Source organism: Ursus arctos, chromosome X (assembly GCF_023065955.2).
Source record: "Ursus arctos isolate Adak ecotype North America chromosome X, UrsArc2.0, whole genome shotgun sequence".
In the NCBI taxonomy this organism is placed as follows: domain Eukaryota; kingdom Metazoa; phylum Chordata; class Mammalia; order Carnivora; family Ursidae; genus Ursus; species Ursus arctos.
Window position 1 is genome coordinate 96,001,040 of NC_079873.1, and position 144,179 is coordinate 96,145,218.

General features: G+C 37.9%; 1 protein-coding gene and 1 pseudogene across 1 annotated transcript in view; one reads left to right on the forward strand and one right to left on the reverse strand.

Moving 5' to 3' along the window:
• LOC113270986 (E2F-associated phosphoprotein-like) overlaps positions 1-7,971 on the forward strand; it is a 20,497-nt gene extending 12,526 nt beyond the window's left edge. Inside the window, 4 exon segments of the mRNA XM_044391637.1 lie at positions 5,571-5,729; positions 7,119-7,161; positions 7,164-7,853; positions 7,856-7,971. Of these exon segments, the coding sequence (XP_044247572.1) occupies positions 5,571-5,729; positions 7,119-7,161; positions 7,164-7,853; positions 7,856-7,971 (1,008 nt within the window).
• An 18,776-nt stretch (positions 7,972-26,747) lies between these two features.
• LOC113270987 (uncharacterized) lies at positions 26,748-113,202 on the reverse strand (annotated as a pseudogene).
• Between the last annotated feature and the right edge of the window lie 30,977 nt (positions 113,203-144,179).

Below are 144,179 nucleotides of genomic sequence, written 5' to 3' on the forward strand. Positions count from 1 at the left end.
TCTTATCTTTTTTATAGCATTGCTTTCATTCTGCTTGTTCTGTAACAGTGAGATAACTCTCTCTTCCAATAGACTGTGAGCCCTTGAAGGGCAAAAACTATGTCCTGTCATCTGTGTGAGTTTTCTTTCACTCACCCTCAGTACTCAGTACATATTTGTACATAATAGGAACTTACTACCTTATTTTTTTAAAAAGATTTATTTATTTGAGAGAGAGCACGTGTGAGTGCACTGGGGAGGGGCAGAGGGAGAGGGAGAGAGAGAATCTCAAGCAGACTCCACTGAGCACAGAACCCAATGCAAGACTCAATCTCATGACCCTGAGATTATGACCTGAGCGAAAACCAAGAGTCGGGCACTCAACCAACTGTGCCACCCCAGGCGCCCCAGGAACTTACATTATTGACTTACATTTAATTGGTGAATTAAAATTACAGTGAACATACAATGAAACTGTTGGCTAGATTAATATAATGTTCTACCACAAACACTTTTCATTATGAATATAGAATTTACCAATAAATAATTTTCTTAATACATTAACAAGAAAGACATTTTTTTCTGTAAGTAGCAGGTCCATAACTAATATCACTTTGACTCCAGTTAGAAACTTACAATATGCTTAAGGTCGTTTAGATGTCTCCTCACCACAACCCCTAGACCTATTCAAAAGTCTCTGCACAGATTCACATACCCACACCATTCTTATGACAAGGTGGACTATGTATTTGCAGTTCCCTTCATTCAGTGTAGGAAGTTTCTCCAATTAAGAATCTCAATTAGGGGCGCCTGGGTGGCTCGGTTGGTTAAGCGTCTGCCTTCGGCTCAGGTCATGATCCTAGGGTCTTGGGGTCGAGCCCCACATCAGGCTCCTTGCTCAGTGGGAAGCCTGCTTCTCCCTCTCCATCTGCCTTCTCCTTCTCCTGCTTGTGCTCTCTCTCTCTGTGTCAAATGAATAATTTTTTTTTAAAAAGAGTCTCAGATAATAATGCTATATTGCATAATAAAAATCTGTTAAGAGAATAGACCTCATCTTAAGTGTTCTTAGCACAAGGAAATAAAGGTTTTTTAAAAGAATCTGTCACTGAGTAGATTGGTTGGAAATGTAGGTATTACTTTTGCTTTTTTCAAACCATTCCTCTAAGCTCTCACCTGCTTCCAGTCATCTTATGTTTTTCATTTACCTGTTTTCTAAAGCACAGAGATTTATGTCACTCATTATTTTCTATCAACTGACTGGCTGGCATTGTATATATAAAGCAATCAGTGAATGTATTAATTTTTTTTTCTATATTTGGCCAAATGAAATGTGGTGTCACATGAAAATAGCCAATAATCCATCTCTGAGTTTAGTGAAAGTTCTTGGTTCAGGAAGAAATTGGAAATTTAAAATCAGGCTCCCCCTTAATGAATGAGACAGAATTTACTAAAGCTTCCTTTTTCTGAGCTATAGATTAAGGAAATTGTAAGTATGAAAAGGGTTAAAATAAAATGGCATGAATAAAATAAATATGGTTTAGCCATTGTTGAAGTGAATTGATAAAAGGGCAAAAAGAACGAATTTATTTGAAAATTTAAGGTGAATCTTCCCTATGACTTCTAACTGCTCTGAGACAAAATGGGGAGATTTCCTAATCCTCTTAACACAAGTTTATCTGTGAAACAGCAGGCTTACTCATGGCGCTCTCAGATAAGTGAATTTAAAGACATATGTTAGAAGGTGGGCAGGAGAATGGATTTGGAATCATAAGAATTCTGTTTCAAGATGGAATCTGATGAGCTGCTATTTACATAAGTGCTTCCTGGTGCTTATTTGAGTCTTTCTTGGGGGAGGGGTAGGAATGTCAGGACAAACTCCAAGTGTATGAGAGCTAAAAACTTCTGCAGGATGCTGGCAGAACGGTTGGGACTGGAGGCAAAGGTAGTTTCCAGATGGGACTACTACTCAGTATGAATGAATCTGCTGCCTTTATCAAGCAAAACCAGGTTGGGGATTTTATGTCTTTCTGAGGGATTAGTGAATAGAGATGACTAGGAAGCTTCACACTTCCATTTAACAACTTTCATATTTAAATGTTCAGACAGAATTGTGTTGGATATCCTTGGAGTTTTCCATGTCTTTGAACTTTACTAAGGTCAGAAAGAGCTTGTAGGCCCATTTTTTTTTTAAAAAAAATGGGTCCCTGTTGCCCTCCCTCTAGCACAAACCATTTCTCCATTTTGTTACCGAGGGGTGAGTACTTTCTCTTTCTTCAAATACCCTAAATTATTCTGTGTTCAGAAATTAAGCTGTACTAAAGAAAGACAGTTTAGGAAAGGAACCATCATGGAAACGTTTTATCAAAATATCTGGATGGGAAATGGGTGTAATGTTCATTGATAGTAGCTCGGTCTTCCTTTTGAATAAATTAGTTTAATCTTGGTCTTGCAAAGATAGCAAAATTTTAATTACCTAGAGTGCAATTAATAGGACATTTTAGTTAAGTGAATTTGAGGAGATTTTAAAGTTTGAAAGCAGGAGGCAAAGCATAATAAAACAAGCTCATAGTAGACTGTACCAGAACACCATTGAGCATTCGCCCAGGTTTAGCAGTAACATGCTTTTGGGAAAATGTCGTCAGATTAGAAATAGTGATATTTAATTTCCTTTCCAAAAATCGGAATGGTGACATTTTGCATAAGCAAGCATTTAATACCTATCTTACAAATGACTTGGGCTCCAAAATTCATTCGTAATAGAGTGGCTTGTTTCTATGGCAAAATGAGTTCTGAGTTTTAATGTTCTCAGTGCTTGGTGCTTAGGCTTTTAAGATTTATCCAACAATATACTTGAAATGTCTACTTATAGGAGTATTTCGATAATACCTAACTGTCAGTGTGATTTATTTCTATGGCTAAAGCCAGTTTGAGTTACGATTTAGGATATCATAAATGCTTGTGGTCAACCCTTAAAATAACAAATAGTCCAGCCTGACAATGCCATGGCTGGAATAAGATAGCGTTGGAAAAACAAACTTGGACGTGTAGAATTGGGTGAAATTGTGGCAAGTCTCAAAGCTGAGCCCAAGAGATCTGCTGCTAAATTCATCTTCTAAACAGTCCCAACTCTACCCTGTAGATGTCTGTTGAAAACCTTCTCCAGGTTTTGCTTCTGTAAGTGAGGGGGAACAACTGCATGTGTCTCCCAAATATATTGGAGAAGTGAGAGATTTGTGTATCTTGTTCATTAGCAAAAGCCCGGCGTCCAGCACAGCGTTCAGCAAATAATCTATGCAAATATCAACTCGAGGACTGACTAGATTGGAGAGTTGTCAAATGAAGAGGTGGCACAGAGAGGATCAAAGTGGAGTTCTGAGCCAGGATGACTTTAATTCGGTTGACAGTTTAGGTCTCATATCTGAGGATGCCTCCTAGTGGGGAATATAGAGTGATCTGTGGACCCTGGTTGAGCGTAACACCCATACCTAACCCCCATGACAAAAATTAGGTAGATTGGTTGAGCTGTCGTTTGCGGAACCTGGCACTCCCTGTTCATAACTCATGATGTTATTCTCATCTGATGACATAATACGTTACTGTTTTAGTTTCTGTGAATTCGATATAAGATGATACAAAGTACTTTAGAGCTGTGTCTCTCTGATAAAATAAACAAAGCTCCAAAATAGCTGGTCATTTGAGTAAATTGTATATGAAATTCAGTAATGCTGAATATGTGGGATGGTATAGACAAAACATTTAAGCAGTTAATTAAAATTTGGTTAAAAATTAACAGGTGGTTCAGCATCAAAATATAATGCAGATGTCTCTATTTGGAACTATCATTATAAAGAAGCAAATTAGAAAGCTTTTGTGTCCTTTACATGCTATAATAGGAAAGGAAACAAGATTCCCAACTTTAAAGTAGAAACATCATTTCGAATATAGATTCTACAATAGATTCAGTTTGTTTCTTTGATATCTTTTTTCTTTTACTTAAATATGTTTATCAGCATACTTATTGCTGCAATTACAAAAATTAAGTAGCTAAAATAGTATGGATATTTTACTGTCTCACTTAAAACATGCAAAATCAAGAGACACCAAGTATTGGTTAAGAGATTTTGTAATGTCATTAAGGATCCAAGTTCATTCCTTCTCTTCTGATAACCTTAGCAATTTGACTACTGATGTTTGCAAAATGGTTGCAGCAGTTTGTGACCCAGCCATCACATTTCACATATTGTATTCTGCAAATCCTTTTTTTGTGAGCAAGTAAATCTATCCTGGAACACCTACTCGTATTTCTCTAGGAAGAAAAATAGAATTACCTTGATTGGCTTGGACTCATCCCGATTTATCCCGAGACTGGAGAGAGCAGATCCCTGAAGCATTTGGCCACATAATAGCTGAGTGAAGTTGGGATATGGGTCACAAGAAATAAGGAGTAAATGTTTGCTGGGTAGGCAAACAATAGGATAACTAGTAGTACATGAGATTGCATATTATGTTAGCCACATGGATCTTTTATGAAGCCATTGGTTCTGTTTTTAAAGAAACCCCTGGGGCCAGCATAGCATTTATAGTTGCATGTTTATGCCTGAAAAACTTTTAAGCCACAAGTTCATCAGTTATTAAACAGAGTACGTAAGCCAAAGGAAAAAAATAGACCCCTGTAAATATCTTAAAAGGAATCCTCCATTTTAAGGAATATAAATGCTGGTATTTCAAATTGATGAAGGATGAAATGGAATGGTTTTTATGACTCAGCCTTCGTGATGTCTGTCAATTCCAGGAGACAATTTTTTATTGTTCTTTTTTGATAGATCGATCAGTTTATTAATGGGATTAAAAATAGTCTTGATTTTGTTTTTAGTATAAATGAAAGCAGTGTGATGTTAAAATCGTTGAATGTGAGGAGTGGATTTGGCATTAGGTCAAGAGCAGGATTTGTGCTTGAGCAGTTGGAAATACAGGGAAAAGACCAAAAGTGCTGTATCACTGTTTATTCCTATATTCTTTTTTCTTGTTCCCACCACTACCAAATCTTTTATAAAAAATAATAAACTGCCTATTTAATGGTGGCATAGCCACTCAATACTGATTTGTAATATTAAGCATACAGGCTGTGAGAGGAGGAAGTGAAATTTTCCTTTTCTTGAGAATGTTAACACAAGCTCTGTCAAGAATGGCCTTACCTAGAAATAGTAAAAATCTTCATATATATTTGACCTCTAAAAATCCCTATATGCTTCACACAGCCCTTATATGACACTACGCTTCTCCCTTTGTTTAAATTTTTTGCAACTAGAAGGTTTTTTACAGAGGTCTCTTGCATGTTGTTCCCTCAGAAGATAAGGAAAAAGTGAGTCAAAAGGGATGAAGATTGAAAGGATTTGAGCCAGAAGAAGAGAGAAGATAATCCTAGAATCATAAAGTAAGAGAAATAGTAGACATGATGTAGTTGAATCCAAGTCTTTTAGTTGACAGATGGCTTGTGGGTGATACTTAGAAGGGGCAACTGGCTTGACAAGGCTCACACGTCTCATTCTCAAAAGATCTGGTAGAAGAACTTGGGTCTTCCTGACTCTCAGGCATTTCCGTCACTCTCTTCACTGATTTATCAAGGACTTCCTGAGTATCCAATACATATTGCTGCTGCAGTAGCATCTGAGCTTTTACAGAGGCGGCCCCTCTGCATGAAAGAGCAGCAGCTGCAGGAATCTGACACCAGCAAGCAAAAACGCACTGCGGTAACTGAGCCCAGAAGGAGTCCTTCCTCCAGCAAACCTCCTTGGCAGGCTGCAGAATGAGTCATCAGTTGACATTGGTGAATAAAGTAATCGCACGGATAGATTTTCTTTTCTTTCCCCATTTTTTTCCTTTTAGCAGATTCACTAATTATCTTTTCATATACATAGTGGGGTAGTGACAGTAATATCTGCCTTATTAATGTCTTTTTCACACCTAAAGTGTCAAGATCATCACAAATAAATTTCTGTTATTCCCAGAAAAGATTAGGAAAAACATAGGAAGCAAAATCTTGAATGAAAGTCTGAATGACATGGAGATTTTATGCTTTCCTTTTATTCTTTTTTAAAGGTTTTTTTTTTTTTTAAAGATTTGTTTATTTATGTTAGAGAAAGAGAAAGTGCAAGCTCAGGGAGGGACAGAGGGAGAGAGAGGGAGAATCCTCAGGCAGACTCCCCACTGAGTGCAGAGCCCAACGTGGGACTGGATCCCAGGACCCTGAGATCAGGACCTGAGCCAAAATCAAGAGTCGGACGTTCAACCGAGTCACCCAAGCACTCCTGCTTTCGTTTTATTCTTGAACAACGGTGTTATGATTACGACATTATAAGTGGCACTACCCATGTGTTTTAAATTGTCAGGTGCAGGGGAAAAAAGAAATTCTTATATGAACTTTAAGGCAACAATAATTAAAATGTCTCTCATTTTAATTTTTTTCTGTAAGAAGACCTGCCGTTGATCTTCTTTTTTCATTTGTTTACTAAAATTACTAATGAAACTTTACTTTGTTAATAGTTGTTATCTCCATATTGCAGTTTTATTTTACACATTGTGTAACACAAAGAAGCTGGCCATTTTATGGATGAGCATGTATTTTCCTTAGGGTTTTCATAGCCATTAAAACTCTGGCCCCTGAAGTTTCTGTGCAGGGAGTGATTATTTGTAGACCCAGATCCATAATTTGCAGTTTATGTTCTCATGTCCTAGAGCAACCAAAGCTCATATTATGCAGAGTGTCTGAGGATTACTTTTTTCATACCTTCTCTCAGCTATCGGAAAATTTCCAAGGTAGTTTCAGTGGGCTAGCCAATATCGTAGGAGTTAATTGCCATTACTTAAGCCAGATTTCTAAGAAGCCATGCTGTTTAAAGAAAAGAAGAGAAAGAATACAGACAACTAAAGATGGGGAATATTTGAGAAACATAACTGAATTCTTTAAGTGTAAATTATTGGAACTAGTTTCGATGTGAAACATGTTGGCAAGATCTCTATCTCACATGAAGTTTCTAATACAGCAAAGGTATTGAAATGTATAAAAAATTGAGTCGAGGGGAGCCTGTGGAGTAAACAGATGCTGTGCAGACGCTTGTAGTTGGTGTTGGAGGGTGCAGGCCACCGTGAACTGGCTCCAGGATGACTATGCAGTTGAAGAGCCAACGACGAGGAACCCGCTTTGAGCAGTTCTGAAGATGAAGTGGATGTGCTTTTTTATGGAACTCCTGACCGAAAAGGAAAACTTATCAAAGAATGTCATACTGGAGAAAGTGAATCATCTAGTGAAGATGAATTTGAAAAAGAAATGGAAGTCAAATTAAATTCCACCATAAAAACAATGGAAGACAAGTTGTCCTCTCTGGAAACAGGGTCTTCCTCAGGAGCTGGAAAAGTTGGAACAGCTCTGACAAAGTACTATGATGATATATATTTTGATTCTGATTCTGAGGATAAAGACAAAACAGTGCAGGTGACCAAGAAGAAAAAGGAAAAACAACACAAGATTCCAATAAATGATGGGTTACTATATGATCCTGAAGAAGATAACAGAGTTCAGGCCTGGGTTGATGCACAGAGAAGAAGCTACTATGTATACTGTTTTGGAATACAAAGACCACATCAACAACAACAGCCTGTTCCAAATAGTGACGCTATCTTGAATTGTCCTGTCTGCATGACCACACTCTGTCTTGATTGCCAAAGGCACAAATCCTACCAAACTCAGTATAGAGAAAATTCTGTGATGAATTGTTCTGTCAACAAAGAGGAGGTTATAAGATACAAAATCCCAGAGAACAGGAAGAAAAGGCGAGGCCCTAAGAGGATGAGGTCTAACCACGGAGATGCCGCAGAGCACAAGTGGAAGAAATTTACCACCCAGTCATGTGTACCGAATGTTCCCCTGAAGTGGCAGGCTATGACAAGGATGAAGTCTTTCATTTTTTCAGTGTTTTAGCAAGTCATTCTTAAATAGCTAAGTTGGCATTTAATTGCTCAATACGGTATAGAAGGCAAATATGGCCAGTTATTTTCCTCCTGCCTATTCATATCAAGTGACATTCTGAGCGGTTATTTGAGGACGCAGTGTTTATCTTTTTGAAAGAGAATGATTGTCAACCTTCATCCCTCCAGCCCCTTTAATTTTTTTTTCCCCCAGCTTTGATGGGACTGATTATTCATTCCCTTTTTGAGGGGTATTTGAAAACTATGGGTTTTTTTAATATAGTAAAGCTCTTTAGCATTAAAATGTTTTGGAGTTGGGGCACCTAGGTGGCTCTGTCGTTAAGTGTCTGCCTTCGGCTCAGGGCGTGATCCCAGGGTTCTGGGATCGAGCCCCTCATCGGGCTCTCTGCTCTGCTGGGAGCCTGCTTCTTCCTCTCCCAATCCCCCTGCTTGTGTTCCCTCTCTCGCTGGCCGTCTCTCTCTCTGCCAAATAAATAAATAAAATCTTTAAAAAAAATGTTCTGGAGTTGTTAAGTAAAAAAAAGAAATTAAGTCGACATTTGAATAACAAGTAATTTCGAGTCAAATAAGTAAGTATAGGACAGTATGGGTTGAAACTTAGTTAATTCTTGTCTCTCAAGAAATGGCATTGGCTGAAAATCCACTTTGCCCATTTTGGTAATCTTCCTAACCTTTAGATTCATTGATAAAGGCTATGAGCTACCACATCATATCTTTTAGAACGACCATGTGCGAAAAAAGTAATCTGGGCTGAATGAACCATGACTCAAAGTTAATACCACAAGCATCACCTTCATTTCATGTATTAAGTCACATCTGTAGAAGTCCATGCATTGTCAGGTGGCTTTGCCCTGCTTTAAATGACTGGATGGGTTCTGCTTAAATCCAAAGGATAATTCATTTATCACTCTAATGCCAATTTGTCTCAGTTTTGATCACAGAAAAATAAAGCAATGAACCCATTAGAGGGATTACATTGGATGTGAACTTTGTGGGTTGATTTTGAAAGCCAGAAGGTGGGGTTGTAATTTGGCTGTGAGTTTCTATATTCTGCTTAGCTCGAGCCTGAGGTTAATTGTTAATCCATTGACTATTAGTTTTCTTTTATAATGAATTGGACACTTCGGTCCATTTTGAATGGGTCTAAATGATATTCCATGGTTGCACTAACTCCTTCTGGCAATATGTAGATAGAAAGATTACAGGTGTTTGCAGATAGGTCATGAGGAATAACTTTTCAATACATAGAGAAAAGCATAGAGATATGAATTAAATGATAGGCTCTCGTATGGGAGAAAACATTCACAAACAGCAACTAGAAGGATCAGCACTTTTTAATGGGTTCCCTTTCTTTGGTTCCTTGGAGAGAAAGTATTTCAGTCAGATATTACCAGCATTAAAATCATTACCCAGTATACAGGCAGATGGCCGGCCGATAATTGTTTATAGGGACAGATGGCAGTTCCTTGTACCCTCTTTCTAGTTTTTGTGTTTTTAAAGCTCAGCAGTTGCAATGTGAAGCCTTCATAGGACCATAAAATACAAACCACTTTAAATAACTCTGAACCAGGATTTTGACTGATGTGCTTAAAAGAAACAGTCACAGTTTGAAACTCAATCTGCAGAGAGAATCTAGGTATATGGCCCTGCAGGTTATAAGTTATAGGAATAGCAGGGAAATTTGGGCTAGGTCTGCACACAGACACATAAATTGGCATCAGTAAAATAAAGAATTGAATCCAAACAAGTATTTTTACCCAAAACCAGACAAAGGCAAAATTTCGGTAAGTACTCAATAATCAAACGCCAGCATGTGTTGTGCACTTGGCTAGTGTTCACAAGGGCTGGAAAAGAAGTACCAGGCCTTGTTCTGATCTTAGCTGACAATCCAGGTGGGGAGTGAAATGATACCCAGAGAGAGATCATTTCGATACAAGGCAGAGGGTGCTACATATAAGTCCGTCACATGGACAGTGGAGCTGGAGAAGGTCAAATAGAGTGATCACTTGGACACGAGCACTTATTAGAGATGAGTTGGCCTCAGCTGGACAAGCGAAGGATCGATGATGTCTTTGCAGGTAGAGAAAATGATATAAGCAAAGGCACAGAGGCACAGACCTAGCCTGAAAATCCTGTATTCTTCATTTTTTTCTTTTTTTAAAATTTTATTTATTTAATTTATTTTTATTTAAATTCAATTAATTAACATATAATGTATTACTGGTTTCAGAGGTAGAGGTCCGTGATTCATCAGTCCTGTATTCTTCATTTTATTATGTTTATTAATTTCTCCTATATGTATTTCTCCAATTTCAGTGTCATAATATGGTAAGGGAGAGTAACCAGTACGCCTCTTCGATTAATGTGGAAGAATCATTCGAAAGGCTAATAGCTGAGCCTGACTACGTGGGAACCTGAATTCTGGGCTACGGATTTCAGACACTGTCCTTTAAAATAACTGGCAGTGCCATTGAAGGTTTTGAGACAATATGATGTGTACAAATATTATTTTCAGATATTTTGTCTGGTAGTGTTTTGTGAAGTAGATTGGAAAGGAAGAGACTAGACAGAGACCGTTTAGGAAATTATTGCCATACTTAAGACTAAAGATGATAAATCTCCAAAAGAGATTAAAAACCATGGGCAAAAGAAGAAAGATGGTAGTCACCGTGCAGGAAGTGTCAACATACATGATGATGGGCTACGTGTGTACAGCCATAATGAAGGATCAGATCAGATGTTTACAGCTTGAGTGATAGGAAAATGATTTTGCTTTGGAGTCATAGCAGTAAGGGAGCCTGAGAGGAGAAGAGAAACCATACATTTGAATTTATGTTTCATACGCTGCTGAGACGTGGCGATGGGTGGCGATGTATTGAAGTCAGGTGGAGGTGATTTGCAGAAAAGACAGATACAGAGGTAAAAATGACAGGGTCAGTTACTGGGAGTAATGGGTGAAATGGTAAGTGGATGAGATCACAAAGGGAGAAGTGTATAAAGCAGACAGTGTTATAATGAAGACTAAAGCTTGGAAGCAATATCCAGATTTTAAAACTAGATGTTAAATGTCTGTTTCAGAACAGATTTTAACTCGTTCTCTCTCTCTTTCTCTCTGTGTGTGTGTGTGTGTGTGTGTGTGTGTGTATGTGATGGTCTTGTGATGTCTGCACATGAAAGCTTATATTTGTGTATTCTTAGTGAATATAGAATCTTTTATTTCTTTTTCCTTTTTATTATCCTACTGGAAACAATGGCATAATGTCTGCAGGAAAAGCATTCCCTTGCTTGGCTGTTACATTAAGAAGAGGTTGCCAAAAACAAATAAACAATAACAGCAAACCACACCAAATAAAAGTACAAGTATATGCTTGCATCAACAGAAAAACGTAGTTTTGATTCCACTGAAATTTTTTTCTGCATTTCAAGCGAAGCAAATGCAGTAGTAGTAATGTTATATCGAGGAGTTTATTTTCCCTAACTGGTTCTCATCAGGGTCTAAAATAATAAATTTTACAGTGATTTTGCTGCAACTCTTATTTGTTTTCATCATAGTTTAATTCCATTTCAAATCCCCAGAATCCTTGGCACGTAACAAATTCAGGGTATATAAACATCTACCCGTCCCCCACCAAAAAAAGAAAAAGAAAAAAGAAAATCACAGACACATTTTGATAATACTTTAAGCTTTGAGACTGAACACATTGGAGGAGAAATTGCTTAATGGCACCAAAGACTTCTTGATATGAGGGGTTGTTGCTGCTATTTGTTCTCTGGGCCCTGACCCAAAACACTGTGCACGGCCTGAACTGGAGGAGGGAGGAAGAGAAAGAATGGCTCCGTGTTATTTTATTTAAATTCGGTCATTACATAGAGTCTGAAGGGGCATTAGACATCATATAGTCCAATCTCCACATTGTTCAGGATCTAAGCAAGCAGACAGAAACCTATATTTGATGATTCAAAGTGATAAGGAATCATAGCTATACAAGTGAGCCCCTGCTGTTTTCAGAAAACTGAGCAGGGGAACGTTCTTGACTGTCTTGAGCCGAAGTTGCTACTTGAACTATGAGTGACAGATTGACATTACATAATGTCAGTATACAAAATATTACAATATTTGGTGCTTTTTCAGTTGTGTTTTTAATTCGGTTTATGAGTTGGATCTCTGTCCCCTCTTAACCAACCAGTGCTTCTGCTGTAATCAACTTGCCTAAGAATGGAAATGATGAAGAGGTACGCGGACAGCAGACTACGAACTCCTTTGAACTCTGAGTACAGAGATTATAAATTATTCTTTGTTGTTTCCCCCATAGATAGCAGCTAGCACAGTGCCTGGCGCATGGCAGGTGCTCAGTAAATTTTAATGGAAAAAGAAAGGAGGAGGAAGAAAGGAAGAAACATACAGAAGGAGATTATTCATGTATCTGCCAATTCTGACCTTAATACAGCAGAATCACTGAGTGCAGCATGTTGACACTTGGTTGACATACTTTACGTATTTGTAGAAATATAGTTCTATAAATATTTGTAATGTATTTCTATAAACATATGTATTTAATATGTAATCATTAAGTATATGTATTTAATATGTAATCATAAGTGTAAGTTTCTATATTATTTAGTTTATATAATTTATTTAATTTTAATAATTTAATATTCAAATTTATGTATAAAGTCTATATCATATATAATTCTATAAATGTAAATATGAACTTGCTGGAAGTATTCATATAGGGTTTCTAGTATAAACTTTATCTTGATCTTTTGTACACAGGGATATATTTTTCTTTGAATGACAGGTCTTCATTTTAAAACAATCCCTTGAAATTCCTCAAACTTACCTTTGGGGTTCTATCACTGAATCTTAAGACCATTATTCCACCTAAGCACATCTAATCCTAAATGGTGGGACCTGAGGGAGTTGTAAGAAACCCTAACAATTCATCATGGTGTCCTGAATCCTGGAGGGATTACTTAGATGTTCAAAAACAAACAAACACATTGGTGCCCTCTGTTACAATGTGGCTGCATTATTTATAAAGGGAAACATGAAGATTTATTCAGTAATGTCCAAGCTCGAAAAACACAGGACCCATATTTTTAGTCTCCTAAAAATAATCTGAGGGACTATGGGGATGCTTCCCTGGATGGTGGAACTTTGCCATATCTTTGTATAGATGGAGAGGGCTGTGGTAAGGAAGGTAACTCTTACATAATTATCATACCTGCCTTGATTTTCATTTTGACATTTTCATGTATAAATCTCAAGACAGTGGAAATGCTTATTAGATTTATATCTTGATCCCATTTGACATCCTGATGAACAGAGGAAGTATCTTTAAGTCTGGTGGAAAACCAGATTCATAGGCCAGTGTAGGTATTAAAAGCCCCTATTTGCTATACGTCAGCCAGCACAGTAGAAAGAGGTATCTTCAGGATATTGTGCTAGTGGAGAAAAATCAACTAGGAAGCCAGCCTATTTAGGGGATTTTTAAAATTTAGTACCTAGTGAATAGAGCAAGCAGTCTCTTTTATAGCAAATGCTTTAGGGTTACACGAAACTCTAAGGATGTTAGTATACTGGGAAGCGTACCAGGAAGAGGAATCAAGTAGGTGGAATAGGTGGCAGGTGGCTGTACCAGCAAAGGCACTGCAAAAAAAAAAGAAGAGAGAGAGAGAGAGAGGAAAGTGTTTACTGAAGCAAGAATATTAAACAAAACCATGCAATATTCACTTGTGTCCAAGGACAAGATGACTTTGTCCCAAGTATACACCCTCTGCCCTCCTATAAATGTGTGTGGACATTAGCCCCTCCCAGCCCATGTATGCACACACGCACCCGTACTATACTCCCATCAACTCAACCATACTATAAAGTCAAAACATGTCTATTCTTATGCAAGTGTGACAAATACATTTGAAATCACTTCTGAGAAGAAAACCATTAAAAAAAAAAGTGGTCTAATTTAGTCTTCAACCAGCAGGATTCTTTTCCTTTGTTGTTGTTCCACAGAAAGAAAGTATAGTGCTGATTGTCTACCAGGCCCACGTTCATATATGAACTCATTTCACGCTCGCAAACATCCTGTGAAGTATCGTTATCCATTCAGGAGATGCACGAACATCATTCTACCTTTATGTCCGAGGTGTTATTCGGCCTTTCTCATCCCTCGTTTACTGTGATTATCGACTCTCGACATGTTTAGGGTGCTCTTTGGGGCCTTGCTTGGGAGAGAGGCCTACTCAGCCGAGAGACGTGCGGTGAACCTAGCCAGTAGCTGACCTCGTGTCTTCTTTCCTTCCCTTCCCTTCCCTCCCCTTCCCTCCCCTCCCCTCCCCTCCCCTCCCCTCCCCTCCCCTCCCCTCCCCTCCCCTCCCCTCTCCTCTCCTCTCCTTTCCTCTCCTCTCCTTTCCTTTCCTTTCCTTTGACTTTCCATCAGGTATTCACAGAAGTCGAGTTCCCTTCCTCCTTTAGTGACATCGAACCTGCCTAGTTTTGTCTTTCTTCTTTGTCCTTTCGTAGTCCAAAGCATAGGGAAAGTGCCCTCTTCTCTGTGTGGACTGGCATAGTCCAGCTTTGCACACGGAAGCACCTAAGTTAAGGGACATTTCCCCACACATTAAGCTCTTCTTCTACCTGGCGTTGTCTCCAGCGGTCATCTTAGCAAGTAGTCCTTGCCTAGCGAAGAACCATAGGTTTTAAGAAGGTAGTAAACTGTTCTTAAGATAGAAGATGACCTTTCGGATTAGGAACTCTGATCAACCATTCACTATATCCCCGATGAAGCGGTGCAGGGCAGGACAGGCGCCTCCAGGAGCCCAAATTTGGGAAGGGGCTAAGAATCATAGGGAAACCCATCCAAACTGCTGCAACCCCAAAATACTAAATTTTGAACATAGTATAATTAAAATAGGTGAAACCTAAGACTGGGTTAAATCAGAGTTTCTGGATTGAAAAGAGCCTTAGAGATCACATAGTCCAATGGCTTCCATTTCCTTGTGTGGTAAGAGAAAGAGAAGGATCATGTCTTATTTATCTTTGTCACTTGAACACCTGGCATAATGCCTTCCACAGTTGGTATTCGATACGTTTGTGGAGCTGTTTTATACAGAAAATTGGGAGTGACCTGCCCCAGAATACACAGCTACTAATGGAAAAGACTGGATTAGCCCCCTCATGTTATGCCTGTGACTTGCATCTCTAGCCACTTACGATAGGTCAGGACCATCCCAAAAGTCACGTTGTGAACTCTAGGGAACATTACCCTACAGGGTACAGCCAGGGCCTGCTCAGCCCTAGATGGCTATTAAGGTGGTGTTATTAGTCCTACCCCCTAAAAACTGCAAAGGTAAGAGAATTTGGGGCATTTACTTCTGGCCACTTTTTGTAACCTTTGTTTGTTTTCAAAATGGAAAGGCCTCATGACTCTCCAGTGCATAGCTGTGAGAATTTCTTCTCTTCAGGGATAAGCAGTTTTAAAAATGTATAAACATAAGCAAATTTGTCCAGAGAGGACAATGTCCTCATATTCCCGTTCTCTAGGAGTTCCGCCCGGGAAAATACAGCGCTTCATTTTAGCCATAATTAATTACTTTGAGAATATTACCTATTTCACCTGAGGGACCACAAAGAAAGAGTAGAAAGCAGGCCAAGTTATAACAAGGCATCGTTCCCAGCATATTGCAAGAGCAAGTGACACTTTAGGGAATAGCCACACAGCCTCAGTCAAACAGTGCATTCTCTCAGGTTAATATTATTGGAATTATTAACTTCTGAATTGCTTCTAGGAGGAGCTGCTTCGTACATGACAGGACCCCTGTGGTCAGGTGGAAAGAGAAGCCAATAAATTACCAAGCAGCATGCATGATTAAGGAGTGGAGCAGGGAAAGAAAAGGTTTGAGGTATTTTGAATGTGTGGTCAGCACACAGATAAATTAAGCAATAAGGAAAGATAACTAAAAGCCCTTGCGTACCGATCTTTGCCTGCCCCAAGCCCTGTTGGCTGCAGTCCTGAGAATTTTCCACCAACAACAGGATCAGCAGTGCCCAGTCCTTGAGGCAGTTCTGACAAAAGCCGCCAGAAAATCATTAATAATAGTGAGAGCCTTATTGCCAAGCATTGTTCAAAACTCCTACAAAGATGTGCTTTTTGCTTTTTTTTTTTCTTTTTCTTTTTAATACTCTCTATGCCCAACATGGGGCTTGAACTCAAGGCCCTGGGATCAAGAGTCGCAGGCTGTACCGGCCTGGCACCTGAAGATGAACTCTTTTAATCTTCATAATAACTCTATGAGGTAGACACTATTACCCATTTTACCGAAGAATAAACCCAAACACAATGATGTCAAATATTTTGCCCAAATGTCTTAGTTAAGATAATTCCAACAGCTGTAATATTAATAAGTTTCCCCCAAAGCCCAGGACTTAACAGAAGTTTATTTTTTATACGCAGAATTTCCCACCGCTTGTAAATGGCAAAGTACCTTACTCAAAATCAATTGCCTCGTGATTGAATTAATTTTCCAACTCACCATTATTATTGCAAAACAGACACTTTAACCCCTATATTTTAAGGCAAAGGCTAGTTCACATATCTGAAATAAAGAAGGAATATATTGCTTCTACGGTTGTGATAATGGTGAGATAACAAATGTGTTTGAATTGGTATTATCACTATGTAGATTTTGAAATGACTTTTAGCATCAGAAATAAAATGTGCCCTAGTAGGAATAGAACTCTAGTTATGCCAGGCATCCCGAAGTGCTTTACGTACACTTTTCACGCTTTCAATCTCCCCCTTAAGGTAGTACGACTGTTATTGCCATTTCAAAAATACGGTGCATGCAGGGCGCCTGGCTGACTGGGTAGAGCATGTGACTCTTTTTTTTTTTTTCTTCAGGTTTTATTTATTTATTTGACAGAGAGAGAGACAGCCAGCGAGAGAGGGAACACAAGCAGGGGGAGTGGGAGAGGAAGAAGCAGGCTCCCAGCGGAGGAGCCTGATGCGGGGCTTGATCCCAGAACGCCGGGATCACGCCCTGAGCCGAAGGCAGACGCTTAACGACTGAGCCACCCAGGCTCCCCCAGCGTGTGACTCTTGATCTGAGGGTTGTGCGTTCAAGCCCCACATTGGGGGTAGAGATTACTTAAAAATAAAATCTTTAAAAGATATATTGTGGGGGCACCTGGGTGGCTTAGTTGGTTTAGTGACTGCTCCGTGGGGAGCCTGCTTTTCCTTCTGCCTCTGCCCCTCCCCCTCCTCTCATGCTCTCTCTCTCACTCTCTCAAATAAATAAATAAAATCTTTAAAAAATATATTGTGATGCATTTCACACTCTAATCAATTAACATTTTAATGTTTTTACTGTGAAATAAAACATGGATTATGAAACACACTGAACAAATGTGTGGCATAATGAGTTACTTACTATAAGGCAATACGTACCAACTCAGGTCAAGAAACAAAATTATACCAGCCACCCCAAAAGCCCTTCCATTTGCCCTCTCCTATCAAAAACCTCTTCCATTCCCTTCTTTTTTTTTCTTTTTTCTTTTCTTCTTCCATTCCCTTCTAAAGTAATTTCTGTCTTGGTTTTACAGTAATCATTTTCTTGTATTTATTTACAGTTTTGCCCATTTTTATGAAACATTTTTTAGAAGTATAGTTGACACACAATGTTACGTTAGTTTCGGGAAACTTGTTATGTTTTTAATTTTTTTTTTAATCTACATGTTTTCCTTCGTTACTACCCTTTTCTTTTATTAAAATTTACGGGATCAAGAACGCAAAGAACATGTTGCGTACTCCTGGTGTAATCATGTTTCTCTGTCCTTAGTATTTCCTATGAGTTGGCGGCTGGACCTGAACCCTGCATCAGATTCAAGTTTAGTCTCTTCATTACAACTCAGAGCAGTGCTGTGTTCTTTAATTATGAGGCACCAAGTGCTTGGTTCTGCATCTGTTTGTAATGTTAGCAGCTGTTAATGTTCAGTGCCTAGACCGAGTAATTAACGATGGATTAGACGTGGTAAAAATTCTAATTCTAATCTTACTTATACACAGTTCACTTTTAAGTGGACGCAACCTCTCATCTTCCAGGAGATTAGTGAGGGGAAAAAGTCACATAGAAGGGGCAGGATAAATAGTTTATCTTTCCTTTTATTTACCCATTTCAATATAAAGAAAGGTGAACTTCTACAGGTGAACAATTTACTTATTATTTAATATCATTATGTACTCATGGATTTAACAGATTTCAAACCACTGTAATCTTCTTGAAATTTTTGAGATTGCATATGTATCACATAAGAGTTATAATTTTAAGGATTTTTAAGTGTATAATTCCATCCAATGGCATTACATTCCAATGTTCTGAAACCATCATCACTATGTATTTTCTAGTTTTGTGTGTATGTGTGTGTGTGTGTGTGTGTATTATGACAGTGTTGGATTGTGTCTAACGCTTTTTTTTTAATCAATTGAGAAAATCGTGGATTTTGTTCGTTTGTTCTATAATGTAGTGTATTATATTGATTTTCTCATGTTGAACCACCCTTGTATTCCTGTGAGAAATCCTATTTGGCAATGTGTAATCTGTTAGAATCAGTGTGCTGGTATTTTGTTGAGGCTTTTTGCATCTATATTCACAGGGAATTTTGGTCTGTAACTTTTGTGTGTGTGTGATGTCTTTTTCTGGCTTTAGTATTATAAAATGAATTATGAAGTGGTTTCTTCTCTTTTATATTTTGGAAGAGTTTGATGAGAATTAGATTATTTCTTCTTTAAATATTTGGTGGAAGTTACCCATGAAGCTCTCTGGTGTAGTTCTTTTCTTTGTTGGGAGATTTTTGATTATTGATTTAACCTCTTTTCTTCCTAAAGAACTGTTTTGTTTTTTTTGCACTTCTTCTTGAATCAATTTAGGTAGTTTTGGTGTTTTGAGAAATTTGTGCATTTTGTGCAGAATATCTAATTTTGGTGTACAGTTGTTTATAGTATTCTCTTACAATCCTTTTTAATTTGTAGGGCTGGAAATAATGACTTTTCTACATTCATTTCTGATTTTAATTATGCATGTCATCTCTTTTTTCTTTGTCAGACTAGCTAAAAGTTTGTGTTGATTTTTCAAAGAATTAACTTTTGTATTTAAAATCTCTATTTTTCTGTTCTCTGTTTTGTTTCTGCTTGAGTCTTTATTATTCTTTTCTTCTCCTAGCTTTAGTTTTACATTGCTCTACTTTTTTTTTTACTTCCTTAAGTTTATCTAGATCCTCAGTTTATCTCCCTGAGATCCTTCTATTTTAATGATGGTATTTACAGCTCTAAGTTTTTCTCTGATCACTGCCTTTGCTGTATTCCATAACTTTTGATATATTGTGTTTTCATGTTGACTTGTCCCTAAGTGTTATCTAATATCACCTGTGATTTCTCCTTTGACTCAGTGATTAAGAATGTGTTGTTTATTTTTCACATATCTGTGAATTTGCCAATGTTCCTTCTGTTATTGACTTAGTTTCATTCCACTGCGGTCAGAAAAGATACTTTTTGTGATTTCAATCTTAAATTTTTTGAGACTTGTTTTGTGGCTTAACGTAAGATCTATCCTACAGAACATTCCATGTGCACTTAAGAAGAATGTGTATCCTACTAATGCAGGTTGTATATGTAATTGATAGGTGTCCTTGGTTTATTATGTTCTTTAAGTCCTTGATTTCCTTATTCTTCTCTTTCTAATCATTCTATCCATTATTGTATGTGCTGTATTAAAGTCTCCCACTATTGTGCGGCTATCTATTTTTCACTACAGTTCTCTCAATGTTTGCTTCATATATTTTGGTGCTCTTTCTTGATACATAGATGTTTAATTGTTATATTTTCTTGATGAATTAAGCCTTTTATAAATATATGATATCCTTCTTTGTCTCTTGTAACAGTTTTAGACTTGATGTCTATTTGTCTGGTGTTAGTATACGTACCGTGTACTCTTTCTTTTGGTTACTATTTGCATTGAAAGGTTTATTTTCATTCTTTCACTTTCAAGGTATTTGTATTTTTACCTCTCTTGTAGACAGCACATAGTTGGGTAATTTTTTTTTTCATTTTGCTACTCTTTGTCTTTTGAGTTTAAATCATTTACATTTTGAGTAATTACTGATAAGAATGGACACACTTCTGCCATTTTACTATTTGTTTTCTGCATGTCTCATTCATTTTTGTTGCTCATATCCTTCCTTACTGCCTTTCTTCATGTTCAGTTGATATTTTTTGTTTTTTACTCTTGTAATTATATTTTTATTTCCTTTTGTGTATATATATATATATGTATATATATTTTAACATACTTTCTTTGTGATTACCAATGGGATTGTATTGAACATCTTAAGTTTAAGGCAATCTAGTTTGAATTGCAAATAACCTAGAATGCAAAGACTTTGCTCCTATAAAACTCCATTTTCTCCTCCTTTATGTTGTCACAAATTACATCTTTATGTTTCATACCCAATAATATAGATTCATAATTATTTTATGCTTTTGTCTGTAAATCCCCTAGGGTATAATGGAATTACAACCCCAAAATACCATAATGCTGGCTTTTATATTTGCCCAAGTATTTACATTTAGCAATACTTCTATTTCTTCATACAGCTCTGATTTACTATCTGGCGTCCCTTCTTTTCAACCTGAAAGAATCCCTTTAGCATTTCTTGCAGAGCACATCTAGTCGTAGGAAATTCCTTCAGCTTTTGTTTATTTCGGACTGTCTTATTATTTTCTCCTTCATTTATGTTTGTTTTTTAAAGTTTGGCCTTTATTTCATCTCTACCCCCAACATGGGGCTCAAGCTCATGATTTTGAGATCAAGAGTTTCATGCTCTACTGACTGAGCCAGCCACGTGCCCCTATTTTTTCCTTCTTTTCTGAAGGACAGTTTTGCCAGATATAAAATTCTTGGTTGATGTTTTTCTTCTTTCAGCATATTAAATATGTCAGCCTCTGTCTTCCAGCCTCCGTGGTTTCACCTGGAAAATGCACTGTTCTCTTACAGAGAATCCCTTGTGTGTGATGAGCCACTTCTCTCTTGCTGCTTTTAAGATTCTCTTTGTTTCTTTGGCCTTCAATGGTTTGATTATAATATATTGGTATTCGTGGGTTTGTAGAGTCAGATCTCTCATGAAATTTGGGGACGTTTTGGCCATATTCTTTCTTCCCTTTTCTTTCTCTAGTCTCCTTCTGGGACTCCCATGATGTATATGTTGTTCCCTTCGATGGTGTTCTATAGGTCCTTAGGTTTGGTTTACTTTTCTTTATTCTCTTATCATTCTCCTTCTCAGATTCTATTTCAATTGTCCTGTCTTCAAGTTCTTTGAATCTTTCTTTTGTCTGCTCAATTCCGTTGAGCCCTTCTACTAAATTTTTCATTTCGGTTATTGTTGCAGGTGTTACTTTTCTACTCCAGAATCTTTGTTTGGTTTATTTTTGTAATTTCCGTCCCTTTATAGATGTTCTCATTTCATTCACATTTTGTCTTCCTCCTTTCCTTTAGTTCTTTCATGTTTTATTTAGCTCTTTGAGCATATTTAAGGTAGTTGTTTTAAAGGCTTTTTATAGTAAGTGTAATGTCTGGACTTCCTCAGATATGGTTTCTGTTACTTTGCTACTTTTTTAAATTGGGTGTACTTTCCTGTTTGTATGCCCTTTGATTTGTTGTTGTTGAAACTGGGAAATTTGAATATTATAACGTAGTAATTCTGGAAATCAAACTTTTCCCTCTCCCAGGGTTTGTTTTTTGTTGTGGTTGTTGAGGGCTCTAGTAGTTCTTAGTTTTAGTGACATTCTCAAACTATTTTTTCGTAGATACTATATTCATTGCTGTATGCAGTCACTGTGTTTTTCTTCATTAGCATGTGTTCAGGTGATAATTTTTTTGTTGCTGAAGTATAGCTGACATACAATGTTACATTAGTTTTAGGTGTACAACACAGTGATTCATCTTCTCTAGTAATATGCTATGCTCACCACAAGTGTACCTACCAGGTGTCACCATACAACACAATTAGAATACCACTGACCATATTCCTTATGCTGTACCTTTCATCTTCATAGCTTATTCATGACATAACTGGAAGCCTGTACCTCTCACTCCTCTTCACCCATTTTGCTCATCCCCTTACCCCTCTGACTTCTGGCAACCACGTTTACTCTCTGTATTTATGAGTCTCTTTCTGAATTGTTTGTTCATTTTTGTTGTTGTTGTTGTTGTTTTTAGATTCCATATATGAGTGAAATCATATGATATTTGTCTTTCTCTGATTTATTTTACTTAGCTTAGTATCCTCTGAATCCATCCATGTTTTCACAAAGGGCAAGGTCTCATTCTTTTTTTATGGCTGAGTAATTTTCCATTGTATCAGTTTATATTTTCACATAAATTTCTTTGAATGCCAGAACCTAAAGGTATATAAAGAACAAAAAATATCACACACTCTGCCACACAAACACAAAACACTTTCCCAGTCTTTGCAGATTAATTCTGTGTAGTGACATTACTTTTACACTTAGCCAGAGTTGAACTCAACTTAGGGATCGGCCTAGGTTGAAAGTTAAGTCTTCTTGGATCTCTACTGAATATGCATGTGGCTTTCTAAATGTCTGTGTATATACAGGTCCTTTTAAATGTACTAATTTCCCGGGGCACCTGAGTGGCGCAGTCGTTAAGCGTCTGCCTTCGGCTCAGGGCGTGATCCTGGCATTATGCGATCGAGCCCCATATCAGGCTCTTCCGCTATGAGCCTGCTTCTTCCTCTCCCACTCCTCCTGCTTGTGTTCCCTCTCTCGCTGGCTGTCTCTATCTCTGTCAAATAAGTAAATAAAAAATCTTTTTAAAAAATGTACTAATTTCCCAAAGAAACTCCCCAGTTTTGTCTACTGCACCTTAAGTGGACTATTGTATATTTTTTCTCCAGTTATCTGTGGGTTGCTATTTTAGCATTTTTGCTGGGATTTTTGAGTAAAGCCTACCACTTTTGTAGCCTGACTTCTGAGTTAGGTGCAGTTGAGGTAATTGCCTTGCATTTGTTTTCGAGGTTTTCCCCAGACAGGTCAAAACAGACATACACAATAACTTGTGAATAAGGTCTATTTTGCTACCTTTGGGTCTGTAGGGAGCAGAATCCTACACTACGAATTAAGATTTCAATTTTGAAGACTGCCACAGTGCTGGGGACGGAGTGAGTCAAAGGCTAGTAAAAATTCCATAAAGCTTTCCTGTTTAGTCAATGTTGCCTCTTTTTTTTTTTGATTCAGTGTCACTTGATTGCTCTAAATCTTTGTTTTCCACAGTTCTGGCAAAGTTGGTTCTGACAATTTCTGGTTGTTTTGTGATGTTTCTTTAGTGGAGGCAGCTTGGAGCTACCTACTCCGTTATTTTGCTGATATTACTCCCCTATTGTAATCCTTTTTGAACCTCAATCTTGCCCATGTTTGGTCAGTAAGATCTTTCTCAAAGTGGCTCATGAGCTCTTTAACATGATGCTAATGATTTTTGATAGAATTTTCACTATCTTGTATGATCAGATGTGACCTAGAATCTCAGATGCCCCACTATCTTTTGATGGAACACACTATTTTAAGTCCACAATCTGGGTGTTAGACAACTTATTACTACTTGTTTATCCAATGATTTTAGGCTTTTTCCATGCATAAAGCTGGTGAGGAAAGGAGGGAGGAAGGAAGGAAGGAAGGAAGGAACAAATGAACAAACGAACTTCTTGAGTTCATGTGTGTACTTCCAATTCCAATTCAGGGCTACAGGGTTTTTACTTAACCTCTTGTATATTACATCTTTATGTCCTTTCTTCTGTTCCCCATACAGTTTCAGGTGCTATTCTGAATTTAGTCTGCTCTATTTCCAGTGAGCACTTTCAAGCTAGGTTGAGATTCTTATGTTCTAAGATCCATCTGATCTGTTGCTTCCCTCTATTTTATTCTACACACCTCCTGATATCATGCTGGTCTTGCTATATTAATATTTGCCCTGCCTACCTACTGGTATTTGGAGGTTGTGAGATAACTTGTCACTTTCTTTTGTTATAAATGTTGCTCATGAGTTTTTAAAATATTTTTATTTTTTATTTTTTATTTGATCTCTACCCCAATGTGGGGCTCACACTCATGACCCCAAGATCAAGAGTTGCATGCTCTACCAACTAAGCCAGCCCAGTGCCCCTGTTCCTCATGAGTTTTAATGTTGATATCTAGTTTTCTGTGTGCTTTTATTAGAGGATTCAGGGAGATTAAAGAGCTTGTTGCTGTTGCCACCACTACCCCAAATCTTTTCTTGTTATTACCATTTTATATATGGGCAAATTGATGTACAGAGAGATTAAGTGACTTTCTCAATGTTACAGAGTAATTAGCAAAGCTAGATTTCAAGCCCTTGCAATTTAAGTGGAGACCGTATGTTTAACCTCAACTCTTTGCTGTCAAATTACTAAAGTACATGTTTATCATTACCTGGGGAGAGTAGACTTTTTCACTTATCCCATGATTCCTGCATAGTACTTTATATAAGGGGACTTCTACTTCTTTGGGGGGAGGAAGGAGGCTATGGAGGGTTATTTTGGAGAGAATATTTCTGGTTTCTCTTTTAAACTCAACATACTCCTCAAGGACTCCCCAAGACTTTTAATCAGAAGACAGAGTAAATGTATTGAAAAGGCAAGGCAGGCTTATCTCCATCTCTCTCTGCCTCTCTCTGCCTCTCTCTTTCCCTCCCCTTTTTTTTCTCTTTTCTTTCTTGGGCCCTCTCTGCTCAAACATGGTGAATTTATTCAGTGCTTCCAGTCTTTATGAGATAAAGAGATCAGTTACAGTGGCTCCCCACAATTGTTCTGCTCTCTCTTTTTTAACTTGTCCATCTATATTGATAAATCATGCCTGCTCTTTAGTGGAGACAATTATCTTAAGACTGGGAGCATTGACTGTGTAGGAAGCCCAATTTTAGCTTTAGAACCAAATCCAGTCTTCAAATCCAGATTGACCACCAATAAACCTGATTATTTGAATGCCATTTGACTTCTTGTGCACAGTTTCACTTCAGAAGAGTGATAGAGATTTGTTATCTGAAATTTCACCATTACCAAACACAGCATTATAGAATTTTAGTCATTTCAAGTAATCTCGTCCAGCCAGTTTTTTTTTTTTTAATAATCAAGTAGTTGTACACCAAACTCCAGTAAGTAACCTCTTTTGAACGCCTGCTATTATACAGCTATGGGTCAAAATGACTTGTTTTACCTTGCCAAGTACTTTTTTCTTTGACCTGTTTTCTTAATAAGTGTAGAAGGACTGTAATGTAACGGTTAAGAACAAAAGAGACAAACCAAAAAACAGACTGTTACCTGTAGAGAACAAACTGATGGTTACCAGAGGGGAGGGGAGGGCGGGAGTGCCTGACATTTGCGAAGGTTATTAAGAGTACACTTGTCATGATGAGCACTGCGTATAATACATAGAATTGTTGAATCACTCTATCGTACACTTGAACTTAATATAACGCTGTATGTTAACAATACTGGAATTAAAATGAAAACATTTTTTGAAAGGTAATAAAAATAAAGAACTTGAGCATTGTATCATACACATTTATAGCTTTCGAACCTTGGATGAAGTACCTATACTATATTAACCCTGTGTCTTTATCATGAAAATGGAGCTAATACTAGGTTCCTAATAATGTCCTTGTGAGGTTTAAATTAGGTCATATATGGAGATCTCATAGCAGTTTCCAAAGTAAGGATACAAAAATATGTTGATTTCCTTCATTTTCTTACTAGGCACTTTCACTTGGTTGCTTATTTAATATACAAACCTGTATATTAGATAATAATCTTCCTGCGGACCTGGATCATCAGCATTATCTAGGAGCACATTAGAAATGGAGACTCTCAGACCCCACCCTGGCACTCTATGTTAGAATCTGCATGTTAAAAAGATCCCCCAGAAAAAAAAAAAAAAAAAAAGATCCCCTGGTGATACTTAGGCACATTAAAGTGTGAGAAATGCTGCTCTTAATGATTATCAGACACCGCTTCACCCTTTAAGGAGACACCAGTCCTCAGTAGAATTAAATGAATCTGTGAAAGAGTAAAGTGCCAGAGGCTAGTGAAAATATGCAACACCTGAAGGAAGCTTTCTTCTAGCGTGGGAGAAAGAAGCGGAAATGACGGAAATGCCGCTGAACTTGAGAGGCAGTACCAGCGAAGAAAGTAGTTTAGGCTTCATTTCTGAACGTGGCGATGATTCTGCCATGGACATGGATATAGAATCAAGAGCAGCTCTAGGTCCTCGCTGGACCAGAACACAGGTGGGTTAAGATTTGAGATATATTCTCTGTTGCCTTGAGGGTTACGCAGATATCTCAGATGGAAACTGATTTGCCTCAACTGGATATCCCTCAGAAACGTCAGGACATGGCAGAGGTTGTTCTACAGTCATATATTCATTTCCTTCTCACTGTGACCGTGGGTCATATCAACAGGCATCGGAGTAGAGAAGACGAGGTAGGTCTGATAAAGTAAGAAACCCCAGAAATGCGGAGAGCTTAATCCCAATAGATTAGGATTACCCTGGCTCTGATTTTCTACGTAGTAGAAAATGAGGGTTATATAAATATATATTGCTTGAAATAAGTGGGCCATCACTCAAGGCTTAGAAATATTTGTTAAACAAAAATTTCTATCACAGTATTATTCAGGCTATGGTTACTGTGAGATAAGAGCTCTAATGGCTATGCTTTATGGTGCTAGACAGCACGGGTGTATGGGGTATATGGGCAACCACCATTGAATCACAGTAGGCTGTAGTCTGTAGCTGTAAATGTTTGCAACAGGCCAGCCTTCCATGTAGCCTAAGTAGTTGGTTGAGAATATGATGAGCTTGCAGCTGTGCTTGGAAGGACCCTTGTAATGAAGACGCTTTTCCCATCTGCTTGCTGATGTCACAATCTTTAGCTGGAGATAAAACATCTTGTTCCTTAATGAGAGAGATGCTATGAAATGAAATTACAAGGAAGGAAGAAAAGAAGTATGGAAGGAGAAAGTCAGAGGGCCCAGGCTGTGGGTCTTCAATAGTGGACAAGGGATTGGTGTTACAATTTAGGTGGAAATAAGAGGGAGGCCTAGAATGTGCTCATGTACAAACACACACTTCATCTATTGACCTCGAGCTGGACCTATGTATTGTTGTTCCATTTGTATACCAAGACAGTCCACTGTAATGTACGAGTAAACAAGCATTGGGCCCCCACTGAGCCTGTAACCTGTAGTACAAATGTTTTCCAACTTCTAAACAAAAGATATCCGCCCTTACAGACAAACCTCAACCTGACACACAACCTATGTTCCGACACTTTAAGTGGTATCAGGCTTCCCAGGCCAGTCGAGAGCCAATTTGATTGCTAAGCAGTAAAACTAATAGCATAAGCTTGCGAGCTGAAATCCAAGGGCAGTAGACCATTTAGAGTAGAGGAAGGCAAGGAAAAAGAGAAAGTAAGCAGAAAAGTAGGGAGTATGGAAAAGGAAAAAAAAAAAAAACCCGGATTAAAGTGAGGGGGAGCAGAAGCTATTCCAAGAGCCTCCTAGAACTTTGCGCATGTAAAGTATGGCCTCCCACCCTTTCCGTCTATTCTCTACTTTCTTCTTGGAGCGATAGAACAAAACTGTAAGCGAAATCGTGATGCCCCATTGCTTATAAATTGCTTATAAATAAATAATTATTATTGTAATAAAATTCTAGAGCATTCAAGGTCTAATATGATTTGGACTCTACCTATATGTTCAGCCTAATGATTCTGTATTTCTTTTGCTGAGGAAACTTTTCTTTCAATACTTTGAAGTTGCCAAGCTCCTATCCCCAGGCAAGAATAGGAATTGGAGAAAGAGCTATTCATAAAAACTGCTATCCCCTTCAGATCTTAGTTTAAATGTCCTTTACCTATGTTGCCAGTATTGATTCCCTACCCCCCCCCCCAATCTAGATTAGAACTTCTTGTTTTATACTTGAAGAGTATCCTGTGGTTTTTTTTCATGGTGCTTATCAGAATTATAACTTCTTGTGAGTTTGTCTTTAATTCCTATTTCCCCTCCACTAAACTGTAGTTCCCCTGAGAAGAGAAACCAAGTTCTGATTATTCACTATTGCATTCTTAACATCCATTCTAGTACCTGGCTCAAAAATATAGAATGAATGAGTGAATGAATGTATATAGGGACTGGAGAAGAGTTCTTTACTTCTTATTTCCTGTGTATGAGTCAAGAAGTTTCTAGTAAAGATTTCAAAATAAATAAGCACTAGGAAACCTGTCATGCTCCAAAAAATCCTCTCTCCCAAGATCCGAAGTTCCCTCATGCTAACTAAAACTTATTCTAACTTTTCCCTTCTAACTTTTTAATTTAGTCTTACGCATGTGTTTTATATTCTAGAGGATTTTTTAAAAATGTCCATTCTATCCTTTTTTCCATTTACTGAAATAATACGTTTCTTAAAAAGCTTCACTTTGGTTTTTATAGGGCATCTGCCTTCTGGGATCTCCAGTGAAGATGGAAGGAGAACAACAGGAGGGTGGCAGGGAACAGAAGGCACCTGTCTGTATGGGTTAATTTTGTGTTCATTGACAGTTTACAAGTCAACGATTACCATAGACCAAGGGTTGGCAGACTTTTCTGTAAAGAACCACATAGTAAACAGTTTTGGCCTTATGGGCTGTGTGTTCTCAGCTACTCGATTCTGCTATTGTAATGGCAAAGCAGTCATAGACAATGTCTAAATGCATAGGTGTGGCTGTGTTCCAATAAAACTTTATTTACAAAAACAGACAGCCATCTGGATTTGGCCCATAGGCCATAGATTACCCACTCTTGTGTACAGAGAGCTATCAGCTAGAGGCAGGGTACCTTTCCTCATCATCTTGTACCTGACTTGGACACCCCTCAGATTAGAGGGTATCCCCTGAGGAAGAGTTCCTTAGGTACAAAGGTCTGAGGAGCATATCATAGTTAGGACACGGCCGTCAGGCCTTCTTCCTCTTTGATCATAAATGAGTAGTGTGTGAGTAGGAGTGGATAATCTATTTGCACCATTTCAAACCCTGACCTTTCCCCAGCTAGTGTAATTATGGCTAACATGGTACTTCATTAATACAGCAAGAGGTTTGATCTTTTCTCTCTCTCTCTCTTTTTTCTCTTTGTGAATTGGATTTCTAGAGAACCAAACAGTACTTGGAACCCCTCAAGCATATCATAAGCTTGAGAACAAAGATATGCAATTTACTACTGCATTTCTTTCCTGAAGAATCTGAGAGGAAGAGATAAGGAATTGTTTGTTTAGGAGGGAGTTCCATGAAGAACGAAAGAGCACACTAGGGAAGGTTACAAACGATGAACCAGTTCAGAAGAAGCTGGTGACTTTATCTGGGATCATGTGGCATAAATTGGTGTAGAGTCCACAATATTCCATTGGGCTCTGAGCCACATATTGCCCCTTCAGATCAGGCCCTGGGTGCTGCAGGAGATAGCCCTTGCCAAGTGGCATTATCCAGGAACAAAATTCTGTCTACTCCCCTTTGTAGATATGGCAGTATCTTCTCATGGAGTGTTAAGAGCAAAACCAATACAACATATTTAAAATATGAATACGACATGGGTATTTATATCCTAGTTGGATAAAGAACTCTGGACATTCTGACTTTGAATGCCCAAGATCAGGTTAGGATATATACAGTATGCCTCTAGTCAAATATAGCACAGTCCTTAAAAGAGTAGACTCTCAAATCACAAAGCTGAGATTCAAATTCTGGTCCCTCCATTTAATGTGTGAATTCGACATGTCACCTAAGCTCTCTGGGCCTCATTTTCTATAACTTTAAGATGAGATAATGTGTGGAAAGTGCTTGGTTCACTACCTAACACAAAGCACTCAACATTTTACTATTATTATTTCCTTTTTCCTTTTCTGAGCTGTTGCCAAAATGAACGTGAGAGTGTGCAGAAGAGTGAAAAGGGAGCAGTTTTGGAATCAGACAAATCTCAGTGTAAATCCTGATTCAAAAGCTTAGTCACTGTGTGAGTATGACTAGGTTACGTACGTTAGCTTAGTTAATCTCACTGAACTGAAGTTTCCTTCTTTGTAAAATGGGGATGATTTCATAAATATAATATTAATACTAGTAATAATGATAATAGTTGTGAAGATTTTTTTAAGGGTTTTATTTATTTGAGAGAGAGAGTGAGCACGAGCAGGGGAAGAGGGAAAAGCAGACTCCCCACTGAGCAGGGAGCCCAATGAGAGGCTTAGTCCCGGGACCCCAAGATCATGACCTGAGCTGCAGGCAGACATTGAACAGACTGAGCCACCCAGGTGCCCCATGAAGATTTAATCTTATTAAGTGTTAGTTCTTTCCCCAACACTCACCTCAACATGGTTTAAATAATAAAATGTATTTTATCTCCATCTTCTGAGTTTTCCATATCATCCTCTGTGTATTGTAATGCCTTCTTGTCACTGTGGATTCCTACTATGATGTCTTACCTCAATTCCTCCTTCTTCAGTGTTCTGGGTTTCAGGACTCTGGAGATCCTGCGACCTAAGGGATCAGAATGCAGGGACGGTGACACATTCTCATCTTGGAATGAAAGACTAGACGATGGACATAGAGGGCAATCGTTGTAAATGAACAGAGCATAGAATGTCCACTATGACTCAGGACTGAAGCGATATCTTCCTTGGGGTTCTAAATGGGGAATTCACAGTCCTATATCCCTAAGACCCAGCACAGTAGACACTCTCCTTTTCCAAACCTCTACAACTGTTAGTAGGATATTCTTCAAGGTTTTCCCAATACCCCATCACACTTTTTCCTGTACTAGTTTACAGTATCACCTGATAAGAAATTATTTTCTTTGGCAATGCCTGCCCGGGTACTTCTAGGCTCAGCATTTCTGAACACATAATCTGGTAAGAATCATTGTTTCTGTAGATGCCCCTCAGACCTTACCTGTAAGATCCTAAAGAGCTTTCTGATTCATCAAAGAAAGGTAAACTGAATCGAACTGAAAGAATTTAAGCACGTAAGTTTTGAGCTCTTAATCTGTATTAAGTGACTTGAGTTGTGCTAACATCTTGTAATGTTGCTAAACCCTCTGTGTTTGTGTGGCAAATATACAGAATATTCAATGAACCGAAACAGTCCATTACTGCTGGACTGCTGGAAGACCAAGAATGGGCTGAATTAGATTGTTCTCCTGTAACAATCTGTTACTAAATAACATTGGACTTGATAGCAACCTGCTGTTACACTATCTACTAAACAGAAGAGTGCCTTCCCTGGAACAGGAGGTGGACCCCTTTTACATGTGCTATTAAAAGGATAGATTTACTCAGTGGCTTTTAATATCTCTGTGGGTAAATTAAGGTTTTTAAATGACGCTCTACTGAAGCTTCCCTTATAAAGGAAGCTTGCTACATAGGTATATACACGGGCATCTCTTATGTGTGGAGCCATATCTAAAATCTGAGCCCTCCACACCATTATCTGATCCATTCCACCTCCAATTTAATTCCCTGTGGCTACCCCACAAAGAATCTAAATTTCAGTAAGGTCATTAATACCAACGTGTTGTGTTTATTACTATTTTACTTATTATTCTTTCTGCCTACAGTGTCCTTTTATTTCTTTTCTTCTGTGTCACCAAATCTTAGTAATCTTTGAAAGCCCATTTCAAGACACCTCCTTCAGGAAGCCTTTCCTGACTTCTATGGCCTTCACGCATATTATTACCTCTGTATGGAACGTGTTTTTTTACTACCCTTCTTGTCTGACTGATTCCCCTGTCTTGGCATGCATTTTTCTACCCCAAGAGGCCTTCTTAGCCACATTGGATAACATCAGTTTTTGTTTTTGTTTTCACATTCTTACACACGCTTGTGGATTTCTCTATCGTTTTGTTGTTAAATTCTAGTTTAATTTCACTGTGGTCAGTGAGCGTTTTCAGTATGATTTTAATCATTTAAAATTTGTTGAGACTTGCTTTATGACTCAGCATATGGTCTCTTTTGATAAATGTTCCATGGGCACTTGGAAATCATGTGTGTGCTACAGTTTTTCAGTTCAGTGTTCTATAAATGTCAATTAGGTCATTTTTTTAAATTGTTGTAGCAGATGCTGTGGGTACCTCACACATATTCTTGGGACACTACCATGTGCTCTGGCTTACTTCAAATTGCCAGCAACTTACAACTCTGTGACTGAGGGCTTTTCCAAAATGGCGGAAGTTCATGCTACCCACACGCACGTTGTAGGTCAGAAGTGCTAGAGATTTATACCCCTTAAAAGCAGCCCTTAACTGATGAGTCTTGTAGGTAGGTGTATAAATATTCCAGGTCTGTTACCCCTTGTTTGGGATAATACTGAGGAATTTTTTTAAAAAGACTTATTTATTTATTTATTTATTTATTTATTTATTTATTGTAGAGATTGTGAGAGAGTATAAGCGGGGGAGGGAGAGGGACAAACAAGACTCCTCGCTGCGTATGGAGCTGGATATGGGGCTCAGTCTTGAAACCCTGAGGTCATGACCTGAGCCAAAATCAAGAGTGGGACGCTTAAGTGACTGAGCCACCCAGGCACCCCAGAATTTTTTTAAAACTGTTTCTCAGTGATGACTGATAAGAATTAGCCCCATTGCCCACAGTAGCAGGTAGAAGTAGCCTGCTTTTCTTGAACAATTTCCCAGTCCACTACCAGCATTCCCTGGCCCTCCCAAATCAGTTACTAGCGTTTAAATCCTTATTTCCAGATCTGCTTCCAGGAAAGACCCAGACTAAAACAATTTGTTTCTACCTTCTGTAGCCTCACTAATTTTTTTGTTTGATTGTTGTGTCATTCAGTGAGAGAGATGTCTTAAGATTTCCTAATCTGATTGTGGGTTCATATATTTTCCCCTTTGCCAATATATGCTTTATACATTATTTAACTATATTATTGGTTATATGTAGATTTAGAATTATTCCTTCCCATTGAGGTGACATTTTGTCATTATGAAATTTGCCTCTTTGTCTCCTCTCCTCTCTACCATCTTCCCTTAAAGTCTCAGGTATTAATATAGCTACATTAGCGTCCTTTGTCTTAATTGTATGCGTGGTGTGTCTTTTATAATCTTTACTTTCAGATTTTATATTTCCTTATATTTAAGGTATATCTTTGGTAAGCACATGTGTTTGGATTTTCTTTTCATTGTTAGTCTGGTAATATTTGTCTTTTATTTGAAGTCTTTAGTCATTTTTATTTAATGTCATTACGGACGTATGGGGTTTATATCTACCAATTTACCATGTACTTCCTTTGGGCCTATATTGACTATATTCCTCTCTTTCCCCTGCCTTGGATCCTTTTGAATTAAGTGGTTTTTAAAAATTATTATGTCCTTTATTACCCTGTTGGTAATTAATCACTTAATATTGTTTAATGGTCACCCTAGAGATTACAAATGCATCCTTGTCTCATTAGAGTGTAATATAAATTAGTGTTTATTAGTTCCCAAATATATAAGGATCTTTCAATACTTTACCTCTATTAATTTTCCTCTTACATTTTGTCACATCGTTGCCAAGAATTTTTATTTTATGCTTATTTAAAACCATATAATATAGCATTACTAGTACTTTAAATTGTCAATATCCATTTAAATTTACCTTTTTAGGAGTTGTCATTCTTTCCTGCATTACTATACTTCTTTCTACCTTAGATCATTTCTCTCCCATAAATATTTCCTTTTTAGTATGTCTTTTAGTGCAGATTTGCTAATAATTCGTTCTTTTAGCTTTTTTTTTGTCTGAAGATACTTTATTTTGCCTGCATGTATGAAAATATTTTCATTGTAAATGGTGTGGTGAGTTTGTAGTTATTTGCTTTCAGTCTTTTAAAGAACTATTTTATTCTTCCTTTAGTCTTTCCTAGAAAAAAATAGCTATTAGAATTATTATCATGTGGTTTGTGTACACACACACGCACACATATGTATATATACATAAATACATATATATACACATATACACTGCTTGGGCTTCCTTGATACGCTCTTATCTATGGTTGATTGTATTCATCACTTTTGGAAAACTCCTGGCTGAAGTTGTTCCAAATATTCTTCTGATCTATTCTCTCTCTTCTCTTCTTCTTAGATTCCATTTACACATATAATAGATCTTTTATATTTTTCATCTTTTCCTCCCTATGCTTTACTCTGTACACTCTTTGCTGACCTATCTTCCAGTCGAATATTCATCAGTTCTACTATGTATGATCTGCTGTTAAGTCAATAAAATTCTTCGTTGGGTTATTTAAACTTTTAATTCACTTACAAAGTTTAATTTCTAAGATTTTAATTTAATTATTTTTATTATTTATTTGTGAAATTTTCCATCTTTTTGTCTATGTACTTGAAGATATTCATCATAGTTCTTTATAAGCCTGTGTCTGATAACTTCAATATCTGGTTCACCAGTGGTTGTGTTTCTATTGACTACCTTTTCTCCTGGATATCAGTCAGTTGGTCCTGTTTCATGCCATTCGAGGCATGAAATTTTTTCTAATTTCCAATTAACTACATCTTTCTTCAGTTGTGTCTATTCTGCTGTTAAACCTTTTTTTTTTTTAGTGTAGTTGACACATAATATTTTATTTGTTTCAAGTGTAGAACATAAGGATTGAGCAAGTATATACATTATGCTATGTTCACCACATGTGTATCTATCATGTGTCCCCGTACATTGCTATTACAATATCATTGACTATATTTCTTATCCTGTGCCTTTTATTTGCATGACCTATTTATTTCCTAACTGGAAGCCTGTATCTCTAATTGCCCCTCACTCATTTTGCTCAACTCCCTCCTGTACCCCCATCAACCATTAGTTTGTTCTCTGTATTTATAGGTTTGATTCTACTTTCTGTTTATTTATTAATTGGCTTTTTTAGATTCCACTTATGAGTGAAATCATGTGGTATTTGTCTTTCTCAGTCTGATTTATTTCATTCACCATAATACCCTCTAGGTTCATTTATGTTGTTTCAAATGGCGTCACTTCATCCTTTTTTATGGCTACATAATATTCCCATATATATACACATATATATACACCACATCTTTCTTATCCATTTGTGTATTGATGGACACTTAAGCTGTTTTCATATCTTGCCTATTGTACATAAAGCTGCAATAAACATAGGGGTGCATATATCTTTTTGAGTTAGTGTTTCCATTTTGTTTGGGTAAGCCGACAACAGTGGAATTATTGGATCACATGGTATTTATATTTTTAATTTTTTGAGGAAACGTCATACTGTTTTGCACAGTGGATGTACCAATTTATAATTCCCACCAACAGTGTATGAGGGTTTCTTTTTTCCCACATCCTTGTCAACACTTGTTATTTCTTATCTTTTTTATTTTAGCCATTCTAACACACGTAAGGTGATATCTCACTGTTGATTTGATTTGCATTTCCCTGATGATGAGTGATGTTGCACATCCTTTCATGTCTGTTGGCCGTCTGTATGTCTTCTTTGGAAAAATGTCTAGTCAGGTCCTCTGCACGTTTTTTTTAGTTGGATTGTTCGGGTTTTTTGGTGTTGGGTTGTATAATTATGTTCATTATATATTTTGGAAATTAACCCCTTATTAGATATATTATTTACATATATCTTGGCTATTCAGTAGGTTGCCTTTTTCTTTTGCCGATGGTTTCCTTTGCTATACAAAAGCTTTCTATTTTATATTATTTATTTTTTATTTATTTTAATTAATTAATTAATTACATTTATTTATTTTTAAATTCTAAAAAGCTTTTTATCTTTTTTTTAAATGATTTTTTATTATATTCTGTTAGTCACCATACAGTACATCCCCAGTTTCCGATGTAAGGTTCGATGATTCATTAGTTGCGTATAACACCCAGTGCACCATGCAATACATGCCCTCCTTACTACTCATCACCAGTCTATCCCATTCCCCCACCCCTCTCCCCTCTGAGGCCCTCAGTTTGTTTCTCATAGTCCATAGTCTCTCATGTTTCATTCCCCCTTCTGATTACCCCCCTTTCTTTATCCCTTTCTTCCCCTACCGATCTTCCTAGTTCTCATGTTCCATAGATGAGAGAAATCATATAATAATTGTCTTTCTCTGCTTGACTTATTTCACTTAGCATTATCTCCTCCAGTGCCGTCCATGTTGCAGCAAATGTTGAGAACTCGTTCTTTCCGATAGCTGAGTAATATTCCATTGTATATATGGACCACAACTTCTTAATCCAGTCATCTCTTGAAGGGCATCTCGGCTCCTTCCACGATTTAGCTATTGTGGACAATGCTGCTATGAACATTGGGGTGCATATGACCCTTCTCTTCACTACGTCTGTATCTTTGGGGTAAATACCCAGTAGTGCAATGGCTGGGTCATAGGGTAGCTCAATTTTTAACTTTTTAAGGGACCTCCACACTGTTTTCCAGAGTGGCTGTACCAACTTGCATTCCCACCAACAGTGTAGGAGGGATCCCCTTTCTCCACATCCTCTCCAACAATTGTTGTCTCTTGCCTTGTCTATTTTTGCCATTCTAACTGGCATAAGGTGGTATCTCAGTGTGGTTTTGATTTGAATTTCCCTGATGGCTAATGATTTTGAACATTTTTTCATGTGTCTGTTAGCCATTTGTATGTCATCTTTGGAAAAGTGTCTATTCATATCTTCTGCCCATTTTTTGATTTGTTTATTTGTTTCTCATGTATTGAGTTTGAGAAGTTCTTTGTAGATCTTGGATACCAGTCCTTTATCTGTAGTGTCATTTGCAAATATATTCTCCCATTCCGTGGGCTGCCTCTTAGTTTTTTTGACTGTTTCCTTGGCTGTGCAGAAGCTTTTTATCTTGATGAAGTCCCATAAGTTCATTTTATCTTTTGTTTCTCTTGCCTTTGGGGATGTGTCATGAAAAAGGTTGCTTTGGCCGATGTCATAGAGGTTGCTGCCTATGTTCTCCTCTAGGATTTGGATGGATTCCTGTCTCACATCGAGGTCTTTCATCCATTTGGAGTTTACTTTTGTGTATGGTGTGAGAGATTGGTCAAGTTTCATTCTTTTGCATGTAGCTGTCCAGTTTTCCCAGCACCATTTATTGAAGAGACTGTCTTTTTTCCACCGGATGTTTTTTCCTGTAAAAGCTTTTTATCTTGATGTAGTCCCAATAATTTATTTTTGCTTTTGTTTCCTTTGCCTTAGGAGACACATCTAGGAAAATGTTGCTACAACCAATATCAGAGAAATGACTGTCTGTGCTCTCTTGTATGATGTTTTATGTTTTCAGGTCTCCCATTTAGGTCTTTAATCCATTTTGAGTTTGTTTTTGTGTATGGTGTTAAAAGGTGGTCCAGTTTCATTATTTTACATGTAGCTGTCCAGTTTTCCCAGCACCATTTTTTCAAGAGACTGTCTTTTCCCGCATTGTATATTCTTTCCCTTTTTGTCATAGATTAATTGACCAAATAACTGTGGGTTTCTTTCTGGACTCTCTATTCTGTTATATTGATTTATGCATCTACTTTTGTGCTAGTACCATACTGTTTTAATTACTACAGCTTTGTAGTATGTCTTGAAATCTGGAATTGTGATACCTCTAGCTTTGGTTTTTTTCTCAAGATTGCTTTAGCTATTAGAGGTCTTTTGGGTTTCCATACAAATTTTGGTATTATTCTAGTTTTTAGAAAATGCTGTTGATATTTTAATAGGAATTGCATTGAATCTATAGATTGCTTTGGGTAATATCAGCATTTTAACATTATTAATTCTTCCAGTCCATTAGCACGTAATATCTTTCCATTTGTTTGTGTCATCTTCAATTTCTTTCATTAGTGTTTTTATAGTTTACAGAGTACAGGTCTTTGACCTTGATGGTTAGGTTTATTCCTAGGTATTTTATTCTTTTTCGTGTACTCGTAAATGATGTTGTCTTCTTAATTTCTCTTTCTGCTATTTTGTTATTAGCATATAGAAATGCTACTGATGGGCACCTGGGTGGCTCAGTTGGTTAAGCGTCTGCCTTTGGCTCAGGTCATGATCCCAGGGTCCTGGGATTGAGCCCCATGTTGCTCAGTGGGGAGCTTGCTTCTCTTGTCTCTCTCTCTCTCACTCGCTCTCTCTCTCAAATAAAGTTTTTTTTAAAAAAAGAAATGCTACTGATTTCTGGGTATTAATTCATTTATTACTTCTACTAGCTTTTTGGTGGAAAGTCCGTAGGATTTTGTGTGTATAGTATCATTAAACCTATTTTTTGAATTCTTACTTTAAATTAGTGTATCTCTAAATTCCAGAATTTCCATATGATTCTTAATTTTTAGTTTGTAATTTTCTACCATTTTTAAATTTTTCTTTAAATTCTTTAACTATAGTAGTCATAATTATTCTATATTTCTTTTCTGATAACTCCAATATATAAATCTCCTGTTTGTCTATTAGCAGGGTGTATTTTTGCTTTAATTTCTCAACTTCTTTACATGTGCATAGTTGGTTATATTTTACTTAAAGCCAAAGAATTGTGTACAAAATTGCAGATAAATTTGAGGTGCTATTTAATGTTATCTTCCTCCAAATATGACTCAATTTTTATTCTGGCCAATAGTTAAGTGAAGGTACCAGCAATCCCAGATTTCCTTAATCCATGAAGGTTTGAGTCCCCTTATGAGGGGGACTAGTTCATCCTTACTCCAGAGTGTAGCCCTTCAAAAGCCCTATTGAAACTCTTAGATGTTTTACATGAATTATCTTCTTTTATTAATCCTGACCTAAAATTTGTAGTTTTTAATTTTTTAAATTTTTTTTGAGAGAGAGAGAGGGAGCTTGATCTCACAACTCAGAGATCATGACCTGAGCCAAAATCAAGAGGTGGAGGCTCAGCTGGCTGAGTCACTCAAGCACCCCTAAAATTTGTATTTAATTTATATTACACTATATTATTCTATTTATTCTTTTTTTAGAGAGAGAGAGAGAGCACGAACGGGGTGGGGGCACAGAGGGAGAGGAGCGAGAGAATCTTAAATAGGCTCCACACCCAGTGCAGAGCCCAACACAGGGCTCTATCTCAAGTTTCTGAGATCATGACCTAAGTTGAAATCAAGAGTCATATGCTTAACTGACTAAGTCACCCAGGCGCCCCTCATTATATTATTTTATATCAAAGTGTTATTTTTATGTTTTATCCAGATTTTTTTGGCGTCCTCAGCGAATGGATTGATCTGAAAGTGACTAGTCTGCCATTTTCAGAAAAGTCAGCCATTTTCTACGAAGTCTAATGAAGAAGCTGACTAGAGGTTGCAGAACTACAAACAAACCGGACTTTAAGAAAATTTCAAGGTGAGTAAAAAATAATCTCACAAGGCCTACTTATTACAGAGTCTTTTTAGTCAAATGTTTATATATAAAATATTTCATTACATGAAAGTGTTTATATTTTGAAAATTCTGGTTGATGAATGCTATATACTTTTTAAAAACAAATTTTTAAAAAATGTTTCCATTTGGCTCTTTTTATATAATTACATATTTTTTCAGTGCACGTGTGAGTGAGAAAATATGCTTCTCCATCAGTGAATTATAGAGCACCTCTTATATGGAACATGTAATGCTAACTGTTCTATAAGTTGACCAATCCTATAGGACATCCTGCTGTTAGAGCATGAGCCCAAAGGCCAGGAGCCACTATACACCTACTGGCCAACAATTAAATAAGTTGCTAATTACCTGGAAAGTAATAAAAAAAATTATAACTACTAATATTATAAAATCCAATCATAAAAGTAATAGTAAATGTCATAGCTGATCAAAGATTAGGATATTATTTTATTTTCATGTAGTAGTTCCAAGGAAGATGTTCCCTGAGGATTTGACTGATTATTATAGCCTTATCAGAGCTATACCAACTAGCCCTTTCTGTATATGCTACTTAGAACTCCATTATGAGAACTGGAAGGGGAAATTTAACATATAGTAGGTAATCCCCCATCATAATTCCTTTATTCAACATATGTATATCGAGTACCCCTTATAACCCAGGTTTTTATGTGAGGTGCTTTGGCTACAAACATATGACTCTGTTTTTATGGTATTTAAATATATATATAACAGTCATAGAAACAGGTGAGATTTTTCATGGAGTTTAGGTGGAGTAGAAAAAAAAGTGAAGCCTGAGGCACCTGGGTGGCACAGCGGTTAAGCGTCTGCCTTCGGCTCAGGGCGTGATCCCGGCGTTGTGGGATCGAGCCCCACATCGGGCTCCTCCGCTATGAGCCTGCTTCTTCCTCTCCCACTCCCCCTGCTGTGTTCCCTCTCTCGCTGGCTGTCTCTATCTCTGTCGAATAAATAAATAAAATCTTTAAAAAAAAAAAAAGTGAAGCCAGAATTAGTTTGATTATCTGGCAGAAATCACGTAGGTCAAGGAACAGAAAGTAACTAGCAATGAGACTGAAGTTGGTTCGGCAGGAACGATGGCAGGATAGTTGTAGTAAAAGGGAATTTTGGTACATGAGTAGGATTGGAGCTCTAGGTTTTAAGAGGTGGGATAGATCCTGATAATCATTTTCTACCCAGTAGATGGTCACAGAAACGGGTGTCTTATATGGATTGATTGTACTTTTAAGGAGTCAAGGGGCGCCTGCGTGGCTCAGTAGGTTAAGTGTCTGCCTTCAGCTCAGGTCTTGATCCCAGGGTCCTGGGATTGAGCCCTGCATCAGGCTCCTTGCTCAGCGGAGAGCCTGCTTCTCCCTCTCCCTCTGCCACTCCCCCTGCTTGTGATCTCTTTCTCTCTCTCAAATAAATAAATAACATCTTTAAAAAATAAAGAGTCAAGAAAGCCTGAAGCCGGGGATTTGGTTGCATGAACAATGCAAATATTGAGGTTCTAGAAACTCAATTGTGTGGTAGTAGCTATTATACAGGTAATAAAGAACATATGAGGATAACCAAGCAGGTAGCATAGGCCGCGCAGGGACAGGAGTGCTTACAGGAAGATGAATGAGTAATTGTGTGGAAGTGGTAGTGTTAGCAGTGGACTTTCAGAAGATAGCAATTGATTTCTGTTATATTCTTACTATAGAATATCTTATTTAAGATCATGTTCAAAAGAGCACAAGAAATCAGCAGACCACAATTGTATTCTCAGCTCTGCCATTGACTACTGTGATAATTGCGGTGACCATATAATTTATAATCAAAATTGGGGAGCTTTGGAGAATGAAAAAGGATGCTGTTTAAACAAACTGAGGGCCTCAGAGGGGAGGAGGGGTGGGGGAATGGGATAGGCTGGTGATGGGTAGTAAGGAGGGCACGTATTGCATGGTGCACTGGGTGTTATACGCAACTAATGAATCATCGAAATTTACATCAGAAACCAGGGATGTACTGTATGGTGACTAACATAATATAATAAAAAAACATTAAAATAAAAAAAATAAAATAAAATTACATCAAAACAATAGATGTAAGTTCTAAGTTCAGACTGGCCAGGGCAGAAAGGTATATATTGTTATCATATGGGCAATTTGTACTGCTTCACCTGTAAAATGTGGACAGTATCCACTTTAACTAATTGATTGACTGGTTGAATTAATTTATCAAATTCCACTATGCCAAAGTACCAAATCCTTTAGTGAGCGCCCAGCAGATTGGAACACTTAGTATACCGTCTTGGCCCAGGAACTGCAAGTTCATTGAAGTCACAGGTGGCATCTATTTTTTTCTTTGTGGCTCCACAGTAATTACTACAGAACCGTACAGTCAGTGGGTATCCAATAAGTGTAACCTGTTCTGTCTTTGTAACTTTATTTGTAGCAGACTATAATGTACTCTCATGCCTTGATTATTTTGAAGATAAAACTTATTGTTAGTATAGAGAAGGAAATAGGAGTGGGAAAGTGTTATCAATTAGCAAACATAAGTAGACTGTTAATGAAAACAAGGTTTTGAAAATGACATTTAGGTTTGTATTAGTGCCTCAGGATCTGGAGTTCACCCAATTCTCTTTCATTCAATCTCGGGAAGGGCTGTTCTGCCCTATGGGTACTAGAACTGATTGGTCCCAGACAGATGGAAGTATTTTGGGCATGACTCTGACTCCCGTTTTGCCCATTCCTGGTGCTACTTAACCCAAATACAATGAGTCAAGGACAAGCTTAAAGTTTCTCTCTTGGATGATACAGAAATTTTGTGCAGGTAAACTTAGGGTTAATACTTGTCACTGTTCTTGTCTGGATACTTGGCATTTCAGTCACCCTGGTGACTTAAACACTTTTCTTGAGGCACAGAAGTATAGGCATATTTTTCGTCATCCTTGTGGTAAACATGTAAGAATTAATTTAATGCTTGAATTACTTTACCATCCTCAGTGACTGTTTCTCATTCTCTTCTAAAATGGTCTTTCTTCATCCATGGCTGATCTCTTATCCGGGGCTGCTTCAAAAGTGACTTGACAGCTTACAACACTTGTTGCACCAACCTCAGATTAATTTTGGTTTCTTCTCTGCCATATGGTTCTCCTTATTTTGCTATTTTAAAATTCTTCTATTGCTTTTTTGATAATAAAAGTAAGATTTTCAAACTTAAATTGTTTGTCTTCCTTATATCAAAATATTTTATGATCCTAAAGAATCACAGACCTTAAAAACAATTGGAAGGGACCCTAAAGGCCATATCATCCAAATCCCTTCTTATACTTCAAAAATCTGAATCCTCTCTGCAACATTTCTGATACGTCTTTACACTTAATGCTTTGCATTATTTGAGGATTTTCATCAAAGTCTACTTCTTGATCTATCCCATTCCGTCTTTAGGCTGGTATGACTGTAAATAGTTTTTTCTTATTTTAACCCCAAATCTGTAATGTTACGTATTGATCTTCATAACTTCCTCGGGCTATACAGAAGAAAATGATAGCAGTCTTTAAGTATACTCGGAAGAATTTATCATGCCTTCTCCAAAACCTTTTCTAGGATAAATGTGCTGAAACCCTTTAGCATTTCTTTCTAAAACATGGTTTCAAGTTCTCCCCAGGGTGACCAACTTATTTTGGTTTGATTTTTTAGTTTTAGTACTAAAAGTCCCACATCCTGGGAACTCTCTTAATCCCCAGCAAACGGGCAATAGGTCACTTTAGTTTTCTCACTAGCTTGGTCACTCTGCTCTGAACATACTCCAGTGTAGCGCTGTTCTTTTCAAATGCAGTACCCAGAAGCAGACACAATACAACGCACCATGGAACAAAACGCAGTATTATCTGAGACATTTGCCCAATGGATTGCCAAAAGAATCTTATTATTTTTTAGTCCAAGTCCCACAGTACCTGCTGATTTGTAAATTATCTTTCTCAAGTATACCAGAGTATGAGATAGCTACTAAAATCTATCTAGGTAGGGTGCCTGGGTGGCTCAGTCAGTTAAGCATCTGACTCTTGCTTTCAGCTCAGGTCATGATCTCAGTGTAGTGAGATGGAGCCCTGCACTGGGCTCTGCGCTAGGCATGGATCTTGTTTAAGACTCTCTCTCCCTCTGCCCCTCCCCTCACTCACACTCTTTCTCTCTCTCTAAATAAAAAATTAATTAATTAATTTAATTTAATTAAATCTAGGCAGCAAAATTTATATTTGTTCCAGATATTTTGTATTAAAGAATAATTGACATACACTGTTGAATTAGTTTCAGGTGTACAACATAGTGATTTGATATTTATATGTGTTATGAAATGGTCACCACAATAAGTGTAGTTACCATCTGTCACCATACAAAGTTGTTACAATATTATTGACTGTATTCCCCAAGCTGTAGTATACATCCCTAAGCCATTTTTACTAAGCTTCCTATGTCTCTAGATCTTCACATACTCTTTTTATTTCCTTACCGTACTGGGAAAGATCAAAGTAAGGGGTTTACCGAAACACTGGCTATTTTTATGTGGATAGTTGGTGCCGCTAGCTAGGGTTACTTTGACTGAACTTCCTAATTTGTGTCTTCTGGATCAAGCTTAGCCTTTTCTTTAATGACTTCTTTGCAGCACTGTACGTAGCATATTTAGAGAAACCCCTATATATCCTTGGAAACCAAAAATATATGGGAAAAACTAAAAGGAAAGATCAGGTCTTGTGTCAGATTCTCATTAAGCCTATAGTAATTTGAACTGGGCTTTGGCCAGATTGAACCTTTATAAATTGTGTATTTGCATTGTCATCATGAAACCAAGAGACATACCTAGATGCAAACATGGAATCATTGAAACTTTAAAGTTCCTGGATTATGTGCTAATTTCCAACTGACTGCCACCTTAGTTATTTGTGATATATTGAATTGGAAATTAAAAACTATTTATCATCCGTACTCCCATGTTCATAGCAACATTATTCACAAGTGGCTAAGTTATGGAAACAACCTAAGTGTCCTTTGACAGATCAATGTATAAAGAAACTGAGCCTGGAGAGCATTATGGTAAGTGACATAAGCCAGACAAAGGAAGACCAATACTGCATGGTACTGCTTATATGTAGACTCTTTTAAAAAGAAAAAATAGTCAAACTCATTTAAAAAAAAAAAAGTAGAAAAGTTGTTGCCAGGGGTTTGGGGGTGTGGAAAATAGGGAGGTTAGTAAAAGGCTATGAACTTTCAGTTATAATATGAATAAGATCTGAGGATCTAATGTGTAACATAGTGACTATAGTTGACAATGTTGTATTACATAATTAAAATTTGCTAAGAGAGTAGAACTCAAATGTTCCCACCTAAGTTAAAAAAAAAAAAGGGTAAATATGTGAGGCGATGGATGGTGATGTGTTAATGAGCTTAATGGACAAGAATCCTTTCACAGTGATCAAATCATTGCATGCACACTTTAAAAATCTCACAATTTTAGGGGCGCCTGGGTGGCTCCATTGGTTGAGCATCTGACCCTTGATTTCGGCTCGGGTCATGATGTCAGGGTCATGAGATAAAGCCCTGTGTTAGGCTCAGTGTTCAGTGGGGAGTCTGCTTGAGATTCTCTCTCTCCCTCTCCCTCTCCCTCTGCCCTTCCCCCTACTCTATCACTCTCTCTAAAATCTTAAAAAAACAAAATCTCACAATTTTATTTGTCAGTTATACTTCAATAAAGGTGGAAAAAATTTAAGACCCTCTATACACAAAGGTCTAAAGCAAAGATCACAAACTGGCAACCTATGGGTCAGATCCAGTTTGCATTTGTGGACGTGTGTGTGTGTGTGTGTGTGTGTGTGTGTGTGTGTGAATCCAGAGAGTAATGGTCTTCTCAGCATTTTGTTTGTTTTATTTTTCATTGAATTAGCTTCCAATAATTAAAAAGCCAGAGATTTCACACAAGAATCTGGATTTTCAGGTTCTTTAAAACAAATGGAACATCTGGCAACACTTCGCCCATATTTGTGATAATGATCTTCTGGAATTGGAAGAGTAGTGGCTTTTTTACATGGCGCTTTACAACTCATCAGTATCCCTAGCACAGCCAATTGTTTTCTATCCCCACTGGCTTCATTAATTATACTACCTTCCTGACCTCTGAAAGTACTGGATACCAAAAATCCATCTAAGTCCTCATCTCTTTGAATTATTACTCTTTTTTCCATATGTTCCATTTCAAGAACTTTTTTTTTTTTTTACCCTTTCTTAGCAAAAACAAAAAAGGCATAGCAATTTCTTTTCCTGGAGATGGCTATCATCCTACTGAGATGAAGTGTGTTAACACATTTGAGTAATTATATAATAAGTGTTTTAGATTGAATTAATGGCCCCAATTTTTTGTGTCTCCCGGTGTCAGTATCATCTGGCAGTGCCTTCTCATATTGACTCTTTGTATGGCCATGAAGCTTGTTTTGGCCAATGAAACGTTAGAAAATTTGATGCAATCAGTGGTTTGAAAAAGTACTTGGTATTTCCACTTCTCTTTTTTTCTTGGCCTTCACCATGATAAAACTCCCAGGCCAGCCTACCTGATAAGGTGAGACACATGGCCCAGTCATGGCTATTACCCTGGTTGACAGCCAGCCAACTTCACATTTGTGAGTGAGCTCAACTAAGACCAGAAGAATGAATCAAATAAGTCCATTCTAAATTATTAACTCACAAACTTGTATGCCAAGTAAATGGTTAGTGACTTAAATCCCTGAGTTGGAGTTATTTTGTTATGTGGCATTATTATCACAGGAGATAACAAATACAGAAATTTGTTCTTGGAAACAAAGTATTATAATAAAGATCTAAAATATGTGTCATTGGCTTTATGAAAAGCAGTGGGGAGAGACTGGAAAAAGTGTTGAGTGAGGGGAGGAAAATAGGAAAATACTATAAAGAGGCTGGAAAAATAGTGAGGAATCTGCCCTAGCAGCCTGGGTAAGTGGCAAACAGTGTTATCTAGCGGTGAAGCATTTGGTAAAATGTGGTAGCTTAGAATATAGAAAATATACCAAATTAACATTTATACTTTAGTAAAGATATTTCCAGGCAGAATGTTGAAAATACCACCTGGCTCTTACTAGCTGCATATGATAAGGTGCAAATAGAAAAAGATGCATTAAAGAAGGAACTGAATGGTTTGTGAGTAAAATTCAGAGAATACCAGAACTCAGTGGATTGGAAAATATTCATTTTCTTTTCTCTACCCTCTTGGGCTAGTAAAAGATCAAATCCAAGGATCTGCCAGAAACATGTGGTCTTAGTACTAAAGACCAAAAGAGGTTTGTCAGCCTTTGTTAAGACTTTTGAATGAATTAAGGTGTTGCTATATAGACCCTCTCAACAAGACAAAAGTATTTCTAAGAGCTAAAGAAATTCTAAAAGAAATTCTAAGAGCATTGTCTCAGAGCAGCACCCTGAGAAGCCAAAGAAACACGGATAAAATCTAGAGAAAGGGAGACTTCAAAAGGAATTATGGTTGTGGCTCTTGCCAATGGAGTGGACTTAAACTGTATTTTTATGAAACTCACGAAGTTTTAAGGGAGTTGTATGGGCAAAATGCTACCGTCCTGGATTAAAGGAGAATGGAATTATATAAAACTCAGAAAAGCACTGGGCCTTCAATATTTTATGAGCAAGAAGCAGGCTAAAAAGTTGCTCAGAAAACATATTTTTAGAGGTGCTTTGGTGACTCAGTCATTAACATCTGCCTTTGGCTCAGGGCCTGATCCCAGGGACCTGGGATGGAGCCCCGCATCGGGTTCCCTGCTCTGCTGGGAGCCTGCTTCTTCCTCTCCCACTCCCCCTGTTTGTGTTCCCTCTCTCGCTGGCTGTCTCTCTCTCCGTCAAATAAATAAATAAAATCTTCAAAAGAAAGAAAGAAAGAAAACATATTTTTAAATGCCCTCTTCAAAAGTGACCAAGCATAATGGAAAAAGAATAATATTTTGAATAAAGTTAAGACCATGTAGAACAATGGACTGGTGGGCCAGTCTTAGGAAACATAATGGGATATAATCAAGAAACATTCCCTACCCCTATGTTATAGGGTCCTGGCTACATTTGTCCAGTGTAAATTGTTATACTATGTACCTGGGCTAGGTGCTTCCCATAGTATTCACTTTCTGAAAGAGAGTGGTTTTGTAATTATCCAGTCCCTCTGTCATCACTAAATGTGAGTAGGTACGTGAATGGCCAATAAATTGTCATTGTAGTTCATTGGATTTGAATCCTCATCTGAGGAGCCATATCAGCACCTGACTGTAAATCATGAGATAATGAATTCTGGACCTGATGGTGTGACTAAATGAGACTTTTGAGATCTTTTGAGGGAAGCATATTTTGTGTGTAAGAAGGATGTGAATACTTGTGACAAGTGTGGAATATGATATATGGATTTCATTAGTGGCTGTATGTATCAAAACTTTCCATATCATTGCTCTTTGTAGACTGAGGTTGGCCTTGTGACTTGCTTTGGCTAGGCTAGTTGGAGAGTAGAAAACTTAACACAAGCAAAGGCTTTAAAATGCTTGCCTATTTTTTCCTCTTCTCTAGCTACTCTCCCTTCAATGTGAGAACGTGCATGGTGGAGATTGCTGCTGCACGTGGCCTTGGCACTCCTATCACCCAACTATGAACCACATACCACTAGACATATGAATAAACCCATTTAAGACCAGAAGAATCATCCATCTGAATTCAGCTTAAATTGCCAAACCACAGACTCCTGACCTAAAGAAAGGCTTATTATCTTAAAGTCCCTGAGTTTTGGGGTGGTTTGTTACACACCATTGTCATAGCAATAACCAACTGATACAAACCAGTTACTGTATAATCAAGGGAGAGATGGAGGGAGAACTCTGTATATTTTGGCATTTGATGCCCATAGATAATGAAGAAGCCTCCTTTTTCTGAGCTTCTACATCTTATATCAGTATATTTCAATAATCCAGCTATTAGCAAATAAAGCAAACTATGGCTTGGATTTTATTACAATAATTGATTGATTCAGCTCATTTGGCAAAAATTAAATTTGACACACCCAAAGCCTAACCAAAGGGAGGGTTTCATTATTCTGCCTTTCTTCTAATAATTCCAAAATGGTTTTACAAAGTAAAAAATTATTTATGACAAAAGCTGCTTCAGAAAATGAAATGGTTGGGGAAAAGGGCATCAGCACCAAAATGCCTCCAATGGCTAAACCACCCAAGTAGGCATTAAGACTCTTTGGAATAAAGAGACTCAGGTTCTAGCTGAGTCTACCTTTCTAAGCTTTCTTTTTCCCATCTATTAAATGGCAATGGTGCTGTATAACTTGAAGGGCTGTCCTAAAAATAAGAAGTAATATGTGTAAAGTACTTGACATATAGCAGGTGCAAATCAATTATTAATATCTTCTCAGAATTCTATAACTTTGCACCATTTTCTCTTGAAACCCCAAAAGCAAAAGATGTCTGTAGATAAAATATAGCATATACAAAATGTGAGAAAAAAAAACTGCTTTCCTCACCATACAAATGCAGAGCTCAGCTTACTTAACTTCAAGGGTCCATTGCATTTCTACCTGTTTCAGGGGTTAGGCTCCATTCCTGGATGGGACTCAAATGCATTGGGATGGTGGAAAAGAGCAGCACTTTGAGTTCAAATCCCGTCTTGGCCATCTTGTTAATTGGGTCGCCATAGGCAAATTACCTAACCTTTCTGAGCCTTGGTGTCTATATTTATATAGGCTTCTGTGAATATTAATTGAGGTAATGAGCGTAAAGTACTAGCAAGAAGTAGGAAGCAATACATGATAGCTTATAATGATAATAATTATTCTTTGTCATTTTGTAATAATATCACAGTATTATGGTTTGAGTGGTATTTTCAGCTTTGTTGTTGTTGTTATATTAGCTGTGGCCCAGCCTGTGTTCTTTTATGGCTTTCTGAGAATTGGAGCTCCTACTGGGGAATTTTCAAGCTTTCAGAAATCTTTCTACCTTCTGAATGCTAGTTCCTGTGAATGTTTCCAAAGGCAAAATGGCATTTAAGGAGCAATGATAAGTGTATTTCCAAAATAGAATACACACCGGGCAGTTTCCTAGGACAGAACAATATCCTGGTGAGAGCAGCTGGGTTAGTTAGGGGAACAAATGGTCAAATGCAACTCCTGAGGATGTTCTATAAGGCTGAGGGCAATAGCAACCCCATGAGCTTTGTTCTTTGGTACTTTTTTAGTTTCCCAAAGTGCTTGGCCCCTTCCTCCTGAATGTGGAAGCTTTGTGCTTAAAAGCGAGGACAATTCCCTGCCGAGGTTGTTAGTAATACTTTATGATCATTTAGCATCAGTGACCACTTCCACTGTTTGGAAAGAGTGGACAGAAATTTTGAAGATGTCCCAGAGAGGAGAAATGCTCTCTCACAATTAATTCCTCTGTGCTTTTTAAATTTTGTTAAATAATTTAGTTTTTGTGAACTCCCTGTGCTTTCTTTTCCTGTTAGCTTTATATCCCCACATTGCTCAGCAGAAGGATATTCATTACAAAGACGGTGATCCTCTATTATCAGCCCGTATGAATCGTTCAAGGCACTGCCCAGAGCCTTTCTGCTCCTTACTGGTTGGGGGCAAATAGCCAGAAATTGAGAAAAAGATTTTACTTTCACATGGCTCTACCCTGGAACTGGATGCACAGCCAAGAACTGAGGAAAGGGGGCGCCTGGGTGGCGCAGTCGTTAAGCGTCTGCCTTCGGCTCAGGGCGTGATCCCGGAGTCCTGGGATCGAGCCCCACATCAGGCTTCTCCGCTGGGAGCCTGCTTCTTCCTCTCCCACTCCCCCCTGTTTGTGTTCCCTCTCTCGCTGGCTGTCTCTATCTCTGTCAAATAAATAAATAAAATCTTAAAAAAAAAAAAAGAACTAAGGAGAGGAATTGCTGAGCTGGGAACCTGAAATTGGTGCTTCCTGCATGCATGTGGCAGTAGCATGGGAGCTTTGCTTCAGGTGCTGACCCTCCCTCCCCAAACCATAACGTAGGTCTCTAAGACACACCATGCATGTGTTTTATTGTTTTGTCACCATGCCTCCCAGTCGAGAGCAAGACACATATGAATGCATATTCATAGCATATGTATTATTAAAAAATATATTTTCCTCTTATGCGAAAAAGGACTTACGTATCTGTCTTGTCCTCTAAAACCATAACATCTTCAATTTGTCCACACTACTATATAACGGCCATAAGTAAATGCACCTGTTATGTTGCAGGCACTATATGAGAAACTTTGGTATCTCATTTAATTCTCTAACCAACTCACAGATTAGCTATTGTTATCCTCGTTTTAGTGACCTGGCTACTCGAAGAAGTCAGGTGACAGAAGAATGGTTGTAACCTCGCCTTTTCTGATTCCACACCAATGGTTAGATCCTAAAATATCTTGTTGCTCAGCTATAAGCTAGTACTCCTATGAAACGAGGGAGCCTGCATAAACCTTCTTTCAAGTCACTTGCAAAGCTTCAGACAGAGGTGAATTCAGTAAATCTTTTACTTATTAACACCTTTCTTGGTATTGCTGCTGTGGAGTGAAAAGCTGTCTCAAGTGACTCCTCAGTGGTAATAGAATTTTCCAGGGTATGAGAAATTAGAGAATATGAGGAGTTTCTACCATTCTAGCTCTACCCCAGGATAACAGCAGTGATGCTTGTTCCAAGCTAATTGTTTGAGTGTACAACTCCAAAGTGTACAGTTCTGACCACGACTGTGCAGATACAGAGCATAGGACGTGATTGGTGAGTGGTGGTGAATGAGGCTGAACGTGTAGGCAGGTGGCCTTCATCTTTCTTTGCCATGAACATTGTCCCGTAAATAATAGGAAACCATCGAACAATTGTAAGTAAAGCAGTCGCTTGGTCAGATTATGTGCTAAAAGATCACTGTCTCTGAAGGCAGTGACAGATACAGATTTAAAATGGAAGTTCCTATAGCCATATAATTGAGAGGAAGGCTGTTGTAATAGTCAAGGAGAGAAGTAAATAGGGGGCAGTGAGGGTGGACTGTATGGGGCCAATAACTCTGTTTTATATGATGTTGAAATGACCAGAGTTAGTGATCGACTGGCTATACGCGATAAAGAAAAGAAAGGAGTGTAGGACAAACATTACATTCTTATGTGGATTCATGAGTGTGTGGTGGTACATTTATCATTGATCACAAATACAGGAGAAGCAGATTTAGCCTGGCTGGGGATGGAAGAAATGATTATAAATTTAGTTTTAAACATATTGAGATTGATTTATATATGGGACATAGTGAAAATGTCATTAAGTAGTAGGGTGCAAAAATCTAGGTTTGGGAAGTGGGCTGGATTAGAAATGAAGCTCTTAGAGTCATCTGTGCACAGGTGGTAATAGAATTCTTAGCAATGAATGAGATGGCTGAGGGGAGAGGGTGAGGAGTGAGAGACAGGGGGAAGCCAAGGAGAGAACTCGGAATGGACAGTGGTTAAAGTGTGAGTATTGTAGTTAGTCAATGGGCATTTCCATGAGCGAACAGTATGTTAACACAATAGTAGGCATAATAAGGATGGAGGAAGAATAATTAATAAAAGGTACACTTGTGATCATGAACTGTCTTGGTATATACTTTTATGTTAGATACTCTGTGTCCTATAAGAAAAGTGTTATCATGGAAGCCAAGAGAGCAACGATATTAAGAAGGACTAGTGAGCACCATGAAATACTAAAGAGAGATGAAGATAGAAAAGCATCATTGGAATACACCTTAGGTGTCTGGGGGGAAAGCTTGATTCTAATTACTTTAGGAAGGTGCGGGAACTGTCCAGTAAGAGGTTAAAGCTGTAGCAGAATTGGTTTAGTGCTTAACAGCTGTCCTAGAGATGACAGAGAAAAGACCTGGGAGTCAAGTAGGCAGTGAGAAAATACAGAGTAGTAAGAGGAAGAGCGTATGAGAGTAGAAAGTTGGGTGAAATTCCATTTTACCTAATATGATGCTATTCTTCCATATAGGTGTATAAACTCGTGTCTCTAGTAAGATTAAGGGCAGAGCGAAGTTTCGGGCCTTTTGAGACAGCTTTAAGGCATAGTATGAAGCAGAGGAATAGATTTTCTCTGTGTCATTAACCCACATGAAGCATGAGTTTGTCCCTTTTTTTCTCACCCGGGGTTGCCTAAATGTGATAGCCAGCCCTAGGTATTTGTTGTAAGACAGTCAACACCATTACTTGAGCACACACTATGTTGGTCTCAAAATAAGCTAAGGCCAAGGGAAGCTCTATTACAGAATACGTTGGTGTGTACTTCTATGTTCGATACCTCGTGTCCATCGAGGGTATACTATGTCCATATGCACAGAGCATATATGAGTAGGAACTGAAGAAAGTTTGAGGCTGGAATAGAAATTTGGCATTAGCTGATGCAAGGTATCTTAATTTAGAGTAAAAAAGGAAGGATTCAGGAAAAATGATTCAAGAGAAGCAGGATTTTTTTTAATAATAATTTTTTATTATATTATGTTAGTCTCCATACAGTATATCCCCAGTTTTTGATGCAATGTTCCATGATTCATTACTTGTGTATAACACCCAGTGCACCACGCAATACGTGCCCTCCTTAATACCTGAAAGAGAAGCAGGATTTTGACATAGAAGCAATAGAGGCAAAAGGAAGCTTACTGAGAAACGCCTAGAAAGACTGACTGAGTGAGCCAACTCAACTTAGTGAGTTTGATTGAATGAGGAGATTCATCTAGCCCTATGCTTGTTGAAAGTAGGCATATTCAACGGTTAGAGGGCTCTTACTACACATGGGACTGCCACTTTTAGGGAAGTATAAAAAATAATCATAATTTAAAATAACAAAAAATGTAATATTTCCAATTAATTTATTGTTTGCAAACTTTCACAGGAGCATCTATAGCCTGTTCAATTATAGCCTGACCAATAGGTTAGATTTTATACTGAGTCATCTTTGCTTAGACTTTATTTATATGAAGTGTGAAAAAATTCTACTTTCCTTCAGTCTTATGAGATATAATAACGTGTCATGACTCCATCAAATATTGGTAGATATTTGTATCAAACTTTGATCCCAAAACGATTAAAAAGATCTCTCAATTTAAGAATGCTTTCAGCACTTTGTCAGTAGCTAAATTGATGAATATATCGTATGTAAGGGTTGGATGATTGCATGTTCACACTGCCTGGTGGATAGAAATGGATTGCTAATCTACTCTCTGGTTTCTTTCAATTCTAGAAAACGTGTCTTAACCTTTTGCAACATTTGGATATGGTTTTTAAATATACCCAAAGAAGTGTCATTGATTTCTTTCTCTGATGAATAAAGAATATTACAAAGTATTTCAAAAGAGTCAAACTCTTGGTAATCAAGCTCTTTGTATCACGGTTGAGTCATTTTATATAATTCTGCTATTTTATTTTCAACATCTAAATAAGCAAGCTATCTTATCTCTGAATGATAAGTTATATATAGGAAATACATGATAATGGATCACTGCTGAGGTACACCAATTGAGCGAGTTGTTTAAAATCATAGAAATTCATCTCCAACCCACCCCACCATTTTTGTCTGTTTTCTTAAAATCATCATACATGCAGGGGTACCCGGGTAGCTCAGTTGGTTAAGCCTCAACTCTTGGTTTCAGCTTAGGTCATGATCTCAGGGTCCCTGAGATTGAGCCCTGCATCAGGCTCTGCACTCAGCGTGGAGTCTGCTTGTCTGTCTCTCTTTGCACCTCCCCCACCCTCCTCTCTCTCTCTCATAGATAAATTAAATCTTTTTAAAAAAATCATCATACATGCAAAGTCATATGAACTATCACATATAGAATCTCATTTTATATCTGTAGATATATATGCATTTATAACTGTTCTGAACTGCAGTATTTATATCACTATTTATACCATTACTTTCATGCTTTGAGGTACACATTTTGTATCACTGATCCACTTTTGGCATTTGGGGATTTAACAAAATAATAAGAATTCAAAAGGAAAATATAATAAAGATAAATAGTAATAAATTGTTTGAATACATATTAGTGTATATGAACTGAATCATGTTAAATAAATGTTAGCAAAAAAAATTAACGCACTTACAGTTCTAACACATCTCTAACCTTTAAGAATGCAAGAATTTCTAGGACTGTAAGAAGATTTCTCTGAAAATCACATTTAAATTTTACATTTGTAAAAATGTGTGTCTAGAAAACAATACATAGATACTAATTAATTTACTCATTTATTACTGTACTCAATAATATGGTAGTAAGAAAGGCAGTGAAGGCAAGAAAGCATGACAGTTATTGACCCCAAGCGCACGCTGTCCTCCAAGTAAGATATATACTTTCATATGAAATGAATCACATTCAGCAGTTGAATCTTTTGTCATCTCCCTTTACCATCTTTGCAAACATGGTGAACTTGAATTAGATCATTTGTTCTAAGAGGAATAAAACCAGACATATGAGCATCCACATGGGAAAACGTAATCCCCCCTTCCCCTTTCCATACCTTTCAGTGGGGGAAACAAAGCATTGTGGTAGAGTAGAAAGAATACTAAGCTACAAATCCCTCTCTTGATTTTAGGCCTGACTTTACCGTTCAGTGACTTTGCAATTCAGAAGGCCCTTCACCTTTTAGAGATAATTGTCCCTTACATGTGGCGTGCCATAGGTGTATTTGACCTGGTGTACTATCTATAGCTTACGCTGTCTATAATTCTGTGATCCATGGATCCCGTCTCTATTCCATATGGAAGTTCTTTGTAAAAATCTCCACCTAAAGTAACTTTTTTTGTAATAAGAATTTTTCTTGGGAAAAAAAGTATTCTCTTGTTTCTCTCGGTGTATAAACAGAAATTGATTTCCATCCTTTGAACTAGGCAGTGTAAAATTATAACTTCTCCCTTCGTTTATTTCAGGAGGCAGTTATTCCTCTTTATTAAGCAACCTCATTACTTAATTGTCAGCTGTGGAGGCCTTTCTGTTCCCCAGCCTCTCATTTTGTTTGACATATGTCAACTTGTTTTTCTTTTATAAGACACATGACAGATAATGAGAATTATTCCTTATTCCTGAAATTTGTGATCTAAATGCTTTCCCACTCATTTCATCAGAGAATTTACCTAATTTGTAATGAGTCCCTGTGTTGAGGCTAGCAACAATGTCAATGAATTAAAATGAAACAATCAGGAAATGACAGATTAACAGATGTCTGCTAATAAACGTGCATAATGGGCCAGACCCCAAATCCCCACCTTGTTCTGGGGCACCACCAAAGTGCCGTCGGCTCAGTATTTGGCCTGCCCTGAGATTCACCAAATCCTCATTTCCAGAAGGATAACTCAGGAAGGATTTCCCTGGGATGAAAATTGAAGAAAGAAATGCCCAGGTGTATTCCATCTGTCAGCTCATCAACATACAGAAATGGTTGAATATTGCCTTACCTCACTGCCACTTCCTCCCCTGACACACCCAGAACTAGCTGAAAAGAAACTGGTAGGGAAAGAACCAGCTGTTTCTTAAAATGAAACATGACTGGAGCAGGGGACAAAGGTATCATCTAACTTCTCATAAAATTGACAAAAGATTATAAGGGGAAAAAGATGTCTATTGTTTGTATTTTTCAGCGTAATAATTCTTTAGAGACATGGAGCATGTTTAGAAACTGAATCTCAAACAATGTGAAGTGACCTGCTTAATGTCCATAATATAAAAGTTACAAAGTTAGGTTGATAACTCAAGTCCTCTGAATTCCAGTCCAGGGCTTTTCATTAGATCTCACACATGCATTGATGTTTTCTTTTTGCTAAAGAGTAGGAAGCCTTACTTTGATGACAAGACACTACTGCTACCATCTGCTCTTTTAAAATTGTGTTAACAATGACCTACAAGCCACCACAGCTCTCCTAGAGCCCCGGTAAAGTAACCTGCTCAACAGTATATTTTAAGCATGTAGAAGAACCCAGTATCCAAAGACATAATTTGCCGAAGAAGGGAAGACATTATCTGGACCCCATCCTCATTGAGACAGGAAAGTTACTTGAACAAATCCTAGCATCATGCTTAAGAATGTAGACTTCATTGTTACTAAGATCAAGATTAGAATCCTAACTCTGTCACATGTTGTAAAGCTTTGGGAGGATTACTTTGCTTCTCTGAACATCAATTTCTTCATCTGTAAAATAGGGATGAATAATGTCTCTTTCGGAGAGTTATTTATGAGGACTAAGCAAATGGGATAATGAGTGTTAAGCATTTAGCATACGGTGTCTGGCATACAGGATTCAAGACATGCTAGTCACTATTATTATCGGTATCCTTCATTCAAATCTGGTAAAATACGTGTGTGTGTGTGTGTGTGTGTGTGTGTGTAAAACTTGTTTCTTTTTTATCTCCCTTGTTAGAAGGTAGCATTCATAAGAACAGGAGTTGTGTTTATATTGTTTATTGTTGTATGTACAACACCTAGATCGGCGCTTTCTGATGGAGTAGGCAGGCGATCAGCGCATAATTGTTTAGTAGGTAAGTGTGTCAGGAGCTCCCATCATATAGAGATCCATTGGGCTAGAAAATGAGTTAACATAAAGGGAACTAATTTTTTTCAAGCTTGTTTTTTGACTGTGGGTATATCATAATATTGCTACTCTCTAATATTTAACATCCACTATTCTATAGGAACCTCTTCTTTAGTGATAGAAAGCAAGTAATCCTTCCCTGCCATGTTTTCAAAGATTCGTTTTCTTGATTGATTCATTCTCCTCATGAAATGTACTCCTTTGCTATATGTAGAAATAATTTGTAAATTAAATTGAACAAGACCATCAGGCTTGGTTATGAAGGGTAGCAGCTATTTAACTTTTTATTTAGTCTATTATTGATGATGATGATGATGATGATGATGATGATGATGATGAATGGCCTCTCTTTAAAGATTGTAATCAAAGTGGGTGCCTGGGTGGCTCAGTGGGTTAAGCAGCTGACTTCAGCTCAGGTCATGAACCCAGGGTCCTGGGATTGAGCCCTGCATCAGGCTCCCTGTTTAGTGGGGGGCCTTCTTCTCCCTCTCCCTCTGTCTGCTGCTCGCCCTGCTTGTGCTCTCTGTCAAATAAATAAATAAAATCTTAAAAAAGATTGTAGTCAAAGGATTAATGGGAACAATAGAATATATTTATATCAAATATCTGTATTTTTTATGTCAGTCTAGACAAAGAAAATCTTCCTGATGCCTAACCACTTTCTTTCATCACCCTCCCAGTTCCCACCACATAGACACACACACACACACACACACACACACACACACACACACACACACCTACCTTCCTCCACAATCTTCCCTGCTCTGTTAGGTTCCCATGCCTTTGGAATGAGAATGACCAAAGAAAATATGAAGGGCATGGATCCTAAGGAAGAATTGTGCTAGATCACGGAGTTTAGACAAAGACTAATAGACCGCACAAGGGAAGCCTGGTATCCAAATCTCTTTCCCACAGTTATGCATATGGGAGTTGTTTCCTTGCTAATCTGTTTTTTTCATGGTTATCCATATTCTACTTCAATAGGTCCCATTTCACAATGGCCCCACATAGGCTACTTTTTTAAAAAGTCCAATTAATACTGGTTTCATCTTTTTTTAAAAGCTGAGCTCAAGAATCAGAAAGCCAGGTATATCCACTCCACTACAGGAAATGTACATAATCTAAAAGTATTAAACAGTTAAATCTACTACCTACCCATCTAATCATACAATACACCCCAAAACAATGCAATGGTGTGAGTATTAGCTATTATTTTGGATTGCTCATGACTCCACCCTAAGTTTTTGAATATGCAAGCACTGTTAAATAAGTTATTCCCCCAGTCTATACTAATATATCATAGTAAGACCAATGTTTACCTACCCCACCCCAACACCTTAAAATAGCCATTCTATAATGGCGAGAAGTTGTACGATGGACCTAAGTGAACCTGATATCAAGCAACCTCGGTTCTAGCCCTATTTTCACTATTAACTTGTGTCACCTTAGACCGGTTATTTCCTCCCTAGATCTAGGTCACATAATTTGTGAATGGAACAATGGCTTTTCCTGCTCGCTTTATTTATTTAATTATTTAATTATTTATTTATTTATTTATTTATTTATTTATTTAAAAGATTTTATTTATTTATTTGAGAGAGAGAGCACAAACAGGGGGAGCAGCAGTCAGAGGGAGAAGCAGGCTCCTTGCTGAGCAGGGAGCCCAATGTGGGACTTGATCCTAGGACCCCGGGATTATGACCCAAGCCGAAGGCAGACGCCCAAGAAACTGAGCCACCCACGTGCCCTCAATTTATTTTTTTTTAAGATTTATTTATTTTAGAGAGAGAAAGAGGGAGCGCCTACGCACACCCACATGCACATGCGTGTTTGAGTAGGGGGAGGGGTAGAGGTAGAGGGAGAATCTGAAGCAGACTCCCTGCTCAGTTCTGAGCTGGTGGCAGGACTGTATCTTAACGACCCAAGATCACAACCTGAGCCACAACCAAGATCTGGCCACCCAACCGACCGAACCACCCAGATACCCCTCAATTTATTTTTAACAGTTTATGTTTCTCTGAGATTAGTTGATAACTGAGAAAGGAGTACAAGTTAGTTTTCCTTTGGCTAATTCTATTCTATAGCAAACCTTTTACAAAGCTCATGGAGTAGGTTAATTTGAATACTTGCAATATAATATCTTGCAAAGATTTCATTGTTCCCCAGTTTGAAACATCTCAAGCCTTTAAGCAATGCTTTACTAATTTGACAATTAATTTAATCCCTTTAATTTTTTTAGTAAATGTGTGCAAAATTATTATTTATTGTAATCTTATTGATTAAACTAAATCCAGCACATGTACACATTAAGGCCTTCAAATATGTTTATGCTGTTGACTATTTTAAAAGGTAATGGAAGAATTAGCATGGCATTTGCAATTCATCTCAAATAACTTTTTTTTTTTAATGCAACAAGCGACGTTAATACAGTTAGGAAAACAAAGAGGAGGCTGAAAATGTTTTCCTCGATCCAGGAGGAAGTATTGTCAGATTATTGGTGTTAAGGACATGCATGTGCTTAGTCCAGCTCTCTTCTTAAAAGCAGAACATAACAGAGAGCAGACTCTTTCCTTCACATATACCCATCTGACTTTGACAAATAAGCAAGAAACTGCTACAAGAGAACTCTTGAGAACCCAGGACATGGGTACAGAAACCCACCTACCTTTTTCTCTGCTTGTCTATTATTTAAGACCACTTCAAGCTGGTTCCTCCAAACTAGCAAGACTGGGTATAGTCCTCAGATGGCTATCACCCACTGGACAAGAGCATTGAGGTGAACAGAGCCCCGGGAGGCACAATGTCTTTAGTGAATCTAATACCTTGATGAAGATGGCTGGCTAGCGCTAGTTTGGTCACTTCACTTTTGCTTTTGGGTGTTGACACCTGGTTTTACTTTTGCCTCAAGTGAACAGGCACTTCTTGTTGTCCAGTGAATCCCCAATTCTCTAGACTCCTAGAGCTTGCAGAAACTTTTTCCTCAGTTGTTAATTTCTTAAATAGGGTCTAGCAACCTATTTTTCTCCAGATGCTCAGTTGTAAATTTCTTAAATAGGGTAGAGCACCCTATTTTTCTCCAGATGCTAGGTCTATCACTGCCAGAAATCTTTTTCTTAAACACTTTTTTAAAAAATTTAAGTAATCTCTCCACCCAACACGGGGCTTGAACTCACAACTCTGAGATCGAGAGTTACCTGCTCTACTGACTGAGCCAGCCAGGCGCCCCCCACTCACTGCTAGAAAACTTAATGTCGTTTCTAGCCCACAATTCTTTCAAGACTTTACTATTTGCTATTTTCTCTGGGATGACTTCCTGTTTATTTTTCCCCACAGCTTCTATTAACTTCTAACATATACTGTAATATGCTTCTTATGCTTATTGGCTCTCCACACTATAGAATATAAGCTTTGGAAGGGCAGAGATTTTTGCCTGTATGCCTCACTGAAATATCCCCTGAACCCAGAGGGCTCCCTAGTATATAGTAAGTGCTCAATAAACATTCATTGAATTAATGAATCTAGCCCAATCTTTTTCGTATCAGACCTTTCAGATATTGGTGGCTACCTGAATTAAATAATTTGGTCCATACCTGCTTGGATGTGTGATATCTAACGTTAATCCTGCCTCCTACAATTGAGGCCATCTCCATTCCTATTCATTTTCTTCATGCTCTGCTAACAGAGATCTAGCTTGGGTCTCCTGGTATCCCTTCAGAAGTACCTCAAGTACTTCATGTATCATTCTAGTGGAGGGGAATCCAGGAAGGACCACCGTAACAATTCACATGTTTTACATCTCACTAAGCCTGACATTAAAGTCATCCCTTCCGTGAAACCTTTTATAATTTTACCCACTAAACTCCTTTGCCTTCTCTCCATACTACCTCTTATTTCTCTATCATCGTGCGTATCTGCACATACATACTTGTATCCGCGGGTTCGTGTGACCTTTTTTTCAGTTTATGAATGTATTGTCAGTTCTTGAGTGCAGATAGCAGGTTTACTTGAAAGGATTGCCCAGATCCTACTGGGACGATCCCACTCCTGCCTTCTATTCCCAAGTGAGTTTCCTTCTCTTGAAACTATGCAAAGTAATTTAAATGAATCAAGATATTTTCCCTGGTAAAGGTGAAAGTACAACTTTGTTTCTTAGAAACAATGTTTTCCACATAATTTCCATAAGAAATAAGAGCTGAAGAGCCGGACAATTTGCTATCAAAGAGCAGGATCAAAAGAGGTTCTTCAGGATATTGGTAGAATGTGAACAGTAGTATCATTTCTCCTTGTGCTGTGGATTTGAATCTTGGTGGGAAGTTTTGGCTACGTCTGTGCTGAGGAGGTCAGTACATGCAAGAGCAGTACATGCTTTCCCAGATGAGGGGCTCTGATGCTACCTTTGCTGCAATAATTCTGCTTCAGGTAAGACCTTGGAAGAGACAAGAAGCAGATAAAGGACAAAATGTATGACATGGCACTTTGTAGCCTCATCTAAGATACCCTGATTGAGAAGGGAAATTACAAGATAAAAAATCAGCAATTTCTATTCTTTCAGAGGAAATAATAGCAAGCTTACCCAAATACTTTCCTATTCAGTAATACTCTGCATCCATAGAATTCAGGTTTAAATATCATCTTAAGCCAAAAACAAAGAACAAAGGGTGTGTGGAGGGCACAAGGTATGTGAGTAAACCAAAAAAGGTACTGTAGACAAAAATCAAGTTTGTTCTGCAGATTTAAATTGATTCCTCTCCATTGACAAGAATCTCTTGTGATTTATTTGTTCTCCTTCAGGCAGAGCAGGTGACACTTACAAATGGAAATTTCCTTTATAATTGCAAATGCCCCTTACAAAAGTGTAAATTCTACTCTGTTTTCATAGCTCCTTCTGTGTTACTGTTTTCCAAAACATTCAGCTCAAAATTATCTTTGTGCTAAAGAGGCGTGTTCTGGAGTGGCCCTTTATTTCTTGGCTCTGTACCTTACCTAAGAAGTTTCACAGTTTGGAAGTGAGTTGGTAGATTGCTAGTTCCTAAATCTGAAGAGCAGCCAGTGGGTACTTCTAGATTTGAGCTCAAAACATCTCGTGCGGTTTGAATGCCTTTCATGGTGTCGTCTTGTTGAAGCACGAGAGTGAGGTTCTTGCCTCACGAAGTTGAAGAATGAATCTCGCTGACAAAGGAGAGTGAGTAAACCAATAGAATTTTATGAAGCAAGGTTACAGGAAAAGCTCTCAGGAGTGAGAAGGGTCCTAACTGGGTTGCCAACATGGGCCTCCACTGACTGTCTTTTATTTAGAACTGACCAGGGTGCTTGTGGCCTTAACATTCTGTGACATCTCGGTTTGAGTAAGGACTGGTGATAGTATCTTTAATGGCTTACTTCTTCTTTGGGGTCTGTTCATTCTTTGTGGTCACAATGTGACTGCCATAAAAAGACCCCACCTCTGTTGCTCAAGGTAGGGTGGTCTGTGATGAGGGAACAGAAGGCAAGCTGAGGACAAAGCAGAAGCTGACACCCCACAACGCCCCCCCCTCATTGGATATATGTGACATTCCTCAGGCACTCCTGGCTGCCGTAAAGCTAAGGTGAGAAAAAACAGTTAACTTAGATCACAATCCTGCAAGACATGAGTCTCCCTCAGTTTACAAATGTCTTAGCAATCTACAAGAACAAAGCATTTCTATCAATAACCTGGCTTCCAGAAGGAAATGTAGATACAATTAAATGCCCTTATAACCTGCAGCCCATTCAGATACTTGAAGTTGCCAACTATCTTAATGCTAATGTCTTGCTAGAGGGAAAAACAACCTTAACTTGACCATGGCAAGGCCTCCAGTGTCCTGAGTCTTCTTTTAACATATGAAAATCATTTTGAAACCTCCCTTTTCCTTACCTCCCCTAACTCCCAAGTATATAATCAGCCACCCCTCCCAATTCCGCGGCAGCAGCTCTTTCTGCCCATGGGTCCTGTCCCCGTGCTTTAATAAACTACCATTTTGCACCAAAGACACTAACATTTTGCACCAAAGACATCTCAAGAATTCTTTCTTGATCGTCTCCGGACTCACCCCACCGAACCTCACCTATATTCCAAAACCCCATCAGTCTGGTTTGTTCTCTTATCTCTGGTTTCCTTACGCCTCACATTTCTGGGATTTTTGGTGAGCCTAGTTATGTAGCCCCCTACCTATCTCTCCGTACCTAGCCCCGCCTGTCCCTTACTCAGTGAGACCCTTCAGATGTCTAGCGGTGGGATGATGGGGGATGATTGCCAACATATATCTTGGGGGGTAGGGATAAAGGAAGTTTCCGAAAGAATTTTTATATGTTAAAGTAGACTGACAGGATCCTGGGGGTTGGGCTGACCTTGCCTTTTGCCCTTAGCAAAGTGTCAACATCCAGGCAGTTGAGTCCCTAGAGGAAGGTCAGTCTGCCTGTCTGAAGGACTTGTCAATGGGTTGTAAGTGATAAGGAAATTTACTACTTTTTCTTCTGCCTTTATTTCCCACATCACTGTGTTCCAGGGAACTTTATGCATGGCTTTATACAGCAACAGGCATGAAAGCTGTCTATACATGAGCTGTAGGGATTTCTCTGAAGTTTATGGCAAGTCATCCAGTTTCAACTTGCAGATTTTGGGGAAAAGGGCATTTTAGTTTTTAGTGACTCCAACTGAAAAGAGTGGAAGAAAATGTGAGATATTAATTTGTGTGGTATCTTTTCTCTCTCCGATTGGGGCCCCCGAATGTGGGGCAACCCAATCAGGTGGAAGCCAGTGGTGCGGTGGTGCGGGAGGTAAAAGAATTCACCTGAGGCAGAACCAAGGCAATAGAAGTTTATTGAATACACTGCAAGGGAGTAGCAGGCAGGACAGCAAAGGAGAGACTCTGCAAAGTGACAGTGGGTGGGGGCTGTATTTAAAGGGGTAAGGTGAGGAGGTATGGGGATGTATGAAATTTTCCTTTTGGATAACTGTGCCCGGTTCTAAGTAGCCCAGTGGTTAGTTAAGACCCATGGATACTTTGAGGGGGGTCGCCGGATGGGTCTGTCCGGATTCAGCCAGGGGGTCGCTGTGGGCCTTTCTACCTTATTCAGGGTTCCATTGTTCAAGCCTGTTATTGTAAAGGGGCCTCTACAGTTTGTCAAGTTGTAGCCAGATCTTTGAGGAAACTAGGAGAATGTCTCCAATTGTGCCCCTATTAGAAGGTGAACAGATTCTTATCGAAATTATGCAAATAATGATATTGCCATAAAAATAAGAATACTCAATAAGAGTTTCTGAATTGTGAAGGGAAAAGGTAGTGAGGAGAGTTTCAATTCTGTTAGCCAACGTATAATTTACCAAATATCTGTAAGTTATAAATAGCTCGAGAAGAAAGATTTCTTTAACTTTGGAAAATGAAATATTAAATAACCATTTTTCAAACAAAATTTCATAAAAATTTTAATCATCACAATTCATTGAGTACAACTTCAATTGTTTTCCTTGATTTTGGGTTAGCAGTTTTGAGTCCATCTTTTTCCATTAGATTATTGCAAATTCTTACCCAGTTGAATGGTGTCATCTTAAAGTTACCCAAGATCCTATACCTGTCACAGTGTTTGCCATCAATCTCTCTTTGAGGATGAGCACTTTCGTCTGTAGTTGCTGGCAATAGCTTTCAGGAAAGCATCAGAGTAAATAGTAACTGTTTGTCAATGACTTAAAAATGGCCTTGGGTAAGGATCTGATGAGAGTTATCCCTAATGTAATTAACAAGGAAACTTGGTTATTTCTGTTACATACAACATTTCAAGATAATATTTGAAATTATGACTAATTATATGAACAGTAAGGATGTTGACAAATATCTTAGGAATTTTATATAATTTCTGGAACACATGTTGATACAACTAGAACCTGAAGAAGGTAGAGCAGCCCTCCTTGTTTGAAAATACTTCCTATGCAATTTAACCTAACAAATAAGCCTAATTAGTTTAATATCTCTTCTTTTCATAAGGAAAGAGAGCAGATTCCTTTGAGATTTTCCAGGGAAGCTCTTCGAAATCCAAAAGTTAGTCCAAACTCTAAAAAACTTCATTTAGAATTTGGTTTTGGAAAGTTGTTCAAAATGTCAAAAGGTTTAGGGGCACTGGGTGGCTCAGTTTGTTAAGTGTCTGTTTTCAGCTCAGGTCGGGATCCTGTGGTCCTGGGATTGAGCCCCCTATCAGGCTCCCTGCTCAGCAGGGAGTCTGCTTCTCCCCCTCCCTCTGCCTGCTACTCCGCCCCTTGTGCTCTGTCAAATAAATAAAATCTTTTTAAAAATTTCAAAAAGTTTAAAATACTTGATTAAATAGGATCACAGGTTACTGTGAAAAAATAGTTATCTATTTAATCAATGTGACAATTAAAAGATTTCAAAGGCAAATACACAGTTACATAGTCAAAGAAAGTTTAGCTTTTTTTTAATAGGAAGATTCGGTTTTCTTAAGTAATCAAAGACCTGGTAAAGACAACATGAAACACAGGAAATTATTTTGATAAGACACAAAATCTTTGTTTTCTAAGTGAATTACTTAACAGATAAAAAAAAATCTTGTATAATAATACAAGAAAACGTCTCTCTTTCCCTCTCTTCCTCCCTCCTCTTCTGCCCTCTTCCCTCCCCCTTTCCATTTACATTTAGTGCTTCTTCTTTATTCTTCTTTCTCTCATTCTGGAACAATCGGTTATTTTACTCTAAGAGAAATTACTCTTTTCCCTTAAGGAGAGTACATCTTTCATAGCTTAGGGCTTTAAAACAAATCTTCCGTACCTTATAGTTTTCCTACCAAAAACACTTCTTCCTTTCCTTGCATACTTTGCGTACAGAGTTGTGTCCCGAATTGTTACATGATTTCTTTTCCTTCAGTGTCTGTGGTTCTCAGGCACCCCTGTTTGAAGAAAGAAGAGGTAGACCAGACGAAGAGTGGTAGGCAGCAAAGCAAAGTTTATTGAGGATAGTAAAGCAAAGTTTAGTACAAAGCTCCCAAAGAGGGAGGGTACCTGAGAGGGTTGGCAATTTGGGTTTAGATCTAGGGGTTTTTATGGGCTTGTTGGTGGACTGTTTAACCTAATTAATCCTCCATGTGCCTGTCACCCAATCAGGATTTTGTCCTCTACCTATCATGTGGGAAAAGGTGGATGGCTTCTTACAGGGTGGTGTAAAATCCTTTTAGGGTGGGAGCTCCTTGTCTCTGCCTGCCTTTCTTCCAACTATCCTTCATTATTATTATTTCTAGTAATTTTAATTACATATATTAATTAAAATTCTTAACCCCTAATACCCTTAATTTCTAGAGAAACTAGGAAGTAAGCAACTGTGAACTGTCACACCAGCATTCTGTAGACTAGCAAATATATGGATGCACAAATTTCTGTAGTGTATGCTTCCTCATAGCACTATTTTTAAATGTGGCACAGGACATGTTTACTAACAGACCGAAATGTCCACTAATAAATAGACCTAAGTATCTTTAGTCTCTGTAAAAATTTAGAAGCAAAAAGTAGATAAACATAAACTTATATTCAGCAATTAATGCTTCACTATTTTATCTTATTTGAAAGTGATCTAGATAATCAATGAATATCCGTCATTTAACTTAACTTGGCAAAACTCTAACGGTGTATGTTACCAAAGAGATTTAGGAATAATTTTTAAGTAGACATATTATAAAGATCTAATAATGCATAATTGTTGAAAAGTTCATTTATAACTTTTATCTCACTTAAATCTATTTAATTCCGTTGTTTTTAATAGTTTTGCTTATATTAGTCATGTCAGTTTCATGAAATATTAAACAGCTAGCTATCATCTTAAGTTGTTTTCCTTGCTGATGAATTTTGTAACATAGAGATTACATCTCTCTAGTAAACCTAGGTAGATTAAATGATATATGTGTAGGGGCCAAGGGCAGGCTACCCCCAGATGGGCCTCTTGGGCATGAATATTATTTTGAGTTGAAAGCAATCAAACCCCAGCAGATGGAGGAAAAGCTCTCTTCTTGGTTTTCAACTGCCTAAATTTACATTGGAAAAGAGAGCCTATGACTGGAAGAGACTCCCCTTTAAGGAAGTCCTCTGCATAATAGGATGACCTTGTTTTTTCGAAACACCTTGCACCTTCTTACTAAACCGCTTTCTTCCCTTTGAATCCTCAGGTGCCTACCCCTCTCCTTAGCTCACAGAAACTGTGTCACCTCAGTGTTTTTGTAATTTCATGTCTACATGGATTCCCCAGACATATGCCTATTAAATCTGATTTTCTCCTGTGGTTCTTTGTTTGTTTGTTTGTTTGAGGGGGGAGGGGCAGAGGGAGAGAGAGAATCTTAAGCAGGTTTGACCCTCCCCCACCCCCCTCCCCCACCCCCCTCCCCCACCCCCCCTCCCCCACCCCCAGTTGTAAGGCTCTAACTGACCCTGAGATCATGACCCAAGCCAAAATCAAGTGTTGGACACTTACTGAATGAGCCCCCCAGGCGCCCCTGATTGTCTCCTGTTAATCTCTCTCATGTCAATTTGATTCTAAGTTCAGCTGGAAGGACCTTTTAGGGGACAAAATCTTGCTCTTTGACATAGGAGTGTATGTGTTTAATGCTGACAAATATGAAGGTGTCCTCATTTTTTGCATTTGTGTTTTGTTTTGTTTTGGTTTATTAAACTATTAGTGTTCTTATTTGCCAAAGATTACCAAGGCTACGTGAACTTGAAAAGCATTTGGATTATTTCCCACTTTTCTAAGAGAATATTTCATTTATTTGTTTATTTTTCTTGATGCCAATTACATGGAGCTCTTTTACAAATTAACTTTGGCAATACCAACAGGAGGTAGAAAAATATTCCATATACATACATGAACCCTACAGACAAGCACAAAGAGAGGTCTTAGGGCTTTCATTTAAAAATTGTAGCCACCCATCAGGTAAAATAACACAAGAACTCACTAGTTTATAAAAGAACAGCTGGAATCCAAATTGTGTTCCTGGCCTATGGAATAAGTTCAATTTACCCACTCCAGTAGCTAAAACTGTTTACTAATATTTTTGGAGAAGACTTTTGAGATTTTTTTATTTGCCCAGTGTGTTTCCAGTTATCTTCCCTTTTCCCCCTTTCTGGTAAGTCCTCTCTCTGAAGTTCAGGGAGGCTGAACTTGGGTCCAGGGTTCTTGGATCCCAGAGAAGACAGGGGAGAAAATTTACATCTCCACTGGGCCAAGAAAGGAGGTAACTTTTCTTCCAGAAAGAGTTTTGGCTCCCATTTGCCTGTTTTCACAGATCTAAGGTAATTAAGTTTATCCCTTTTATTTTTTCTTGATTGCAGGACAGGTCTGTTTCAAATGTGATCTTTTACAGTATCTGCAAACATTTTGAGATTAATAGGGGAAGTTTGGCGATTCATAAGAAGGATAGGTAGGCTTTGAATTGTTTCTAGAGCTTCATTTCTGTTCTTGTAAAGACTATAAGAAAAGGACAGTCGTTTTTTAATTCCTCAAAGAATTGGATCAGCAGCCAGCATATTAAAGGGCAGAACCAGCCATCTAACTACATTATCTTCAGTTTACTTCTTTGTATCAGGCAGAAGATTTCCAACTAAGACGGAAATCAAAAGATCTCCACGTTCTAGATTTAGAGCTATGTGTCTTGGTAATGTTTTAATAAATCGTTCCACAAAGGACTGAAGAGGTTTCTTTTCATTTGAGCACATACTTCCATTTCAACCTATGAGAGCATACCTTTAAAAAGATAGTTCCACAGTGATGTCAGCAAGAAGGTGGAGTGGGGGATCCCCACACTTATGACCCCACATAAAACAAGCGGAGAGCTATCCATTGGGATCCGTGGTCAGATGAGTGTAGGTTTGAATCTAGTCCTGCCATTCACATACTCTATGACCTCGGGTAAATCACTAATTCATTGTGAGTATCAATTCAGTATTTGTATAAGGAGCATGATGATATGGGTCTTACAGGATCATTGCAATGATTAAATGTGATTATGTGTATAATGTTCCTCATAAATGCTACATTATAAATAATAAATAATCATATTCTTCCGATCCATGAGCATGGAATATTTTTCCATCTTTTTATGTCTTCCTCAATGTCTTTCAAGAGTGATTTATAGTTTCTAGAATAAAGGTCCTTTACGTCTCTGGTTAAGTTAATTCCAAGGTAACGTATGGTTTTTGGTGCTATTGTAAATGGGATGGATTCCCTGATTTCTCTTTCTTCGTTCTCGTTATTCGTGTACAGAAATGCAACTGATTTCTGAGCATTGATTTTGTATCCCGCCACGTTACTGAATTGCTCTATAACTTCTAATAGTTTGGGAGTGGCTTCTTTTGGGTTTTCCATATAGAGTATCATGTCGTCTGCGAAGAGAGACATTTTGACTTCTTCTTTGCCGATTTGAATACCTTTGATCCCTTTTTGTTGTCTGATTGCTGTTGCAAGGACTTCTAGGACTATGTTGAATAATAGTGGCGAGAGTGGGCATCCTTGTCGTGTTCCTGATCTTAAGGGAAAGGCTTCCAGCTTTTCCCCATTGAGAATAATATTTGCAGTAGGCTTTTCATAGATGGCTTTTATGAGATTGAGAAATGTACCTTCTATTCCTACACTCTGAAGGGTTTTAATCAGGAAAGGATGCTGTATTTTGTCAAATGCTTTTTCGGCATCGATTGAGAGGATCATATGGTTCTTGAGTCTTTTCTTGTTGATATGATGTATCACGCTGATTGATTTGCGAATATTGAACCACGCTTGCATCCCAGGTATGAATCCCACTTGATCGTGGTGGATAATCCTTTTAATGAACTGTTGGATTCTATTAGCAAGTATCTTGTTGAGGATTTTGGCGTCCATATTCATTAGGGAAATCGGTCTGTAATTCTCCTTTTTGAGGGGGTCTTTGCCTGGTTTGGGGATCAAGGTAATATTGGCCTCATAGAATGAGTTTGGTAGCTTTCCTTCTGTTTCTATTTTTTGAAATAGCTTTAGGAGAATAGGTATTATTTCTTCTTTGAATGTTTGGTAGAATTCCCCAGGAAAACCATCCGGGCCTGGAGTTTTGTTATTTGGAAGGTTGTTTATCACTGACTCAATTTCTTCATAATTAATTGGCCTGTTTAAGAAATCAATTTCTTCCTTTTTCAATCTTGGTAGTTTATAGGTTTCCAGGAAGGATTCCATCTCTTCCAGATTGCTTAGTTTATTGGCATATAGCTATTGATAAAAATTTCTAATAATCCTTCCAATTTCAATGGTGTTCGTCGTGACCTCTCCTTTTTCATTCATAATTTTAATAATCTGGGTCCTTTCTCTTTTCTTTTGGATAAGTCTTGCCAGTGGTCTGTCAATTTTATTGATTCTCTCCAAGAACCAGCTTCTAGTCCTGTTGATCTGCTCTACTGTACTTCTGGTTTCTGCTTGATTGATTTCAGCTTTAATTTTGGTCAACTGCTTCCCTGTGCGTGGATTAGGCCTGTCCCTCTGTTGCTGTTCCAGCTTCTTGAGGTGAGAATATAAAAACTGCATTTTAGATTTTTCTATTCTTTTGAGTGAGGCTTGGATGGCTATGTATTTCCCCCTTAGGACTGCCTTTGCAGTATCCCATAGGTTTTGGACTGTTGTATTTTCATTCTCATTGGTCTCCATAAATCGTTTAATTTGATTTTTGATTTCCTGGTTTATCGAGTCATTCCTGAGCAGGATGGTTCTTAGTCTCCAAGTGTTTGAGTTTCTTCCAAATTTTTCCTTGTGGTTGAGTTCCAATTTCAGAGCATTGTGGTCTGAGAATATGCAGGGGATAATTTCAATCTTTTGGTATCGGCTGAGACCTGTTTTGTGTCCCAGAACATGGTCTATTCTTGAGAATGTTCCATGGGCATTAGAATAGAATGAGTATTCTTTGGTTCTGGGGTGTAGTGTTCTATATATATCTAAGAGGTCCAACTCGTCGAGTATGGCATTCAAAGCCTTTGATTCTTTGCTTAGTTTTTGCCAGGGTGTTCTGTCTATTTCTGATAGTGGAGTGTTGAGGTCCCCTACTATTAATGTATTTTTATCTATATGTCTCTTTATTCTGGTTAAGAGTTGGCTTGTGTATCTTGCTGCTCCCCTGTTGGGGGCATATATATTTATAATTGTCATATCCACTTGTTGAATACTTCCTTTAAGAATAATATAGTGCCCTTCTGCATCTCTAACTATAGTCTGTAGTTTAAAATCCAATTTATCTGATATGAGAATTGCTACCCCAGCTTTCTTTTGAGGTCCATTTGTGTGAAAGATGGTACTCCATCCCCTTACTCTCAGTCTGAATGCATCTTTGGGCTCGAAATGAGTCTCTTGTAGACAGCAAATGGATGGGTCATTTCTTTTTATCCAATCTGCAACCCTATGGCGTTTAAAGCAAGAATTTAAACCATTAATGTTCAGGCTGAGTACTGAGAGATATGCTTTTAATTCTGCCATGTTGTCAGTAAAGTCTTTGTTTGTATTGGCTGTGACTTTCTGTTTTGTATCACTCTTGGGGCCTTTTTACTTTTATAGAACCCCCCGTAATACCTCCTGTAGGGCTGGTTTCGTGGTTACGAAATTGGCTAGTGACTGGCGATTCTGAAATGTCTTTATTTCTCCATCAATTCTGAATGACAGCCTTGCTGGATAAAGGATCCTTGGCTGCATGTTTTCCTCTGAAAGAGCTTTAAAAATGCTCCCCCAACCCTTTCTCTCATTCCAGGTCTGTGTAGACAGGTCTGATGTAATTCTGATGCCTTTGCCTTGGTACGTGAGAAATTTCTTTGCCCTGGCCGCTTTCAGTACTGTATCCTTGGATCTCATATTTGCGAATATGCACTATGACGTGACGTGGTGTAGGTCTGTCATGGTTGAGCTTGGGAGGGGTCCTCTCTGCCTCTTGGACACGAATTTTTGTTTCCCTTGCTAGATTAGGGAAGTTTTCAGCTACAATTTGTTCAAATATCTCTTCTAGACCTCTGTTTTTCTCCACCCCCTCGGGGATGCCGATGATTCTAACATTGGATCGTTTCGTTGAGTCAGTAATCTCCCGTAGCCAACATTCGTGGGCGTGGATTTTTTTAAGACCATCTTCTATTTTTATTTTTTCCTCTATTAACTCATCCTCCAATTCACTAACCCTTTCCTCCGCTTCCGTGACCCTGGACGTCAGAGCCTCTAGTTTTGCCTGCATTTGGCTCATAGAATTTTTAATTTCTGTCAAATTCGCTCTCATTTCCGCCCTTAGGGATTGTATATTCTCAGTAATATTTTCCTGAATACTTTTTTCAAGTCTACTCATTATCTTGACCATTGTTACTCTGAATTCCATTTCTGATAATTTGGTTACATCCATATCCGTTACTTCTGTGGCAGAGGCCACTGACACACTGTCTTTTCTTTGCTGGGGGGGGCTTCTCCTTCTTGTCATTCTGATGAGGAGAGGTTGCGGGGTTGTCCAGATCCCAAAATTATTGACTGGGTCCCAGGCCGTGCCCCTTGTTTTATAGGGATCTTAGAGATGTGGGCTTCTTCTTTAAAGATTTTATTTATTTACTTATCTCAATACTCAGCGCTGGAGATGTTCATTTGTAGAGATCCAGATGCATCATCCTGTGTCTCAGGCTGATTCCGTGGTTATTTAGGCTGGTCTGGTACCTATCCAGCTCGACTCAGGGGACCAGCTGAAAAAGGGGTCCCCTACTCCTCCGCCATCTTAACTCCCTCAGGCTAACAGCATTCAAATTATAGGTACAAGGTCTTAGAATAGTGAAAAATACATTTTGCTCTGGGACTTGCATGTAGTCTGGTTTGGCTGGACTGTAGCCCGGTGAGGAGGCCGGGAAGAAAGTAGCGCCGCTTCTCCGGGTACGGAGCACCTGTGCCCAGGGACGTGGCCCTAATTCGCCAGCACTGATTCTTTCTCCAAACCAGGGTTAGAGTCTTTAAGACTCCAAAGGAAGAATCCATTTCCTTGCCTTTTGCATGCTCTATGTGGTGTTCCTTGGCTCCTGGTCTATCCCTCACATTACTCCAATCTCTTGTTTCTATTGTCACACCTTCTACTCTGACTTTGATTCTCCTACCTCCCTTTTATAAAGAGATCCATGTGATTATATTCAGCTCATCAAGAAAATCCAGGATAACCTTCTCATGTCAAGGTATTTAACTTAATCACATCTCTAATGTTCCTTTTGCCATGTAAGATAATTTATTCACAGAGTCTAGGGACGAGGCTGTAGACACCTGTGTGAGCCATCATTTAGCCAGCCACACCGTGTCATTACTTAGGCCAACTATTCATGGAGGTAAAGGTATTAGTGGGGGATGTTTACTTCAGCCAAGACTTTTCAACTTAACGATAAGTCCATAATGAAGAAATAGTACAGAATTCAGGAAGAGATAGGCAGCTATCTGTAGATACCCAGCAAAAATTGTAGAAGTGTATTTGTTCAGATAATTTGCAACTTAAAAAACATTTAAAAGGATAAATTTGTTAGAATCTTTACCTTATCCTTCATGAACAAGTTATAAGCTTTGTCAATATTTTATTCACACAAATGTCTCTGTTTAGGAATTTTCAGTCAACAAGACATTTTCAAGTAGACCTTTGACTCCCTTTCTTAGCTGTAAATGGAGCAATGAAAGATCCTTTCTTAAACAAAAATGATGCTTCTAAACAAGCTAACCACTCCTATGGATCAGAAACTGAAAAGATATATACAGCTGTAAACTAAGGTTAACAGTATGCCCCTCCGAACTTGTGGACTGGAAGCATGTCACAGAGATCAATTACTGTGGAGGACAAAAGTACTGCTACTAGCAGGGTGCCTGGATGGCTCAGTCAGCTAAGCATCGGACCATTGATTTCACCTTAGGTCATGATCTCAGGGGTGTGAGATCCAGCCCTGTGTCAGCTCCACACCGAGTGTGGAGTCTGCTGAAGATTCTCTCTCTCCCTTTCCCTCTGCCCCTTCCTGCCACTTGCTTTCTCTCAAAAAAAAAAAAAAAAGTTGCTACTAGGACTAGAGAAATGATCAGTGAGTGAAATCAAAGACCGGAGGTAATATTCATCCTATCATGAAAATACTGTTGTCCCAGGCAACAGATCTTATAAAATTTAATCATTGGACTGGTGGGTAGAAGCAGAAAAAGGCACAGAAAAGAAGGACCTGGACTAGCCAAATTCCATGCTTGCTGACTATGTCTTATCCTGGATTTGCCAGAAAACAGATCATGAGGCAGAGTGCTATTTTTTTTTTAATTATGGAGTCATATCTCAGGAGCAGAAGAAGAAAAAAGAAGACGATGATGACTGAGACAGAGAAAAGGGAAAAGTCATTATTAGGGAGAGATGCCTGCCACCACTAAATTCAACTAGTTTCTCAATCCTATAGAACTTTCTTGCCGCAGTCCAAATAATTGTATCTTGGCCACATCCACCTTGGGGAGAAAATGTAATTTATATGCCAGCTCCTGTCTTTCATTGGTGAAAGTTTTAGCCCCAAAATTTTAATGCTAACACTTTGGTGGAGCATGTGCTGACCTAAGCTTCAGTGTCAAGAAGCCTTAGCAAAGAAAATGAAGGATCATAATGCACACTGAGGTAAGGTATATTCAGATAGTTCACATTTGAAGCTGGTAGTAGCTTGGGCTAGAATGAACGGCCAAAGGCCCTGAAGACAAATGAGGCTTACAGAATCAGAAAAGTACATGAAAGGTACATTGGACAAGTTGACACATTGGAATTTTTATATTTTGTGTATCACCATGGCTTATGAGTCCCAAATCACTAATGTGTCACTCTGGGGTAGAATGAAAAGAAAATCCCACTCGAGATGACCCTTCTTTTTTTTTTTTTTTTTTTTTTTTTTTTAGATTTTTATTATTTGAGAGAGAGTATAAGCGAGCACAAGGAGGGAGGGGTAGAGGGAGAGGGAGAAGCAGACTTCCTGCTGAGCAGGGAGCTCAATGCAAGGCTTGATCCCAGGACCCTGAGTTCATGACCTGAGCCACAGGCAGACACTTAACCAACTGAGCCACCCAGGCACCCTTCGAGATGAACCTTCTAAGTAAAATTTCAAAGTATAGAAGAACAGATAAGAAAGAAATTAAGAAAGCAGTACAACTAAGAAAGAAATACAATTACTTAACTATTGAGAGATAAATACATTTACCCATAACAAAGTACAAATAATAGATCAAATCAAATTATACCAAATCATATGTTTAATATCTTCTAAGATGGGTTAAACTATTATTCACTACATATTTTTATAGAGCCAGAAAACTAAAAACAATTTATACATTTTAATGGTTAAAAAATCAAAATCAGAATAATATTTTGTGACAAATGAAAATTATATGAAATTCACATTTCAGTATCTATAAATAAAGGTTTTTTTGAAATACACTCATTGTGTTTACCTATTAAATATAATCACTTTCACATTCTAAAGGTTGAGTTGAGTAGTTGCAGCAGAGACATATAGCCTGAAAAGCCTCACATATTTACTATTTGGTTCTTTACAGAAAAGGTTTGGTACCCCAAATCTAAGGTATAAAGAAGAAAATAAAATTCAAGAAGAAGAAAATTAAGTTATGAAATAAAAGTATGCAACTGTGAGTCATGAACAGGTAGACATGAAAAATAATTGGAAAATAAATAATGGAAACAGTCATTTAAATGAAAAAAACCCTCAAAAATAGAACTAGCTCTATGTACAACAAAGGTGAAAAAATAATTCATGAATGGGAAACTAATACTGGGGAATTAGAACACACGGCAGAGAAAAAGAAGAAAATCAGAAAGAAAAAAATAACCTTGGAAAAATCATTAGCTTTCAGAAAATTCGAAAGAATCAAGAAGGGGCACCTGGGTGGCACAGCGGTTAAGCGTCTGCCTTCGGCTCAGGGCGTGATCCCGGCGTTCTGGGATCGAGCCCCACATCAGGCTCCTCCGCTGGGAGCCTGCCTCTTCCTCTCCCACTCCCCCTGCTTGTGTTCCCTCTCTTGCTGGCTGTCTCTATCTCTGTCAAATAAATAAATTAAATCTTAAAAAAAAAAAATCAAGAAAAAACTCCTGGAGTTAATCACCAGTTATAACAAGATTGCAGGATGTAAGGTCAATATAAAAAACTCAGTCAATAGTTTCCCTGTATACCAGCAATGAACAGGTGGAATTTGAATTTTAAAAACATGATACCATTTACATTAGCACTCCAAAAATGAAGTACTTAGGTATAAGTCTAACACAAGTACATACAATATCTACGTGAGGAAAGCTAAAAACCTCTGGTGAACAAAATCAAAGAACTAAATAAATGGAGAGATATTCCATTTTCAAGGATAGGAAGATTCAATATGGTCAAGATGTCAACTCTTCCCAATTTGGTCTTTACGTTCAATGTAAGCCCAGTGAAAATCCCAGAAGTTGGTTTGTGGGTACTAATAAATGGCTTCTGAAGTATATAGAGGTGAAACACCCAGAATAGTCAACACAATATTGAAGAAGAGAGGTGGAAGACTGACACTCTCTGACCTCAAGACTTGCTATGAAGCTATAGTAATCAAGACAATGTGGTATTGGTGAAATAATAGACAAGTAGATCAGTAGAACAAATTACATATATGTGATTGATTTTTTAAAAAAGATTTTATTTATTTATTTGACAGAGAGAGAGAGAGCGCGCGCGCCAGATAGCACAAATGGAGGAAACAGCAGAGGGAGTAGAAGCAGGCTCTCCACTGAGCAGGGAGCCTGATGTGGGGCTCAATGAGGGGCTTGATCGCAGGGCCCTGAGATTATGACCTGAGCTGAAGGCAGACGCTTAACCAACTGAACCACCCAGGTGCCCCTTAACTGATCTTTGATAAAGGAGCAAAGGCAGTACAATAATGACCTTTTCAACAAAAGGTGTTGGAACAACTGCATCTACATACAAAAAAGGAATCTGGACACAGACCTTACACCCTTTACAAAGATTAAATCAAAATGAATCCTAGATCTAAATGTAAAACAAAAACTATAAAATTCCCAGAAAAATATCTAGGAGTTAACCTAGATGGCCTTCAGCATGGTGATGACTTTTTAGTACATCAAAATCTTAACCCATGAAAGAAGTGATAGGCGGGATGTCATTAAAATTTACGATGTTTGCTCTGTGAAACACAATGTCAAAAGAATAAGAAAACAAGCCACATACTGGAAGCAAATATTTGCAGAAGACATATCTGATAAAGGACTCTTATTCAAAATATACGGAGAACTCTGAAAACTCGACAATAAAAAACCCCCCAAGCAACATACTTTAAAAATGGGCCAATGATCTTACCAGACACCTCACCAAAGAGGATATACAGATGGAAAATAAACATATGAAGAGCTGCTCCGCATCATAGCTCTTCAGGGAAACACAAAACAGCAATAAGGTACCAATACACACCTATTAGAAATGGCCCAAATCCAGAACATTGGCATTGCCATATGCTGGCAAGGATATAGGGCAACAAAACCTCTCACTCGCTCACTGCTGGTGGGAGTGCAAAATGGCACAGTGAATTGAGAAGACAATTGGGTGGTTTCTTACAAAACTAAACATACTTTTACCATGCAATCCACTAATCGTATTCATTAGTATTTACCCACAGGTGTTGAAAACATATGTCCACACGGAAAGCTGCACATGAATGTTTATAGCAGCTTCATTGGTTAATTGCCAAAACACGGAAGTGCCCAAGGTATCCTTTAGTAAGTGAATTATTAGTTATATACTCAAACAATGGAATATTATTCCTCACTAAAAAGAAGTGAACTATTAAGCCATGAAAAGATATGGAGGAAGTTTCATTGCATACTAAGAAACAAATCTGAAAATTCTACATACTATATGACTAAAACTACATGACATTCTAGAAAAGGCAAAACTATGGAGGCAATAAAAAGATATATTGTCACCATGGGCTAGGGGACCGTGCAGGATGAATAGGTGAGGCGCACAGAATTCCTAGGGCAGCGAAACTACTCTGGTTGGTGCTATACTGGTGGATACATATAATTATATATTTGTTTAAACTTATAGAAAGTACGATACCAAAAGTGAACCTTAAGTTAAACTATGGACTCTGGGTGATTGTCATGTTTCAATGTAGGTTAATGAATTGTAACAAGTATACCATTATATGAGACCTGTGGGACATTATCAAACCTACCAGTGTTCAAATTATGTGAGTCCAATGAGAGGAGAGAGAGCAAGCAAAAAAAGAATTTTTGTTGAAATAATGGACCAAATCTTTTCAGAGTTTGATAAATTTGATAAAATATGTAAATCTATAAATTTTGTAAAATACATAAATGTATACACCCTAACTCTGGTTTCTTTTTCTTTTATTATAAAGACCCCAGTCAGATTGGATTAGGACCCCAGCCATATGACCTCATTTAATCTTAATTTCCTCTTTAAAGGCCATATCTCCAAATATAGTTCCATTGGGGGTTAGGACTTAAACATGAATTTTGAGGTGACAGGGACCCTAACACTTGGGTAGTCCAGGAACACAATTATAAAATTATAAACTGTCATATCTGATCTACTCTTTTATTATATTTATGTCACTTTTTCTTCTCTCGGTTAATTAGATTAGCCAAAGTTCCAGGAAACATTTAAGTAATAATAATGGTGGTAGTCCTCCTGTCTAATTCTGGTCTTTAATACAAAACAATTCTAGTCCTTCACCATTAAGCATGATATGATATATGCATGTAAGCATGTATTATTTATGTGTGTGTATATATATACTCATATAAAATGAAAACATATCTGTTACTATTTTACTGTTTACTAAAGATATTCTTCCTTTCATCTGCTTGCTTATATGCTTCCTTCCTTTTTTAAATTTTTTTCATTCTATTCATGATGTTTAGCCGTTATTAAATGGCTTTTTAGAATTTATTGAAATAAGTGTGCTATTTATGCTTAATATGGTGAACTATATTAATATGCTTTACAATATTGAGCCATTTTTACATTTCTATAATGCAAACAAAATCACTTGGGTTACGTGAATTATTCTTTTACTACAATTTTTGAATTATATTTTTATTTATTTTATTTTATTTTTTATGTTTTTAGATTTAATTTTTTTATTTGAGAGAGAGCAAGCATGAGCAGAGAGAGGGGCAGAGCGAGAGTGAGAAGGAGAAGCAGAATCCCCACTGAGCTGGGAGCCTGATGTGGGGCTCAATCCCAGGACCCTGGGATCATGACCTGAGCTGAAGGCAGATGCTTAACTGACCAAGCCACCCAGGTGCCCCTATATTTTTATTTTATTCATGATTCTTACATCAGTATTCTATTTTGTTTTACAGATATGGATAAAAATAAAAATATCATTTGGATACTTTCCTTATTTTTCTTTCTTTTCTTAAAATTTAATTACATTGGGATTTTCTGCTCCTCGAAAGTTTGATAGAATTTGCTTATGAGGGGCGCCTGGGTGGCGCAGTCGTTCAGCATCTGCCTTTGGCTCAGGGCATGATCCTGGCGTTCTGGGATCAAGCCCCACATCAGGCTCCTCCGCTGGGAGCCTGCTTCTTCCTCTCCCACTCCCCCTGCTTGTGTTCCCTCTCTCACTGGCTGTCTCTCTCTGTCAAATAAATAAATAAAATCTTTAAAAAAAAAAAAAGAATTTGCTTATGAAATTAATTGGCACTTAAAAACATGGGGAGGTGGACATGTTAGCTCTCAGAAAATCATAACAGACCAGTTAGTATAGATACAATTGAGAAGTTTTGGAAACCTTCAGTCAACAATTTTGATAAAATACACTTTCCAATAAAAACCATCTGTTTTATTCCAGTTTTCAGTTTTCTGTTTGTCTTGTTTATGGCATGGTGTTCATCATAGCTAGTTCTTCACCGTGGATTTTAATTTCTTGCTTTCATTCTTTAGTCATTTATTCATTCAACAAATATATATTTAGGATTGATTGAAAGGAGATGGTTTCCATCAATTTATTCTATTCTTTTCATTGAGCCAGTCTCTGTTTTCTTAGTATATCTTAAGATTTTCGTTGAAAATTGGGCCGGGCACCCGTGGCACAGTCGATTAAGCATCCACTCTTGGTTTTGGCTCAGGTCGTGATCTCAAGGTCGTGAGATCGAGCCCTGTGTCAGGCTGCACGCTCTGCCCAGTCTGCCTAATACTCTCTTTCCCTCACCCCCTGCCCATCCTCCTCGTGCACTCTCTCTCTCTTAAATAAATAAATAAATCTTAAAAGCAAAAAGAGAAAGAAAACTGGGCATTTGACTATTTTCATGGGTAACTCTGGAAATCACTTTTTCTCCCTTCCCCAGAGTTTGCTGTCTTCTTTTTCTTCTTTCTTGCTTTCTTCCTTCCTTTCTTTCTTTTGATTGTTGGAAGCAGTAGTAGTCCATTTGCTTTGTGGTTTTTCCAAATTATTTTGCAAAACTATTCCTTGTTGTATTTGATCCTTGAAGTCTCTCTTCCTTTACCTCCTGTTCAGCTAATCTTTTGACAGAGTGTCCTTGAATAGCAGAAGATAAAACAAACACACCAAAATTAAAAAAAAAGAAAAAAGAAGGAAGAGGCAGGCAGACAGAAGAAAAACAACCTGTCCCAGTCTTTGCAGATTGGCTCTGTGCTGGTACATTCTTTTAGCACCTAACTAGACTTGCTCTGGGCCTGGGAATCTGCCCAAGGTGAAAGCTTTAGGCCTTCTCAGGTCTTCTCTGGGCATGTATATTATTAGAGTATGTGTGTGACTTTCTAAATTTTCTCCTATATACTGCCAATTTTGATCTAATTTCTCAGAGTCTCACCCCAGCATCTCCCCCATGTCTTAAATGATCTGTATTATTCATCAATAATCTCTTGTCCCAACCATCTGAGTGGGGGGTTATGGTTCACCTTACAGCTTTTCTTGTCAGTGACCACTATTTTCCTGCCTGAGTTTTGAGGTAGGCTAAACAGAGTCAAGCACCTTGCATCAGTCTTTCAGGTATCCCTCATAGAGGTTAGAACAGATGTACACACAGTTAATCTCTGTTTTCCAGAAAGATTCAGTTTATGTTTGTTTGTTTTAATGTTGGTGTTGGAAGAGGGAGCTTAGAGCTCCCTAGTCCACTATTTTGCTTCACATGGTCCACCTTTAGCTTGTAAAAGGTATTGGTTATCAGTTTTTATGTCTTTTTGTATTTTTTTTTTACTATCTTGATGAGAACTTAGTAAAAAGCCTACCAAAAATTTATAACCTGTTACCAAGTTGCTGTGGATGTTCAAATATCTCATTTTTAATGTGTACAAAAACAAATCCATCAATTTTCCTTCCAACTGGTGACATATTTTTTTTTCTCTTTTTTAGCCTTCTTGGTTCCATAAGGAGAACAAATGAAAATCCAATTATTCCAGTTGGAAAACTTCTTGTCAATGTTGACTATTCCTTTTCTTTAGCCTTATATGATATTTTGCTAGGACCTGCTGATTTCATTGTACCTACCAAAATATGAACTAAAATGTTTGAAACCTCTAGCTCTAGTGTCCCATTCCCTGGTCCCTCCCCTGGTTCAATACTGTTTATACCCCAGCATAGAATATTGCTTCATTGAATAATTACCCTATCCCTCAGAACTCTCTTATCTCTAAATTCCTATCAAACTTACATTGTAAACAAAGATTATAATAGTAATACTCAACTGTCTCATGTTGTTATCTATGGAATGAAGAGACAAAGGGAAGAAAGAAGGAAATTAACATGAATTGAGAATTTCCTCCCTCTCAATTTTAAATGTAGGAGAGTTTAGATAACTTGTACAAAGTTATGTAATTGGAAATTGGTAGGCAGGAGAACAAAACTCAGTCTGCCAAAATGCAGTATCTATCATGTTTCCCAATACACGGGCTACCTCAGAGTAGGTAGTTTCTTAGAAGACCTGTAATCTCTTTTCTATTTGTTCACATCTAATCTTATCTTTCCATTTTTGCTGCCATCTGCTTCAGGTTCATATCACTTCATGCCTGCAATAGTTTCATAATTTCCTATTTTCCCCATCTACGTCTAGCCTTATACACACAGTCAAAATGATATATAAAACAAAACAACAACAACTAAACACCAGACTCTCAGTCTTTCACTTTGTCTCAGAACTGTTCATTCCGCATTGGCCCCAGTGCACTTTCCTTAGCCTAGAGTTCAATACCCTCTGTGATTTTGAGCCGTCTTCCGGTGATCTCACTTGTAAATCCCATATGTCATATAAACCAAATTGTTGCTTAGTGCTCATATTTCCACTGCGCCCTGTACACTTCTGCTCATCCAGGCTTTTAAGAACTTTTGTGTGGTTGTGTTTGCTGGAACACCATACCTGTAGTCTCTTCTCCACGTGTTCAGATCCTCCTGAACACTTCCTTTATTTTTTTTTACAGATTTTTTAAATTTATGTATTTGAGAGAGTGAGCGAGAGAGAACACGAGCGGTGTGGGGGGAAGAGCAGAGGGAGAGGGAGAAGCAGACTCCCTGCTGAGCAGGGAGCCTGATGAGGGACTCGATCCCAGACTCTGGGATCATGTCCTGAACCGAAGGCAGTCGCTTAACCAACTGAACCACCCAGGTGCCCCCTCAACAATTTATGCACATCAGAAAGGTAGCGTAAAACTATAGCAAAAGATAGAAAAATCCTATCTTATCTTACCTGATAAATGGTATGCTTTGTAAAAATTTATCTTCTCAAATCTTCTTATGCAACTGGCACAGTGTAGGTGTCCCAATAATTGCTTTAGTGAAGGAATGAATGCCTCAGATTAGACCACTGAAAACTAATTTAAAGTGAAATCATCTCTTTCCCCTTTTCCTCATATCATGTTAAAAAAATTGAGAGAATCACTCCTGAATGCTGACCTAAATATAAAATTGCTCCCTGACATTTTATGCAGTATAGTGTAGTATTTGAGAACACAGACTTGGAACTCAACCAAGGTTTAAATCCTTATTATAATAGTTATTAGGTATAAGAGCTTGGATAGAGATAGTTTCCACTTCATAGGGTAGTTATAAGGTCTGAAATGTCTTTATTTCTAGAGTTTGCTCTGCTCTAGAACTTCAGACACAATGTCCAGACTGAAATGAACCTTTGGAGGGGTAGAAATTTTTTGTGGTATTCCAATAGGAACCCCAATAACTATTCTATCACATCTAGGAATTCCATTCTTCTCCCAGATCGAAGCTACGTTGTTATAACCATCTTCCCATAAACTGAGTCTCATCCACGGCTGCTGTGTACAATCTTTCCTACGCACGACACTTTCACTATTTATGTTAGAAATGCCACTAATTAACAAGTACTAGTTTAAGCTTATAATCATGACTTGTCCCTAAGTAATATAAAGAGGCCCCATAATTATTCGTTGAGCTGTGAGGAGTACATGTGTATTTTGTCACATATTAAGACCAGACTCTGGTCTATAATATATCTTATTTTTTTGCAAAATTTTCCTAAAGCTGCCTCAGTAGCACTAATGGTAACTTTACAAGGGAAGTAACTAATATCTCCTCTGCAATGCATACTTCTTCATGCTATCCTCCATTATGCCGCCATTAGAGCTGGAATTATCCTAAGAATAAAACAAGTGAAATGAGGTGGGTAGTAACAGGCAGGATGGTGAAAGAGCCCCTTTCTAACAAATTATCAACACATCCTTCTGATCTCAAATTTCTTAATTATGCATGTGTGTGGGGGGGGGGGAGACCTGTTCATCAGATCTCAAAATATTGGAAAAATGAATCCTCTTAGGAGCTAGAATATAGTAAATTCTAGCCAAATAAAAACCAGTCCAAAGAAGCAGAGACCAATATAATACACCAAAATAGAAGAGGTTATATTGTAGAATATCCAAAAGGGAAATAATCTCAATTCACTTTGAACCTATTTATGAATGAGTATCCTTTAAATGGTCATTAAAGGAAGTCGGTTGCTTTCTCCATATTAACATTAATATTTACTATGGCCCCAAATGAGCTCTCTCTAAAGAAATAACCTTGGATTAGATGCACTATAGGACTAACTGGGAGAAATTTTTGAAGTGCACTATCAGAAACTAAGAAGTCACTCCCAAATTCTATGCTGCATCCAGTCAACTACTAAATCCTTTAATTTTGCCTCCTTTATGTTTTTTTTTTCATCTCTATCCTTTTTATGTACACTCTTAGAGTTATTTCTTTACACCAGGCCAATACCTTCTCTTTTTTGAAGCTTTGCAGTACCCATTTCTACTTGTGGTCTAACCCTCACCAATTAGTACCCCGTATTGCTAATGGAGTGACCTTTCTAAAACATAAATATGGTCATTTTCTTCTACTTTAAACTCCTCATTATATTGCCTCCTCTAAAAAACATCCCCTTTTTTCTCACTATCCCACCTACTGTCCCCATAACATAGTATGTTTAACCCTATTCTACTTAAAAAGTAAATGGGAGATAATAGCCTGTGATTTTTTTTTTTTAGCACACAGATTATGCCATCATTTCATCCCCAGTACCCAGTTCATTTTCTAGCACATACTAAGCATTAAGAAAGTTTCTGTTGAATGAGTAGAAGGAATTTTTCTAATATCAGGGCTAGAGACCAGGATAAATGAAGATTTGGGATTTGTAAATATAGTGACCATAAACTTTCTTCCCGCCCCCCATAGTGACCATAAGCTTTTTTTTTTTTTAAGATTTATTTATTTTAGAGGGGGATTGGGAAGGGGCAGAGGGAGAGGGGAGAGAGAATCCCAAGCAGACTCCACACTGAGTACAGAGCGAGATGCAGGTCTGGATCCCACAACCCTGAGATCACGATCTGAGTTGAAACCAAGAATTGAAGGCTTAACCAACTGTGTCACCCAGGCGCCCCAACCATAAAGTTTTTAAACTTCACTTTATTAATAACAGTAGCTATAATCTGTTGACTACATACCGTTGCCTAGACTCTGGTGTTAGAAAACAAGGAAAACCCTTACACCGAGCCTGTGTCTTTACAATGTCAATATGCTCAGTGAAGGGGCTACAAAGCGAATCATTCTGCTTGGTCTTTGGTCTACATAGTTCCATATAACTATTGTGATTATGTGACTTGGGGAACAAATTGATCAACTCTGGCTTGCCTTTTTATCCAGCCTCCTTTACACTAAAATAATGTTCTTTTTTTTTTTAATTTTATTTTTAAGTAATCTCTACACCCAGCATGGGGCTCGAACTCACAACCCTGAGATCAAGAGTTTAATGTTCCACCAACTGAGCCAGCCAGGCACCCCTAAAATAATATTCTTTATATAGCTTTTGATCATGTTTAACATTTGGTGCATGGAGGAGAGGTATGGGTAAACTATCACAGGGGTATGAAAAGTCTCACTGAGATAACTGAAATATTTTCCCTCTTGGTGCATCTTGAAATTGGTATGGAAGAGATTGTTGGGTTTCTTTGTAACTGTTTAGATGAGCAAAATTTGAAAGGCAAGATGGCATCAGTCTTTGTAATACAACAGAGTTACAGTGGTCTACGAGGAGCCTATTCAATTCTGCCAGCCTATTTCTCCTGGAAATCATGTTATTTGTTAGTTGACATATTGTAGAAATTAATAGCCTGGTCATATTTACTGGCCTTTAAGAAATGTTCCAATTCCTTTTGTAGTGCTCAAGCATTTATTTTCATTGCAGACAGAAATCTCAGTCTTCTTTCCATTGCATTATGTTCTCTAACTTTGCAGTTTTGCATGATATTGGGCCATAATTTGCAGTGGATTGTTGTTGTTATTGGAATGAAGAGCAATTCTCAGAACACTTTTTACAATAAGATGTGACTTCAAAAGCAAATTCCTTTCTTCTGTATATATAAATTTAATAGCTAATTGGAAAAAAAATGTCTTTGACATTTCAGAGAAGCAACTTGACTACGTGTGAGTTGTTAAAAATGCTGTAAATATAGTTTGCATTGCCATTGACTTTAACATATCCAATTGAGTTCTAGAATAACTTGCTCCTAATCAGATGGTATAAATATAAACAGTTCAGTTGGTAGTCGTTATTATCACCATCATTACCATCATTATTTTTTGAAATATCTACTAGAGTCTTTGAATATAATATAATGTAGTATTTAAATACCTTCTTTAATGATACACAGAGTGTTAGAATAATTATTTTCTAATCACATTATGTTAAGAAGTTTCCCCTACTAGGTGGTCCAGATATTTCCTAGGAAAATAGAGCTTTTTAAGGCAATTTGTGTTACCCAACATTTCTTCAGGCATAATAGTCATCCATGATAAATTCATCAGGTAAAACTTCTTTTATGGCAGGAATCATCTTATGCTGTGGGATTTGAAGCCCAGGTACTAATTGTCTAATGTCTCCTGTTGACTGAATTACTGTATTCCACCAACTGGCAAGAAATGGACGCCAGGGGATCTGTGTGTGTGTGTGTGTGTGTGTGCGTGTGTATATAATATGTATACATATATATTATATAATATATATGTATATATTTTATTTATCACATTTACTCTCAAGAAACTCAATTTAGTGAGGGAGATGGATACACAATTAACTATAAGACAACATATGAAAATCTATGACAGTATACTCAAATTGAAGTTCTGCTAGCTTTGTTTACTGTTCTTGCTTTCCCCCATTTTTACTATGTGGAAAGATCAGGACAGGAAATAAATTGAATAATGTAAGAAAAAGAGCATGGTAAACAGTATATAAAAATATACTTCAGAAAAAGGGTTACTCTAGGAATTCAGATATTTGTCAGAAGTCTCAGATCAAGAATATACAAACTTTTATAAGTCAATAAGGAGATAAAGAGCCCAATTAAAAACTGGCAAACAATTTGAACAGATACTTCACGAAGTAGTTATATAAATGATAAATAAGCCCATTAAAAGAAGCTCACCATCACTCATAATGAAAGAAATCCAAATTAATGCCACAATAGGATACCGATGCACTTCCAGTCTAACAGCTAACATATACAAGACTGTAAATACCAAGTGTTGGCCCTTGCCAACTGGAACAACTGGAGCTCTCATGAATTACTGGTAGAAATGTTAAAAGATACAACAATCTTTGAAAACAGTTTGGCAGTTCCTTCAGAGTTAGGCATATACTTACTATATGACCGAGAATTCCGCTCTTCAGTATTTACTTAAGAGAAATGAAAGTATGTGTCCACATTGACTTATCTACAGATGTTCATAGCAGATTTATTCATAATAGTCAAAAACTGGAAACAAAATAAATGATCATCAACAGATTTGATAAACAAAGTGTGATAAATCTTTAAAATGGAATACTGCTCAGAAAAAAGGAACATACTCCTGATAAATGTAACAATACAACTAAATCTCAAGCACAGCATACAAATGAAAGAAACCAGATACAAAGGAATATATACTGTATGGTTCTACTTACATAAAATTATAAGTAGAATATATGTAATCTATAATGACAGGAAGATCAGTTTGTTGGGGATAGGGGCTAAGAATAAGAATTGAGAAGCACACAATGAAAGCTTTTAGAGATGATGGAAATTTTCTGTCTTGATTATGGTAACGTTTACATGCGTGTATGAATTTATTAAAAATGAACTGTACCCTCATTGCATTTACATATTTTATACAAATTATATCATACACACATACATATTCTCTTATTCTCACTAAAACACACCCAAATCAGTAAGTAATGGAAAGTGGAGAAGAAAAGTCTTCAGTAAAATTATTTAAGAGCTAAAACCTGAAACCAGAGATATGAAAAAAAATGTAAGAGAGTAAAATTTAGGCCAAAATGAGAAGTTAATATTCGATACATATATATTTCTATTGGTGTCACAAAAGTAATGTTTTCTCTAAAGTAAGTTATGGATCCTAAAACAAGTAATTAATGATTCTTTAATTTCTTAGGCAAGAACTATGGGATGTGCTTTAAGGAAAATGGAGTCTATCTCCATAAAAATTCAGGTGAACACAGAATGGTGGTGGGACAAAAATGACTGAAGGAGTCAAGTATCTGTATAGATGCATCATATTTATTTCCTTCAAGCTCTTGTCTGTGATGAGTAGTCATAGAGAATCTTTGCTATCTGCAGCTTTAAGTGAGTTGTGTTTCCCTGTTACAGTTTTTCCAAAGAGGAAAATGACAAGATCAAATAGAAGATGGTTACCTATAGGTTCTATGAAAATATATTATTTTGAGAAAACATACTTAAATTGAAGTCATGGCTGACCTGATTTGCTCCTCTTGCTCATCCCCATTTTTTTAAATTTTAATTACTCTTCCCCATTTTTATCTTGAACAAACAGCAGAGCAGGAAATGAGAGATATTAAGGAAAGGAGCATAGTAAACGAGTAAGTGAAAAATATACTAGACAAAAAACCCACTTTAAGTCATTAAATAGAACATTGAGACTATATATAAAGGTTAGTAGTGATGTAACGAAACAGAAATACACGAAAGTTAAGTGATTCATGGGAAACATGAAGAAAAAAATTAACCATCCAAAAAAAAACCTATATTAGACATATCAATAATTAGAATATATTCTACTACAAATAGAACCACTGATACAATTAAAAGACCTGAGAAAATCAAGCAGAGTTGAGAGAAAAATAAGGTCAAAGCAATTTGAAATGTCCAAAATGAATGTTATATTCCTAAAATATATATATATAAACATATTTATGTATGTGATAGAAGAAAAATTTACACTTCAATTTCCAGATCAAAAGGTAATTTTTTGCAGTTAAAAAGTGATTGTCGGTCTTAGCTTAGACATATACATGAAATGATTATTATTATTATCAACCAGGTAATTTTAAATAATTATAATTAACATGTTAGGGGCTCTAATAGAAACAATATGCAAGATCAGATAAGTTTATGTAAGAGATACAGAAAAAGTAAGAAAGTATGGAAGAAGAATACTAGAAATTAAAAGTACAGTAAGTAATGAAAAATGTTTTTGTTAGGCTCATGTAGACTTAGACAACTGAGAAACCAATTAGTAAGCTTTAAGATTTGTCATTAGAAACTTCCCGAACTGAAATGCGAAGAGAAGACAGAATGAACAAAATCACAGAATATTCAATTACAGTGGAACAATTTCAAAATATTTAACATATGAATAATTTGAATAAAAGAAGGAGAAAGAAAGAAGAAAGAATGGATCAGAAGAAATGCTTGAAGTAATAATGACTAAGAATTTTTAAAATTAATGGCAGATATGAAAGCTTACATCTAGAGTTCAACTCTCAGAAAAAAATTATGTAAGTAAATTTTCATGAACTTTTACTTGACAATGGATTCTTAAGTGGGACACCAAAATCTCATGTAACAAAAGAAGAAATAGATAGATTTCATTGAAATTAAAAACTTTTGTGCATCAACGAACACTATTAAGAAAGTGAAAAGACTGAGACGCCTGGGTGGCTCAGTCAGTTAAGTGTCTGCCTTTGGTTTAGGTCGTGATCCTGGGGTCCTGGGATTGAGCCCCACATTGGGCTCCATGCTCTGCTGGGAGCCTGCTTCTTCCTCTCCCGCTCCCCCTGCTTGTGTTCTCTCTCTCGCTGGCTGTCTCTCTCTCTCTGTCAAATAAATAAACAGAATCTTAAAAAAAAAAAAAAAAGAAAGTGAAAAGACAATTTACAGAATGGGAGAAAATACTTGCAAATAAAAATTCTGTTAAGATTCTAGTTCCAGAAAGTAGAGTGAACCCTTAAAACAACAAAGATTTGTATTTAAAGATGAGTAAAGAAAGAGAAAATACATTTGCAATATTGTACTTATCAGAAACAATACATGTCTAAGTGGTTCTGAGCAGTTCAAACCTGCTGTGTTCAAGGGTCAAGTGTACTGGTAATTAACAATCTGCACCTCTGTTGGCTCTAGATGACTATTTCTGTTTACTGACCTTACTACTTTATTTTTTTTTAAGATTTATTTATTTGAAAGAGAGAGAGAGGAAGAAGGAGGCAGGAGTGGGGGGAGGGTAGAGGGAGAGACTCTTCAAGCAGACTCACCGCTGAGGAAGGAGCCAGAGGCAGGTCTCAATCCCACAAACCATGAGATCATGACCCGAGCCAAAACCAAGAGTCAGATGCTCAACTGAAAGAGCCACCCAGGTGCCCCTGACCTTACTACTTTAAAGATAAAACTTTAATGGTGCATCATTCACTTAAACAGATCAACCCATTTCCATGTTTCAGAAATTTTAAGGCTAATATATTTAGTGATGCTTAATTAACAACTGTGGCAACAACAAATTAAAAATTCAACTAACGAAAGAACGTATCAAGCCATGAAAACACATAGATAAACTTTAAATACATGTTGCTAAGTAAAAGAAGCCATTCTGAAAAGCCTACATACTGTATGATTTCAATTACATGATATTCTGGAAAAAAACAAAATGACAGACGGTAAAAAGATCAGTAGTTGCCAGGAAGGAATGGAAGGAAGGGGTTAGTAAATAGGTAAAGCACAGGAGATTTTTATGGTGGTGAAACTGTTCTGTATGACACTGTAATTATGTATATGTGACATTATACATTATGTCAAAACCTATAAAACCTTATAGCATGAAGAGAGAACCCTCATGTATGAAAGTTAAAAAATATATTTAGAAAGTTGGAAGGTCCTAAGAAAGAATGCAGTCTATATATGATATAAATATCCACAAAGCCATACTTCTTAAATTAATATTGAGTAAATAAATAAATGTGGTAGAATAGATAAATCTTCCATACAGAATTCCAAATAATTTATGTAGATAATCCTCCCTCAAGGAGGTGATACATAACTCCCCACTTTTTAAGTACGGCATAGAAAAAGGGAAAAAAGAGTAATTCTACATTGGACGATTCTAACAAATTACCTCGGCCAGGTTATCAAAATCAACATTAACGGTGACAAATCATGTTAATAACATATACTCTAGATATGATGCATTGAAAATGGCACTGCACCTCTGTGGGTTTCCCTATGACCATAGTCTGATAACAAGAAAAACATGAGACAAATTCCAATTGAGAGACATTCAACAAAATACCTGACCAATATTCCTCAAAACTATCAAGGTCATCAAAAACAAGCAAATTCTAAGAACTTGTCACAGCCAGGAGAAGCCAAAGGATGAATGAGGACTAAATTTCATGGGGTATCCTGAATAAGGTCCCAAAACAAAGAAAGAACATTAGGTGAATGATAAGGAAATCTGAATAACATATGGATTTTACTTCATAATTATTTATATCTAAAAGCAATGAAGTAAATACAAGTAATGTAGCTCATTAATTTTACAAACATACCATAATAAGGCAAGGTGTTAATAATAGGGGAAACTGTATGGAGTACATAGTAACTCTTTGTACGATCTTCCCAATTTTTCTGTAATCTTTAGATTACTTTTGAAAATAAAGTCTATTTGGGGTGCCTGGGTGGCTCAGTTGGTTAAGTGTCTGACTCTTGATTTAGACTCAGGTGATGATCTCAGGGTAGTGAGATCAAGTCCCCCATCGAGCCCTGTGTTGGGCATGGAGTCTACTTAAGATTCTCGCTCTCCTTCTGTCCCCCAACCCCTGCTTGTATGCATTCTCTCTCTCTAATAAAAAAAAAAGATATAAAAAAGATATAAAGTCTATTTGATAATGTAAGATTAAAATTTAGACATATTTTTCCTAATTTACTGAATTTTAAGTATAAAGCAACTGTCTTCATATATATCCAGGCACAATAAAAAAGTCACCTAGAAGGACAGAAACTCAGGCTGCTTTCAGAACGTCCTAGAAACATTTGGTGCCAAAGTAAAACTATGGTGCAATAATAAGGTGGAGTGTCGAGATGTGTGACTCAAGAATCGTATACCTATCCACGTTAATGAATGTTCTAGTATAAGAAGTTTGACAAAAGATATTGTGAACATAAAAAGGATTGAGAATTCATAGTATCACAAGCATGTTTTGAAATATTTTCTTGAGCTAGTCAATGGATCGAATTAAAGAAGGTCAGATCTTGCAATTGTGGAGATTAGAGTATGAAAGAACCTGCAGAAAACAATTATATAATTAAGGGCAAACATTTGTGGGTATTATTATTAAAGAACAGGACATGAAGTTTAGTGATTGGCAACGTAAATATGTAATTAAGAGGTTGTGGAAGAAGAGATAGAAGAACTCTGAAATGGCAATTTCCCTCAGCTTTTATAGCTACAGGTTAGTTTTCTAAGGTCGGGTATTTTGGTTTTTTCACTAATACCTAAACAGCACTTAACATAGTGCCTGGTACATGGTAGCTGCTCAATAAATACTTATTGAATGAATAACAGAGTATCAATAAATATCATCTAAAGCTGACAAATCAATACATAGGGATTGAGAAGTGTTTAAATTTTCAAGGATATAGTCCTTTCAAATGATCAGAAGTCCAAAAAATCAAACACACACGAATCTTATGTATAAGAAAGTGCAAAAATTATATTACTAGCAAAGTTGATTTTTAACAGCATTTTCCTTGATTCACAGAGTATATTTCACAATAAAGTTCTAGCATGCATCTTTTTTAAAAAATATTATATTTATTTATTTGACACAGAGAGAGAGGCAGCAAGAGGGGGAACACAAGCAGGCAGAGTGGGAGAGGGAGAAGCAGGCTTCCCACTGAGCAGGGAGCCTGATGCGGGTCTCGATCCCAGAATGCTGGGATCACGCCCTGAGCCGAAGGCAGATGCTTAACGACTGAGCCATCCAGGCGCCCCCCTAGCATGCATCTTTATGCGACAAAATAACCTAGCATTAAAATATATAAAGAAAAAATCCGAAATAGAAATAAGCACTGATGCTCACTGCTCTCCATCCCCTTGTTTATTTCCTCAACTTCAGTAAGCTATAATTGACATATAACATTGTGTAACTTAAGGGTGTACAACATGATTTGATGTACTTATACATTATAATATATTTACCATCACAGTGTTCCCTGATATCTTCATTACATCATATAATTACCATTTCTTTTAGGGGGAAAGAACACTTAAGACCTACTCTCTTAACTTTCAGGTTTATAGTTCAGTATTGTTATCTCTAACCACAATGTTGTACATTAGATTCCCAGAACTTACTCATCTTCTAACTGGAAGATCAGAAACATCTCCTCATTTTCACCACCCCTAGCCCCTGGTAACCACCATTCTCCCCTTTGTTTCTATAAGTTCAGCTTTCATACATTTCACACATAAGAGAAATCATACTATATTTGTTTTTCTGTGTCTAATTTAACTTCACCTAGCATAATGTCTTCCAGGATCATCCATGTTGTTGCAAAGGTAGGATTTCCTTCTTTCTCATGTCTGAATGATATTTCCATTGTGTATGTGTGTGTGTGTATAGATACAGGTATATATACGTGTGTATGTATGTGTGTACATACATCACATTCACATCTTATTTATCCATTCATTCATTGAAGGATACTTAGTTTGTTTCTATATCTTGTTTATTGTGAATGATGCTGCAATAAATGTAGGGATGCAGATATCTTTTCAATATCCTATTTCCATTTCCTTTGGATATATACCCAGACGTGGGATTGCTGGATCATATCATAGTTCTATTTTTAATTTTTTAGTAACCTCCATTCCGTTTTCCACAATGGCTGTGCCAATTTACATTCCCACTGACAGCGCATAAAGTTTCCCTTTTATCCACATTCTTGTCGGCACTTAATTGTCTCTTGTCTTCTTGATGATAGTTATTCTAACAGGTGTGAGGTGATACTGTGGTTTTGATTTGCATTTCCTAGATGATTAATAATGTTGGCATCTTTATTCCAGGCCATGCCCATCCCCTTAATGCATATAGCCAAGATGATTAAATAGATGAATTCTTGTGAAACATTAATAAATACAAAATGTAAATACCGTATGAACTTTTCCAAGGCCAAAAACTAGAACAATTTAAAATATAATTTACAAAATCATCATAATGCTGACAACAAACCCTTACAAAAGGGCACCGAAAAACCTACAAACTAATCTATATAATTTTGAGGCAAATATCTTAAAAAAACATTAGAAAATAGAATCAGGCAGTTAATTAAGCATATATTAAACCATGAACAAGTGGAACATTTATTTAAAAATGTAAGGATGGTTTTGTATTAGAAAATCATTATTACTTACTATATGAATTAGCCAAAGGAGGAAAAACATAGTTATCCCGATGAATTATACAATATTATTTAATATAATTCAATACCCATCACTGATTTTAAAAACAAACTTTATAGAAATTTATTTATCATCAGCAGTGATGTCCTAGGACCTTTCCCATTAAAATCAGAAATGAGAAGTTTATTTTCTAGAACTGTATCAATTTGATAGGTTTTGGAAATTCTAGCCAATGTAATTAGACTAAAATAAATCATATTGGCAAATGGACAGTGGAAACAAAATTATTATTTATAAATGATAGGATTTTATGTTTTTAAAATGCAAGAGAATCAACTGAAAAATTCTTAGAAACAAAATAATTCAGTAAGGTGACCAGTTATAAAATTAATACGCAAAAGTCAATTATCTTTTCTATAAATAAATAAAAACTAGTTTCAAAAGATTATGGAAGGAAGCATCCTATTTACAATAGCACAACATCATCAGCTGAGTCTATGTGTATATATTTAATACAGAATGTTCATGACTGATAAGAAAATGTGTAAAACTTCTCTTATGTTACATGGAAAGCTACTTTGTTGTTGTCCGAGAAGATACTCCAAATATTTAGAGTCTTTTTAATTTAGTTATTAAATTATTTGTTTCTATTGCCATATTAGTAAGATTTTTCCATTTTTATTATCTTTTAGTCATGACAAAATGAGTCTAAAATTATCTTAAAAATAAATATTTGAAAATAACAAGGATATTAAAAGTGGAGTAATGAGGGGCGCCTGGGTGGCACAGCGGTTAAGCATCTGCCTTCGGCTCAGGGCGTGATCCCGGCGATCTGGGATCGAGCCCCACATCAGGCTCTGCTGCTATGAGCCTGCTTCTTCCTCTCCCACTCCCCCTGCTTGTGTTCCCTCTCTCGCTGGCTGTCTCTATCTCTGTCGAATAAATAAATAAAATCTTTAAAAAAAAAAAAAAAGATTTAAAAAAAAAAAGTGGAGTAATGAGGCAAGACTAAGTCTATTACATACTGGTTAGGTAATATTCCAAGAATAGATCAAACAATAGAAAAGAATAGAGATGCTGGAAACAATTTTGTGGGGATTCAGTATATTCTAAATAAGTAGGAATAAAATGGATTATTCAATAAGCATTGTTGGAACAATTGACTAGCTCTTTTGGAAAAATTTAGAAACTTGCATTTTTACCTCAAACTTTACAGTGAGATAAATTCCATTTTGATAAGTAGTAATGATAAAATAAAATAGGAATCCATATGATTCCAAAAAGTATTTTTTTATAATCTCAGATGGGATAAGGCTTTTCAAAACAAGACATGGAAACTATAAATCCATAAAAGAAAAGCTCGGTACTTTTTTATATATGAAAACTCCAAAAATACTATAAAGTTGGAAGATAGAAAGTAAACCAAATAAAAATATTTACAGTATATTGACAATTCATTTCACTAATATAGAAAGAGGTCATATAAATAAGGAAAATATGAACTGGAATAGAAAAATGGACAAAGTATATGAATGAAAATACACAGGAAAAGAAATAAATATAGCCAATAAGTCCATTAAGAGATGTTCACTCTTACAATTCAAAATTGTGATTTTAAAATTGGCAAGCACGTGTAAATTCTACAGTATTTAAGAGTGGACCCAATAAACACCGCTTCTCAATCCTCCATAATTTCTGTACAAATTGAGAAATGCAACTAAAGGCTAAGGCAGAATGAAACAGTTACGTGACTTAACAGTGCCGCGCTAAGGCGTGACTGTCCCTTGTCCCCATTAGTAGATTCTGTGTTTGCTGTGTGGAGCCTGACCTTAAGGGAAAGGGAAATTGAATGGGCCAGACCAAGTATAGCCAATTAATTCTCCCCCAATTTACCAAACATATACGTTATTCCAAGTCCTTGAGGAGGTGGAGAAAAGGCAAACCCGTAGTGTGAGAATTCCTGTCTCTCTACATGGAAGAAAGTATCAGTGCTGGAAGAAACATGTTCTTTAATTAGTCTTTTGACCTTTATAATTTTAACCCATTAACCTTAGCCATTCAATCTACGTTTACCCAGTGGTTTGGCTATTTACCTCAGTGGAAGAGATTGGCAGTCTTTCAAGACAGTCCTGCTCCCACCTTTCTGAGGCTGACTCTGTCCTATACGAAACCACTCACTCTTTGATATCTTTCTGGGACTTCAGTTGGTCAGCCTAGATTTTACCTGCAAAAAGTTCTGCAATAAATCAGAAGCCAGGCCAAAATGTGTTCCTTATTCTGTTTTCCAGCTGAAGTTATGTCCAGCCATTATGTTCAACATATACTCTCAGAGGTTTTGCAGTGTGAATAAAGGGCATTATTAAAATACTCTAACAATAAAATGCCGACCATAAGATCACCCACATTTGAATATGTTGCCCCATTATCAAATTCCTAGGGAGAAATAAAAGTTGAAGAATTAATTCTCCTAGAAAGTTAATGTCCAAAGATATTAAAGTTCAAAATACTTAAGACCCTAGATTAAATTATTTTGCTCTTGCTAGTTAAAAGTCCAAATTAAAATTTTCTCCAGTTTCTCACCCCCTACATCTCAGACATAGAGCTCATAAATACCTGGATAGAATCATCATTATTTTGGCAACTTCACCCTGGGCTCTCAGTGGAATGGGTGTAGTTCCTTCATACCCTTAGTACCTTCATTGTCAAGTCTTTCATGAGCCTTGAGTTTTGAATCTTTCAGAGAGTTCACAGGACACACAATTATAATGCCAGCCACAAACATGCCAAATTTAATTTTTTTAATTAAAATAGAATTAAATAGAATTAACATTCTATTAGCCATTATGCCAAGCAAAATCATTGTCCTTGACTGTAGTACCTAATTGTGTAAAACCCATAACAAAGACTCAGTAGTGTCTGAAGGAAAAAGGATAAAAAAAAGCATTCCTAATATTAGCTTCACCAGCATATTAATCGGAGGCTAGTTGTCTCAAATCTACAACCTATATACTTGAACTTAACCGGGAGAACTCTCCCTTCAAAAAACAAACTTTGGCACTATCCAAAATACTTAGCTTTTATTTGGGGTAGGGGAATCCACTTATGCAAATTGGCACCTCTCTTAGAGAGAAGCGTCTGAGATATCCTAGCCTTTATTCCAAGGTTTTATTATGCAAATTTTTATACAGTAAAGTTGAAAGAACACCCAGATCACCACCATCTAGATTCTACCATTAACACTTTCTGTACTTGACGTAGAACATATCTATCCATTTATTCATTCCTCCATCCATCCATCCTTTTTATTTTTATAGGATATCAAAGTAAATTGCAGACATCACTACAGTACAGAGCATGCAATTATTAACAAGAATTATCAATATTAGTTTACAATAATTTTTCTTTTGATGTAAAATGTACATGCAAGCAAAACCACAGGTAGTGAGGACAATCACTGAGTTTCGACAAGTACCTTCATCCATATAAGCCAAATCTCTGTGAAAGTACAGAATATTAATATCAGCCCAAAAGATTTTCCTATGCTCTTCCCGGTTTATCTCCATCGCTACCACCCTAAAAGGAAACCAACATATATAGCTTTGCCTGTTCTAGAACATCATACAAATAGAACCGTATAGTATATGTACTCTCTTGCCTTTTTTATTTAGCATAATGTCTTCAAAGTTAATGCATGTGTATAGCCATTATTCATTCCATTTTACTGCCCTGTTCAGCATCCCTTTGGCAACTTCAACCTGGGCTCTCAGTGGGATGGGTATAGTTCCTTCATATGGATAACACAATTTGTTGTTTGTGTTTTTTTTAATTTTATCTTATTTTATTTTTTTTAAATAATTTTTTATTATGTTATGTTATTCACCATACAGTACATCCTTAGTTTTTGATGTAGTGTTCCATGATTCATTATTTGCATATAACACCCAGTGCTCCACTCAATACGTGCCCTCCTTAATACCCATCGCCGGGATAATGCAATTTGTTAATCCATTCTTCTTTTGATGTACACATGACCTGATGACGGTTTTGACTATTATGAATAAAGCTGCTATGAATATTCATGGACAGGCTTTTTTGTGAAATATATAATTATTTCTCTTGGAAAAATAGCTAGGATGGAATTGTTGTGTTATAAGGTAAGGGTAGGTTAGTTTTATAAGAAACCGTAATATCCTTATACCATTTTATACTCTCACCCATACTATATGCAGGTTTCAGTTGCTTCACAACCTCATCAAAATTTGGTGCTTTTAGCAATTTTATTTTTAGACTCTGTGTGTATAATGGTAATTCGCTGTGGCTTTAAATCGAATTTCCCTGAGAACAAATGATACTGAAGACTTTTCACTTGCTTATTTGTCAATAGTAGGTCTTATTTTGAGAAGTACCTACTCAAATATTTTGTCCATTTTTTAAAAAGATTTATTTATTTATTTGAGAGAGAGAGGGAGAGGGAGAGAAAGAATCTCAAGCAGACTCCCTGCTGAGCATGGAGCCCAATGTGGGGCTTAGTCTCACGACCCTGAGATCATGACCTGAGCTAAAATCAAGAGTCAGACACTTAACTGACTGAGCCACCCAGGTGCCCCTTGCCCATTTTTATTAGGTTTTTGTCTTTTTGTTATGGATATACAAGAGTTCTTCATATATCCTGGATAAAATTCTCTTATAGGTATATGTGTTGAGAATACTTTTCACTCTCTGTGGTTTGCCTATTCATTTGAATTGTGTCTTTTGATAAACAGAATTTTAAATTTTTGGAGAAGTATAATTTATCATTTTTTATGGTTATTTTCTCCAACTCACCTGAAAATCTTTGCCTATACTGAAATTACAACAATATTCCCGTTTTTCTCTTAAAGTTTTATAATTTTTTATTTTATGTTTGTCTGTAGTTCATCTTGAATTAGTGACTGTGTGTGCTGTGATGTAGAGTTTATTATGCTCATTTTTCTCCATCAATATATACTTATTTCAGCTCATTTTGTGGAAAACATTTTTCTTTCTCCATTGGATTGCTTTGGCCCTTTTGCTAAAAATCACATGATCAGATATGTGTTGCTGTATGTCCAGTCTCTCTACTCTGCTCCATTCATCTACCTCTCAAACATTATTAAAATAAAACAATCTATGTCTCAACATGATTCAAATAAAACACTGTCTTAATTTGTCTAGATTTATACTCAACTTTGAAATCAGAAAATTTTATTCCTCCCACTTTGTTCTTTTTCAAGATTGGATTGGATAATCCAATCCTTATTTTTTGTGTCCTTATTTTTTCCATATAAATTTAGCATAGCTTTGTAAACTTTGGATTAAAAAAAAAGTGCTGCTGGAATTTTTATTGAGATTGCATTGAATCTATTGGTGTTTGGGAGAAAAACTCACCTCTTAATGAAATGGATTCTTTTAATCCATAAAAAATGTATTTATTTTGATTTCCCTTCAGTTCTTTAAGAAATGCCTTTTACTTACAGTGTAGAGGCCTTGCTAAATAAACTTATTAGTTCTAGTAGACTGCGTACATTTTTCTACATAAAAAAATCTTGTCATCTTCAAATAAAGATAGATTTGTGTTTCTTATTTTTATGCCTTTAATTTTTTCTTGTCTTGTTGCAATGGCTGGAACAATCACTACAATTTTGAATAGAAATGATAAGAATAGGCAGCCTTACCTTTTTCTCCATCTTACAGGAAAACGATTTAGTGTTTCACCATTTACTATGGTTGTAACTTTCTTTTTGTTGCTACTTTTTAGTATATTAAAGAAGTTGCCTTCTTATCCCTAGTATAATAAGAGTTTCTTCTTATCATGTTTGAGTATTGAATATTGTCAACTTTATTTTGCTTCTATTAAAATTTTCATATGGTTTCTCTCCATTATTCTGTTAATATTGTGAAAAACATTAATTAATATTTGAATGTTGAAGCATATTTGGAATATCTTGCATTTTTGGAATAAATTCTACTTGGTCATGCTATATTATCCCTTTTATATATTGTTTAACTCTATTTCCTAGTATTTTACTTAGGAATTTTTCTATATATGTTTATAAGAGATATCGATTTATATTTTTGAATGTGCTACTGTCAAATTTTGGTGTTAGGAATATACTAGATTGTAAAATGCAATGAGAAGTGTTTTCTTCTACTCTGTTTACTTAATGAATTTATGTATTCTTGATATTATTTCTTCCTGAAATATTTGATAGACTTTGTCAGGGAGAAGGAATTTCCTCTGCCCTTAAATGTCCTTCTAGAGAGACTAAGAGTCAAATTAACATGAGACAGATAACAGGAAAAAACAAATTCAATTTTGTACATATAAGGATTCTACACGAACATGAAACTCCTACGACGGTCAGGTAAAATGAGACATGTCATCCTGAACCAAGGGGGTAGGGGTCTGGGACTTTAAAGCGAAGGAATGTAGTTCACAGGAAAATGAAAAAGAGTAAATATTTGGTAACCAAATGTTTGCTGGGCCACTCAGAAACAATGGGATATAGAAGACTGATCAAGCATGCCTTGCTAGGTTTCTCTCTACCACACCTAGTTAATATCATAATGTAGTTATCTGTGGTAATAGCTCTCCTCCTGGAGCAGGTCCTCTATCTAAATTCTTTTTAGGCAATTGAGGAAAAAGGTGAAGAGCTTTTCTGAATCCGCTGGATTTTTATTGCTTTTTAACTCAAAATAATCTTCATGCCAAAGAGGCCCACCTTGGTGTAGTCTATCCTTGGCCCCTACAAAATCATCAGTGAATCCGTCTGTGCTTGCGTTTTTCATTGTGGGAAATTTTGATAGTAAGTTCAATTCATCTTATTGATGTAGGGCTATTTAGACTTTATGCTTCATTGTGTATTAATCTTGGTAAATTGTATTTTTCTAGAAAATTATCTATATATCAAAGTCGTTGAGTTCTCTGCAATAAAATGATGTATAATTTTCTCTTATAGCCTTTTTAATGTCTCTAACATCTATACAGAAAAACGTTCTTTCATTCCTGGGATTAGTAATCTGAGTTCTTGCTCTTGTTTTCTTAGTCATCTTACCTAGGGGGTCTATCAGTTTTGTGTCTCTTCCAAGACAAGCTTTTGGCTTTGTTAATCTTTTTATGTTGTTTGACTATTTTCAGTTTTATTTATTTCTTGCTCATTATTATCATTTCCCTTTCACTTTCTCCTCTTAACTTCAGAAGGTGGAATCTTGAATCATTTTTAGATTTTAGACCTACCTTTTTGCTCATGTAGACATTTAAAGGTATAGATTTTCCTCTAATCACTGCTTTAGCTATATTTCGTAAATTTTGACATGTTCCAGTTTCATTATAATTCATTTTGAAATATTTTCTAATTTCTCTCATGATTTCTTCTTTGAACCATGAATTACCTAGAAGCATTTTAATTTAAAAATACTTGGTATTTTCTAGATATCTTATTGCTCTTCATTTTTAATTGAATTTTATTGTTGCAAGAGAACATACTCTGTATTTCAGTCCCTTTAAATTTATTGATATTAGTTCTTTGGTCGAGCTCAGGGTCTATTACATTTTGGTAAATGTACCATATTCACTTGGAAATAATTACGTTCTGCACTATTAGGGTATAGTGTACCATAAATATCAATTAGGTCATGTCGATCAATAGTGTTGTTCAGATTATCTATGTTTTTATTGATTTTTATCTAGGTCTACTATTTGCTGAGAGACAGGTGTTAAATCCCCAACTGTTGTTATGGAATTAACTATTTTCTCCTCTATGTTGGTCAAATTTTGCTTCATGTATTTTGAAACTGTGTTATCAGATGCATGCACATTAATGATATTTATATCTTCCTGATGAATTAATCCTTCTATTGTTATGAAGTGGCTCACTTTTTATCTCTTTATCTCTTTATTTTGAAGATTCGTCTGATATTAATTTAGCTCCTTCAACCTTATGTTTACATTATAATTTTTTGAGGAGGCATATAAATTTACAAAGTTGACAGTCCTATTCACCAGATCTTATTTGAGACTATTTTATTGTTTATTCAATTTGTCTTCATTCACATTTACATTTTGAGCCTATATTTTTTCACTGATTTGGACTCTTTCTTGCAAAGTAGTGTGCACATTGTTTTATAAACAGGAATTTTCCAGCCTAGGTCCTAATGGTAACTTCCACTGTTACTTGCTATGGAATAGCTTAGTTCTCAGAAACCTGTCTCCTAGAGAAGACTACTCCCCTGTAATTAATGAATTCAGATTCATGCTGAGACCACATGTTTGAGGGTCTTTTGAGCCTGTGGACAATCTACATGAATCTAAATTTGTCTCACTCACCATTGCTTTTTAGGCACTGAACGTAGCATATGTAGGGTTGCCTTTACTAGGTCATAACAATTTGTTTTTAGAGGAGGGGAGAGATGAGGGAGAGGCAAAGGGAGAGGGAGAGAGAGAATCTTAAACAGGCTCCATACCCAGCACAAGCCTGGGAGCCCGGAAGCAGGGCTCGATCTCATAACCCTGAGATCATGACCTGAGCCGAAATCAAGAGTGGGATGCTTAACTGACTGAGACACCAGGCACCCCAGGTCATAATAATTTTTGCATGAAAACTCTAGAGCTTTATAATGTCTGAGGAATTCAGCTTTCAATATAAAAGCAATAAATTGTGTTCTATCAGTGTCTAAAAGATTCTCCTTTCCTCATGTTTGAATCTTTGCCTCAATTGTACCCCCTTATAGAAGCGTCAGTGCCCCAGCCATGTCTGCTGAGGCATCTTTAACCCCACACACATGTGCTACGGACAGTGCCTTTGGTGTTTAAATTTAAGCTGTAATCTGTATCCTAAATTCCCCACCTTGTGGTTAAGTCTGTTCACTAAGTGTGAGTTTTTTTTCTGAGGCCCACGCGGTTGCTCAAGCCAGTAAAGGTAGCATTTGTTTGCTAAGCCCCATGTGGCCATCATTTTCTAAGGCCTGCCCGTGGCTATGGCCCCTGTAACCTCTTTCTTTGCCAAGGTCCAAAATTTTAAAAATTTTCACTTATACCATCAATGAAATCTGAAACCCTAGGTTTGTGTGTTACTCAAGGCCTTGCATATGCAGTGCCTCTAAAGAAACATTTGTTGATATAAAGACTGCATATGCTATGTTCACCCGCCAAGGGCCAAACGCAAAATAGCCTGAAGGCATAGCAGTTAAAGGCTCTCTTCACAACTGTTAAAACCAGCCAGTTTGTGCAATATAGGCCACTGTCAACTTCCAAGGTCAAAAACCCATGTGTCCTGCACTTAATACAATGCCACCAAAATTTAACATCATCCATAAAGGGCATGTGATAAGCCTTAACCTCCAGAAGTTATTCTGTCCCCCAAAGGACTATTTATCAATATTTCTGATTGAACCAAGTGGGAAATACGACAAAAACTGAGGAAGATGTGGATTAAAATATAACCTTTGTTCCTGAAAATTGATGTTGGAGAATGCGGCTTATATCTATGAGTCGGGTTCCAAATATTATATTCCACTAGAATGTAAGAGCAAATGATTCTGATCAAGGAAGGGAATTTCAGTATTAATGATTATAGAGCTGGAGCAGTTTCTGATGTCTTCATACTGATATGCCAGTTGTGGTAGGCTGCCTCCAGAGGAGCCCAAGAGAACATGTGCTCCTTGTGGACAATTTATTCCCAAGTGACAAAAAGGAGAAAACCGCTAGTCCTAAGAATTTTCTCTTTCCAAAAATTACTAATCATATTAAATCACTCCTCAGCCCCTAAGGCAAAATGAGTAAAGAAATGGAAAGAGGCCAGGAGCGTTATGCTAATAGATGTCTCTTCACATAAAAGGAAACATTAAGAATGAGGAAGAAGCAGTTCCTCTTAATTCCAGATCCAAGATATATTATTACAGTACGAAAGCAAGTTTTGGGCTTATTTAATAAAGAAAATGCATACAGCTAAACCATGTGGACGAGAACAAAGTCTTGAAAGAGCAATTTGTTGAGAAGGAGAAAGGAAGTAAACGCATGCATTTTGGAGTACTTTCTCCATGTTTAACTCCACAAGGAAGGAGATACGAGAGTATCTTGAAGGCAGCATTGTTCTTTTAGAATGAGGAAGATGATCATGGTTAGTGGAGAGGACAATATTAATGCTCAGGAAGAGACGGAAGACCCAAAAGGAAAAAGGAAATTATTGTTGACTCCACCCATTTTCTTCTTTACAAATTTGATTAGTCCATGTGAATAATTCTGTGTAATTGAGTTTATTCACTTTTCTGAAACAGGTGTAGAAAAGGAAGAATGGACACGTGTGTGTTGAGGTGAAGAAGCAGCGCATAAGTCAAGCTGATTGCAGAAAATATTTGTCTTCTACTCTCCTTAAAATAGGGGCTAAACGTGTTGAAAATAGTGCGACTGAAGGACTCGGGGATAGCTGTGAGGTTGCAGTAACTACTGTGGGGAAAATATTTTTATGATGCTTTTCTGCAAGCAGCTCTCTTTTCTCATAACTCAAACTACCCAAATCCTCTGTTGAAGCAGTTGGCTTATATTGGCATGTCTGTAAAATTATTTGCTGATCAGCTACTTAGTCAAACGAATCAGATATGAGGCCTCTTCTGTGGGAATTTAGATTTGAGACATTGGGAAACTATTCCAGGTTGTTGTGGGAATCTGAGAGGAAAATAATGTAAATGAACAGAGATGCCAAGAAGAAAGATCTTGTGGCCTGCGAGGTAGCCAGAGACAGAACGAAAGAGACCTAGAAAGTGGTGCCGTAGCATACGACGGCATCCAGTTACCAACTATGAGTCGCTTTGAGTCTGGATATAGATATATTTTTAAAGATTTTATTTATTTGAGAGAGAGAGAAAGAGCATGAGCAGGGTGAGGGGCAGAGGGAAAGGAAGAAGCAGACTCCCCGCTGAGCAGGGTTCCCAACGCAGGGCTCGATCCTGGGACTCCGGTATCATGACCTGAGTCGAAGGCAGACACTTAACCTACTGAGCTCCAAAGAAAAACAACCCAGGCACCCCAAGTCTGGATATATTAATACTCATGAGGTCTCTACTGTTTTCAAAACTTTATCCCCCATTTTTTTCAACTTAATTTGAGCTATCTTAAAACCAAAAGAACTTTTTTAGAGAAGGAAATACTAAGAATGAATGATGTGATAATTTAATGGTATAGAGGTTCTAGCTGAAATATTGGAAATGATACATTTTCACTGGAGCCAATCACCATGTGTTGTGTGACATCCTCTGGCAACGTTCAGAAGCCCAGAAGTAGTCAAAAAGAAACTAGACATGTAGACTAAGGATTTTAGAATTAATTGACTAGGCGGATACTGTGGGAAGAAAAATAAATTCAAGCTGCTGGTAAGAGTACACTTTAATAAGTCACCTATGAGTGTTTAGGTAATATAGGGAGTTATGAGAAAAAGGGGTAACAGAGGATTAAAAGTTTTGATGAAATAAAAAACTAGGCTATTTAGGATGCAAGAGTAGGAGAGGCTAAAGGATAGAAGAATGTGATGGGAGAAATTTCAAAGTTAAATATTATAGTGGTGGAATAGTTCTGCATGATGGTAATTTCTAGTGAATATCATTGTGAATGAATTGCAGAATTTATGCAGGCAGGCCAGGTCCAAGGACCCAGAGAATGTCCTGCAGGACCAGCCAGTAGGATCCCTGGCTGCGTGCAGGATAGAAATCAAATGCTAGCCAGCGGGAGGCAAAAGCGGAGTTTATTGAAGGTAGAGAGAGAGTGCAGCTACAGACCGAGTATCTTGTCTTTGTTTGGGGCCTGGGGGTTTTATTGAGGATTGTGGTGGGGTGTACATGTCTTCTTAGGCATCCAGGACCCAGTTAGAACAAAGACAAGGATCCAGGTTTATTCCTTGGAGCCAGGGGGTCTTAGCATGGAGATGTTTAGTGCAGGTGGTCTGGAATACACATGTGATAGCTTCGTCTGGTCATTCTCACCAGGTCCCTCCTTAGATATTATCTAGTCTAAAGAAATCATTTACTCCTTGTCCCTTACAAGAAAGACATACACTATGTGCCTTATGAGGCATGCATGAAGTGGGGGTGCAGGTCCTAGCAAGAATAGAAGCAGGAAAAGGAGCAAAAGCAGATTTTTATGGAGTCCTTCAGTTTCCCCATGTCAGAAATAGAATGTGGAAGACGATCAAGGAAGCATAAGGGAGTCATCACGGATGTGCCATCTATTTTTTAGTTGAAATATCATAGGATTACTGTGATGATGAAAAAATATATAACTGTAAAACGGATGCCAACATCTTCAAAGAGTGTGGAAGAGTGACTTGAAAATGAAACAAGATTAGGAAGAATGTAGTTTTATAAGCTTCAAATGAGTATGGGGTATTGAACAAAGGTGATGAAACCATATCAGAGAAATAGTAAAGGGGAATCAGAGGTATTCCAACCCATTTTCCTGGACCTAATATATGTCCACTGTGGGAGAATAAGGAAATGTCAGTTGATAGTGCCATAGGGGAATCAGCGTCCACGAAGGAGAACTGGCTCTAGTTAAGTAGAAAGAAAAAAAAGAAAAAAAAAAAGGTGGAAAGAGAAAGTGGTCGAGAAAAAGTTGAATATATAAACATACCTCTTTAAAACAGAATTAGATTAGAAGTTGGGGGCATGACATTACTTTATTAGTGTAGTTTGAAGTATTATATGTGCCCTAAATTACATTTATTTTGAGGAACATACTCTTTCACTAAATCAGAGGCTTTTCTTCTCAAATTGGTCCAATTTATTGAGACTCCAGGGCACCGCTCTTTCCTGTCGTTCATGTAGCCATGTAGTATAAAGCAACACATTAAATTGGCTGAAGTTAAAATCCAATTTTTCACCAATAGATTTGGAAATAAGAAACTCATCCAACTCTAATTAAAACTCATTCGGATCACTCGGCTTCAACGTGGTTTGGAATCCTACATCCTTAAGTCCCATTAATCACGCTAATTGTGTAGCATATTATTCAGCACCTGTAAAGATAGGCACCTTAGAGATAATTTGCAAAATGTACAATTCGGATCCGATTTTCTCCTGTTCCTTTAAAAAGGGTAATAGAAGTAAAAATGTTATTTGAAATAAACCTCAGGTTTATGCTAACATAATATCATCATTAGCATTAGTATTTTTCTTGTCAAATGGTGTAATGCAAAAGACCATTGAACTTCACGTCAGAATATGTAAGTTCTACTCCTACCCTTGTCTTCTTTGAGCTATACAGAGTTTAGTTTTTTCATCTGTCTAATGTAGAAGGTAATCTGAATAATCTTTAATGATTTTCCAGCTTGAAATTGTGTTGGCTTCTCTCATTCTGTATATATCTCTTCTTTTTGCTAAAATGCAGGGAAAAATGTAGAAGCACACATTGTATTAGTCATGGTTCTCCAGAGAAACAGAATCAACTATATTTATATTTATTTACATTTAATACTATAATAATTTATATATGTATATTATACTATATATAAAATATACATGTAATTGTGTAAATTACATATTACATATTTACATATTATAATTTGCTATGTATATACAGACAGTCCCTGACTTATTATTTTGTGGCATTATAATGGTGTGAAAGCAATATGAATTCATTAGGAACCATACTTCAAATTTTGAATTTTGATCTTTTTCTGGGTTAGTGATAGATGGTATGATACCCTCTCATGACACTGTGTATGCAACTTACACACGTACGATTGTCTTTCACTTTCAGTACAATATTAAATAAATTACATGAGATATTCAATACTTTATTATAAAATAGGCTTTGTGTTAGATGATTTTGCCCAACTGTAGTCTAATATAAGTGTTCTGAGCACATCTAAGGGAGGTTAGGATCGACTACGATATTTGGTAGGTTAGGTGTATTATTGTTATTGGGACATAATTTTATCATAAGTTGAGGAAGATTTGTGTGTGTGTGTGTGTGTGTGTGTGTACAATCTGATTTGTTATAAGGATTTGACTCACGAGATTGTAGAGGCTGAAAAAAGTCCCACCATCTGCTGTCTGAAAGCCAGGGACCCAGGAAAGTGGATGCTGTAAATTCTAGCGTGAGTCCTAAGGCCTGAGAACCGGAAGGACCAATGGATGATATTTAAGTCCTAGTGCAAGGGCAGAAGACCTATGTCTCAGCTCTGCAGTTAAGCAGAGAGATAATTCAGCCTTCCTCTTCCTTTTTGTTCTATTCATTTCTTCAATGAATTAGATAATGGCCACCCACATTGGGGAGGGCAATGTGCTTTACTCAGTCCACCAATTCAAATATAGTAATTACTTCCAAAAACAGCCTACAGACACACCCAAAATAGTGTTTAATCAGATATGTAAGTATCCTTTGGCCTGGTCAAATTGACACAATACATTAGCCATCACAATTCCACTCCTGTCAACTTGGCATTGAAGCACACCTCCCTAAACCATACTTAATCTCTAGAGAAAAACAATAACAAGGTCATTATTCTAATGTAGTACAACTCCCCGCATACAACCAAAAATGCACGAACCCCTTCCAAAACAGGAGGTAAGGTCCTTGTGTGATGTTTTCTCTTTGATGTCCCATAACTTAAATGCTATGATGTAAAATTAACAATACTTACACTGTGATAGAAAGTCAATAATACATCTTATGTTACATGATGAGGGAATGAGATGAAAGAAAACAAAGATACTTGATACACACATACATATATAAAATATACTTAAACGTAAAATATATTTATAACCAAATCAAATAAGGGGGGAATACTCATTATATTTGTGTCCTTGTTTCTGTAACTGGTCACATGGTTATAGCTGGTTTTTATAACGATTTTTTCCCACTACCCATCTGTGTTTCCTTTGCCTTCAGGAAGTACCTCATCTCACCGTGGTTCTTTACTTGGTGGGGTGAGCCAAACCTTCATTCCTGAAGGGTCTAGGACATTAATGATCCTGCTTGGATTGAGTTGTTGTAGTTTTCCATTGATTTTAATCACAGGGCGTGATGATATTAAGAGACACCCTAAGGGATCCTCTGTATTCCAGACATACTCTTCCTTACCTCTTCTGTGCAATAGTAATCTGACTTCCCCTTGATAGTCGGGACCAGTTACCCCAGCCAGCACAGTAACCCCCTTCTTCACCTGTTGATTCAGAGGCATGAGGAGCCTAAAGTGGTTGGGCAGTAGTCTTAACTTCCAGTTTAATAGAATCATTGTTGTGTTTCCTGGTGGAAGTATTTCTCCCTTGGAACTAAGACCTCTAGGCCAGCAGCATAAGGACGTGACCAGAAGGAAAACTTCCTCCACCCTTCAAGATTTTCCAGCTGGACCAAGAATTAAATTTACATGAGATAGATTAATAGGAGAAGAAACCCCAAAGTTTTATTACGTGTGCACAGAGTCCCAATAATGAAACTGAGAACTGAAAAATGACCAAACAGGCAGTCTCTATACTTTTTAAATAAAAAGACCATATATCTATGAGGACTTGACAGGAAAAAGAAGACTTTGGGAGCTTCAATTAATAATGAATTTCTAACAGAATTTGGACAAGGTAGTGAATTAGTAAAAATCACAAGGATTGTTTATATAGCCTTCTTGTGATAAGGATGTCTCTACCTCCTGGTAGGATACCTTTTACATGGGGTATTTATTTCTTGTTTTTATGGGGACAGAGGAGGATCTGAGTTTCCTTCTTGTACAGGCTGTCTCTTAAGTAACTTTTATTTATAATCAGTATGCCAAAGTGGCACATTTTGGGGAGGGCTGCCCTTGGCCATTATAGTTGCAAAAACAGGAAGCGAAAATATTGCTAGTGGGTCACAGGGAGTAATAGTGAGTGGTGCCACTCCCGTTTCTACCCCTTGATTCCTGGATTCATGAATCCTATCAGAGAAACAGCACCGCATATTGGCCTTGCAATCAGAGCATATACAGCCTTCTGGAAAACCTTGCCCTAGGCCTCCAAGGTATTGCCACCTAGTTGGCACTGTAACGGAGTCTTCAGAAGGCCATTCTACAATTCTATCAAGCCAGCTGATTGTGGAAAACAGGGTAAAACCAGTGAATTTTATGAGTATGGGCTAATGGCCACATGTTTGCTGGGAGGTGAGTTCTTTCATTAGAAACAGTGCTGCACAGAATACCATGATAATGGAAAGGCATTCTGTGAGCTCGTGGTTGGTAGTCTTGTCATGCAAGAAAGGCAAATCTGTATCCAGAGTCAGTGGCGATTCCAGTAAGAACAAAATGCTGCCACTTCCAAGGTGGCAACAGTACAATGTAATCAACCTGCCACCAGATATCCGGCCGATCTCTCTGGGGGCTGGTGCCACATCAGGAGCTCAGTGTTAGTCTCGTGTGCAGGCTGGTGGGGCGCTCGGTGGTGGCCACAGCCGGGTTGGTCTTGGTGAGTGAAAGTGCACGTCAATGAGCCTCATCTTCATAACCTTCATCCCCGTGTAACCTTCATCTCTGCCACCATGGGCACTTTGTTCGTGAGGTCGTTGGACAATGACAGGGGTGACTGGGGAAAGAGGCTGACTGGCATATACAGAACAGGTCATCCTATCCATTTGATGATGACAGTTGTCCTCTGCTGAGGGCACCCTTTGGTGAGCATTCGCACTGGACACAAATATCATGTTTTTTGCCCATTCAGAGAAGCCTGTCCACATACCTCTTCCTCAGATTTCTTTGTCATCAGTTTTCCAATCGTGTTCCTTCTAAGTCTCTGAACATCCAGCCAAATCATTGGCCACAGCCCGTGAATTGGTATATAACTCCATGTCTGGCCATTTCTCCTTACAAGCAAAGTGTAAAGCAACGTGCACTGTTTAAAGTTCTGCCCACTTGGGAGGATTCAGCTTCACCGCGGTCCTTTAGGAATGTCTCAGAAAGGAGCTGTGGTGTATAGCTGCCCATTTGGGGATGGTGCCTGCTCGCCTATAAAACCATCTGTAAACTAGAGGCTGTTCTTGCTCTGCTGACAGATCATAAGGAACTCCCTTGAGACCACAGGTGCGGGCTGGGAGAGACAAGGCAATATACCAGGAGCAGGCACTTGGGACACTTCGTGTAACTCACTTGTGCCTTCATGGCCTGCTTGGGCTCAATCACATATATACGCCTTCCATTTGAATATGGAGTGCTGCTGTGTAAACCCAGCTTTGTGGCTTAGTGGATCAGATAACACACAAAATTCATCGTGGATAGCTCAGGTTGCATGGTAACTTGATGGCCCATGGTTCAGCATTTGGTCCCTACTAAGGCCCAGTAGCAGGCCAAGAGCTATTTCTCAAAAGGAGAGCAGTTATCTGCAGAGGATGGCATGGCAAAGCTTTGCCTCAAAATCCTCAGGGCTAGTGCTGTCCGTCAACTACAGGAGCCTCGTAAGAGTTCCAGACAGCATCCTCGTCTGCCACTGATACTTCAAGCACCAGTTGATTGGCTGGATCACATGGTCCAAGTCTGGGAATTGATGGAAGGTCTGTAATTCTCCGTTTTTGTGATTCAGTTTTGACTTTTTTCACTTGACCTAAGACTTTTCTGTTTATACAGCTCAAGTAAAAATTACTCGGCTTCCTATCTATTCCACTTCTAGGAATACCGTGATCAATTAGCCAACTTCATAGGTCCATGAGGCTCAGACTATTCTGATTGCTGCTTTGACTCTGCTGTTCACTATGATAACCGTACCCTCCTTGCCTGTGGTGGTTGAGGGCCACCACCTTACCCCTGCCAAATAGGATCCAATTACCCCTGTTGTATATAGGTCTCCCAATTCAGTGGCTGCACTTACCACCGTAAATTTTGGTTTACAGGGAAGAGCAATCACAGAGCTCTTTGCAGATGCCAGGGCTCCCCTCACACATTTATTTCTCACATATGTCTTCTGGACCCTTCCAGAAGGGTGGGTGAATAAGTCTTTTTTGTTTTTAATTCAGTTAGCCAGTTTATAGTACATTGTAAGTTTTTGTCGTAGTGTTCAAAGATTCATTTGTTGTGTATAACACCCAGTGCTCATCCCAACATGTGCCCTCCTTAATACCCATCACCCAGTTACCCCATCCCTCCACTCCCCTCCCTTCTGTAACCCTCAGTTTTATTTCCCAGAGTCCAGAGTCTCTTATGGTTCATCTCCCCCTCTGATTCCCCCCCTTCATTTTTCCCTTCCTTCTCCTAATGTCCTCCACGCTATTCCATATGTTCCACATATGAGTGAAACCATATGATAATTGTCTTTCTCTGCTTGACTTATTTCACTTAGCATAATCCCCTCCAGTTCCATCCATGTCAATGCAAATGGTGGAAAATAGAGCTACCCTACAACCCAGCTATTGCACTACTGGGTATTTACCCCAAAGATACAGATGTGGTAAAAAGAAGGGCACATGCACCCCAATGTTCATAGCAGCAGTGTCCACAATAACCAAATTGTGGAAGGAACCAAGATGTCCTTCAACAGACGAAGGGTTAAAGAAGATGTGGTGAATAAGTCTTAAATGACAAATCCACAGTTAACATTTCAATCCTCCTAGGCTTTTGGATCCCTTCCTCGGGATTATAATGCAGATTTAATTCCCTCAGACAGGTGGAAAGGCCAGTAAGGCTGGGGTAGAGAGGCTGATATTACTGGAGGTGGAGGTGTTGTTGCCGGTAGGGTTGGAGAGGCTGCTTCTGCTGTGAGTGGGGAGGCCACTTCTGATATAGTGGGGAGGCTCCTTCTACTTGGGTTGGGGAGATCTCTTCCGCTTGCAAAGAAGACTCAGAATTTAGGGGTTCAGTGTACCCAGTTTTAGCACGCTCTTGCCACATGTCCCCATCTCAACTTGTAGGATCCTGTAGGATCTTATTCTTTCTCAAAGCCCTCACTTTAACAATAGACACCCAGAGAGGCTGGGAGTTCAGCTTAAGTTGTAATTTAACCAGTTTCCTTATGAGATTCTGCATTTGATTTTCATCAATTTCTATAGCCCCGTGACTACGGGAGGTAAGGCTCTCCTTCAGGGCACACATAGACCCCTTTAGGTTATTTATGTGACTCTTGAATTGGGAATTTGAATCCCTGAGCTAATCCTTTTCTTTCACCATTTTGTCCAGTGACATTAGGGGCAACTTGCCAATCTCATTCTATCTGTATAATTTTTCAGAACTGTTTGAAAGTATTCTATGTGTAGTCATTCGGCTCTTTGCTTCTTACAAGTGGTTGATTAGCAACATCCAATGCAGAGATTTTGCTCGTCTCCATTGCCAGATCACGCCATGGGCTATCAATGCTCTCTTTACCATTGGCAATACAATCATTAGAGTCTTTACATCTAATCATATTCAAGAGCCAATTCTAGAAATCCCAGAACCAATTCAGAAAACTCAACCTTAAGATTCGGTTGCTGTAAAATCATTCTTGGTGCCAAAATGTGCATTAGCTAGGCTTCTCCAGAGAAACTGAACCAAATGTGTGTGTGTGTGTAATATCTATTAAAAATATACTTATGTATATAAAAATATATAATATATATAATACATAATATACATAAAGTGAGATTTATTATAAGGAATCGTCTCATGTGATGATGGAGGTTTTCAGTTCCACAGTCTGCCGTCTGTAAACTGGACACTCAGAAATGCCAACGCCGTAAATTCCAGTCCTAGTCCTAAGGCCTGAGAACCAGGAGTGCCAGTGGTATGTCTCAGTCCAAGGGAAGGAGAAGACTAGTGTCAGGTCACACAGTCAGGCAGAGGGAGAGAGAGAGAGAGAAAGTGTTCAACCTTCCTTGCTCAGCCTTTTTGTTCTGTTCAAGCCCTCAATGGATTGGATGATGCCTACCCACATTGGGGGAGGCGATCTGTTTTACCCAGCCCACCAATTTAAGTGTTAATCTCTTCCAACTGGAAACATGCTCACACACATACCCCAAATAATATTTAACCCAATTTGTGGCCGTCCTTTGGCCTAATCAAGTTGATACATACAATTAACCATCACAGCCACACACAAATATCTCAGAAGAATTATTCTTAAATAATTGGTCTTAATCCTTTATTTTAAAAACATTTTAGTTTTTAAATGAAAAGGCCTATCAGTTTCAAAAGCTCTTACATTTTGATCATGAGGCCAAATTTATGGATAAAAATGGAATTTGTGATTTGAATTGTGTTGTTTTGCCTACATGTGTGATTTCATGAGGTATGACCTTTATCATATTTCTGGAAATGTAGTCCATACTCAAAAGTCTTATAATAAAATACATTTGTAATAAACATTGTAATAAAAAGCATTTTTTTGTACAACCAATATATAAGAAACCTCTTTCAGAGTATTTCAGGGTAGCAAAATATTGATGCTTGCTATCACTATCAGGGCCTTCTGAATCCTCACACAAACATGAAATGCTCTTTTAGCCTAATTTCACTGTTCTTCATATCTTCCAGAAGGTTCTCATCTTTAAAACTAATGGGTTACACAGCAGATTTAAAACTGCTGCACAGATCCCTAGTGATTCCTTATATGTGTCTCATTTACTTTTTCATTTATCCATTCAAAAATATTGCTTGAATGTCTGCTGTGTACCAGACATTATGGTAAGTGCAGTATGGACGTGGACAAGGGGATGATTACAGAAAGTTGAATCGTAAGTACAGAAAGTTGTATATATGCCACTGCTTTAGCCAGATCAAGCCTGCTTTTCTATGGTGTTGTATTTTAGACTTCTGCAAAATATTTCCATGACCAAAAAACATGAACATCACTGGTATGGATAACAGAGTACCAGAATATCCACTCCCTCATCTTGTCAGGTAAAATTTGAAGGGACTTGCATACACTTTCAGTCTCTGGTGAAGTTACCTTGCTTTGAATTCTTCACCTATTGTCTCACATTGTAAAATTCTCAGTGTCTTCCAAAGTGAATTGCTATGGTTACCCGATGGAGGAATGATCCAAAACAGGGGTAATACATTTTGGCTCCGGTACTCAGGAAAGGTCACAGACCTGTGAACAGTTTCCCATCTATTATCATGAACCTCACACTTCTTTCCAATGATCATAAATGGTAAAAAAAAAAAAAAAAAAAAAAAAAAAGGAGAGAGAGAGGGAGAGAATAGCTCCAGATAGCCTGTGAAGATGGCTAATTCTAATTAAATTTTCCTTTGATTGTTTGGTTTTCTGTGAGGCTTTGCTTTTATATCTGAGCACGAGGCTGACTGTCCTGACTGGCTACTGACAGCGTTGTTGTTGTTATGTCATTAAAGTAATTTCTTTTAATGGTAAGCTGACTAACAATACATTCATGGATATTTAAATGTAAAGATTTTCCTGGACTTTCTAAATTTCTATTCATTCATTTGTACATTTGTGGCATCTTTTTTTTTTTCTAAACATTTTCTTTTTAAGTATTCTCTACACCTAACGTGGGGCTCAAACTCACAACCCTGAGATCAAGAGTCGCACACTTTATAGGCTGAGCCAGCCAGGCGCCCCCATTTTTGGCATCTTTGCTTAAATTCTATGTACGCTTGAATTTAGTGTTGGCTAAAAAGATAAGATTGAATAGACAAGGAGGAAAAATTCTGAACTAGCAAGGAAGACAAAAAGGTATTGAAAACATCCAAATCCATCAGTGACCTCCAAGCAGGTATAAATGGGAAAATAAACTCCCAATTTCTTCCTTAGCTTTTGGTTAGAACTGGTATAAATGAGTTCATTATTTCTGCAGATTACAGCAGCTAATCGTATCTCAACCCCCACCCCTGTCCCCCACCAAACCAAACCAAACAAAATAAAACCAACAAGCTCTTCTAAAGTGACTGAAATGTTTCCCTCATTCAGTCTCAGTTATCAAAATCTAGATCTACTTTTTTCTCTTAACAATTAAGTAAGTCCCACAGAAGCAGCCGCCTGTAAGAACAGCACTCTATTTTTACACGTTTCATTTCATATTATAAGTGTGCCGCTGTGGGTCTGCGGACACACGCATACACACAACACTGTTGTATCTACCAGAACCAAAGACTTAAAATGGTGGGAATTCAGAAGTTTATAGAACTGAGATATAGTTAGTGATTTTTTTTTAACATCTAAATAAACTCAAATGGCCATAAACTTTTTTCAGCAACCCATGGTCCGCCTCTTCAAGGTCATCAGAAATGAAAGACGCCTTGTCAGGGGGAAGAGCTCAGGATATATGGCATAAGCTTTCTAGAAAGGCTGAGTTGGAGTTTCCCTTCTAGAAAGTATACTCTGGGGCTTCATCAGCAGAAGACTCACTAGCATCTGAGCTGCCACTAGGAACAATTTAGCACAGATTTGCAGAACAGTTACTTGAGTTAGACTGCTAAGTGGCATAAAAGGGCTTAAGACTCAGCACTTCTTCAAGCTATGGGACTCCTTCCTACTTTTCAAAACAAGAGGATTGCATGTTCCTCACTTTCAGGTTGTAAAGTACCCAAAGCAGACACCATGGGCCTGCATCTCTGGGACTCAATCCCCATCACTGGAGAAATGTACGTTCTAATTGTCTACTTCTGAATTCAGCAAATCTTTTCCTTAAAGCACCGGATAGTAAATGCTTTAAGCTCTACGGGTTGTAAGACCACTGTCCCTACTGTTCAGCTTTACCGTAAAGGTAAAGTCTCTCTCTGTCACTTTCTCTCTCTCTCTCTCTTCCTCCTTCTGTCCTCACTTTCTACCTGTCTTGCTCTCAACTCTGGTGCCTAGTCTTCTTCATGTGCTATGACATGCTATTTATTCAGCTGGACTAGCTCATTTTCTACCAAAGGTTCTGTGTCCCACCATTGCCTCTCCTTTTTCACCCTGTTCTTCACCAAGTATAATTTAGTGAGTTAGTCATCGAATCAGGGGAGCAGCCATCCCTGAGTGTGTCACTACCACCTCTGAGTATGTCACAATCAGAAGCCTCATTCTCTTTATTTTTTTTTAAGATTTTATTTATTTATTTGAGAGAGGGCAAGAGTGAGAGAGCACAGGCAGGGGGTACTGCAGAGGGAGGGGCAGAGGGAGAGGGAGAAGCAGGCTCCTCGCTGAGCAGGGAGCCCCATGCAGGACTCGATCCCAGGACCCTGGGCTCATGACCTGAGCTGGAGGCAGACTCTTCACTGAGCCACCCAGGTGCCCCACCTCTTCTCTTTATATAATGCAGAGCTCTTTGATTGCTAGTGATGCCGCGTCTAGAAGTAAGGGACAGTAGTGAGGGCTGGGTTAGTGGCAGGGAGGCTTGGTTTCTAGAGGGATGTGTGTGTTCCATCTCTCTGCCTTAGGCCCAGGGTCTTATGAAATCCTCCATGGCATCGACCACCTAACCGAGTGGAAGCAATGACTTAATTTGGGCATAAATGTCAATGTGACTTCATTCCAAGGCTGGAATGAAAGTTCTTTGACATTAGAGGGGTATAGCTGGCTGCCATGTAGTGTGATGTGTTGACCAGTGCAAGACCTGTTACAGACTGACCGTAGCCTGCTCACTTTTTATCATTAGCTGTAAGAAAAAAACGGATGGGGTGGTTAGACATACACCCTCCTTAATCATGGATCTGGAAAATTTCCTCCTCCCACAATTTAATTAAAATGTGCTTTTATAAGCACTTTGATCGAGTCAGTAGAAACTTAGCAGAAAGGAGAACTCTAAGAAAATAAGACCCAGGACAGAAAAAAAAAATTGATAAGGAAGGAAAATCCAGAGCATAAAGCGATGTCTAGGATGGACTGGTAAAATTGTGGGAAGCTTCAGGCAGTCAAAGCTGAGAATGAGGACTCTGAGTGCCTGAAGGAATAGAAGAAGTCAATAGATAATTCTCTATCACAAAATTGCCTGGGGTGGGTTATACAGTGATGTTTTAAATATGAGAAGTAAGGAAAGAGAGTTGGTATGTGTGACTTCAGTTTGAAAACTGCTAATCAAGATTGGCTCGTCTATAGCCCACTTGTAGCAAGAATATCTGTTAAATTGTAGAAGGACAGTTGCAAACCCTCCTGTAAAAACGTTCTATTATGTGCCGGCTTCCACCTCAAGTGCTCAATACACACAGATAAAAAAGACATAGTCTCTCTCCATAAGGATTTTGCTGTTTACCTGTCTCTTTCGGAACAGACGATTGAAGCACTGTGATAAGTCCTACAGTGATAAGTCCCGCAGTAGGAAGGAGCACAGGGCGCTACGTGGACACACAGGGGAAGTGCCTCTCATTTATACTCAAGGAATGCTTCCTGGAATAAGTTATACTTGACACGAGATTTAAACAAAATATGTTCAAATTGAAGGAGTAGCAAGTTGACATGGCCTGAGGTTGACAGAAGCGTGGCACATTCTTGGAATTGAGAGAAGTTCAGCTTGACTGCAGGAGGAGACTGCAGACAGCAGTGAGGAGTGAGCAACTCAAGTAGCTGTGTGAGCAAGGGGCGCCAGAGAGGTCAGCAGTTGTGGACTCAACTTTGACCCTGGCTGATCTGCCGAAAAAAAGTGGAGTCCCACTGCCGTCCCAGAAACCGTATGAAGTCCTCCATGGGATCGACCACCTGACCGAGCGGAAGCAACGAGTCGGTCTAATTTGGGCGTAAATGTCAATGTGACTTCATTTGTGCCGTTATGTTTGTGAGGCCGGGGGATATCCATTTACGTGAGGTTGAGTTCCAGCCAGGACATTCAGGCATTTGTGGGTTACCAAAGACATCCCTGACTACCCTTTCCTATTTATATTTGAGGGTTAAAAGTACAATTAACTACTGAGAAAAAGGGATGCCAGGAGTGTGTTTGGCTATCAGCTGGGAGGGGGGAATTTACTAAGCCAGCAGGGACAGTCCAGCGAAAGACCTCTGTGGATTTGGATTTATACTGTTACACAATATAGCTGGGCCCTAGGGGCTCCTGGAGCTCACCGCTGATAGCTGATAGCATCTTCCTTTCTAGCTTTGTCCATATACCCATGGAATAAACTCTTATTCATAATTTCAAACATTCTGATTATTAGAGAATTTGGTGTCTCGTATTACAAGTTTCAAAGAATAATGCTATACTTGGCATTAAAATGAGATTAAATTTCTTGGTCTGTTCACCTAGTTCCTACATTTTTATTCCGTTGCCCCAATGTGAGTTCTTCAGAACACATGTTTCATTCAAATTGGCTTGGGAAATACCCAGTTAAGGAACTGATTTTGTCATTGTTGTCACTGTTGTTATTCCCTTCCCTCTCATTTTTTTTTTGAAGATTTTATTTATTTGAGAGAGAGACAGAGAGAGCATGAGGGTGGGGAGGGGCAGGGGAAGAGGGAGAGGGACAAGCCTACTCCCTGCTGAGTGCAGAGCCAGACGAGGGGTTCAGTCCCAGGATCCTGAGATCATGACCTGAGCCGAAGTCAGAGGCCTAACTGACTGAGCCACCCAGGTGCCCCAATTTGCTTGCTTCTTTTTTTTTTTTTTCAAAGATTTTATTTATTTATTTGACACAGAGACAGCCAGTGAGAGAGACAGCCAGTGAGGGAGAGACAAGCAGGGGGAGTGGGAGAGGAAGAAGCAGGCTCCCAGCGGAGGAGCCTGATGTGGGGCTCGATCTCAGAATGCCAGGATCACGCCCTGAGCCGAAGGCAGACTCTTAACGACTGCGCCACCCAGGCGCCCCTGCTTGCTTCTTATTGTACAACTTCTCGGAGGCTTCAATATGCCAATATGAATTCTGGATCTACAGAAGAGATCTATACTATACATCATCTGTTCCCAACTTGACTTTGAAACTTCTGTAAAAGCAGAGATTATATCTGTTGCTCATTGCTATAACCCCATACCCAGTGCCTTAGCTGGCACCTATGAGACGCTTTAAATATTTGTAAAATGAATGAATAACCATTTTAAAGGCTGATGTTCCATGAAAAACATTCCTCAAATATATTAAGCAAATCTTTCTTTCAAATGCCAGCTAGCTAATTCTATCATATTTATACTTTATATCCAATCTTGAAGCATTTTGGTAAAATGTATGGTGGTAGCGTCTGCAGTGATGCCAGAAAGCATCAGGTATAACATTGAGACGTTAGGAAATTTTCAAACAAAAGTTGGCAGAGAAGAATCCTGCATGAATAGACTATTTCAGCTGAATACTGACTATTATATTTATTCTGCTTCTAAAACATATTTTGGTTGTTAACTGGACATAAATATGTATTTAAAAATACTGTACAATGATCAAAGAATGATTGTTTTTTGAAGTTCCCTTGGGATATTGAGAAAGCAAGTTTGGTTGGTTGTTTTAGATTTTAGTAGCTTCTCAAACAAAAATAAAGAAGATCTCTTGGGAATGAAGATATTTTATAAATAAATTGGATATGCATTCTGGATATCCATGCATCCTGGATGACAGATGCTGAGTTCAGAAACCTTTTGTCACTTTTTATTGGGAGCGCCATCTTGCAATGCACAATATGCTAATATGTCCTCCTATGATTAGAAGAATCATTGCCAGTTACTGATGTGAACAGACAGCAACTGCTAATCCCAAAGCCCAGTTGTTTAGATCATGAAATGAAAACCCCTTAATTAAACCCCATAGCCAATTTATAATCACCCATGCAGAGGGCATTCCTAATAATTTTTGCTCCAAGCATGCAGCAAGTCCTTGGCATCTGTCCTTCCATGATAATTCAGTTTGGGACCCCTACCACCGTGAGCGAACTGAATGTACTGTACTGGGGGAAGCAGGTAAAGGAAGTGATTCTTACTTTTTTCCTCGAGCTGTTAATCTTGAGCCGATCATTGTACCGTGTAAAGCAGTCTCTATGTTCTGCTGGTGAAGCTAATGAATTTAGTTCTCTTCTTTTCTTCTCTGAAAGTATTCAGAGGTTCAGATATTTGTGTCTGTCTGCCTGTTTCTTTAGGTGAGGCAGGCTAAGAGAAAGAGAGTAAAATTATAGCAGAAAGAATTGAGAAGATGAGGCGGATGTGGTGCTAAGACATTACAGCTGAATGTGACCTTGTCGAGTTCCTGGCCCATGAAGGATGCGTGGTTTTAACTGGGGTGCCAATTCTGATTGTAGCTGCCTGAGAAAGTGTGTTAAACAAGATCCTAGCATGTGTTGGATGTAAATAGGGAAGGTTGCCTTGATTAGAGTGCCTGTCATGGCGGGATTGCTAGTCTAATGATTCCAAATCTATGATCCTCTAGAGATGCCAAGTACTTCGCATGGGGGAGGTTTATGCACTGGACCACGTATGAGGGTGAAATTTGTCAGAACTCTGGAGCAGTTTATGTCTCCAAAACATCAGCCTACTGATTAAACGTTATGTCTTTGAAACTTCTAGACTTATTGCAGGTAAATGTTCTGCTACAAGAGTAATCTGTTTGTGTGCATGTGGAGAATAAATTAGAAGCTATAATTGTGTCTTTAATACTTGATGGGCGGGACTCCCATCAGCCACGGGCTATGCTAAACAAGGTTCAAGAGGTCTCCTTGCATAGAAGTTTTCAAACTTTCTTACTCATCTATTCGAGTAATTCTTTGGCGCCCTGGGATTCTATAAAGTGTCTCAGGGGCTACTGCAGGGGCTGATAGGTATGGTTCTAAGCTCCTCACCTATGCCAATACGTGTGCTTTGAAACTTAAATGAAAACTTTTAAGCACATTGTTGCTTTCTAGCCACAGAACTTGTTTAAAAAGTATATTTAAGGGATGCCTGGGTAAATCAGTCAGTCAAGCGTCCAACTCTTGATTTTGGCTCAGGTCATGATCTCAGGGTCATGAGATTGAGCCTCTCATGGGGCTCTGCTCAGTAGGGAGCATGCTGGAGATTCTACCTCTCCGTCTGTCCCTACCCCTTCACACTCTCTCCTTCTCTAAAATAAATAAATAAAATCTTTAAAAAAAATAATAAAATAAAACAGTGATCTCATGGAGCGCCTGGCTGGCTCAATCAGTAGAGCATGTGACTCAATCTAAGCGTTGTGAGTTCAAGCCCCATGTTGGGTGTAAAGCTTGCTTAAAATAAATACATAAATAAATAAACAAATAAAACAGTAATCTCATGAAAGGTTCTGGGGCATAATTCACAAAACATAACCAGAAAACAAACTAGAGTCTAAATCAATGGCTTAAATATACTTTTTAAAAAAGATTTATTTATTTATTTATTTATTTATTTATTTAGAGAAATTGGAGAAGGAGCTTGAGCGGGGGGGGGGGGGGAGAGGCAGAGGGAGAGGGAGACAAACAGACTCCCCACTGAGCATGGAGCGCAACATGGGACTTGATCTCATGACCTTGAAATCATGACCTGAGCCAAAATCAAGAGTCAGATGCTTAACTGACTGAGCCACCCAAGTGCCTGAGATCACTGTTTTAAATCTTAATCTTTAAGAATACATTGAGTTACTAATTCCCAAATGGTATATCAAAACAAATTTCCTATTTGGACAGTCTAATTTATATTTTACTTTTTCCCCTGAAGCTTTCCTTCTGAAATTGAGAATGGGCTGCCCAGTTTTGAGAGTGAAGGAAATGATCTTGCTAAGGAAGATTACCTATCTCCTCAATACCCAAATGCAAAACTGTTTATTTAATTTCACTAGCCCTGCTCTATTTACCGTAACCAGTGGTGTGCCAAAACTCTCTCGTGTGGGTTTGGGAGAGGTGCTTACCAAATTTTCAATAATTTTACAAGCCAAGTATGAAACAGTCATTATTGTTAAATGTAAATTATGTAAATTTATAACTCAATAAATTATATCAAAAGCAAAGAAAATAGGGGTGCCTGGCTGGCTCAGTCAGTAGAGCATGCAACTCTTGATCTCGGGGTCGTGAGTTCAAGCCCATACATTGGGTGTGGAGCCTACTTTAGAAAAAATTAAAAATAATAATTTAAAAAACAAAGAAAATAAACACTCAAAACTCAGAAGTTCCTAATTAATCTTCAAAAATCTTACTATTGGGCCCCCTGGGTGGCTCAGTCAGTGAAACGTCTGCTTTCACCTCAGGTCATGATCCCAGGGCCCAGGGATCGAGTCCCACCTCGGGCTCCTGCTGCTCCCTCTGCCTGCCGCTCTGCCTACTTGTGATCTCTCTGTCTGTCCAATAAATAAAGGCTTAAAAAGAAATATGTACTGTTATCTATGCCATTGAGGTTATGTACATTTCCTGCGTCTGTGTGGTGGAAATACCGATAACGGTGCGCTGCTGCGTATCTTTGCCCAACCCTTCCTTCAGTTATGTCACGTTCATTGCTGGGAAGTGGAAATCAGCAAGTGCTACAAATTATAGTTTTCCCCTTCCTTGATTTGAGATGATGTTTCTACTTTCCTTTTATCCAGACTTATCTGCTTTCTCTCCCATTACCACAGTGTATTTTTTTTCTTTGATCAAATTTTTCTGTGTTAAGGAGTGAAAGAAAAGTCAAGTCTTCATGTGTTATTTCTGTTTGGATGGTTTTCTCTCAGTACAAACCACTGTTGAGTGTGTGTCTCTCTTATGACCTAATGGGATTTTTCATAGGGATAATAGGTTGCACTGACCCCTCTAGAGTTATACAGTTCAGTTTGTGAAATGAACGACATAAAGAAATGACTCACATCGTAAAGCTAATGAACTGAACTAACCAGACTTTCACCTTGAAGCTGCAATCTTGCAGTGGTTTACCAGCTCACTCTTGGTTTTAAACCCTGCTGATCCCTTTAGGCATTCATCCTAGGTTAATTAATACCTGGTTGGAAAAAATTTATCTGAAGTTATTAAGACAGCTTCTTAAAAATGTCTACTTTTTCATAGACTACTTTGGGGGTAACCAGACTGTTTCTAAGAGGACCTATGGTAACATGGTAATGCTGAGTGCTTCTCCACTACTATACTATATGGCAGCTATTTCTAGATGACATTAGGTAAGAGATCAGGGTAGATGATGCTATTTAGGCATAGACACCTGCATTTCCCAGGTCAAGGTTGAGTCTAGTAGTCAGAATTGTTGAAAGAAGCAATACTGAAGGAACGTGTAGTTCAGGGCAATGATTGTTCCACTATCACCAAGTTAATCACGGTCCAGGGGTGTTTTCCAAGGCCTCCTTCAGCTCTCGGTACAGCAGAAATAAGCACAGCCAAATATGTTTTTCCCTCATGGAATTTGTACCAGTTGCTCTCTGATAGCGTACTAGCTTGCTGTAGGTACTTATTAAGCCATCATTTTAAGGCAGGTGGCATTGCTATATGTGGCCAATGGAAATAACGTCTTTGTATCCTTAGGAAATCAAGCTTTTTGTTTGTTTGTTTGTTTGTAATCAACATTTTCCTCATCTTTATGAGTCTTTGGAGGGGATAGAGTGTTACAATTGTTGCTGTAATAACTTGCCAAATAAGCTTTCATAATTCAGTAGAAACATTAATAAATCGTCATATGAGAAGAATAATACTGATAGAATAAAGCCAAACAGATGGTTAGATGCCAGTTAGCTCTTAGTCACTCAACAGTAACAGGGAAATATTTGACTATAAAAACTCCAAGTTCAAGCTGGAAATTGGATGCACATGTTTCTGAATGTCCAAGTGAGAAAGGCCTCCAGAGTGATATGAAAGCATTACTCTGGTAGGTGGCTGATCACTCAAATTGTAGCCTCCTCCTTTAGCCTACGGAGAGGGCCATCGCTATTTCCTTTTCCATGGTTTTGGAGGCTGAGTTTCCTAATGTCATACCCGAAGTGCAGATATTGGCTCCTCGCCTTCCTGTCACAGATATATCCACATCAGTCCTTAAAAGCTTATTTCATGCATATCACAGAACCCTCCTCCTCCTTGGTTTGGTTACGGTTAGTATCCTATGACCATATTTTATGGAGTTTAGCAAGACAGTGTACAAAGCAGAGAAGTTCATTAGCTAAATTAATAAGTATCATATAAAACCAATGGGAAGATGTGTGCAACTTCTCAAACCTTGAAGAATGGAAGGAGGATAATACATTGTGCTTATTATCACACAGAGTCCAGAGGAAATGCACCAAAAACTGTTCCTTACTCTAAGTTTTTATTTTATCATTCAACCCATACTGAGTTTCTAGGTATAGGAGAGTCCAAGAGTGTGGTTCCTCTAGTCTCTTCTAAACAGCGGATAGCGTTTCAATTGCTCTGAGTCTCAGCACCAGTTTTCTTGTGGTGACTCAGGAACAGAAATGAGGAATACTGGATACTCTACAAAATATGGGATATTCCCAACCAATAAATCTCGTGTCCTCTACGACTTTTGAATTGTCCCCTAGATATTCATGTTGCATAAAAGAAAAAAACTAATAATCTGAATCTGGGGCACCTGGGTGGCTCGGCTGGTGGAGCATGTGACTCTTGATCTCAGGGTTGTGAGTTTGAGCCCCATGTTGGGTATAGAGATGACTTAAAAATAAAATCTTAAAAAAATAATAATCTGAATCTAGAATTTGTTTTGTGTACAAATATAAAACATCTTTTCCACATATTTAATATACACTGATTTTTTTAAAGAAGTAAGCTACCAAGTAAATTAAGGGAAGACTGCACTTCATTTTGCTTAGAAACTTACAAATCTTGTTCACCACTCTGGAAGATTATATCACCAATAATAATGTCACTTGTGGTATTTGAGTCAATCGTATAACACACTTGGATCAGGCTGTATTTATAGCTGTCATATTCATAGTGATGCGTGACATTAGACTCTGATAATTTTGCCATAGCTTCTTGGCACAGTTTTGCCCAAGTATATGTCCACTGATGTATGTATTATCTCATTGTAAATTCATTATTTTGTATTTATTATTTTTGTTACAGTTGAGGCAATATATTTATTTTAAAAAAATAAGCATGTAGGTAGGTTTAGATTTTCTGGAAATTTAATTTGAGTATCGTAAGGGAAGAAACTACTATATATTTAATGTAAAGAAAAAAAAGGAGCATTCAGTCTTACAGCATTGAAAAACACTGGTATATATCAAACTCCAGACTGTACTACAAAACTCCAGAAAGGGAATTAGGTGTGTACCTGAATGGATGAAATTTCACAGGATGACATGTGCACCTCTATCATCACAGCCCGTATGTACTTGGCACCTCAAAATTCATCCCCTTTGAATGAATAGGGTAATATACAAAGGAGTAAAAGTGTAATAGAGCCTGGATTTGAATCTCTCAGTATAACCCATTAAGTCAAACAGTTTCTTACACTCCATATATGCAACTATAGGTCCTTCAGGAAGGTGCAGTCTCAATCCCCAATATCCTCCAGTGAGAGAGATTTTTCTTATTTCCACATCTATCATTTAGTACAATTTATATGACAAATAAAAGAAGATTCAATTCAAGCCTGCTTAAATAATAAGAAATTTATTGCCAGAGGTAAGATGACTCCAGAATTGTTTTCGTCTAATAACTCAAGGATGTTGCCTAGCACCTGATTTCTTTTAGACAGTTCACTCTGCTTATGAGGTATCCAATTAATTCCTTAGATGGTCCCCTTATGCTTGCAAGATCACTCCCATTATCAACCAGGGCTATATACTTTCTCCTCCATTTCCAGAAAGTAGGAGCATCTCTTCCTCAACTATTGAACAATTTCCATGATATTCTATGCCTTCCCCTGAATCAATCCATATGACTAAAATAATCATATACTGGTAGGCTTTGGCCAATTACGGCTCACCCATGCATCCCATGTAAAGTAGATTTTACCCAAATTGCATGGCAGCGACACAGTTAGGAGAGCAATAAAAAGGGATTGGAGAGGCTACAAACTATATTTCCTCACAATATGTCATCTTAACCCTAGCAAGATGGGCTGTACTCATTTTCATGAGGTAGACTCCTTTATGTGGTATACATTTTTACCATTATTCATTCCCAAAGGGAATTTATAAATGCCACATATATTTTTTTTAAAGATTTTATTTATTTATGTGACAGAGAGACAGCCAGTGAGAGAGGGAACACAGCAGGGGAGTGGGAGAGGAAGAAGCAGGCTCCCAGTGGAGAAACCCGATGTGGGACTCTATCTCAGAACGCCGGGATCACGCCCTGAGCCGAAGGCAGACGCTTAACGACTGCGCTACCCAGGCGCCCCAATATAAATGCCACATATATTATCATAGAAAAAGAAAATATGTACTCTTAAAAAATAATCTGTACTGAAGAAAGTTCTGAGGGAAGCCAGTTGCCATGTTATAATGACACCCAAGAAACCTATGGAGACATCCACAAGGTGAGGAACTGAGGCCTTCAAACAACCATGTCAGTGAATTTGGAAGCCAGTTTTCCTTCCCCACATGACTACATGCCCAGTTGCAACTTGATCGTAACCTCAGGAGTGACTCTGGTCAAAGCAATTGAAGAAGACACGAACAGAAAAATACCCCATTGGAAGAAGTAATATTGTTACCATGTCCATATTCCCCAAAGCGATCTATAGATTCAATGCAATCTCTGTCAAAATCCCACTGCCGTTTTTCACAGAGAGAAAAAACATAAAATTTATATAGAACCACCCAAAACCCTGAATAGCCAAGGCAGTCCTGAAAAAGAACAAACCTTCAGGCTTTATACTTCGTGATTTTCAACTATACTACAAAGCTATAGTAATAAAAACAGCATGGTACCGGCATAAAGATAGACACATAGATCAGTAGAACAAAATTAAGAGCCTAGAAATAAACTCCCACATATACAGTCAACTAATATTTGACAAGGAGCTAAGAATTTTCTTCAATAATTGCTGTTGGAAAACTGTATAATCACATTTAGAAAAATGAAATTAGACCCTTATCTTACACCACTCACAAAAATGAATTTGAAATGGATTCAAAACACAAACATAAGACCTGAAACTGTAAAACTCCTAGAAGAAAACATAAGGAAAAAGCTCCTTGACATTGGTCTTGGCATTGATTTTTTTTGGATATGACACCAAAAGCACAAGCAACAAAGGCAAAACTAAATAAGTGGGACTTCATCAAACTAAAAAGCCTTCTGCACAGCAAAAGAAACATTTTTTTTTAAAAGATTTTATTTATTTATTCAACAGAGACAGAGACAGCCAGTGAGATAGGGAACACAAGCAGGGGGAGTGGGAGAGGAAGAAGCAGGCTCATAGTGGAGGAGCCTGATGTGGGGCTCGATCCCAGAACGCCAGGATCACGCCCTGAGCCGAAGGCAGACGTTCAACCGTGCACAGCAAAAGAAACAATTAACAAGATGAAAAGGCGACCTAGGGAATGGGAGAAAATAATTTCAAAGCATATATATGATAAAGAATTAATATCCAAAATATATAAAGAACTCATACAACACAATAGCAAAAAAAAAAAAAAAAGAAAAGAAAAGAAAAGAAAAACCCAATTAAAAAATGGTCAGAAGAACTGAATAACCATTTTTCCAAATACATATAAATGTCCAGTAGGTACATGAAAAGATGTTTCACCTCATTAATCATCAAGGAAATAAAAATCAAAACTACGATGAACTATCACTTCACACCTGTTAGAATGGCTGTCATCAGAGACAAGAGATAACAAGTGTTGGTGAGGATTTAGAGAAAAGGAAAACTTTGCGCACCGTTGGCAGGGATGTAAATTGTTACAGCTACTAACAGTATGGCAGTCCCTCAAAAAATTGAAAATAGAGCTACCTGATGATCCAGCAATCTCACTTCTGGGTATATATATATCAAGGAAATGAAATCAGGACTTCAAAGAGATAATCTGCACTTCCGTGTTTATTACAGCATTATTCACAAGAACCAAGTTATGCCTGTCAGTGGATGAATGGGTAAGTAAAATAAGATAAAGAAAGAGAGGGCGGCAAACCGTAAGAGACTCTTAACACTAAGGAACAAACTGAGGGCTGCTGGAGGGAAGGTGGGTGGGGGCATGGTGTCACTAGGTGGTGGGCATTAAGGAGGACACTTGTAATGAGCACTGGGTGTGATATGCAACTGACGAATCACTAAAAACTACCCTTGAAACTAATAATACACTATATGTTAACTAACTTGAATTTAGGTAAAATCTAAAAACAGAGAGAAAGGAAAAAAAAGATATCACACAGACACACACACACACACACACACACACACACACACAGTGGAATATTATTCAGCCACAAAAAGGAAGGCAATCCTGCCATTTGTGACGACATGGGTGGACCCTGAAGGCATTATACTAGGTGAAATAAGTCAGAGAATGACACATACTGTATGATATCCTTTCTGTGTGAAATCTATAAAAGCCAGACTTGTAGAAACAGAGAAGAGAATGATGGTTTTTCAGGGGCTGGGAGGTGAGGAGATAGTACTGCAAGGGTACAATTTTCCAGTCAGAAGATGAATAACTTCTGGGGCTCTTATGCATAGCATTGTGATTCTTGTTAACAATATTCTATTATATACCTGGAAGTTGCCAAGACAGTAGATCTTAAATGTTCTCACCTCAAAAAAAAAAAAAAAAAAAGTAATTATGCAATGTGATTGAGGTGTTAGCCAATGTTAAGGTGGTAATCATATTACATATATAAGTGCATGAAATCAACAAGTTGTATACCTTAAACTTACACAATATTATATGTCAATTATGTCTCAATAAAGCTGGGAAGAAAGTTATCAAGGATAAAGATGGTCATTGCATAATGATAAAAGAGTCAGTTCTCCAAGAAGATAACAATCCTCACTGCATTTACACCTAACAACATGGTAGCAAACTACATTAGGCAAAAACTAAGAGATCCACGTGGAGAAATAGGTGAATTCACTGTTACAGTTGGATACGTCAACACCCCACTATCAATAATTGACAGATCTAACAAGGACATAGTTAAACTGAATAGCCCCATTCATCCAGTGGGTCTAAATGATATCTATAGACTACTTCATCCAACAAAAGCAGAAAACACATCCTTCTCTAGCTCACCTGGAGTATTTACCATTTACATAACACGTTCTGGGCCATAAAACACACCTTAACAAAGTTATAAGTGTAGAAACCATGTAACATATGCTCTAAGAACATGGAATTAAAGTGAAATCTGTAAAATCCCAAATTACTTGCAAATAAAACAACAAGCTTCTAAATAACACCTGAATCAGAGAAGAAGCCTCAAGAAATTAACAAGGATTTTGAACTAAACGAGACTGAAGGTACAACTTTTCAGAATGTGTGGGGTGGAGCAAAGCAGTGCTTAGAGGGAAATTTAGCATTGAATGCTATCCGATAGGAAGAAAAACCTCAAATCAATAAGCTAAGCTTGTACCTTTAGGAAACTGAAAAGAAGAGAAAATCAAATCCACATTAAGCAGAGGAAAAGAAATAATGAAGTGTGAATATACCTTTTCAAGACCATGGTATAGCTCTCAATTTATGCAGGTGTACACTGATATTATGTAGTGAATTTCTGTAGTTTTTTCTATAAAGATTTGTCATTCTTCTGCTTAGATTCATTCCTAGGTATTAACATTTCTCAAATAGCACCACAATGTGTCTTTATGTGGGCTTATGATTTTTTATGTTTTTTGTATTTTAAGTCTTTCTTCATTTGTGGGAAATTCTAGTTACCTCATTATTTTTCCTGAAATATTATCTCACTCCACTCCCTCTATTCATGCCCTCTGGAACTTTGATTTTAAAGATGCTGAAATGTAAATATTTATTTTACATTTCCCTTAAGATGTCTTTGACATTGGATCTGTTTCTTTCTTCATACTCTCCTACTCTCTTCTGGTAAATTTTTGCAGGTTGGCCCTCAGTTCACTAATTCACTCTTCTGCTTTGTTTTTTTGTGCTAGTTTTTGTACTATTCGTTCATTCGATCGGTATTCAACAGCTATGTATTGCATGCATATTGTTATGGGATTGTGTTATAAGTGCCTGTTACATATTAATGAGTGCTAAAAGAAAAACAAAAATAGAGAATGGAAAGTGAGGGAAGTACTACTTTAGATAGAGTGATTAGAAAGGCCTCTTGGAGGAAGTGACAACTGAACAGAGGCTTCAGTCAAGTGAGAGTGTGGGCACAGTGTACTTGAAGAAAGATCAGATGCAAATGCACTGAGGGGAAGTGTGCAACAACAAGGAAGTCACTGTGACTGGAGCCTATTGAGGAAGAAGAGAATGAAAAGAGGGTGTGAGACTTGAACTTGGACAGATTATACAGAGTACTCAAGGTCATCGGGACTGTTGTCATGTGTGACAATCAGCCAGTGGGGTGTTTTGAACAGGGGAGAGGCATAATCTGATTTGTATTACAAATGAATCTCTCATGGTCCTCTGTTAAGAATAGGTTTTTGGGGGGACAAGTATGGGAGCAAGGAGACCAATTAGGAAACAACTATGTTAACTCCAGCAGGAAATGACGGTGGTGTGGTGTGATGGACCGAATGTTTCTATACCCCCACAATTCATCTGGTGAGACCTTACCCCCCAACCCCCCATTATGATGATAATAGGAGGTAGCACCTTTGTGAGGCAACTATGGGGAGATGAGGTCATAAGGGTGGAGCCTTTATGAGTGGGCTTGTTCCCCTTTTAAGAGTCCAAGACAGCTTACTCCCTTTCTCTGCTCTTGGCCATGTGAGTATTGAGTGAGGGGTTAGCCGTCTAGACTCGGAAGAGCACCCTCCCCAGAATTTGACCATGCTGGCACCCGGACCTCAGCCTTCTAGCCTCCAGACCTAGGAGAAGTAAGTTTCTGTTGTTTCGAATCCACTCAGTCTATAGTACTTGGTTACAGCTGCCTGAATAGACTAAAACACTTGGTCTTTGGGTTTCTAATTTCAACAATTTCCCCATGATTTTGAATTGCTTCTGTCATATGGCTTAAAAGAGGAAGCAGGTGTCTATAGTACAGGAATTGGACTGTCTAGAAAAGTGTGTAGAGAGAGCCATCTAATTACTTTAGTAGCTTCTCTTAAGTCCCTGCCTGCTTATGGGTTCTTCTGTTTCCAGATGTGGACCACCTTTAGTGTTGGTCCTCCCTTTCTGGTAGCATAAAGTTCTCAACCGTAACTTTGAGTGCAGCTTTCTTCTGAGACTCTGTCTCCCCTCTGAGACTTAATATCTACTTTCCAGCTTTCAATGATTCCTCAGGTTCTGAGAATATCTCATTGTTTTCCAGTGTCTGTGTGTGAATGTGTGTGTATGTGTGTGTGTCTGCATGTGTTTGTGCGTGTACCTGTTTAATATATTTCCACTGGGACCTATAATTTCGTGAGTTTAGTGCCAGAAGAAAAAATATTTGTCTCGGTACTTAAGTGAAAGGTAGATTTTTAAATAAATTTGAAAAAAAAATGGTTCTGGGGCGCCTGGGTGGCTCTGTCAGTTAAGGGTCTGCCGTTGGCTCAGGTCATGATCCCAGAGTCCGGGGACTGAGCCTCACATCAGGCTCCTTGCTCAGTGGGGAGCCTGCTTCTCCCTCTGCCTGCCGGTCCTCCTGCTTGTGCTCTCTCTGATACATACATTTAAAAAATCTTTAAAAAAAACCCCAAAACAAAAAAATGGTTCCTTGAACAGAACATGCTATGCATGAAATTCCAGGGTTCCTACAGATTACACTGTGTATATACTTTTGATGATCTGTGCGCATTTGTTTTCTTGACATTTGATGTTTCAGAAGAAATTTAATAATCTGATGGTTGATGTTGGTCACTAAATGCTGAGGCATTATCACTGTACTGTAGCCCTTTAAGAGAAAGAGTATTCAGAAGTTCCTGTTTCAGATCATGATACCCATTGTCCCCATCTTTGCCTGGTTATTTTTGTGGGTAAGAGCACAAAATAAGCGAGATTCACATTCACTACGCATCACTAGTTACTTTCTGGCCTTTCTTCTGACCGCTCTGAAGCAGAAGCACCATAGAACATAGACCTTAAAGATAGACTTAGGCTTCTGTTTCCTCTTCTGTCCTAAGGCTTCAGGGAAGGCAGTATTAGAGTGGGGAGCTGCAGACACTGTGTCCTCTTGATTGTTCCCTGTCCTCAAGCATATTATTCTCATTATTGTAATTCAAATCACAACTGCTCACCTGAGGAGCCCTCAGGCGTCCTTCTTCCTGGCTGATGGGCCCAAAGGGAAGATTCCTGGGTGGATCTCTTGTTGGGACACCTCAGAGTTGTACATAATGAATTGAAAGCATTGCAGCCCTGATCCTAGAGAAAAGAGATAATATTGTGGGGTTTTCTATAATGAAGCCTAGGATTTTCCTTGGGGAAAAATTGGGAACAGAGAAGCAGTGGACCCTGCCATCAGTCACTTCTAAATGTTGACACACTATGGGGGCACAGAGAAATGTAGAGAAATTGGGTCTGCCTATTTGTAAAACAGCCCCTGGGAAAAAAAGTAAAAATTATAGTTCAGTTAATACGTGGCCTCCATTAACAATTGTCAAATATTTTAGGAAGAAAGATAGTTTCTTTGGTTCATTAAAAAGACTGTCAGGCAGGTAACAATACTCCCTTACTATTTAAAAGCTCATGGTCCTAAAAACAACAACAACAACAACAACAACAACAACAACAACAACAACAAAACGGGGCTCCTGGCTGGCTCAGTGGGTAGAGCATGCGGTTCTTGATCTCAGGGTCATGAGTTCGAGCCCCACATTGGGCAGAGAGCTTACCTAAAAAAACAAAGCAAAACAAAACAAAACAAGAATGTAATAGTTCATGGTCCTAATGAATGGAGATAGTAATGCTGTCGTAGCTAGCACCCCGTGGAGAAAGATGATAAATGTATTGCGAATTGAGACCCGAAGCCTGCCAGGATAGTGTTACACCATTGTTAACAGAAGGCTCTCTGCAGAGCCCTCACACTCCGTAGAATTTCTTGCCTACACAAAAGTAGTAGTGCAGGAGTGGGAAATACCAGGTTGACTGCTGAAAAAATGCTGGGAGTAAATATTGAGTAGACACACCCAAGCTTAATTCTTAGGACTGGTTATAATAATGTAATAATAATTATGATGAGTCTCCTGTAATATAACCTCAAATCAGTGAAACATTGGTATGATCACAACCGAGAGAAGAGTACAAAGAAACACTTTCCTCCTCTGGATCCTGCAAGAATGACTCATCGTTCGTTATGCAGCTCCAAACCCAACAATCACGAGGTGTGCCCCCTGAGTGGTAATCTTCCCCCTTTTTCCCCTTTTCTTCCTTGCTCCTTCCCTTCCCCATTTCTTCCCTCCCTTCCTTCATCAGATATAATTCAATAAGGTGATGGACGACATAAACCTAATGGGAGGCCATTTCCGCTGACACTTGAATGATCGTAGCCCTTTCGAAATATGCTGACCCACATTGAACCCCACCATTCTTTCCTTGGAATCAAGTCTCCTCCTCAGAATATTAGGAAATAACTAGAAAAGAATTAAGAAAAGAAGAGGGTTTATTGGAATTTGCCCCATCGTTTGAAGCTCACGTACAAGGATTAATGAGCAGGAGATGGAAGCTTTTGTTGTAGGAATAGAGTAAGACTTAGAGCCTTTATAACAACTATTTGTTGATTTAGTAGAAATTGTGTTTCGCTAGCAGAGTCATTCATCAGCATGAGGCACTAGCAGCAATGTGCCCAGGAAAATCAATTTTCTAGAAGACTCAGAGCCTACCAGAAGTCTTATGCTCTGAAGGCAGGAGACTCGGTTTGGTTGCTGACGAGTAAAAGGAAGAATAAAAATGAGCATTTTAAACCAAGGCACACATCATCATCTTGCTGTGTCAAGTTTTATCAGTCAAAGCTGTTTAACAAAATTTTATGGATTTAGTAACCTTTCTATAGTGGAAATAAATCATTTGAGTTTCAGAGAATCTGAAACACCCAGTACTTCCGGTGGACTTTCTTTCTGAACATGACAATTCATTATACTCATCGTCATTGTCATCATCATGGTCTTTGTCATCATAATTATTTATCATTTTGGTTAATTATTGACGGTAAAAGTGGTAATAGTTTATTGCTCTCGAGACCATAATAAAGATGCATACTATTTAATTACTCATTCATTAGCATTTTCATATCCATTTTCTGCCCGACAATTTGTCATCCGCATTTGGGATTAAGGACAGGGCTTATTGTAGTTCACTTTTCATCCAGCGTGGAGTCGTCACTACCACCAGCTCGCTTATCTTATCCCTGCATGTTGAGGAAATGTCATTTGAGGAAATGACAGCTGAAGTAAACCAGAAGTGGAGCTGTGTAGTTTGTGGAGGACATTTAAAGAGAGGGTGAAAATGACAATACTTAGAAACCCCCCACTTCACAGTTCTACTGAGAGCTGACGCTAGAATAATCGGAACTGCATATGGATCATGTAACATCCCAGAAGGGAGAGCTTGGAACTAACTTAGCTTGAAAAGGTGCAATTAGCCTACCAATTCTTTTGCAATGGCAGGCAACACGCTGCTTAATAAAGTATACTCAGACGGTACAATTTTGTCTTCTAACTTTAGAGATGATAAAACTGAGCCTCAGAGAAGGAAGAAGTTCACCCAAGATCATCGAAGCAGGAAGTAGAGAAATAGGGCTAGAAGCCAGGTCTTAGGAATCCCAGCTATGAGCGTCTTCCTATCATCGATTGTTTCTGCAGCTGACAGAATAGGAGATCAAGTGCTGAAAGGCTAATACCATCCTTTTAAAATGCATTTGTTCCAAATCCTGGGCTGTCCTGACCCCAGGGAGAATAGAAGTTGCATTTGCTGGTTACAGTGTATTCACCTCTGAAATTAGTGCCTCCATTACTTGCTACTCAGGGAAACACTCCCTCCGAAAGCCAAGTTTGGTATTACCGGCAATACTGTTTCTTGGGAAACTGCTTTGGTGTTTTGTTTTGTTTTGTTTTGTTTTTGTTTTTGGGTTTGGTTTTTTTTTCCCTATGGTCTTAATGGATTCAGTGGACTCAGAGGATCGCTCTGTCTCTGTCTCTGAGATATCCAAGTTAGCCTTTTCAGGTATTATTATTTTTAAATTATTATTATTTTTATTATTATCCCCATTTCACAAATAGATACCGAAGGCCCTAAAAAGTGACACCTTCCTCAAGGCCACATAGTTAAGAAACTGTGGAATAGGGAGCCGAACTTCCAATCCTACTCTTACAGTGCTTTGCATTTTCTACCCTTGACTGAGTAACTCTCTGAGATACATTGGATGGAGACTGAGATTAGCCCCTCTGAAAATAAAATGAACTGAAACCTCTATGACTTATGCATGTGTTTCATAATTAGAGTGTGTGTGGTAGACAGTGATAGGAGCTGAGCCATTACCTCAAAGAACCAGGGTGAGAAAGAAACTGACAACAAAATGTTCTATGCTTCGGAACAAAAATATTTCCTGAAATAGGAAATGTTGGCTACGCAGAGGAAACAGGAAATGAAGATCAATGGCTAGTTTCCACAAATCTTTTTGAAAACTCAATCCACTAGGGAAGTAACTATTCATTTTATGGAATTATGAGATATTTACATTTCATGATTTGTTCAGACCCGAGTACTGAGATGCAATAAGCAGTGTGTGCTCATTAATGAAACAAGGTCTTCAGGGGCCAATCGGATATTAAACTTAATTCTTCCTATAAAAGTGGATTCTGTGATAGGACACCTTTGTTCACTGAAAGAAATTGACATTTTGTTCGATTTCAAATAGGTGCAATAAACATTTATTCAGCATATTTTGGAGTGGGTTGGATGACTGTAATAAAAACTTATTTTTAATGAAGTGCCGGTTTTTATTATTTATGGTGGTTTTTATTTTACCACAATACAAGGTCTTGAGAACTCTATGAACTTCAGTTTCTGAACCTGACCCCATCAAGTAGCCATAAGAAGAAAACTATTTGCTGTGGAAATATACTAGGACTTTTTCTGCTATGAAGGTAGAAAACAGCTGCATGCAGGGTCCTGAACATTTAGCTGTGTTCCCTGGTTACTAGAAGATGCCTGTGGCCATGCCTGAAATCCCATGCATGGTTCTGGTCTCCACCACACAGAGAAATCTCCCCGCAGTCTCGTCCTCCCCCAGCCCCCCAGCACGCAAAGCCATCTTCGTGGAACACAGCTTTCACCAAGTGTTCATCAGAATCAAGGATCTTCGATAGCTCCCGACAACTGGCAACTAACAATTCTCCAGGAAGATGCCTCGTGTAGTAGAAATAAAGATTTGGACTTGACAAAGCTGGGTTCTAACCCATGCTCTGCCAATGTGTAATATTTGCAAGTCATTCAAACTTTCTGAACTTCATTTTTTAAAAAGCTTCTCTAAAATGAGAATATGTGTATCTACCTTGATGGTTATTTTGAATTTTAGAGATAATGTTGATGTAGATTGTTTTAAAAGAGCCTCAATAATTCTTCCCATTCCTGCATGTGTGTCACTTTTCAACGTGACTTTGCAACTCCTTCTACCAAAAGGTAGAGTCTATTTTTCCACTTTTTATTTTTATTTTTTTTCTTTCAAATTTTTATTTAAATTCTAGTTAGTTAACATATAGTGTAATATTGGTTTCAAGAGTAGAACTTAGTGATTCATCACTTACATATAACACCCAGTGCTCCTTATAACAAGTGCCCTCCTTGATGCCCATCACCCAATTTCTCCACTTCTTAAATCTGAAATCGACCACATGATAAACTGTGGTCAATTAAACATCAGCAAACATGGCGCGAGTGGAGGTTTGAAAAGTTCTTGCATGTTGAATCTTGCCCTCTCCTTCCCCTTTTGGAACTTAGCCACCAAGTAATAGAAGCCTGAACTAGCCTTCTGGATGATGAGAAATGCCTGACCCATCCACCCATATTGCTGCAGTTGACAAGCAGCCGACTCCCAGAAGCTAACTACACATGTATGGATGAGCCCAGCCAACATAATCAAAAGAACTGTCCAGATGAGCCCAGCCCAAATTCCCAACCTGCAAAATCATGAATTAAATACATGGTTTTTCTTTCTATGTCACCAGGTTTTGAGATTGTTATACAACAAAAGTTACGTGATACAAATGTATGTAAAAATCAGTTACAGTCTGTGGGATGCCTAAAAGTGATGTTCCCCCATCCTTCTTAACATAGCTTGACCTGAACTTTCCAAATTTTTGTTACTTATCTATATGAGCTTCTGAAAAGCCTTGACATAGATATCATGCTTCTCTTTCTCTGCCTATGAAAATCTACTCCAATACCCATCCCGATTTAAACATTTATTTTGAATCCCAACATCTCAACAAGGCCTTCTTTAGCTACTGCTGCTTATCGTGATCACTTTTATTTTTCTGATCCTCTGTTACTTATAGTCTAAAATTTACAGTGTAGCACTTTAGGTATGAATTCACTCTTCTTTAGCAATTGATTCATGTGTGTGGATCTTCATTCAGTGAATAAATTAATATTTATTGAATCGTTACTAGGTGAAAGACCATGTGAGAGACTTTGGAGACAGATGAGTAAGATACAAGTCTACCCTCAAGTTATTCCCAGTGGTAGGAAATGCAGATATGTAAGAGTGATGCAGTGTGATTTGAAGAGAGGTAAGTAGAGTGATGGCAGAAAGGCAGTTTTGAGTGTTAAGAAGCTTTACAAGAGCACCTAGGTGGCTCCGTCGGTTGAGTGGCTGACTCTTGATTTCAGCTCAGGTCATGATCTCAGGGTTGTAAGATTGAGACCCACATTGGGCTCCATGCTGAGTGGGGAGTCTGCTTGGGGATTTTCTCTCTCCTTCTCCCTTTGCCCTTCCCCAGGCTTGCATGTGTGCTCTCTCTAAAATAAATAAATAAATCTTAAAAAAAAAAAAAAGTCTTTACAGAGGAACTTACATTTTAGAATTCCACCCCCCACCCTACCACCCCCACCATATCACTGTGGTGAACTTATTCTTCCAATATTCAAAAATAATAGTGTACACAAAGTTATTAAGAAACTGCTCAATCTTTGGTGTATAACAACACTTTCACTTTTTCCTGTTTATTGTGAAATTGGCTGTGTTCTATTTTACAGATGAATAAACTGAGGTGAAAAGTGTTAAAAAAAAAAAAAAAACCTGGCAAAGATCTTGTTTTCTTCTTACAAATTGGACTGCATGCATTTTGAGGACAACCACCACGTCGTAAATCTTTATTTGCAATAAAGCATATAGGACCTAAACAATTTTCAATGAATATGTATGGAATGAAAGATAAAAAGGAGTGAATATAATAGTTTTCTCTTGTGCCTTAAGAGGTAATGCAGTGGCTTCCCCTTTGTCTTAGCTTAAAATACAAAACCTGGTCTACAGTTCCCTGAAGGAACTGTCACTAATAGATCTTTACAAGTTCCACTCATGCTTGACTCAACTGTGTGCTATTTCTGCTCTAGCCATACTGGGCTTCTCTCAGTTCTTAGAATGTGAATATCCAGACTGTCAGGTCCTCCTGTTCAAGATACCCACAGAATTGGGTGCATGTATATAATTTTAATTACATACGTAACTTTTTGTCTAGTCCTCTAGAACGATAGCTCTCTAATAAGAATCACTTGTTTACTGCCTTGTCCCCAGTGATGACTGGCATATAGTAGGCATTCACAATGTTCATTCATTAATTTAAGTAAATGTGTTATTTGGTGAGGAGTCTGTGTCTGTCCTGTGTAGAAATGAGTATTTTGTTGTGGTGCAGAACATTCCATTTGATGATGTAGTATGGCTTTAAATAGCATCGTGCTTGAAACAGGTCCATGCACACTCTATCCATTTTGCACTTGGGTTCATGCTGTACATTCAGTGTCTTGATTGAGAATGAGAGAGAGGTGACTCCTGAGCAGTCAGTGACAATGCAAACATTTCACTTCCATCTGCTTGGTGTTGCCTAAAAATAAATGATATCAAATTGATCATGGGAAATGTAATTTTTTCTTTTCTTTTTTCTTTTTTTCCAAATCAGCTAATGTTTGCTACTTTCAGTTTTCTTTAAGAAGGTCTGAGAAGCCATTTCCATCAACTTCCAAGGATATTCTATTTTTTAAAAAGGAGCCTATTTAGCCATGAAATGTTTGTTGGATAATTTTTGGTTGTGGCAGGTGTTTCCCTATATACGTGTTTTTCCACGGAGTTAATAACTAATGTTTTCCAATTCTTAAAAAAGAATAGGCATTGAGTCGTCATAAGTGGAAATTGTTGTTTGGAACTATTCACTATCTTTAATCACATTAGGAAAACAAAATTGTTTTCAGAATGCTGACTCCAGGAAACATAGCACAAGGATTAAAACTCAGTTCCTGTAGTGGATGAAACTGGGTTTGAATTCAAGCTTTGCCATTATGGAGTGTGTAGTGGTGGGACTTTGAACAAGTTACTTCAATTTTTCGGTCTTGGGTTTCTTATCTGTGAAAGGCATCATAATTGTATCTGCCTCATTGGGTTGTTGCAAGGATTAAAGGAGATAATCCACACTGAGTATTTAACTAAAATCAACTATGTGCTTACTATTTGCTCAATGCAGTTATTTAGTATCGGAATTCTTGACGATTATATAAGGAGAAAGGGTTAGGGAGACCATTTTAAGCAAAGGAAATAAATTAAGAAATGTATGGACGTAGGGCTACCCAAAGAGTATACAGTATATTTAGGGGCCAGCGAGGAAAAGCCCTTACCTTTTTTTTTTTTAAGATTTTATTTATTTATTTATTTAACAGAGCCAGAGAGCACAAGCAGGGGGAGCAGTAGAAGGAGGAGAGGGAGAAGCAGACTCCCCGCCGAGCAGGGAGCCCCAAACCCCTACCTTTTTGGCAGAGTTTATGAAGGAGACTAACATGATACCAGATTCGGGCTCTGTGTGTTGAGAGTAAGAAGTTGAAACTCTGTACTGTAAGCACCAGGGAGTCGCTGAAGCAACCTGTCTTCTACGGCACCAGGTTTGCCATGCGTGTTCTACAGTAATTTCAAAGTATCAGGGGAGCTTTGGTTTCTACCAACTGCTATGGACCGAATTGTGGCTCCCTCCCCCAAGTCATATGTTGAAACCTTAGCCCTCCCCCCTTCAACCCATGGGATGGTATTTGGAGAGGGGACCTTTAGGAGGTGATTGGGTTTAGATGAAGTCATGACTGGGACCCTCAAGATGGGCTGAGTGCCCTTAAAAAAGGAGAAAGAGTCATCAGAGCGATCTTTCTTCCTGCCATGTGAAGACGCAGTGAAAAAACACTGGTCTACAAGGCAGGAAGAGGGCCCTCACCAGAAAACAACCACACTGGTGCTCTGATCTTGGACTTGTGAGAAAATTAATTTCTGTTGTTTAAACTGCCCAGTCTATGATTTTTTGTTATGACAGCCTAAGCCAGTTTACAATACCAATCATTGAAGAATAGCTGTTTGAAATTACATATTTTTAAAAAACGTGTTTTTAAATGATGTCCTGATACAGCATGAATTTGTAGCCGCAGATTCTTTAATAATTATCAGTGGATTTCAGTGTATCAAGTACCTTTGCTCTCTGAGTGACAGATGTTAAGAACAATTTGATACAATGTAATTAGTAAACACCTATCAGGAGAATACTGATTAACAAGGAAAATCATTGCTTACAGAGAAGTTTTTCTCAAGTATTCATGCTTCTTATATACAGATATACCAGGTGACCATAATCTTCAATCCCTCTCTCTTTTTTAAAGATTTTGTTTATTTATATGACAGAGGGCATGAGCAGGGGGAGGGGCAGAGGGAGAGGGAGAAGCAGACTTCCCGTTGAGCATGGAGCCCTATAATGTGGGGTGCAAGCCCAGGACCCCGAGATCATGACCTGATCCGAAGGCAGACGCTTAACCAACTGAGCCACCCAGGTGCCCCACCAATCTCTTCTTTATGCCACCAAGGCACAGGAATGGGAAAAGTAGAGCCCCAGAGAAAGAGAACTCAAAACCTATGAAAAAAATTTTAGAAGCAAAGCAAAGGGAAAGAAATAATAACAAAGTAGTTGCAGATTCACTCATTCATTGCACAGATATTTGTCATCCACTTATAAGTCCTACATGGTAAAGTCCATTTTTACCTTCAAGGGAAACTGTAGGCAATCTTGAGTGAGTCAAAAAGGTAATGGCAGGGGTGCCTGGGAGGCTCAGTCAAGTTGAGCACCTGACTCTTGGTTTCAGCTCAGGTTATTATCTCTGAGTCATGATCTCTGGATCGGGAGATCGAGCCCTGCCACTTGGCAGGGAGTCTCCTTGAGATTCTCTACCTCTCCCTCTGCCCCCCTCTCCCCGCACCCCCCATGCTCTCTCTCTCTAAAATAAGTAAGTAAACCTTTAAAAAAAAAAAAAAGGTAATAGCAGAAGGCTCAGAGATAAAAGTATGTCTTCTCAATTTAGGGAAGTAGATAACCAAAGAGATAAAATAAGTCTTTTGTTTGTGAGAGAGGTAAGTCACCACTAAAATAATATAAAAGTCCAATGTGATGACTTAATATTCAGTTATTATCACTGCTTCATATATAGTCTGAGAAATTTTACATTGAGTTTAAATACTGAAAATGAGCTTATTTTTAACTCTAAGGATAGTTTAAATGGCAATGTATCTTTACCTCTTCTCAAAGATTTACTTAAATATACAAATCCTTAAATGTCTTTAAACTGTGCTATAGTTTGTTTTCTGTGTAACGATTGTGCTTTAACAAATAAATACACTCAACTGTTGAGCAAAGATTCCTTTTTGCCTTGAAATATTTTGAGGGTAAAAGCATGGCTCCTTTAACCACAACCGTGGAGCGTAGTTATTCCAAATACAATGTTACTATTGTGACGCTGTCAACATGGTTAGAGCTGATAGTTGGGAGCCAAATATTTTGGCACAAATGGTGTTTTTCCGTCATTTCAAAATACCATTAAAGGCAAACAACTAGTTATTTTGAAAACAACCAGTTTATAGCCATGGTTTCGTTGAACACAGAGAACTGCTTTTAAGTCAGTTCATTTATGGACATACAACTTCAGGATGACATCAGTCCTAAATTTTTGGAACTACTCTTATATTTTATTACCTTTGACATACATATTTTCAAATACACTCTGTATATTCAAGGCATTTAGAAGAGGTAGTCTCATAATAACCCTTATTTGTTTATATAACTTTACATTTCAAAAGAATTTTACATACACTTTCTCATATGATCTGAGCAACAGTCTTTGAGGCTTTTCCCCTCATTTTACAGATATATTAATTTGATGCTCAGCGAAGTTAGGTGGTTCACCCAAGTTCCCACAGTTCGTTCGTGGCAGCCACACCACTAGAATTCAAGCATCTCTCAGTCCAGTGTTGCTTCCATTTCACCAAGCCAAGCGTCTCTTATCTCAGAGAAAAGTGAGAAGGTCATCACCTTGAAGTCCTCTCTTTAGAAAGACTTTAGTTTTTTTGCTCTTTTCCTCATTCATCTTCGTATTTCCTTATGTCTCTTCAATCACGGCCTTCTGTCACTATCAACGTCCCGGGTTTTATGCTTCTCCCGCCAAGGTAGAATCACAGCTTTCTTCATAGAAAAACTCCTACAGGCAATTTTTTATGGTTTGTAAGAAGAATACTTTGGAAGCAGCAGTTCATCATTGAGACACTGGGAGTCTGTTCTGATGACTAGCATAGGATGGGGACAATTGTGGATAGAAAAGAAAAGTTACATAAGTGTGTCATATTCTTTAGGTAATCAGTATGCTGAGTTTTTGAAACAGCTGCTCCAGGGGATTGAACAGAATAGGATTCCCAGTAGAACCTAGGTCCGCTGATTGATTGGCAGTAGGAACTGGATCTCTTAGGAGACCATATGGAAATTGATAAAGATGAGCAACCATATAGATCAACACTGTCCAGTGGA